This window comes from Cervus elaphus, chromosome 6 (genome assembly GCF_910594005.1).
Source record: "Cervus elaphus chromosome 6, mCerEla1.1, whole genome shotgun sequence".
Taxonomy (NCBI): Eukaryota; Metazoa; Chordata; class Mammalia; order Artiodactyla; family Cervidae; genus Cervus; species Cervus elaphus.
The window spans coordinates 8,448,198-8,587,183 of NC_057820.1; the positions used below are offsets into that span (position 1 = coordinate 8,448,198).

General features: G+C 45.3%; 2 protein-coding genes across 2 annotated transcripts; both read left to right on the plus strand.

Annotated features, from left to right (window-relative positions):
* The first annotated feature begins 7,919 nt into the window (after positions 1-7,919).
* On the plus strand, positions 7,920-59,278 carry BOD1L1 (biorientation of chromosomes in cell division 1 like 1). The gene is made up of 26 exons (XM_043906174.1): positions 7,920-8,308; positions 13,503-13,627; positions 18,161-18,351; positions 18,829-19,443; positions 20,012-20,161; positions 22,065-22,231; positions 23,333-23,444; positions 24,099-24,237; positions 25,273-25,345; positions 27,418-33,355; positions 35,340-35,404; positions 37,652-37,736; positions 39,902-39,945; positions 41,626-41,683; positions 42,652-42,722; positions 43,337-43,409; positions 44,617-44,696; positions 46,439-46,523; positions 46,877-46,950; positions 47,970-48,045; positions 48,131-48,165; positions 49,189-49,234; positions 51,764-51,813; positions 51,912-51,996; positions 52,399-52,552; positions 57,933-59,278. The coding sequence occupies exons 1-26, from the start codon at positions 8,072-8,074 to the stop codon at positions 58,048-58,050; spliced, it is 8,946 nt and encodes a 2,981-aa protein (XP_043762109.1). The 5' UTR covers positions 7,920-8,071; the 3' UTR covers positions 58,051-59,278.
* Positions 59,279-77,984: 18,706 nt separating this feature from the next.
* Positions 77,985-81,706, plus strand: NKX3-2 (NK3 homeobox 2). The gene is made up of 2 exons (XM_043906176.1): positions 77,985-78,585; positions 80,142-81,706. The coding sequence occupies exons 1-2, from the start codon at positions 78,120-78,122 to the stop codon at positions 80,666-80,668; spliced, it is 993 nt and encodes a 330-aa protein (XP_043762111.1). The 5' UTR covers positions 77,985-78,119; the 3' UTR covers positions 80,669-81,706.
* Positions 81,707-138,986: the final 57,280 nt, after the last annotated feature.

A 138,986-nucleotide genomic window follows, 5' to 3' on the forward strand; every position in this document is an offset into this window, starting at 1 on the left:
TCCCTGGTGGCCAGCAGTAAAGAATCCGCCTTTCAATATAGAAGACCCAGGAGACACCGATTCCATCCCTGGGTCGAAAAGATCCCCTGAAGGAGAAAATGGCAACCCACTGCAGTATTCCTGCCTGGAAAATCCCCTGAACAGAGGAGTCTGGCAGGCTACAGTCCATGGGGTCTCAAAGAGTCAGACATGACTGAGCAACTGAGCACTGACTCACAGAGCATTTCCGACAAAAATGAAATAAATATATGATGCTAACTCAACGAGCGTTTATTGAGCACATCTTGTGCACACAGTACCGTTTAATAAAGGCAAACTCGGACGCGTTCCTTTAACCTGCTCCTTCCTCAGCACGCAGAATTTTCCCTCTCTTTGTCCAAATTCCACCTGTTCTTTTCATTTGTTTATTTAGTATCTAATTGGCTGTGCGGGATCTTAGTTGCAGCACGTGGGATCTTGTCCCCTGGCCAAATATCAAACCTGGGCTCCCTGCATTGGGATTTTAGCCACTGGCCCACCAGGGAAGTCTCTCCACTCATTCTTAATAATCCATTTCATCTGGGCAGCATATGACAAGCTGTCCTGTGACAAAATGATATATGTCACATTGTCATTTGTGTGAGTTGGCTTGGCCGTTACAACAGCCCTGTGAACGAGGCATTATCTTCATTGTTCAGAGAAGCAACTTGTTGTCTAGTGACAGGCAGAAGTTCTTGAATACAGGCTTCCCAACTCTGAAGGGTCACAATCACCCCTTTGCTTCCTCCTTTTATTCCAGGGGTTGGCAAACTTTTTCTATAACGGGCCAGATGGTAAATCTTCTCAGTGTTGCAAGCCATGCAATCTTTGTCTCAGCCCTGGCCTTGGAGCAAAAGCAGACACAGACAATGGGGGTAGGGGGAAAGCAAACTGATTGGGGTTTAAATAAAACTTTATTTATAAAAACGGGTAAAACAGATAAAGGCCTGTGGGACATAGTTAGTCTAGTCCCTTGTTTTTCAAATGGTGATCCATGGGCATTTGTTAACTCTTGAAGAGGTCAAACCAGTCAATCTTTAAGGAAGTCAACACTGAATATTCACTGCAAGCACCGTTGCCGAAGCTGAAGCTCCAATACTTTGACTGCCTGATGCGAAGAGCCAACTCATTGGAATATACCCTGATGCTGGCAAAGATTGAAGGCAAAAAAAAGAAGGGGGCAGCAGAGGATAAAATGGTTGGATGGCATCACCAACCCAATGGACATGTATCTGAGCAAACTCTAAGAGAGAATGAAGGACAGGGAAGCCTGGTGTGCTGCAGTCTGTGGGGACTTGACTTAGCAACTGAACAATAGGTCCTGGCCTACACCTATCAAAAGTGAGGTTCTGAGGGTGGGGGCAGCAGTTGTAAAAGTCCTCCCAGAGAGTCATTAATGCTCACTAAAGTTTGAACTGTGGTGTTGGAGAAAATTCTTGAGAGTCCGTTGGACTGCAAGGAGATCAAACCAGTCCATCCTAAAGGAAATCAGTCCTGAATGTTCATTGGAAGGACTGATGCTGAAGCTGAAACTCCAATACCTTGGCCACCTGATGTGAAGAACTGACTCATTTGAAAAGAGCCTGATGTTGGGAAAGATTGAAGGCAGGAGGAGAAGGTGACGGCAGAGGATGAGATGGTTGGATGGCATCATCGACTTGACGGATATGAGTTTGAGTAAGCTCCAGGAGTTGGTGATGGACAGGGAGGCCTGGCGTGCTACAGTCCATGGGGTCACAAAGAGTCGGACACGACTGAGCTGAAAGTTTGAGGGCCACTGCTGACCTTCCTGACGACTCACACAGGACTCTCCCACACCATTCTCTTAGTATGAATAACTAAAGTGATCAGTATGTCCCATTTCACCAGAAAACTTCTCTCCCCCTCTTCCCCCAAATCACTCACACCCTACCCCCGAATCACAAATTTTCTGCTCCTCTGGATTTCCTGCTCCAAAGTCCCAGAGGTTTCTGTAATCCAGTCCTCCTTCTCTGTTATCATTATTGCTATCTTGCTGTCCCAAACCCATCTCCTATCTTCCCACCTGCTAGAATTCAGTTGCCCTCTTGAATCCTGCAGCTCATCCAGGTACTCTTGGCCACTCCTGGCCTGGTGGGGAATGAGGAGGTTTCCAACTTCTGCTGAATAATGTCCCAAACTGTCCTTCCTCCTCACCACCCTGCCATCCCCTTGTGCCCCTCTCACCTCCAAGTGTTCCTGGTGAATTTGAGGTTCCTGATGTCTTGTCACAGAAAGGATTCAGTCAGAGACAACATGATAGGTAAGAAGGGGATTTATTTAGAGAGACACACACTCCACAGACTTCCCAGGTGGTGTGAGTGGTAAAGAGTCCACCTGCCAGATGCAGGAGACACAAGAGACGCAAGTTCAATCCCTGGGTCAGGAAGATCCCCTGGAAAAGGAAGTGGCAACCCACTCCAGTATTCTTGCCTGGCAAATTTCATGGACAAAGGAGCCTGGAGGGCTACAGTCCACGGGGTCACAAAGAATCAGAAATGACTGAGCACAAATACACACACACACACACACACACACTCCACAAACAAAGCGTGGGCCATCTCAGAAGGTAAGAGCAGCCTCAAAACATGGTGTGGCTAGTTTTTACAGGCTAGGTGATTTCATTGGCTAATGAGTGGGTTATTCCAATTATTTGGAGGAATGGGCAAAGACTGGGCCACCATCCAGTTTGGGGCATTTTGTTGTTAGTCTCAGAACTGTCCTGGCACTGGTGGATGTGTCATTTAGCTTATGTTAACATTTTACAATGGGCATTTGATGAGGCTCATGGTCCACTGGAAGGTGAATAGTCCACCATCCTGGACCTGATTGGTTCTAACCATTTTTTTTTTTTTTTTTTTTTGCTTGATCAAGTCTTAGTTGCAGCACACAGGATCCTCATTGCATCATGCCCAATCTTTCATTGCAGATACATGGACTCTCCAGGTGTGGCAGAGGGATCCAGTTGTTCCACAGTATGTGGGATCCTAGTTCCCTGACCAGGGATCAATGTGCCCCCTTCACTGCAGTATGGATTCTTAACTGCTGGACAAGAGAATTCCCTCTAACCCAGATTTTTCAAGTCCTATGGCTATGTCATTCTTTTAAAGGTTGTGCCCTGCCCCCTTCCCTCCTGTTTCACAAATCATGACAATTCCTTCAAGTTCTTTCAGGGGGAAAAAAAAACCCAATTCTCCTCTTAAATTAACACTTTATAATGCTGTTCCCAACTATTAATGTCACTCCACCTTCACTGATTATTGTATACTGCAACGGAAATAAGAGATTAGCTGTGACCACAGGGTTCACCCTGGAAAGACAAATATTAATGATACATATTATCCTCTCTGCTTCCTCTTACAGAAACCATCAATGGGAGTGTTTTGAATCCCCCCTTAAAATATGTTTTGTTATCACTGAAAAAGGTGTTGCCTTAAAAAGTAGTCACAGCCTAGAAGCTGAGAGTTACGTCTTCATTTGGTGGGAATTTTTAGGACTTCAAGCCCGGAAAATAGCATCTCAATTGACCCTGAGAGAACTGTTCCAAGGAGGCAGGGGGAGGAGACAGCTTACATGGAAGTTTGCAATAAGGGGCAGTTAGTCTGAACATCAAAAGATTCTTGTTAATTAAGGAAAACCAGGTATCTCAAGTTAAGGAGTTTAGTGCTTTTCTCTGTATGTGTAGATGCAAGAGTCTGGGCTCATGGAAATCATTCCTTTCATGTGTACCTCACCTGTCTGGGACCAGTATCCTGTCTTCATATCCTGAGTTTCCTTTCCTCAGGGCTCACCACAGGGAGTGGCCACAGCCTGGTGACTGTTACATAGCAGATATTCTTCTCCTTCCTCAGTTCCCTTTGGGCCCACACTGAATGGCTGCACTCGCTGACAACTGTGACATTCTTGTTTACTGATATGGCAGGAAATAGCCCATTTCACAAGCTCTCTCCATGGCCCGAAATTTGACCAATATTTGAGAGACGTTTCATGACCACTGTTTGTCCCACGGCACTGGGAGGCTCATCCTAGATCAGGTGAAAGTTCTCAAACTTTCAAGATTTCAACTGAACTTTGAGCTGATGGAAAGTCATTTAGGAAATGGTATTCATTGGCCTTTTGACCATGGAAGGCAAGGCCTGGGGCAAAGTTGGGAGTGGAGCCTGGGGATGTGAGGGCAAGGGAACAAGCCACTCTGCCTGATAAGTAGGTAGACTCCATGGGGTTAGGAGATCACCACTGTAAGCGATGTCTGACTTTCATAGGATTAGCCCCTAGAAACAGGATTTGGGGGATTGGGTAGGGGGGTGTAGTGGGGCCAGCTGAACTGTAAAAAAGAGAAGGAACCACAGGAGTTGGATAATCGGCAGCCGTCTGGTGTCCAAGGATACAGAGGACTGCCCGATAACCCACCATGGTTCCTCTCTTTCCCAAAGTGTTTGCAAAATCTGTTTAACTGTCACCTGAGCATCCGACGTGGGAAACCAAATGAAAGCTCAGTCATACTCAGAGATAAACTATTTGATTCTAGTTGAGATGCTCTGAATTCAGACATACAAACAGTGGGGTAGGAGAGCAATGGCAAATTATTCTGAAGACCTCGCCAAGAGGTCATATACCCCCACTATTATCAAAAATTATATTACTGTTTCTAAAGAAATTGTAAGAGTAGAGAACAAAACAACAGGGCCGTTGGTAAGAAATGATGATCACTTAAAACAGCTTTTTATTTTTCTTTTTTTTAAGAGTTACATGTCACCCCATTTCCACCTCATGTATTCACAGTACTCATCCATAGGACCTGTCTTCAGGTGGAAACAAGACCAGGCTGGAACAGCTAAAGCAGTACAGTCAGTGACCCTGATTCTTTCCAATGTAACTAGAATGTTTTCCAAGGCTGAAAAAATTGTTCAAAGTTACACTGTATCCAGTATGTGTGAGTTATTCATTGAGATAGCTAACATACATTTTATAATATCAAATGTGAATTATCTATTTAAACTATAGTTAATTCTCACTTCATTATGTTTTAGAATATTTAGGATTTTCTATACACTGTATGGGCTTCCCTGGTAGCTCAGGGGTAAAGAATCGGCCTGCTAAGCAGGAGATATGGGTTTGATCCCTGGGTCAGGGAGATCTGGAAAAGAGAATGGCAACCCACCCCTGTATTCTTGCCCGAAGAATCCCATGGACACAGGAGACTGGCTGGCTACAGTCCATGGGGTTACAAGAGTCAGACAGACTTAGCCATTAAACAACAACAAGTCTTCATTATACTCCTCAAAAGGAACACTTCATTTGAATTGAAACAATGAAGCCAAACTGTTTCTGACAGAAAGTAAATCCAAGAGGGCTGATCTGGCTAGTCTGATGATGAAAATGGCTGTTAATTAGGTTATAATAACAAGTATTTCCTGTATTTGACAGTTTCAACTTTAATGAGCTGTTTCATTAGCTGCAAAGTTCTGACAAAAACAAAACTGAACCACCTGTAACCATAAAAAAAGTATTTTATCCAGAACTACTTATGCAAATGAGCCATGTTTAGCTATTTCCCAGTTTGAGTATTATCAGGTTAAACAAGGCACATACATCTCATTTTTTGAAAATGTCCAATTCATAGTCACTTCATGTCATTTTTTGTTTTTTGTTTTTCTTTTTTAACTGCTTACTCCAGTCATTTGATGTCTTGATAAACCCTATCTGGTATATTTTCCAGAAACTTAAAAAATGGAAAAATATGGACTAGGTAAACCCTTTGGCAAGGTGGGTGGTTTTCAAGTCTTGACTTTCAGCAAAACTGAAACGGAGCCTAACTGAAAAATCTCACAAAGATCATCAAATCTAATTTTTTGAGATCAAGAACTGAGTGATATCACTATAATAAAACTTTGTTTCCAGGTACATTACATGTTTATATGAACTCAATTTCTCAGGTCACACAGCTACAGAAACTAGAAATAATGAAGAAAACTTTTGCTCAGTCCTTCCCATTCTAGCAGTAAGACATATTCATCCACAGATTTATGGGTTTTAAAAAGCAACAACATCCATTTCACCAAAAGATGTACTTTCCCATAACTAAACTAATTATAAACATGTGCAATATTCACTTTGCCTTCAGTTCAGTCGCTCAGTCGTGTCTGACTCTTTGCGACCCCATGAACCACAGCACGCCAGGCCTCCCTGTCCATCACCAACTCCTGGAGTTCATCCAAACCCATGTCCATTGAGTCAGTGATGCCAGCCAACCATCTCATCCTCTGTCGTCCCCTTCTCCTTCTGCCATCAATCATATACTAATAATTATTTTAAAGATTAAAAGACTCAGTCCAGAATCAGTTGGTTTGCTATGTAACCTTGGACTATTAATCTTTCTTGGATCTCAGTTTCCTGATGTGCAAATGAGTGATAGTAGTTTAGTGCTAGTTTAGAGCTAGTTTACTTTGGGGGTCTCCAAAATCACTGCAAATGGTGTCTGCAGCCATGAAATTGTTAAGACACTTACTCCTTGGAAGGAAAGTTATGACCAACATAGACAGCATATTAAAAAGCAGAGACATTACTTTGTCAACAAAGGTCCATTGAGGCTATGGTTTTTCCAGTAGTCATACATGGATGTGAGTTGGACTATAAAGAAAGCTGAGCACTGAAGAATTGATGCTTTTGAACTGTGGTGTTGGAGAAGACTCTTGAGAGTCCCATGGACTGCAAGGAGATGCAACCAGTCTATCCTAAAGATCAGTCCTGGGTGTTCACTGGAAAGACTGATGCTGAAGCTGCAACTCCAATACTTTGGCCACCTGATGAGAAGGAAATGGCAACCCACTCCAGTACTCTTGCCTGGAAAATCCCATGGACAGAGGAGCGTGGTAGGCTACAGTCCATGGGGTCGCAAAGAATTGGACATGACTGAGCGACTTCACTTTCACTTCGACTCATTTGAAAAGAGCCTGATGCCGGGAAAGATTGAAGGCGGGAGGAGAAGGGGACGACAGTGGATGAGATGGCTGGACAGTATCACCAACTTGATGGATATGAGTTTGCGTAAACTCCGGGAGTTGGTGATGGACAGGGAGGCCCAGCGTGCTGCGTTCATGGGGTCGCAAAGAGTCGGACACAACTGAGCAACTGAACTGAACTGAGTGCTAGTTTAGCGCTGTTCCGAACACTGGAAAAATTCATGCATCTAAACTAAATGCCACGCCTAGCACCTAGCGAGCGTGCTTTATAAGCATTACCAAATGATCAAACTAATCAAAAGCAACACCCTGAAAGCTGAAAACCGGGGTGGGGGGTGGGGGAGAGTCCTGTCTTCCCGCGTAGCAAGGAGGCGCTGGAGGGATCGGATTCCTGGCCACAGACGCAACGGAGGATGCTCCAGGGAAAAAAGGGATGGGGCGGGCAGCAGAGAGATCACAGACTGAGAACAAGGAAGTCTGGGAGAGTTAAGAATAAGCAGTTCTACCCACGCTTTTGCACGGGAATGTCTACGGATCTCAACCGCTCTGGGAAACAGGAACAAGAGCGTCAGGCCTAAACGCCATCGCGGCTCGAACCCGGCCTACGTTTCGCTCCCCGGCCCCGGCCAGCCCGGCCCCGCGTGCCGCCACTCAGCCGGCCCTCGGGCCCCGGGGTGTTGCGCCAGTCGAACGCCCGACTGCCCAGGACTCCAAACCCAGGCCCCCGATGACCGCCCGCCGCTCGCTGCCGGCGCAGCCGGGTTTCAGGCCGCCGCCTCCCACCTAGCCCAGCCTCGCGAGGGCGCCCGTGCTCCGCGAAAACCGGAACTGGCCCCTCGCGGCCGCCGTAGACGCGCCTCTGTGGCCTTTGTCACCGCTTTTTTTTTTCTCCTTCCTCCTTCCTCCCCCCGCCCCCCGTAGTTCCCTTTCACTTCCGGGGTCGCTCTGGATCCGCTGGTTCCGTAACAACATCCCGTTGGCTTCCCTCAGGCGGCGGGACCGGTGCAGCCGCCGCCTCCCAGGAGCGCCGCCCGCCCGGGGCTCACTGCGCTCCTCCCCGGGCCCAGTCCGCCATGGCCACCAACCCGCAGCCGCAGCCACCTCCTCCCGCGCCACCGCCTCCCCCGCCGCAGCCGCAGCCGCCGCCGCCGCCGCCCGGCCCCGGGGCTGGCTCGGGCGCGGGCGGGGCCGGGGGTGCGGGCGCCGGCGCCGGGGACCCGCAGCTCGTGGCCATGATCGTGAACCACCTCAAGAGCCAGGGGCTCTTCGACCAGTTCCGCCGGGACTGCCTGGCCGACGTGGACACCAAGGTGCGGGGCGCGCGGGGGAGCTGCGGGCGCGTGGGGACCGGGGACGACCCCACGGGCCGCCACCTTGCCGGGCAGGCAGTCGGTAGCCCGCCATCGGTCGGTGGGCCGGCGGCTGCCTCGGCGTCCCCAGCCCCGGGGCCGCTCTGGAGCGCGCCGCCTGCCCACCCCGGAGTGCCCTGCGCAGCCGCTTCCTCTCTGAGGGGCCGATTCGTGCCCGGCGCTGTGGGGCTCGCTGTGTTCATTCATTCGCTCAGCCTTTCGTTGCTTTAACAGACTAGTGTTAAGCATCTCCTACGTGCCAGGCACTGCTTAGGTGCTGGGAATATAGGGGTGAGCCACACCGAGTTACTGGTCTTTTGGAGACTCGTCTGCGCTAAGGCTAACGGCGCTTTCATCTCTGATTTCCACTCACCGCCCCCCACCTCGGGTTTACTTTGCGTCCCAAGTTGTTTTTGCCTCCTTTCTTGAAGATTGCTGGTAAGGGTCAGGTCTTTGTCCTTCGGAGAAAGCGCTAAGTGGTAATGAATCGAATTGTTTGCAGTGTTTGCAATGCTGGACTTGGTGAGGGGCGCAGAGCTGGTCGATGGAAAGGTGGGGTACGGGGGTTGGGGCTTTTGTTTCCCCCAGGGACACTGATTTAATCCCTCAGGCCAAGTCATGTCTCTAAAGTGAGAAAGGAGGAGGGGTCAGAGGGGAGGGGTAGAGGGAACGGAGGAAAGGACGGAGGAGGGGTGACGGCAGGGAAGGAGGGAAGAAGGACTGGACAGAAGAGTGAGTTGGGAAGAGTAAGGGGTATAGGGGAAAGGTTCCCTGTATAAAAATAGCGGGGCTGGGAAGGGAAAGGGAGTTTGTACCAAGTGTCAAAGTGAAAGGGGGATTCGCAGGAGCGGGTCATCTTGGGTGGTTCTGCAAAGGCTGAGTAGAGAAAACGGGAAGGTGCATTCAGTAGGTGGATGGAAACCCAGTAGGTCTAGAAGCAAGTGAAGCAGGAAGCTTTGGTTGGAACCAGTTGGGGGAAAGTTTTTTTTTTTTTTTAAACTTAGATCTGGTTTGGTTCATTGGTTCAGAGTTTCGATGGGGTCAGGGTTTTCACATAGCATGTTCAGCTCTTCTAAAGAAGCGTGTTTGTTTGAGGAAAGGGCTTTGAGGTGAAGCACACACCATTCCCTTATCGCCTCTAGGGAAACCTTTCTGACAGTCTAGGGACATCTTCCCTTTTAAGAACTCTGGCCCACCTTGTAGACCAGAAATAGAATGTGCCTTTTGGGGGTGTTGGAGTTTCTGGACCACATGAAATTGAATTTTCTTGGGGATATTTATCTATGTAGGTAGTATGTAGTTTTCTCACTTCATTTCAGGGAATATGCGCAACTGCCTGTTTGAAAATGATGCCAGTTGGCTTTCTTCCTCCCTCTCCCTTCCTTCCATCCTTTTTTTTTTTCCATAGGACATGGGGAAGTAAATGTTACCCAACTGTCAATAAGTAAAGCTGTTTTTTTGTTTGTTTGTTTGTTTGTTTTAATTTGGCAAGTAGAGATTTCACTTTGCTGTCCTTAGAAACCTACAAATCCGTGTGTCATCATTGTGTATGCAGATTGAAAATTCAAATACACCAGCAGTTGGGGGGTGGGGAGCTACAGTATTTAAGGCTCAACTTTTTCTGCATCCACATTCCCTCTGAATATTATTGTTGTGCCTGTAATGTTCCTGCCAGCACCTCTCAAAGTAGAGTCCTAAAACATTTCTTGGGGGGAAAGAAGGAAGCGCAATTGGTTTGACAATCTAACGAGAACTAGAACAAGTGCGCATGTTGACATTAGCACGCAGCCCAAGATCCAGCTCATGCTGGGGCTCCTCTGCTCTGGCCTCCAGATCCCAGGAGCCAGGTTTCAAAGCCATTCCAACCCCTGTGCACTGAGTAGCAAGTGAGGAGGAAAAATCAAGACAGGCCCACCTCTCGGGACTTGGCAGGGTGCTCCCTGACCAAGTGAATATGGCCCCTTTCACTCCAGGTCTTAGAGGCCAATTTTTGGATACTTTCTCAGCTGGAAGTAGCTCCTGGTCACCATAATTATTGTCTATTTCTTTTCAGATTTAAAAGAAAAATCAGAGACAGAAATAATGTAAGTTTATTCACCCAGCAAATACTTATTATACACCAGGCATTGTTTTAGGTACCAGGGACACAGCAGTGAACAGAAAGTCCCTGCTGATTTGAACTTGAAGCCCATCTGAGGAAGTATATCACTCGTGAGAGGTTCTGTGGGAGAGAGAAAGCAGGATGAGGGTGGAAAGGGTTGGTGGTGTGTTTTGCATAAGTTGTCCAGGGAAGATTGGACAAGATGACATTTGAGCCATCGCTGAAGGAGCTGTTCAGCGGCGGGGGGCTGAGCATGCCAGCTGGGGAGCACAGCAAGTGCAGAAGGCCTGAGGCAGAGCCTGCTGAGGGAGAAAGGGCTCAGAGCTGAGGTTGGAGCCCCCTGCCACCCTCGCTTTAGAGAGCTGCCCAAGCCCTGGTAAGTTTGGCGCTCCCTGGAGCTGAGAAGCCACTGGCAGGTGTTAGAGCAGAAGCGGGACGTGATCTGACTTCCATCTTTGATGGCTTGGCCTCATGGAGTCATTTACAGTACCCCCTTTACTTTAGCCGTGATGTGGTTTGGACAGTAACGACATGGTCCCCCCCAACTGTAGAAGATCGGCACTAGCTGCACTGTGGAAGCAGACTTCAGACAGCAGGAGTGGACCAGGTGCGGGCGGTCCGCAGCTGTAACCTGGGCAGGCGACGAGAAGGCTCCGTGCAGGAGTGGTAGCGGTGGAGGGGTGGGAGGGGCTCGGGCTCCGGCTGTGTTCTGAGGCTAATGCCGGGGGATTTGCTGCTGGTTCGGGTGAGGCGTGGAGGAGGAGGAGGAGCCTCTACGATGTGAAGGCTTTTGGCCAGGAGCACTGGAAAAAGAGATAGCTCTTCCCAGAAGAGTAATGGAGGCCCAAATATTATTGTAGTCACTAGGCTTTTTTACCTAAACAAGAACTTAGAAACCAAGAGATTTAACTTTAATAGTTCAAATTCAAGGTTGTTTTATGGGCAAGTAGAGTGCTAAATACATTGTGACATTTGAGCCTGGTGTTGCTGAGGTTTGGAAATATTGGGAAGAATATTGTTTTAGAATCATCAGGGAGAAAATTAATTCTCATTCACATGAATTTTGGATAAATGGAGAGGAGCATGAGAAATAATCACAAGACTAGTTTTGGTCAGATGTAATATTTGTTGTTCATTCACTAAGTCGTGTTCAACTCTTCGCAACCCCATGGATTGCAGCACGCCAGGCTTCCCTGTCTTCTGCTATCTCCCAGAGTTTGCTCAAATTTGTGTCCATTGAGTCAATGATGCTATCTAACCATCTCATCCTCTGCCACCCCCTTCTCCTTTTGCCTTCAATCTTTCCCAGTTAAATATAGGTATAGAATAGAGGATAGAATATAGGTATTAGTGAAATTCTGGTAACTGGAAGGGGTGGAGGGGTGTCATAGAGGGATAAAATCTTTCTCATCTCCACAACCCAGTCATCTCATCTGATAACTACTTTTTAGTTGCTTATCTGCCCAGCAGTGTGAAAAGGTGTGTGGAAACAAAGTTTAAAAGAGTGAGAGGAGAAGACTTACACTTCAGTAAAGAGATAAATATTGGACCCCCACTCCCTAAAATAGAATACAATACAAGAATTACTTGAATGATAGTGTGTATCGGAGACAGTTGGTACGTGGGAGAAGGGCCATGGATGCCTACCTGGGGTGTCAGGGTGACTTTACGGGTTAGGTAGGCTCTGAAGGTGAGAAGTTTGCCAGCTGGGCAGGGAGAAGGAGTGGTAGGTGTACATGATTAAAATAATGAGAACTTAGGACTAGAGCATAAACTTTGAAGGGTAAGGGAGCAAACAGCAGAAACGGAGGTGGTACAGTTTTGCTTAAAATCATTCAGGAATACTCAGACTCATCTACATTAAAAGTCACATTAAAAAAAAAAAGTCACATAAAAGATGTAAAGAGCATGCGTGGCGGGGACAGCTTGTAGGAAGGAAGCATGCAGTCAGACAGCCCTTCCAGGCAGTGTAGAAACGGCCTGTTAACGTGTGTCGTCTCTCCTGCTTCCTGCGTATCAGTAGTGCTCAGCTTTAGCACAGCTGATATTTTGGGCTGGATAGTCCTTTGTAGGGGGGGACTGTCCTGTGCCCACTAGGATGCCACTAGCAACTCCCCTCAGCAGTGACAATTAGAGATGTCTCCAGGCATTGCCAGAGGTTACCTGGGTGGGTGTAGAGTGGGGGGACGCAAAATTGCTTCCAGTTAGGAACCAGTGCCTTACATCTAATGTAACACCTAGTTCCAGCAGTTGTCCCTTCATAGTTTCTCTTGGATCCATGCCTTTCAGCCCATTTTTGCCACTCCAGTACAGATTTCCATTCTTCTACTTATTGCATGCTTTCCTGTGAATATTTTTAGTCTGTTTACTCTCTCACCATAGGAATATCAGGTCAGCTATCACATATCACGCTGCTCATATGTGCTGTGGGTTCCCATTCTCTCTCCCAATAATTGCAGGCTTCGTATATGGTCCTCAAATTCTTCCAAACCCTGGTTCCAAGTTATGTTTCCAACCTCATTTCTCTGTTTTTGTTTTCTATCCTCCAACAAAATTGGATTTAATGGTGTGGGGGCTCCCCAGTGCTCCTGACTCCCTGTTTTCTCATCCACCTGCTCTTACATTGCTGGGTGTACCTGTGCGGCCCGCCTTTCCTACTCCCAGCTCTGCTGTGAAACTTTGAAGGTCCAACTGGGATGCTATTCTCAATGAAGCCTCACTTTGCTCTTCTCCATTTCTTGGCTTCAAATCATCTAACAGTCACACTTCTTGGTATCTTATCTTCTAGTCCCTTGTCCATAAATAGGTATATTTGTCTTTGTTTTCATCTGTAAACATTTTGTTTTAGATAAATAGTATTTGAATGAGTCTTGTTTTATTCTGAAGCAGGAGCATAACACAAGGTTATCAAACCATGAAACTTTGTTGCCAAATTGATGCTGTAAAATGTTAACACTGCTAAAGATACTCAGATTCCTGGGACTTATGGATATTAGTGTTGATATTATGTAACAGTGAGGTTTTTAACATTGATATCTTTTTCTTTCTCTCTAGCCTGCCTATCAGAATCTGAGACAGCGTGTTGACAACTTTGTTGCAAACCACTTGGCAACTCATACATGGAGTCCCCACCTCAACAAGAACCAGCTTAGAAACAATATTCGACAGCAAGTGCTCAAGTAAGTTTCAGATTTGCAAGAGTTCCTAGGAACGCTTAAGAATGTCACTGTGTGCCTTGCCTGAAGGCTGAGACATTTGTGGAAGTTTGTTCACCTTGTGATAATTTTGTCAGATCTGGTGTGGCTACTTCTTACAATGATACAGTGTAATTGTAGAGTAGACTCTAAATCTCTTCAATTTCCCTCATAAATTTGGCAGTCTGATTGTTCCTATAGACCTTTGGAAATATTGAAGGAGTGACTATGTGACTTCAGTAAAAAGCCCTCTAGATGTGATGTGATGTGAATGATGGCAAACGCCAGATTGGTCAGTGTGTCCTATGCAGTTACGTTCACACTTACTTTTTTGACCCTGGAACCAGGCTTTATTATTCCTGGTTTACAAATAAAGACGTTAAAGATGACTGAAATTGAAACGCTTTCTCCTGATTTGAGACAGTGTCTTCTATGTTCTAATATAACTGCTTGCTTTTTTTTTTTCTGGCCAAGTGTGGCTTGTAAGATCTTAGTTCCCCTGTCAGCGATTGAACCTGGCCCTAGCAGTGAAAGTGCTGAGTACTAACCCCTGGACCACCAGGGACTTGCTGGTGTGTGTGTGTTTTTTTTTTTAAATTTTCCTGTGATTTTGCTTGTGGGTTTTAGTGATGATATAACCAAAAAGGGAGTGGTGGTACATTTGGACCTGTTAGAGTCCGTTTCTTGGCAAACACAAAGAGAGCGAGAAAAGCTGCAATGTTTAGATGGACCTAGAAAGATCATATTTGTTCCCCCAAAGAGCAGACTTACAATATTGTTCATGAATATAAGTATTCACCAAGGTAAGAAGACTTGAACCGTCTCTCCCTGCCTCACACCCCAGAAAAGCTGACTGCATTATTTTAAAAGTGCTTTTTAGTCTTCCTGCCTTGACAAATATTTATGTTCAAGTTCACCTACTGGGACGAAATGTGGCTTTTTAAACAGCTAAACAAATCTGATTTATAGCTGTGTGCTTAGTCGCTCAGTCGTGTCTGAGTCTTTGCAACCTCATGGATTAGAGCCTGCCAGGCTTCTCTGTCCATGGGGATTCTCTAGGCGAGAATACTGGAGTGGGTTGCCATGCCCTCCTCCAGGGGATCTTCCCAACCCAGGGATCAAACCCAGATCTCCTGCATTGCAGGCGGATCTTCACCGTCTGAGCCGCCGGGGAAGCACACTTTATAGCTGTTGCCCCTCAGTTCTCTCTTGGCCCTCAGGGACCTTGGAAACCTACCTAGTGTGTTGCTCCCTTGATAGTTCACCCACAGGAAGCCCCACAAATAAAACTTTACACTCTGATTCAAAGATCCATTTAGCCACAGGTAATCCTAGAAACCAGGAACCTGGGGCTCAGACTGCATGTCCTAGTAAATAAGAGAAGAGGGAAATTTGACAGTAGGTTTGTTGTCTACATTTTAAAAGATATTCAGGAACCTGTGAAAGAGTCCAGGTGAGATCACAAGATACCATTAGAGGGCTGCATCTGATTGCTTCTAGGGAGAAGTCAAGGCCTTTCCGGTTGGGCAACAGGCCTTCAAGAGAACAGTAACCAAAAAAGGGGGTAGGGCGCTAGGGGTCAAGTCGGAGGCTAGGGGTCGGTCGGGGGCCAGGGGTAGGCTGAGGCGGGGAGGGGGGCGGAGGCTTACAAACACTATCCAGGCTTTCAGAGCACCAGCCCACAACAGTGTGCATAGCTGCCTCCCTTTTCACAAAGAATAACATTGTTTTAAAAAAAAAATAAAAGCATGTTTGGGAAGGGAATGGTCTTAGATTCTTTTTGTCTTTTTCTTCATATGTTAAGAGACTGGCTGGAAGGCACATTTCTTGAAATTGACTTCTTAGCAGGCAAAACCTTTAAAGCCAGGAAGCAGTCATTTGTTCTGTTCTTTTAAAGAGAGCTAAACTCAGTCTTGCCCATGTAAAATCAAGCGCTTAAAATTGTTGTACCAACACAATGACGTTTTCGCAGAACCTTGTTTGGTGAGGGATTGCCAGACACTGCAGTAGGGGGCGCTTGTGACTGTTGGCAGTTAACACTAGAGCAGTGTGCCTGTGGGTGACGGGGACCCTCCTCTGTGGACCAGAGCCGGCGAATTGTCATGTCTTGGGTACTTTAGGCATTGCTCTTACCGCGACATCTGTACAGTTTCTTCTAGCTACTTTACTTATTTTTAATTGAACTGTTCTCTCGTTTAAATTGCATTAGTAAACTTAAGTCTCTTAGATAATATTTTTAAGTTACTCTAAAGAAAGAGTAACTTTTAGCTGTGTCTACCTGATGGTGTAGGGCCTCCCTCGTGGCTCAGTGTTTAAGGATCTGCTGGCCAGTGCAGGAGGTGTGGGTATGGTCCCTGGATCAGGAAGATCCCCTTGAGAAGGAAATGGCACCCCACTTTAGTATTCTGCCCAGGAAATCCCATGACAGAGGAGCCTGGCAGCTACAGTTCGTGGGATCGCAACAGAGTCAGACACAATTTAATGACTAAACAACGACAACTACTAATGGTATAGGAATGTATTTGCACCTATAAACACAATTTTGGACAGTTTTCTTGCATATACTTTGAGAAATACTCGGTTGACTCAGATTGAACTGTTTACAGTTGCCATTTTCATAAGACAAGATAGTTTAATATCTGCAATTTTGCATGGTTCAGTAACCTATCTGCCAGCTCAATAGATAAAAAAAAAATTTTATTCCGTTTATGCATTCATTTGTACAACAGAACCTTAAAATGCAAGGGAGCTCAGAAATGATGACCTGAACTGTGCGGTGTTTTAAGGAAAGACAGGGAAGTAGCCTTCACGAAGGCAGTGCTGGCTGCTGGCATTTTGGCTTTGCCCTTGAACCTGGAGCTATGACTTCTCCCCTCCTCTGGTGAGGCAGCCCCGGCTGCACCCACACGTCACTGAAATGAGCCCACGAGGAGCAGTGTGGTTGTTAGCGCGGGCCTCCGTTTTCAAGATCGGGGTGGACCTCTGGGTGAGAGAGAACATAAGTACACGGGGGCCCAGAACGTAGGCATCAGGGAAAGAGACTGAAGCAATCATTTGAAGGGTGTGTTTTATTTTTTAGTTTGTGCCTTTTTTGTGTTTGCACCCTAAAACATTTTTCAGATTGCTTGTCCTCACTTCTTTTCCACCTGCTACATTTTAAAGACACCTCTAAGATATAACGGTGTTTGGAGGATTAGCTTTTTTTTTATAAGAATCTTAGAACTTAGAAAGCAGGTTACCTACTTTGTGCAGTGGCGTCTCATCTTTCTCTGTGGCCCACATAAACGGAATTGTGGTATCCCAGGGCTGCACGGTGCCCCAGGAAAGGCTAATCGCATCCATCCTCCACTCCAGGCAGCCCAGCACTCAGACAAAGCCCTGCAGGGCGTAAAGACAGACACCTCAGCCCTGTGCAGGGACAGCCGGAGGCCTCGAACCTGCTCTCCCAACACTGTCCAGGGAACTGTGACTCCTCACTTCCCTGTTAGAAAGAAACAAGCTTGAAGTGCGATTCTTCACAGAAATGTGTGTCCTCCTATTTTGTTCAGAGGCCTCTGTGGTTTTCATGCTTCAGACTTTGTTGGCCTTTTTGCGCCTCTGTCTCTTAGGTGTGATATTTCTTTGAACACTTTCTTCCTTTCTCTTCTCTGGAATCAGGACTCGAGTTAAATGTCTTCTCCTTTGTAAAGCATTCACAAATCATCTCAGGGATGGCTAATGATGATAATATTCTTTTCTCATAGTGTATTGTATGTCCTAGTGCCTGTCATGTGGTATTCTGTGTCTCTCTCCCCAACCAAAATAGAGACCAGGTCTTATTTGCAGTGGCTCAGGAGCTAGTGTGGTGCCTGTTGTGTTTAAGACACTAAGAACCTAAGTGTTGAATGAATAAACCATTTCGTCTTTAAAGCAAGAAGATAAGAAGAAGGCCAAAAGTTTTAAGCTTTGTTTTTGTTCTTCTAAAGTTTTTCCTTTTTTTTGTCTCTTTTGGTGTTTTTTCTTTTTTGTAAAGTTTGGAGAAATTGCACTGTGTGTGTATTCTTCAGTTTTTGTGGACACACTAATACTTGTAAGAGAGTTACATCTTTCTGGTTTTTTTTTAAAGTTGTAGAATCCATAGATTTATTTTGTACACAGAATTCAACTTTAGTGGTCATTTATTCCTGTCTGCCATGGGCAGGATTGAGGTAAGCATCACCTACAAGCCTGGCCTTTAGATAACGTCTAGTTCTAAAGGTATTTTGTTTTGCTTTTGTTCTGTCTGCTTTAGTATTTCCACTAGTGACACAGTGTAGATGTGACATATTTTATGTAATTTTTTTTTTTTGCAGTATGCTATGTTAAATGCCGCTATAGTGTGAAACTTATTTTCTGTTGTGTATTCTTCTTGTAATCCAAGAAGGATGGAGAGGAGGCAGTTTGTTTTGATACAGCTTTACTTAAAAGGAGTTTGTTTAATACTACATTAATTTCTCTCTTTTTTTTTCCCACTTTTCTGTTAATTATCCTGTGTTTCAGATCAGGAATGTTGGAGTCTGGTATTGACCGAATTATTTCTCAGGTTGTGGATCCAAAGATCAACCACACATTCAGACCTCAGGTGGAGAAAGCCGTGCATGAGTTTCTGGCCACGCTCAATCACAAGGAGGACGCGGGTGGCAGCACCGCCCCGGACGACGAGAAGCCGGACTCTTCCACCATCACGCAGGGTGCTTTGCTTTTATTCCTGGGCAGTTCCTTTGCTTCTCTTCTTGCGCTGATTACCAAGTTAGGGGTATTTAGTTCTTTAAAATATTTCTCTTTTCGGCCATTCTCATGAAATTGTAGTTATTTTAATTATCACCCAGATTCTTCAACTGGCGTAACAGTTCTTTTCTTTTTTTTAAATAATGGTCATTTTAATAATGTAGTGGATGGGTGTGTGTGTGTTTCAGTAGAGGCAATAATTACAATAATTAGAGAACATATTCTTTTTCTGGGAACTAGACTGTTCTCACATTTGCATGGTGCCTAAGATTCTGTATTACGGAGGTAGAGAATTTAGAGTGTGTTAAGTCTTAGCACTAGTACCTGAAAGTCTAAAAATGTGTGTGTCACATAAAACTGACAGTGACAAGTGGCCTTGAGTCTGCAGAGGGCTTTACCTTCTGCACAAATTTATTCTAAAACGTGTCTTTCCCTCCAAGGTGTCCCCACCCCCGGACCCAGTGCGAACGTGGCCAGTGATGCCATGTCCATCTTGGAAACTATCACTTCTCTCAACCAAGAAGCTAGTGCTGCCAGGGCTTCGACAGAAACGTCAAATGCCAAGACCGGTGAGAGAATGTCCAAAAAACCCCCATCTCAGCCAAGCACTGACACTAGTGCTGAGAAAGAGAGGACTTCAGAGGACACAGCTGATAAAGAAAAATCTACACCTGACTCTTCAGGGGAAGGGCAGGAAGCTGCCCCTGGGTCTGAAGAACTTAGTGATCCCCCTTGTCCAACTGAAGAAATGAAAAATCACACAAGAGAAAGTACTAGTTCAGTTCTGCTAAATAAGGATGCTCAACAAGAAAGCAGTGACCAAAAAAGCAAATCAGCAGATAAAGGTGAAAAGAAGCCAGACAGCAATGAAAAGGCAGAAAGAAAGAAAGAGAAGAAGGAAAAGACTGAAAAGAAAATCGATCACTCAAAAAGAAGCGAAGATGTACAAAGAGTAAAAGATGAAAAACAAGCAAAGGATAAAGAAGTAGAATGTTCAAAACTTCCTTCAGAAAAAACCAATAGTAAAGCTAAAACTGGCGAAGGAACAAAAGAAGGTAAAAACTTGGGAAAGTCTACAACAGTTTAAAGAACAATGAGTGTCCACTGGGGTCACATCAAATTTGCCTTCAAAGTTTTATAAATATATTTGCTACTTGTGTTTTTAAAGCCTGAAAACTCATATTCTCTTTGCTAAAATGAGCATTAAGCATTTGTATATTTCCTTTCCATTCTCATGTGCCAGTTCACAATGCAAATGAACAGAGACATTCTAAACCTTATAATTTAACCCATAATTTATTCACATACATTATTCCAAGCAAATTAATAGTCATATATGCTAATCTTTAAAATACTAGATAGTGAATATTTCAGTTACTTAATATTTGCTTTTTGTATATCATTCACATCAGTTTTATTAATTTTATAGGATAACCTTGCCTTTTTGTTTTCTGAAAACAGCTCTACCTTATTTGATATTGGTTACTAATGGTGAGAGATTATTTCTGAAGTTGAAGTTCTTTGAGCAGTTAAAGCAGAAAAATGTTAATGTAATTTAGGAATTGGGTGCTGTTTCTGTTCTTACACAAGACGATTTATTTTCTATGTTTCATTGTCTTGTAGATTTCTCTTTGATAGATTCTGATGTGGATGGACTTACAGACATCACAGTTAGCTCCGTCCACACCAGTGACCTTTCATCTTTTGAAGAAGACACTGAGGAGGAGGTTGTGATGTCTGAGAGCATGGAAGAAGGAGAGATTACATCAGATGGTAAAGCATTTTACTTAATAAAGCCTCTGTGAAGCTTCCTGTTGAGCAGTATTTGTATATTCAGATGGCTGTGTCGTGAAAGACAGTGTGGCGCCGTGGCAGGAGCTTGGGACTTTTAGTTGGAAGATTTATTTCTGAGTCCCAGCTCCAAGATTGTCTATCTGAGCAAGCTTGGTAAGTTACTAAACTTCAACAAGCCTAGGTTCTCTATCTCTTAGCTCCACTCCCTAGGATTGTTACAAGAGTTGGATGAGATCATGCTTGAACATGCCATGTTTTGAGTGTTTGGAGGGGCACAGTCAGCAAGACTGTCCTCACTCTGCCACCCACTGCAAATTCAGATCCCCAAGACCACCCTCAGGTTTGGTAATTCACTAGAAGGACTTGTTGAAAGCTATTAAATTCATGGTTATGGTTTCTTACAGCTGAGGGACACATTAAAATCAGCCAAGGGAAAAGGCAATAGGCTATATAGTCCGTCACCCGGAATCACATAGTCACCAGGAGTCATGTAGCTAGTGAGCACAGCACCATTTCAAACCTACATCCTGGCTTCTAACTAATACCTTATGTTTCTCTTTAACATGTGATTAAATATTGTTTATGATTTTTTGAAAAGTCAAAAATGTTGAATGTTATTTGCAATTGCCTGTGGATATCATCTAGTAAATTTGCCACTGGCTCTTGGATTGAACCCGCCTGCCAATGCAGGAGATGCAAGATGCAGGTTCAATCCTTGGATCAGGAAGATCCCCTCGGGGAGGGCATGACAACCCACTCCAGTATTCTTGCCTGGAGAATCCCATGGACAGAGGAGCCTGGTGGGCTACAGTCCTTGGGGGTCGCACAGAGTTGGGCATGCCTGAAGCAACTTAGCACATATTTGGATAGAATATCTGTAGAGAAAATCATAGGCAAAAAAAAAGTAGAAAGTTTTAATGCTGTAGATGTATTAATATTTTTCAGTCTCTCCCGTTTTTCATTATTTTCTTAGTATCCATTTCAAAAACTGGATTAGCAGCCTCCAAAATGCAAGGGAGCACTTCTCACTCTTCATAATTATCCTCATGAGGTCATTTCTGAGTACTGATGGAGGAAGAATGCCCTTATCCTGTGAACACTTCACTTTCTCTGACCAAACGGAAATCTTACTTCTAGATGCTTTATTGGGTCTTTTCAAGGTTTTTCCTGGACAGGGCTAGATTTTCTGTGTATGGAATCCAAAATGTAAGAAAATTGTTCTTTTGAGAGTACTGAGCAATACTTAGTACCACTTCATTGCTTCTTGCTGTGTCATGGGGAACTTTTCTTCCTTCCTAGGGTAGAGGGGTTTTAGTATATACTTGCTGTAGGTCCAGTTATTGATTCTTGCCTCTTCCATAAGCAAAAGATCATAAATGGTCATTAAAATTTCAAGTTTAAAGTGTGGCTTGAAGGGAGTTTGTTCAACTTAATACTGGTAAAGTATTCATGCCAAGTCTGTTGACATACAAATGAGGATTAACTACTTGTCAAGGAAACTTAAGTAACTCTTAAAGTCTAATTTTTCTTTTTGATATGTGAGAAGCTGAAAGAAAGAAACAGTACGTAAATCAGGAGGACATTCCTGGTGGTCCATTGGTTAAGACTCTGTGCTTCCAGTTCAGGGGGCATGAGTTTGATCCCTACCCTGAGAAGTTCTGCATGCCATGTGGCACAGCCAAAGAAAGAAACCAAAAAAAAGTTTGAATAAATAAAGATATGGATTATAGCCTTTAAAAATTTCTGAATTTTCATATACTGATATTTCTCCTATTGGACCTACAAATACCTTTAAACTACTTTGAAGCAGCTTTTGCCACTTGATATTGATGTTAATTGCTGATTGACAGAAGTGCTCTTCTTTCTACTGGCTTTCTTCCAGATGAAGAGAAGAACAAGCAAAACAAAACAAAAACTCAAACCAGTGATCCCAGTGAAGGAAAAGCAAAAAATGTGCGGCATGCTTATGTTCACAAACCATATCTTTACTCAAAGTATTATAGTGATTCTGATGATGAACTTACTGTGGAACAACGGCGGCAGTCTATCGTAAGTCAGATTTGAGCTCTTGTTATGTTAACCTATTAAATCAGGTTGGCATACTTGACTAGTCTGTTCACAGGCTACTGGTGAGCATTCGAAATGGTGACTTATAGGTTCCACCTTCAGGAACTTTGTCATTTAACTAGGCAGAATAGATAAAAACTTGTGATGGAACTGTTCATATCATCATGATTGGTGAAAAACTGGTAACACCCTCAGTGTTTCATAGTATGGAAATGTTTGACCTGAGTATGGATCCAGTCATAAAGAGAGATGGCATCAGCCGTTAACATATTATTAAGAGAGAAGTGCAGTCGTCCACATACTTCCTGCATTTGATAGTACTTCTAAGATGTACCACTGAATTATTAACAGCTTTTTAGAGAAATTGCTACCTCATTGTATGTATACATCAGTTTTAATAAGTTGGCTTACAATTTCAGAAACATTAAAATATGAAAAGTTGTGCATCAAAGAATGAGGAAATACTCCTCCATAAACAATGATTTGAAGGAAGTGCACCAAAATGTTAATGGTGGCTTCTCTCTTAAGAGGCTAGTTGATCAGGAGTTATGCTTGTGCTTAGGGTGTTTGGCACTTGGAGGCTTTGAGTTCTGGGCAGGAAAGAGATGGTAGAGTAACACAATGACTGGATCCTCCCTGGTTTCAAATTACAACTACAGGAAGTCCCACATCCAAACCCTGGGTCCTGAGAGTATAGCCAGCAAGTAACATTTATTGTAGGACCATCCTGTCACTTGAATCTGCATTTCAGCTTTCTTTGAGAAAATCAGAAAATTATGATGCTCATAGATATTTTTATAACTAGCCTTTTAATTGTAATAACAGTTTATTAAACCACCATTTCCCCAAATGATATCTTTAAATTGATGGCATTCTGAAAGTTAGTAAGGGAAAAATGTCACCTTCTGTCTCTTTTGAAACACATGCACACACACATAGACGTGTTTATAGTGGTATGTATGCACTTTTGCAGAGCCCATTAATTTGTGAGAACATCTGAAGGGCAAGCATATTTTTTTTCAGGGTGTTCTTGCTCTTACTTGAGAATCTGTCAGCATTATTATGAATATTTTGTGGTTTTAGGCTAAAGAAAAAGAAGAGAGACTTTTAAGAAGGCAAATTAATAGAGAAAAACTTGAAGAAAAACGAAAACAGAAAGCGGAAAAGACAAAGTATTCAAAAGCTAAAAGTCAAGGTATAAGAGATCTTAACTTTTAATATTTTAAACCATGTACTTATACACTCCACTGACTTCTAGATATTAAGATAGCTTATGAGATATGATTATAAAATAAAGTGATAAAAATTGTATTGTAGATTTTTAAACTATGTATTTTAAGATGTGGAAGATTTCCTTTTTAATCTGATGTCTTTAGTCACTTGTTTATTATATTTCTATATCTAAGTTAAACATTCTATCTATCACATACCAGATTATACAACTCACCTCATAGCAGTTTATTTTCCAGTGATTATGGAATGAATCATCACTGGAAAATTTATTGTTAACTTGTGAGTCCTCAAACCTTGCAGTGATATTAATGGAATTCATCTATACTTTAACTAAAATGTCAAACATTTATCTGGAATATTTCACTGGACAACATTGAACTTCCTCTGGACACTGATCTTGTTTGATGTAAAATACACACGTGTACATATATGAGCACTTAAAATAAAAAATATAAGACTTCTCCATCTACATGAAATATTTTTATTCCAATACAACTTAGAGATATTGAAGCCATTTTTCATTTTTACAGTGATTAGAAAATCTTAATGAAGAATAAAGATTGCACTGATAAAAACTGTGTTCTGAAACATAGTTTATTGATTGCTTCTTCCTCAGGCAAAAGCAGTGTGGACTTAGAAGAACCATCCACAAAAGGTTTGGAGCCCAAAGCCCCCCGAATTAAAGAAGTCCTTAAAGAGCGGAAAGTTTTAGAGAAAAAGGTAGCCTTAAGCAAAAGGAGGAAAAAGGATTCCAGGTACGTATTTATTTGGCCACATTCCCATTATAACATTCTCTTGGCATGCTTTCAGAAGAGAGGCATTGAAAAGGACAGTAAAGAGCCAGACCTAGAACGTGCAAATTATTCCATGTTTATGAAATACCTTTTAGGATTTCCTTTTCAGTATTAATTCATTGTATTAATATCTATGATATTTCAAAATAGTGTGTACTAATCTCTTTCTTTTGTGGGGGTGGGGGCAGACTTTATTTGATAATCTGATGGAACCATTGGACTCTTTGCCCAGAGAAATGCGTGTGCATGTGCACACAGTTGTCGCTAGAGTCTCAGAGAGCGTGTAGACCTCTGGCAGCACTCAGGAGCCATTCCTGTTCCGGACGTTCAGGCCCCTCTGGCTGGCGGTGGCTGCCTCCGTTCTCTAGCCTGCCCACACACTTCAGTAGTGTCTCATGCTCCTTCCCATAAACCAGAGTTCCAAGCCAAACATTGTTTTTAGCACCACATGATCACGGTTAATTCTGTAAGAATCACAAAGCTGAAGAGACTGAGGGTGGCTGTGTGGGCATGGGCTACAGCATTGCTGTACCAGCAACATGCAGTTCTGTAAGTTTATTTTAGACTTGAGGTAACTAAATCAGTAGTTTTAGCTGAGTCAATAATCTGCAGAACTCGGTGAGAGGAGGTGGCTCTCATTTTTCTTACAGACTTCAGCCTTCTCCATCTGAATAAATAAAACTACTCGGTTTATTCAGAAGATAAGACTTTCAAAATGAAATGGTAGCCCATATCATACTCATCTTCAAGTGACAAATCACAAATTTTTGTTTCAAGAATACTTCCCTGTAGGACCAAGAGTGGTCCACTTCACATTCGGGATTTAGCTCTTCACTGTCAACCAAGAATAGGACTTAATTTGAAGTGCACGAGTCTCTAGGTACCAGTTAAGTGTTTTATAGTAAAGAAAAGCTCGGCTTGTTTTTAAATCTTGCTGAGAAATTTAAATCACGTTTTTTGGTCCAAAGTTCTTACTTCACGTTTTGCCCTACCTAGGAACATTGATGAGAATGCTAAAAAGAAACAGCAACCTGAAGAAGATTCTAGAGAAACACTCAAAACAAGTGAGGTATGTCTTAATTAGTAAAACCCCATTTTAAATGCTCTTCTGTTAGATATTAGCCATTCAGTTCTTTGTAGTAAAACTTAGAATACAGTCTGATTTTTTTTCTACCTTGAATAGAAAGTCTGTCGCATTCCAGCTCCCCCATCCTATTATGGCCTAAATTCTTCATTTTGGCAAGTTGATTTCATGTGATCTTTTATCTGGATAATAGCTACTTTTCTCCTCTTCTCTCTTTCCCCAATTCCCCCACCTCTTGTTTCTTAAATTGACAATAATAAAATAGCCAGGAATAATAATGACAAAGAAAAGGAGGAAAAAGCTAAAATCCTTCTGCTAACAAATTATCATTCTTTTCCATTTCTCACCCACATATGTTCATAATTTTGTAGAGCAAATGTAATCTTGCATAGTGTTTTTAACATTCCCCCATGCTCATTTCATGCTGTAGCTTCCTAATTATTATATCTGATGGTTATATAGCTTGCACTGAATGAATACACCATAATTTAAGCATTTCCTTATAGTTGAGCACTTAGACTGTTTTCTAAGATGTGATCATTTTAAATAGTAAAACTATGTAGATAAAAATACCCTCAAAATGTTCAGTAAGTACATTTCTTCTCCCTTTTGTTTTACTGTGATAAACGTTTGTTTTCACTGGGTTTTTATCTTTCTATACACTTCCATATTTATAATTCTATAGCTGAACTATTGAATATCTTAACACTTCTAAGGGAAGCAGTAATAATTTAGTAATTAATTATTCATAGCTGGTAAATATTCTTAATGCCTTTATGTAGAAATTAGAGTCATATAGTATATCCTGATATTCTAATGTTATATTTTTAATATTTAACTTTATTTTATGAGAAATTCCTGTGAAAAATGATCTCATAAGATTGTATTCACATTAATTGGTTAGAACTTATTGTAAAATTAGGTTGATGGCATCCCTGTTAGTTCTTTATTTGTGGAATTTAATTTTAAAGTATTTTTTTAAGATCTTGCTATGTCCCAGTCCCTATAGTAATAGTGTATTAATCTTCATGTTAAAGTATAAAAAAGGTGCAGTGATAAACTGACCCAGAAACACAAAAGGCTTTCTGAGGATTTCAGCCCATTGTTTAAATAAGAATAATTATAGCTAGTTCATGAGTCCTTATTATAAAGTGTTGTTGGTCATTAACATCAGTCCAGTCAGCACCAGACTGTGGGTCAGGAGGAAGGTTTGGCTGCTTTGGTCTATTGGTATCTTCCCTTGGATATGAACATGTACATCTGATGTATATGATTACTATTAGTTACCATGAGTTTCTATGTGCATTTGAAGCTTCCTAAATAAACTGTCTTCCTGGTAACCTAAATTCATGAAGTTCCCATAGATAATTTGCATTTCTAAATTAAAATGTAAGATACCTTTATTTCATTGTAAAATTTTTAATTGCCTTCATTAGGTATTAAGCTTTTGGACTAAAAAGAACTAATGTCATTCTTTCAGCTTCTGTTTATTAGTGACCACTGGGCATTAGTGGGCTTTATTAATTTAAAGTCTGAGAAGGCCTTCAAATGCCTGGATGCACCTCAGGAGAAAGAACTACTTCCTATAAAGATGCTGCTATTATAGTGGGAAGAGTATTAGACCTGGAATGAAATTATCTGAACTCATTGCTGGGTGTCTCATTATTGAACCTTCCTGAGTTTCAGGTTCCTGATGCATAGAAGTATGTTAATAATACCTACCAGCTGCTGGCAGAGGTGAAATAAGTAAGGTGTAGCATGTAGTAAAGAATTCACCTGCCAATTCAGGAGACGCAGGTTCGATACCTGGGTCAGGAAGATTGCCTGGAGAAGGAAATGGCACACCACTCCAGTTTTCTTGCCTGGGAAATCCCATGGACGGGGGAGCCTGGCGGGCTACAGTCATTGGGGTCACAAAGAGTCGCGTGGCTTAAGAACTTCAACAACAACAAGAAGCATGTTACAACATGCAACATACTAAATGCACCCAAATTTTAGATTTGAATATAAAAACTAATCTTAGTAGGTCTCATATTTTAACTTTTATTTTCTTACAGCATTGTGAAAAGGAAAAAGCATCTTCTTCCAAGGATTTGAAGCATGTTCATGCAAAGAGTGAACCAAGTAAACCTGCCCGGAGACTTTCAGAGTCTTTGCACCCAGCTGATGAAAACAAAAACGAATCCAAAATAGAAAGGGAACACAAGAGACGGACTTCTACCCCTGTTGTGGTGGAAGGGGTGCAGGAAGAGACTGACACAAGGGATGGAAAAAGGCCAGTGGAACGCTCAGAAAGTGGCACAGAAGAGCCCCAGAAACAGAAAAGCACACTCAAAAACGAAAAGCATCTAAAGAAAGATGATTCAGAAACACCACATTTAAAAAGCCTGCCTAAGAAAGAGGCGAAATCCTCCAAGGAAAAGCCTGAAAAAGAGAAAACTCTGTCAGAAGACAAACCGTCTACAAAACACAAGTACAAAGGTGACAGTGCACATAAAGCAGGTGACGAGGCTGAGGTCCACTCTTCTGAGAGAGGCCTGAAAGATGAGAACGTTCAGAAGACAAGTCAGCAAACAAAACTTGCGTCAGATGATAAAGCTGAACGAAGAAGTAAACACCGGAATGAAAGGAAATTGTCAGTTTTGGGCAAAGATGGTAAACCAGTTTCTGAGTATATCATAAAAACCGACGAGAACGTTCGTAAAGAAAATAAGAAAGAGAGGCACGGGTCAGCCGACAAAACGAAGGCAGAGCACAAATCAAGAAGATCAAGTGATTCTAAAATTCAGAAGGACTCTCTGAGCTCCAGGCAACATGGAAGCACAGTACAGAGAAGAAGCGAAAGTTACTCCGAGGATAAATGTGATAATGACTCGACTAACGCAGATAGTAATTCCAAACCAGAAGAGGTGGTTCACAAGGAGAGGCGAAGAACCAAGAGCTTGTTGGAAGAGAAACTTGTGTTGAAGACTAAGTCCAGAAGCCAAGGCAAACAGTTGAAAGCATCTGAAACAGAATCACAGGAAAATACCACAAAACTGGCAACCACTCCAAAACCAGAGAAGGAGAAGAACACTGAAGAAGGTGACCCAGAGAGACAGCGCAAGTCCAGGGTTGAAGACAGACCTTCTGAGGAGAGCGGTGTGGACCCCACGTCAGAGAGCGCGGCCCCTTCAGCACATAGCGTGCAGAGAGAGTCTGGTCACAGAGCGAAGTTGCCGCCAGCAAAGGAGAGGTGCAAGGGTGACAAAGAGTCAGGCGCCACCAGACTCGAGAGAAGGCTGTCAGACGGGCACAAAAGCAGGAGCTTAAAGCACGGTAGTAAGGACGCGAAAAAGAAGGAAGACAGCAAAACAGAGGACAAGGATGGAAAAGAAGGTGACGGCAGTCACGAGAAGCCCAGAGGAAGTGGTTCGGTCGTAGAGAAGAAGTTAAGTAGAAGGTTGTGTGAAAATCGAAGAGGCAGCGTATCCCAAGAGATGGCTAAAGGAGAAGAAAAACCAGCAGCAAACCCTTCGGGCGCTCCCAGTAGTTCCTCCCTTCAGAGACCAAAAAAAAGTGATCCTGCCCTGATACCTGAACAAGAGCCAATGGAAATTGATCCCGAGCCAGCCACGGAAAATGCAGCAGAGGTCCGCAAAACCCAAGATGGCAGCAGTAGCTCTCAGCAAGACCTTGACTCAGAAAATGTTATGAAACAAAAAACCACCACTGCAGTCCTGAGGGAGGGGTTACAGACTCCCACAGGGGACTCAAAAACAGCATCTCCAGCCTGTAGATCAGGACGTGGAACAGGAGCTGTTGGTAATTCTGAAAAGCACGCTGACCATAGAAGCACCCTGACCAAGAAAATGCATCTCCAAAGCTCCGTGTCCAAACCTAACTCTGGGGAGAAGGAGTCCGCTCAACGAGGAACTCACGAAATGAATGTAGACTCTGAAACGAGTCACTGTTTGTTACCCCATGCCCCGTCAGAAAGTGACAGGGCACAGAAGAATTTGAAAACCACCACCAAGCCCACTGAAGAACGCCTTGCTCCAGGAGACGCCACTCTTAAACATTCCACAAAGGCAGATCCCGCCCCGTCCTTAGGCCCCATGGCTGCTGGGTCTCAGAAACATTCTCACAATTCAGGGGTGCCTCCTGTAGTTGACGAAAGAACTGGGTCAGAAGGTGCCACAGCCAGCCCCTCGCTCGGCCACCACTCTGAAATCCCTAGGCAAAGCTGGACTGTTGGGGAATCAGAAGTCCCTAGGACAAGTGACAGCAGAGAAGGCGATGCAGTTTCCATGGTAGATACACCAGCAGAAGCCAGCGTGGAGAGCAGAGGACGCATTCCGGAGGTTGCCCAGGCCTTCGTGCCGCACAGCAGGCAAGGGAAAGCAGACACGCCTGTGGGCAGTGAGTCAGCAGACAGGACGGTGGGAAATGAGGATGCTGACAAGGAAGGTGGCTTGATGGATGCAGATGGGAAAGGAAGGGACTCAAATTCGAAGCATACAGTTAGGGCTTCTGTGGAAAATGGTGACAAGGCTGGTGCTGCTGTTGATCAGGTGGAAGGCATGAACTCAGATCCTCTTGGACTTGAGCAGAGCAGAGGCCCAGGTGAAGCCAAAAACACACCAGTCGATGCTGACAGAAGGCACGGACACAGTGAAGTGGACACCAGTGTCGGAAGCAACGCCGTGTCCTCTGTTCTACATCAAAGGAGCGGGAAAGCTGAGACACCGACCGCCAGGCCTGGTAGAGGAGAAAAGGCTTCCATCGCCAGCAGCACTGAGGGGAAGGACAGCAGTGTTCCCCTAAACCCGGTGAAGGCGGGGACGGCCACAACCACATCTGCAGAGATGGTGGAGGGTGGGGTGGCCGTGCCTTGCACAAGCATCGAGGCGGACGAAGGCCTCACAACAGGCATGTGCTCCGAAAACCACCCTCTTCATGTCGGGGCGGAAGCCAGAGAAGGCACTGTCTTTGCCGCGGCAGAGGAAGGTGGGGGTGTTGTCACAGAAGGATTTGCAGAAAGCGAAACGTTCCTCACAAGCACCAAAGAAGGAGAAAGTGGGGAATGCGCGGTGGCCGAGCCTGAAGAAAGAAAGACAGAACCTGCGATGGCCCCCGCGGGGACCACCGGGGCTGACGCCAGGAGCGCAGCCTCGGAGGAGAAGGACGACGCTGTGACCAGCGCGGGCTCTGAGGGCAAGTGCGATGGGTCTTCAGGTGGAGACTCGGACCTCGTGGAAGGAACGGTCACGTTTATCAGTGAGGTTGAGAGCGACGGGGCAGTAACAAGCGCGGGGATGGACATCAGGGAGGGGTCCCTGAGCAACGAAGAGTTGGATGGATTCCAGAGAAGCCCGCGGAGAGCAGGTCCCAAGAAGGAAAGCGAGGGGACGGTGACGTGCACAGGGGCAGGGGGGAGAAGAGACGGCGGCGTCTTGTGCTCCGCAGCTGGCGTGGGGCTACAGGAGCAGCGCAGGGTGACGGGGGCCCCCGGGGGCCCGGTAGACACCCCCACGCCCGCGGCAGCCAGCGCTGCCCAAGAGGAAAGCGCTTCTGTGACAGACGGCCCGGAGGGTGAGAGTGCCGTCACCAGCACCGGGATCACGGAGGAGGATGCGGAGGGCCTGGCGAGCTGCACAGGTTCGGAGGAGAGCGGCGAAGGCTTTGCCCTGAGTTCCGAATCTGAAGAAAACGAAGAGAGTGCCATGGACAGCACAGTAGCCAAAGACCCCACTGATGCGCCGGTGGTGGCTGCCGGCCCCGGCGACGACGAGGGCGTGGTGACCAGCACGGGCGCCAAGGAGGACGAGGACGAAGGGGAGGGCGTGGTGACCAGCACGGGCCGGGGGAACGAGGTCGGGCACGCGTCCACGTGCACAGGGATGGAGGAGGAGAGCGAAGGGGGGTCGGTCTGCGAGAGTGCAGGAGGGGACGGGCAGCTCGGCCCTGCGGCGGGCCTCGTGGATGCCGAGGCCGGCGGCACCGTCCCGCACGCGAACGAGAGTACCGTGGACAGCGTGAGTGGCGCGGAGAAGGACGCTAAAGACGCCGAGATCTGCTCCAGCGCCAAAGGGGTCGTGGAGAGCAGCGTCAGCAGCGGGGTTGCAGCGGAGGGCGTGGCGGCTCCCGCTCCCGAGGGTCGCCAGGGGCCCATGACGAGCGCGGCTTCAGACCGCAGGGACAGTGAGCTCAGCAGAAAGGAGAAAGCCGATGACACCACGCCCTCCACCGGCCTGGTGGGGGGCAGTTACGAGGCCCTCGTGTCTGCAGCTGTCCCAGAACACGGGCCTCCTCACACATCGCCGGGCGAAAAAGAAGATGAGGGTGTCATCACCTCCGTGGAAAACGAAGACTGTGACGGCCTTGTGGCCGCCACAGCCAGTGACAGTATCGCCAACCAGGCCGGGGTGGCTGGGGGTTCAGGTGAAGGGAAGGGCTTGGTGATCTCCACCAGCACGACAGACGATCTCACCCCACAGCTGAGCACCGTGGTAGACGTGGGGGCGGGCCGTTCAAGCGCCCCAAGACCTGAAGAGAGCGCGGAAGGCCCCAGAGTGAACGTGGAGGAATTCGAGGCCCCCATGCCCAGCGCGGCGTCGGGTGACGGGAGCCAGCTCACAGCTGCGAGAAACGAGGAGAAAGACGAGTGTGCCATGATTTCCACGAGCATCGGGGAGGAGTTCGAGGTGCCCATTTCCAGCGCGGCAGCCCTCCACGGCGCCCGGAGTCCGCAGCCGGTGGCAGCCGCGGAAGACCGAGCCAAAGGGCTGGCCCCCGTGAGCGCCGACGACTTCGAGGGGCCCACACCCAGTGCGCCCGCGCAAGCCGAGAGCCCCCTCGCTTCAACCAGCAAGGAGGAGAAGGACGAATGTGCCCTCATTTCCACCAGCATCACGGAAGATTGCGAGGCCTGTGTGTGTGGTGTGGCTACGGAACGGGAGCATGAGCCACCCGTCCTGGAGGAGAAGGACGGCAGCGCCATCATCTCCACAAGCTCCGGAGAGGACTGCGAGGGCCCGGTGTCCAGTGCGCTCACTCGAGAGGACGCCCGGGCCTCGGTCACGCCGGCGGAAGAGACGAGCGACGCGGCCATGATTTCCACCAGCACCTCGGAAGGCTGTGAGGCGGTCATGGCGGGCGCCTTCCCTCAGGAGGAGGAGCCGCCCGCCGTCGTGGGCCCGGAGGACGTGAGCGACGCCGCCATCATCTCCACCAGCACGGCCGAATGCCTGCTGGCCCCCGCTGGTCTCGACCGGCAAGAAGAGGTTCATCCGAGTGCAGGCAGCCCCAAAGGAAAGGATGCCCCGTCAGCCACGAAGACGAGCCCTCCTCAGGCCCCTTTGTCCAGCCTAATGGCCGAGGACACGTGTCAGTGTCCTGGGCCCTCCACAGGGGGAGAAGAAGTGGGCCCCGTGGTGGCAGGGGGCACTGGGGAAGGGCATGACCCAGCGTTGGTCAGCATGCTCTCTGCAGGTGTCAGGCGGGTGTTGGAGAGCAAGGGGCTTGGCAAGGACTGTGCAGACAGAGTTCAGAGAGAAGATGAAAGGCCTGAGGCAGGGGCATCAGGGGGCAGCACGCCAGCGAGGTGTCCAGCAGGGGGGAGCGGGGACTCACCTGTCGACCCGCAAGGACCAGAGCAGGTGCCCGAGGGCACCTCCGTCAGTGTGTGCTGTTTGACAGCAGTCAGTCCCGGTGCTGAAAAAGCTGATGACCCGCGGGGGCCTGAGGGCAACTTGAAAACCACCACCCTGGAATGTGTTAATGGCCAGGAGTCAGAACCGGCTCCTTCCCACACAGCAGCCCTCCCCACCGCCTATGGTGTAGCGCTCTCAGCCTCTAAGCAGGAGCAGAACTTGACCAGCAAGAGTGACCACCGTGGCCAGTGCACTGTCCCAGCGTCTGCTGAGAAAACAGGAGAAGGTAACAGCGTGACCAAGTCCTGCCAGCAAGGTCTTCAAGTCACTGTTTCTTCTGAAGAAAATTTGCATGACCTAGGTGAGAGTCTTTAAGTACAAATCTTCGTGTTTTATAAAGATAATTGTGTGTACAGGACATTTAAGATGGTTTTGGTTCTGAAAGTGAAAGTGAAGTCGCTCAGCAGTGTCCAAGTCTTTGGGACCCATGGACTGTAGCCTACCATCTCCTCCAGGGATTGAACCCGGGGCTCCCACATTGTAGGCAGATGCTTTAGTGTCTGAGCCACCACGGAGGTTTTGGTTCTAGAATGTAGCAAAATCACTGTCATCCAACTTGAGGGTCAGGCTTCTCTAAATCATGTTTAAACGGTTAGTCTTAGACCCACTGCTCATGTGCGACATGGGCAGTGAGGAGACTGCCAGCTGTCTCATTGGCTGGACAAGTGTCGTCTGTAGGACTGTTGTAAGTTACTAAACATCTTTGACCTTCAGGTTTCTTATCAATCAAAATGAAGGCACCTTACAGCAGTGTATGAAATGAGCTTTTTTTTTAATCATCCTCATTTTACAAATGAAAGTTCAGAGAGTTTAAATAACTTGCACAGTACTCGGATGCCTCTTAGGAAAAAAAGTACATCTGAGCCTCAGCTTTCTGTTGTGTGAAAAGGGGACAGTAGCACATAACAACCCCGTTCCAGCCCTCATGTGACTTATTACAGATTCCAGGTGTGTGTCTGTTCAGTCTAGCTGGCTGCTTCTAATTATGTTTTATTTAGCAGCGTTTATTGTTTGTGTAAATGGACTAGTTTCTGGCTTAGTATTTGAAGAAGAAAAGAATCGTATTCTCTTGTGCTAGATTTCAGAGAGTGCCAGTCTTGTTGGAAACTTGGTACTTTTCAAAGGTGTAAGCTTGGAGCTCAGTCATTGATTACCACTTACCCACCCACTTCAGACACATGATACCAGGTACCACTGTGGATTCAGAAATGGTGGGAAGATGGTTGTGAATCCAGCCACATATTGTGTTTAGGCTGTGATACAGCACCGTGACAGGTGCTTAGGACAGGCTTAACAGGATGCTGTGAGAACTCAGAGTGGGTACGTGGGCTGGACGGGAAGCAAGCAGGGAATGCTATCTTCCTCTCCACTCTGTGTAAATGGGAGCAAGCTGCGCTTTTAAGCTGAAATACCACCTAAGTGCTACTCGGAGGCTGAGGCCTGTTCCTTATGGGGACTTCGGAGACACTGAGATGTTCCAAGGGTTGAAATAAATGACTTTAAATTTATTTGTTGACTTTAACTTAGGGTGAGTTGAATGCTCTGAAAGTTTCTCTGATTCAGCCATTGCTACAGTCTGTTATTCCTCTTGCCTCCTGCCTCTCCTTCCCTTTGAAGGAGCAGGAATAGAAGGACTTTTAGCAAGGAAAAGCCCACAGCCTCCTGGAGAAAGTAAGGGTTTTCTTGGGAGGCTTCCATGTGGGCAGGTGAGAGGAACAATTCGCAGGACAGAGGAGGGAAGGAAAGAAAGGGACAGGTTTGAGTCTAGTAGAGAAAATCCTGTTCCCTTTTTATCTGCTTCACAGTTTTTAACTTTTATGTTCAACTTTTCTGTGTCAGCACAAAGCAAGTAAAATGAATGTGTTCACAAATCACTGTCTTTATTAGGAATATATCTCAGTGGCCTTGAATGTTTTCTTTTAGGGACAAGCTTGATACAGATATCTATAGAAAAATACTTGGAAATAAGACGTCCTCGCAAATGATAGCGTATCATTCTTTGTGGGCAGCCATCATAGCAGCAGGAAACATTTTTACACACATTCCATCCCCCCAAATGTGAGGGCTGAGCACCCCCTAAAATGAGTGAATGACCCCTTGCCTTTTATCTGAGAATTTTCAGACATATTCCCCTTTGTTGTTTTCTACTGACAGCAAACTAAAACAGGATGGAAGAGGGCATGGCATGTCTAGATAGTAACTAGACAACGTTCTGTTACCTTTTGACTCAAGATGTATTTTGCAAGCAAATTCTTAAACTGATTGAATGGTTTGCATTTCTTTAGGCAGCGAAGAGTCTCCATTGAATGCTCTGGGGGGACTGGGACTGAAAACCAACTTGAAACCTGAGGTATGGCTGATTCTTCAGTTCTGCTGAACTGTCAGTGGTGTCCGTACCTTTTCACCATATGTAGGTGTATGTACACGAGCAGAATGCAGCCCCCGCTCTCACTGCACTGAAGCTATCTCAGTTCTGTATTGTCACGTCTTGTGAGGGAAGAGTTCAGAGCCTCAATAGTCTCAGCTGATAGCACCATCATCAATCCATCCACTCAGACCAGAAATCCAAGGGTCACCCTCCGTCACCCCACATTTCATCTATTGCTGGTTCTCATCGTCTCCATTCCCAAAATGTAACTTGAATCCACCTATTTCTGTTTCCACGGCTCCTACCCCGTCTAAGCCTCAGCCCGGGTAGGTAGTGTCCCCATTCTGCTTCCTCTCCAGCCCCTCCTCCAGTCTTCACCCAGCCCTGAGAGTTAGCTTGAAAAGCATAAATTAGGTCATGTCATTGCTCTGCTTGAAATTTCCAGTGACTCCTCATTGCATTTAGAATAAAATCTAGTTTGGGAGGAGGTTCTCTTGTTCTTCTGCCACAGCCTGTGTGCTTTCCACAGTTTAGTCTCCATGCCCCCTTCCCACCTGATCTCCTGGCACCTCGGAGGCCACATGACAAGATAGTGGTAAACATGGGGGCTGTGCGCGCAGGGCAGAGGCGCCTCGACTCACAGCAGGGCCAGTGGGTGGGAGGGAGACGGCTTGCAGGAGGACGTTGGAGTGGACTTTTGCAAATAGGGTGGGAGTGTACCCGAGGACACAGAAAGGGAAGAGCCAGTCGTGAGTCCTGAGCGTTGCAGTAGTTCCGGGGCTGAGCTGTGCTGAGACTTCAAGCCTCTTAAAGAAGTGGGACCAGATCAGGAAGGACTTGTGTGCTGTACTCAGCATTTCACTTTAGCACAGTAGGAGAGCCATTGATGGATGAAATACGAGATTACTTTTACCTTTTTGTTCCTAAAGGTTGACAGGATGCTGAGTGCTTTGTTTAACTCACTTGAGGTGAATTAACTTCTTTTTTTTTTTTTTTTAATTTTTATTTATTTATTTATTTATATTGTCATACATTGATATGAATCAGCCACAGATTTACACGTATTCCCCATCCCGATCCCCCCTCCCACCTCCCTCTCCACCCGATTCCTCTGGGTCTTCCCAGTGCACCAGGCCCGAGCACTTGTCTCATGCATCCCACCTGGGCTGGTGATCTGTTTCACCATAAATAGTATACATGCTGTTCTTTTGAAATAATCCCACCCTCACATTCTCCCACAGAGTTCAAAAGTCTGTTCTGTATTTCTGTGTCTCTTTCTCCGTTTTGCATATAGGGTTATCGTTACCGTCTTTCTAAATTCCATATATATGTGTTAGCATGCTGTAACGTTCTTTATATCTTTCTGGCTTACTTCACTCTGTATAAGGGGCTCCAGTTTCATCCATCTCATTAGGACTGATTCAAATGAATTCTTTTTAACGGCTGAGTAATATTCCATGGTGTATATGTACCACAGCTTCCTTATCCATTCATCTGCTGATGGGCATCTAGGTTGCTTCCATGTCCTGGCTATTATAAACAGTGCTGCGATGAACATTGGGGTGCACGTGTCTCTTTCAGATCTGGTTTCCTCAGTGTGTATGCCCAGAAGTGGGATTGCTGGGTCATATGGCAGTTCTATTTCCAGTTTTTTAAGAAATCTCCACACTGTTTTCCATAGCGGCTGTACTAGTTTGCATTCCCACCAACAGTGTAAGAGGGTTCCCTTTTCTCCACACCCTCTCCTATTCTACCTAAAGCAATCTATAGATTCAATGCAATCCCTATCAAGTTACCAACGGTATTTTTCACAGAACTAGACCAAAGAATTTCACAATTTGTATGGAAATACAAAAACCTCGAATAGCCAAAGTAATCTTGAGAAAGAAGAATGGAACTGGAGGAATCAACCTGCCTGACTTCAGACTCTACTACAAAGCCACAGTCATCAAGACAGTATGGTACTGGCACAAAGACAGAAATATAGATCAATGGAACAGAATAGAAAGCCCAGAGATAAATCCACAGACCTATGGACACCTTATCTTTGACAAAGGAGGCAAGGATATACAATGGAAAAAAGACAACCTCTTTAACAAGTGGTGCTGGGATAACTGGTCAACCAGTTGTAAAAGAATGAAACTAGAACACTTTCTAACACTATACACAAAAATAACTTCTTATTTCAAAAACCTCATTTACCTTCTTACGGTGCCTTGGACTTTTTAGGTATTTGTGCCATCAGGGGAAGAGAAAAATCATGACGTTTCAGCACCACCAGGAAGTCCAAGTGGGAGAAAGCTGAGTGGAACAGGTAAACTCCTTTTAGTGGTTGTTCACATTATTTTTTCCTTACATGTGGATTTATCTGTTATTACCACTTAAAATTTATAGCTAATTCGTAATAAAACATTGATAGGCTTTATGGATTTACCTCTCATTTTTTAACATAGGTTAGAGAAAACTCTTTGCTATTTCATTTTTAACTTACACTTTTTCTTCATCAAGTGTTAACCTCAGTCAAAATCACATAAGGTTGTTGTTTAAATCTGATGTCTCCGAATAATTGTGGCCAAACGAGCTACTTTGGAGCAGACCCTTGCTCTCACCCACAAGTGTGTCTCTGTGGCCCTCCCTGTCCTTCCAGGCACCATCACAGCTCATTTTCAAAAGGCTAGTCTGCGCCCGTGTGCCCACTTCTTTTAACTTCACGCTCTTGACCCCTGGGCTCTGGCCGTTGCTGCGTCACTGAAGCTCCTCCCCGCTTGCAGAGCCTCTGCTGTCTCTCTCTGCGCCAGTCTTCAGCGTCCGCTAAAGGTGTGAAGGGTAGAGTCTCAGCCTCAGACAGGGTTAGGACAGCAGTTCTCAAACACTTCGGTCTCCGGACCACTTTACACATGACTTCATGTAAATCTGACCACCCGCCAGAGACCCTCACTATACCACCGTCACCCTGGGGATGACGTGTTTAATATAGGGGATGGGTGGCGGTATATTCAGTATGAGGGGGACACAAGCATCCAGTCCATAGCATTCAAAACACTTGAGAAGTTCAGGCAAAGCACGATCCAGGAGCAAAGACATCTTTCGAAGGCCCAGTTTCTTACCTTCTCTCTTAATCCCCAGCAGAAGCAGTCGCTTTCCCATTCTTGGCCTCTAGGAAGATACCTTGTGCTGTCATTCATGGCCGAAATCCTGAGACTTCTAATTCAGTTTAGGTGCCTGAGTTATTACATTTTCTATAATTTTTTTTTAAACTCAGCCATGTCTTGTGGGCATCCTTCATTGTCAGTGTATACAGATCAACTTCATTTGTTTTAATAGTGGTCTGTAACGCATGGTCCCACCTGTTGTTAGGTCTTTTAGTGCCCTCCAGTGTTTCTGGGTTTTACTGTTACAAATAACGCTTGCAGTGAGCTTCAATATATGTGTAACCATGTACTTCCCCTAGTGTTTTTGAAAAAGTGAACCGAGAGGTCAAAGAACATATACATTTAAATTTTCATTTCAAGCACTTGATATCCCCCCTAATTTGGAGACAAATATTGAAGAACAAGTAGGTGTGTATTCGGTGCACCAGGCAAAGAGAAAGACGGTGTGTGAGCGGTGGTGTGTATAAGTCCTCAGTCCGGGCTATCTGGGGCTGTCAGGGTGGGGATCTTCCAAGGCAAACCATCTGAAAGGGCAGCCTTTGAAGTATGTGACCACAGGAACCTTATAAGCAGAAATACCAGGGGTTCCTGGAAGACCACCCCAAGACCTGGTAAGCCACTTGTCCTGACATGTTAAAACCCTAACAATGACTAATCTTCCCAAAACTTGGATAGATGATATTAGTTAAAATTCCTGTGTATGTGTTAGAGTACACATAATTAACATCCCATTTGTTAATTGTCAAGAAGGTAACATTTTTGGATTCTAAAGTTCTTTGTTCCCAGAGTTATATTTCAGACTGTGTTTAGGTACAGTTCAATAAGAGATCTACTTACGTAAAAGGAAGTTGTTTAAAAGAAAAATGTGTGTTCTGTCATTGTTGAGTAGAAACAGTAGGCCTTGTACTTCAGTCTTCCAAAGAATATAAATAGACCTTTGCTGTTCTAGGGGATAAGATCTAACTCTTCATTTGATGGGATTATTTTTAAATGAACCAGCGTTACCCTGTCACTTAACAGTTACAGTGGAGACCTTCCCCACCTTCCTTCCAAGCCTCAGATCGCCAACATGGTTAAATCACTGTAGTGATCTAATGGATTGCTGCCATTACTCTAAAAACAGGGAACGTTATTTTTGTCGTTGTTCTGGTTGTGTGACAGAACATAGATGGTATTGATAGAAAATAATTGGCCCAGAAGTTATAATTCACAAAGGCAGCTGGGCCCCTTAGCGACACAGTCTCACTTAACTAAAAGCTCTCGATTTGTTTCTGTAGTTCAGAACCAGCTTTCAGCTTCCTCATTTCTCATTTTTGTCTTTGAACAGTTGAACTGCAGAGGGAGCCTTCGCTGGCGATTGAATCACCAAATGTAAGCCACCGTAATTGTTTGGATTTTGTTGTTATCACTTGGGATTGTTCTGATTTGGGGTTTTGAAAGTGATTACATTTTTGGGAGGGGCTGGCCCTGCGTTTCTTTAGGAGGTGAGGCCATTTGTAGTGTGCTCTCCATTGAAATTCACCCTACTCACATCTTTAATTTCATGTTCAACTTTATCCAGTGATGTCAGGAAATTTAGTTGCTTATCTCAGAAAAAAAGGAGTCACTCTGAATTCAGCAGCCCTGTGTTCTAGTGGCTCTTTAGGCCAATATCATGAGAGAGAACCAAGGAAACAGAAGAAGGAAATATCATGAGACAGAACCGAGGAAATATCATGAGACAGAACCAAGGAAATAGATCCAGATCCCTCGGACTTGGGAGCTCCCCTGGTAATCTTAATGAAATTCTTTGAAGAATTGGGAGCTTTCTATTTTTTATTGCTATAATAGGCCTGCAAATTGGACTGTGGTGTTTTAAATTATCCCGGTGCTGTCGACCAAACCAACTTTAAGAACTTCACTGTATATCTTTAGAAAGTGTTTGTGAATGTACTAAACTGTAATTGCCGTGAATACATATTTTTTTCCTAGCTGTGGCTTTCATAATCCCTTTTGTCCTTGAAGGAATTTTTTTTTTTTTTGGTCTTTCTTCATGCATAGAGGAGTGCACATTTTGTAAAATGCTTGTAAATCACAGATAGTCACATTCTTTCCAGTGTCACTAGGAGACTCAGAAGAGCCCTGCTTCCCACCAAACACCCGTGGTGCTGGGGGGCTTACCTCCCCCTGTTGAGACATCCCAGGCTGTATCTGGGCCCTCAACCCAGTCTGCTGAGGGAAAGAGAGAGAAAAGCCCCACTTGGTTCTGTTGGGGTTTACCCTCGAAGAGCTCAAAGGATTCGAAATGTGGCTGCATCTCCAGGCTGCCCCACCGTGTGCTGCAGCAGCTGCCTTTTCCCTATCTGAGCATGTCTGTCCTCCTTTCCAAGTAGGAAATTCTGTAGCTGGGGTTTAGAATGTTGTGTAGGATATTCTGGGGGCTTCCCAGGTGGCTTTAGTGTGGTAAAGAACTCACCTTCCAGTGCAGGAGACATAAGAAACTCGGGTTCAATCCCTGGATGGGGAAGATCCCTGGAGAAGGGAATGGCAGCCCACTCTAGTGTTCTTGCCTGGAGAATCCCATGGACAGAGGAGCCTGGTGGGCACAGTCTGTGGGGTTGCAAAGAGTCGGACACGACTGAAGTGACTGAGCAGACATGAGGGATATCTGGAGACTTTCCCTCAGTTTAAAAAAACAGTAAAATGGACAAAGTTTACCTGAGGGAAACATTATAACAGATTGACAGAATCCCTCAACATTTTTTAAAAAAGAAAATCATGAAGGATCATTGGATGAAAAGAGAATTTCCAAAGTTTTTTCTCTCTTTATTTCTTACTCTTTTACCATAACTGCTTTAAAGACAAGGAGAATAAACATAGTAGGATGCTAATTTGTTAAACTGAAACTTCTTCAAAAAGGAAGTGTCCTCTGCTCTTGAACTTCTGGGTGAAATTTAAAAGAACACGTTCTTCAGTCCCTTTAAGCGTTCTCACAAACAGCCAGATTATTTTCTAGATATTCAAGATTTTTGTGAGAATATCCATAAATAGCCTTTTCTATTGTGTGTTTAGGTCGAAAATGCAGGCTCAGAAACAACTGAAGTTCATGGGAAATTTTATAGCAAAGAAGGTAAGTTAATGAATTTCATAGTATAATTTTAATATTAATTGTAATTGTCATTTGTCTAGTGCCTTTTATGTGGCAGGCCCTGTGCTAATTATAATTACTTGGCAAATTCTTAATCATGTAACTCATATAATCCAGTAAAGTGAACGTTCACAGCGTCACATCTGTAGTTGAGGAAACAGACATAGGGAGCAGGCCACTGGCTCCCTCAAGGTCATGTAGCTTATAAATGGTCCCTTGCCTTAAATAACAACTAGAGTTTGGCAGGAACCTCACAAAGGGTTTATCCATTGTGAATACAAAATGTATAGTCCCCTGTGGTTTGTCTCATAGGAGAGGGTCTGTGCTGCGTAGTTAACTGTGTTGCCTTCTGACAAGCAGCCTTCGTGTGGTAGCAGACCAGGGACGTCATGTTTATGTGCTTGTTCCAGGAGTCAGGCCTTATTCCACGCCACCTGTGCAGACGGCCAGCTCCAGAGGGCCAATTCTGGTCTCAGAACAAGCTACAGAGTTGTATTGATTCCCACTGATGTTGTTCATTCCCTGTTTCAGGAATGGGGAAAGCGGTCTTAACCCCCTGTACAGTTATTTTTATTTGTATCGCCCCTTCTGTTAGAGGACGGTTAGCGTGCAAGTGTGACTTGTCCGTGAGCGCCAGAGAGCACGGCTGTGCATGCCGTGCCGTGTCCCTTGGACACGCGCTCACGCTCTGCTGCTCAGGGGCTGGGGGAGAGGCCGTGAAGTCTGCCGGGTAAGTGCCAGGGAGCCTGTCACTGAGCCCCGCTCACGCATGCTAGAAATGGAAATCATGGAACTTAACCTGACATAGTTGTGTAAGGATCACACCACAATCACGTGTCAAGTCCCTTCCTCTTTTCCTTTCCCATTCTGCACATGTGCCTAAAGTAAGTATTGGAGTGTATACTTAAGGGGGTTTGTTTTTTCTTTTTTCTTTTGTATTTCTTACTCAGAGATATCCAATGGTGGAAAAGACAACACAGAAGCCTTAAGATGTCGCGGTGTTGAAGCAAATCCTAAAGAGGTGGGTTTTGGTAGGAAACCCAAGTACTTCCATGTTTTATGAATAGTGCTTTCTCCTGTACACCAGGGCTTTTAGCTCTCTGTATAAATGAGCAATTAAATGTGTTAATAGGTATTAGGAGTTCTCTATATCTGTTACTTGTTTATGCTTTTGTAAGATTAGGTAATTTAGCAGGTTGTAGAATTATTTGGACGTGTCTGTACTGTTTTCTCATATGCTGCCTTTCATCAGCCTTTTAATGGGTCACCAAGAGAGCAGAAAAATGCTGCCAGTTAATTTATGACATGCCATCAATTACAAAACTAGATTGACTTCAAAGGTGGTAAAATGAGGACATTTTTAACATATTTTAGGTTGTTGAAATACATTATGAAATCAGAAATAGATTTGGATATTTTTTATGAGTTTATTATATTCCAGTCTTTAAAAACAAACAAACAAAAAAAAGACTCAAGCTTACGAAATGAGTCTAGTCTGAATCTAGATGACAGAAGTATCATTCTCGATTTTTTAAAAATTTGTCTCAAGGACTAGAAACTAATACAGTGTGCGCCCGTTGAAGCAGAATTGGATCCAGGTTCCCCTGCCTTTACTACAGTCACTCTTAATTCCAGGTTGAAGAGGAAGAAAGGCACATACCTAAAAGAAAAAGGAAGAAGCAGTACCTCTCTTCCGAAGATGAACTGGGTATCTAGAATATACATGTTCCTATTTTAAACATCTCTGAAAATCATATTATTTCCACATCCAAATAGTGGGCCAATAGCAAGAAATTCTTGAGGGTAGTAATCGTTTACAACTCTTGAGTCTCATGTGTTTCCAGACCAGCCTGACTCCTCCAGGGTCTTTTCTGGACTTGATCTAGAAGCTAGATTGTTCCTGGCGAAGACCCAGCCCCTGGAAATCATAAAAACCCAGGTTCCCTCTGTCACCTGGGCTCCAGGTGCCACTGAGTTCCTTATTTTATGTCCTAAACAGAGGCCTCACAGAACTAGTGAAGCACTCTAGGAATATGCATGTAATAAGAACACTTCTGTGCTTCATACTGTTGATTTTCTCTCAGTCTGTAACAATGCCAGCCCATAGAACTTGCTCAGAGGTGGAAATGTTCCATATTTGTTTTGTTTACTAGTAGCTACAAGGCACATGACTATTGAGCACTTGAATGTAGTCAGTGTGAATGAAAGGCTGAATTTTTAATTGTATTTGAATTGTATTAATTTAAATTTTAGGAGCCATTGTGGCTAGTGGCTCCGATTTTGGACAGTGCAGAGACTTTTATAGTTTAATACCTGACACAAAATGCAAACTCAGTAAATACATATTAAATAATATGTGAGAAACAGTGGATAGTTACATACTTTACTTTTTTGGTTGGGAACGTATTTTGTAATTATTGAGTTCATACCAAAGCTAGGTACTATCTCCAGTACTTTATACACATTCCCAATAACTATGTGAGTCAGATATTATTGCCATTTTATAAATAAAGACATTAAGATTTTGAGAAATTGTGACTTTTTCTCCACTAAGTAAATCTGATTCCCAAGATCATGGTCTTCATCACTAAGCCAGACCACTTAGATGGTAAGTTGTTCAGGAAGTTAAAAAGTATGTCTAGAAATCCTATGCCCTAAGCCCTCTCCACAGAACCTCCTGTTTTGTTGGAGTCATTTAAGCATTTGTAGATTTTTTTATTTTTTGGCTTTGCTAAGACCAAGGCCAGTGCTCAGTACTCATGTCACATGACATTATAAATACATTTAGAATAAGTTTGGCTTCACTGTATCATAAGCCTAAGAAAGAAGTCTCAAACTGTCTTAAAATAGAACTATGCATTTCATTTTTCATTTAGCTTTTATTCCTTTGTGATTCTGTTTAAACTGATTTACAGACGATACCCCAGATGTCCTGGATTCCAAAATAGAAACAGCACAGAGGCAGTGTTCCGGAACTGAGCCACAAGATAGAAAGGTATTTTTTCCACATATTTTAATTTAAGTTTTAGGGGAAGCCTGTTTACATCACTGTGTATATGTATTTTGTGTATTTATTGTAAAAGGTGTATAGTTTTTAGACTCTATCAAAGAAAAATGTTATACTTTATAATCATAAACTGCAAGATTGTATTCCTATGACAGTTTATATATAATCATTGCTTAGGTTTTTGTTCAGTGGTATTCTTGACTTCTTTAGACGTCCAGGTCCTTTGTTCCCAAGTATAATAAGCTTTGTTACAGATATACTTATATCAGAACAGTGAAATACAGTGATACATGCAATTTAAAAATTTTAATACACAGGCCTCTCTTTACCATACCTCCAGCCCCTAAAACATAGCCTGTCCAAGGATGAGGCCTCACTCATTGCCCTTTTCTCCTGTGGTCTTGTTTTCATCTTGTGCCTTGCGGAAGTAACACACAAATATTTATTTCTGTTCTTACTCTGTCTTTTGTTCTAGGCCAGGTTTCTCCTCTTCACAGATACTCTTACGTTCCTGAGACTCAATACTTACTGACTATTCCAGTCTGCCACTATCTTCTCTTTCTCTTTCTTTCCCTAATCTAGTTTTTTCCAGCTTGTACCAAAAGTATTAAGTCAGCTTCCAAAAATATATACAGCTGACTACCAGCCCACAGAAGCCAGTTTATAGTCTCCTTTATCCCCCCAGTAACTGATATACTAAATAAAAAGTAGTAAAAGAATTTTAACAACCGAAGAGGTGAAGTCATATATTGTCATGAATTTCAATTGGTCATGGCCAAGGAAAGAAACAGGTTTTCAAAAGCCCACCCTTTCCCCTGCCCTGTTGAGGACAAAAATCTTGGGACAGTACTTCTTAATTTGGAGCGAGGCAGATTAAAGGGTAGCTTTTAAGTTTTTCTTTAACTTCATGTAGGGCTTCCCTTGTGGCTCAGACGATAAAGGACCCGCCTGCAATGCGGGAGACCTGAGTTCGATCCCTGGGTTGGGAAGATCCCTTGGAGAAGGGAATGGCAACCCACTTCAGTATTCTTGCCTGGAGAATTCCATGGATGGAGGAGCCTGGTGGGCTATAGTCCATGGGGTCGCAAAGAGTCGGACACGACTTGAGCGACTTTCACTTTCCTTTTAACTTCATGTACGATTTTTAATGTTAAATTTAAATGTATTCTGACTTAATTATTTTTATTTAAAAATTCCATATATAAAACAGTCCTCTGATTTTAAATTTAGTTTGTATAATTTTTTGTATACTAATACTATAGTGTAAACAACTGGTTATTTCATGCTCAAAACTTTTTTGCAACTAAGGGCAGATAATATAACCATTGATAGACCATTTCTCTAAATCAGCCCAGTTGGACACCAGAAGTTCTCTTTGGCTCCTTCTTTATCCCTTTCCTCTGGTCCCTCCCCTCCACCAGCAATGAAAAAAATATCTCTTGGAAATTCCTTTAAGTTCTTTCTTTGGAGTTTCTCTTGTAAAGTCCAGGGTCAGCGAAAAAACCAGTTTCTATTTTGCAGGGGGAAAAATAATGGCCTTGTTGCTTTATAACCTTATCTTGTGTTTTTCTGCCTTCAGAATTTGAATCTTTTTGTATAGTCTGCCAAGCAGCAAAAGAGTTACTTTTTAAAAAAAAAGTCCAACAAACAGGCTAGGGATTAGTTTTGAAGTAATTATATGGAAATGGGTATAAGAAGGGAGCTTCTTTTCTTGTTCAACTTCTTCATAGGAAGAGAGCTCTGGGGATTTGGAAGAGTTATCTAAAGCAAGTTCTAAGACAGACATCACTGCTTCAAGGGCCATGGAAGAGAAAGGTGAGTAAGACATCTCCTCAGTTAAACTGTTGAGAGAGACTAATCCTTCAAAGCAGTCAGCACCTCTCTCACCAGGCTTCGCCAGCTGAAACTGCGGTTTGCTGGTCTTTCTCCCCTCATATAGCACAGTGTATCGTGCTGAGTGTAACAGGGCTTGGAGATCGCTTTTAATGGAGGTCCTGCTCTGCACGAAGTGGGCTGCTTGTTGGCTTACCAGACTCTGGCTTACAGCTTTAGCGTGTCCGCCCGGCAACGTGGTCTGTGCCTGCGGATGACTTGGGTCACCTTGGTGGGCGTCCTGGCACTGAGGCTGAGTGTGGGCCCGGCGGTCACGAGCTCTGCTCTTTCTGCAGATGAATCCAGCAGCAGTGAAGCTGCCGGTGAAAAGACAGAGCAGAATGACGATGACACCGTAAAATCTCAGGAGGTAAGATGTTTTTCATATTTGTCTGTTCAGGTTTCTTCAAGTACTAAAAACAGTGCATCTGTGTGCTCTTACACAAGGTCGTTCTTAAATGCTTTTGAAGTAGGTCTTTTTTTAGTGCAGCGGACAGCATTTCACACAGAGCACTTTATCAGTGTCATTTTGATGTATTTTGTCCTCTGTGTCTTCATTTTCTCCCAACATTTGTATGAGACCTCCTCCTGTCAGCCCCATGGGGTCAGCCCAGATCTGTACCTCAGTGTCCATGTGCCTTCCTGACCGGGAAGCTTAGCACAGCCAAGCCAGGCTCCAGCTCAGGGCAGAGAACGGGGCAGCCGAGCCCGGGGGTCCCGCGGGACGAAACGGGAGCAGCGGCAGGCTGTGCAGAGCGCCGGCTGCAAGTGCCAGCCGGGACCAGCCTGACGGGGCGAGGTTAGGGACTCCTGAGAGGCCGCAGGAGAGGCAGACCTCCAGTTCTGCCGCTCCAGGCCCCTTGGATTTGCAGAGAACCCAGTGGGACCCAGAGTCGCAGTGACCTGAGATGCAGGCCCATAAATCAAGAGAGACAAGCTGTACCCCAGCCAGATCCTCTAGATAGCCCTCACAAAGTTTGCCTGTCTTGATACAGTTTTTAAGTAGTTCTGTTTGTCTTCGCTGGCCTCCTTTATTTTTTGTAAGGGATGGCATTGATCACAAGTGCCCAGGAGTAAATCCCCACCAAGTGGACGTGCATATTTATTGCAGAAGTAAAAGCTGACACGGAGTACTCCCATTGCCTCTTTACCTCACAGTCCTCAGGGCTCCGGGAATTCATAACGCAGCTGCCGGTGTTCCTCAGCCGAGGGGGCTGCGCCGAGAAGGACGAACCACTCAGCCCGAGTCACGTGTTTCTTTAAGAGACAAAGCTGGGATTTGAACCCTCTTGAGAGGGAACTCTAAATTCCATTCTGAGAAAGCAAACTACTTGTGTAATAGATGATAGAACTTTTTTATTCCCTTTTTTTTTTCCCTTTCCCCCTCAGGAAGATCAGCCAGTAATTATTAAAAGGAAAAGAGGAAGACCTCGTAAACACCCTGTAGAAACATCATTAAAAACAAGTAGGTATTTGGTGTGTTTTCAGTTCACACACAAGAAATTTTCAAACTTATTTTCTAAGTGAGATTTTTATTTCCTGTTTTTCAGAAGATGACTGCAAAACAGATGCTGGCCTTGTCACTGTAAGTAATTGCAAAAGATGAGAACTCTTCAACTGGCTGCTCTTGACCTGAAAGAGTACACTGCAGTATTAGTATTTTCAACTAGCTTTTTTTTTTTTAAGTATTTGTAAAGCTTTGAAGAAACTTTTTAAAATAGAACATCAAATAACCATTCAGATACTATTTTAATTACTAATAACTCCATATAAACATAATTATATTCATTGTAATTTAGTCTGACTCTATCCTCACCTGTCAGATCGGCTGTATAAAAATTATCTAGGGACTTATCTTCTCGTCATCCTTGATTAAAACATAGAAAATAGCTGTTTTATATGATTTTTAGAGAACAGCTTCTTTATGGAACCCTCCTAAAGTGTCTGTTTTACTACTTTCAATGGGGTTCCTTTTTTATTAGAATGGACACTAATTTCAGTACAGGAAAGTCTGTAGTAATACTTGATTTTTTTTTACCGTTCTTTATCTTTGACCCTGAAGTGTGTACCCAACAAAATCATTGCACCAAGACTTCATTGCATGACTTTCAGTGAGAGCATTATTAAGAGAACAGACCTATCTCCATTGACTTGCTCCCAGACTCTGTGACACAGGGCCAGTTACATGACCCTCTCCAGACTCCCATTTCCTTGGATATGAAGAAATCATTATCTCACTGGAATTCTTAAAAGACAACTAAACCAAAGAGCCACATGTAAAAGTGTGAGTGCCTGTACCAGCACACACATGGTTTGCCAGGCTGGGGGATGTGAACAGCAGGCCTCTGTCACCTCCAGTGCTCACAGCAGCGGGAGCATGACTGGGGAAGAGGTGTGTGGCAGCCCTAATCCTCGTGGAAAGACCCGTGCATTCAGATTCGTAGCCATCCATATTTGCTGGGTGTATTTAATCCACTGCAGGAAGTAAGTTAGATATTCTGCCTGCATAATAAACAGAGGTCCTCACCCTTCTTCACATTGTTGATTGACTTCCTATGTGATGATGACACACCAGTGACTTCACTGTTTTTTCCTTGTTTAAACTTAGGTAGAACAATCTCCACCTGGCGGCAAGCTGAAAGTCATGCACACAGGTGTGTACCTGAAAGCATTGCTCTGTGTGTGGTCTAAGGAAGGGGGGCGGGCCGGGGGAAACCACAGGTTGGGGCGGTTTAGGATGTCCTTGCTTCTCAATGAAGTGAGTGGCTTCCTTGGTAAAAGCAGCTGCCCTTGTAGCCATGAGAGATTCTAGTTGCTGGTTTTTCCTGTGATCTGAGTCATTCTTGTCTTTGTCAGTCCAGGAAGCCTCAGAGAGGAGGGTGGCGGGACGGCCACGTCCAGACCCTACTTTCCTGGACTTGTTTAAGGGAAAAACAGATGAACCTGGGGACTGAGAACTTTTATCAGGAAGATAAGAATTCAGCCCAAGAGCCTGTTGTTTTCAGCAGAAGAATTTTGAAAGCAGCTGGTACTGCTTACAGAGCTAGGATGCAAGAGATAAAATTGTTTCAATGAGGTATTTTTGTCCTCATTCCAAGGAGAAAAAAATGTTCTAAAATGTTGATAATGATTAGTTCTGTGCTGTGCTTAGTCGCTCAGTCGTGTCTGACTGTTTGTGACCCCGTGGACTGTAGCCCGCAAGGCTCCTCTGTCCATGGGATTCTCCAGGCAGGAATACTGGAGTGGGTTGCCATGCCCTCCTCTAGGGGATCTTCCCAACCCAGGGATTGAACCCAGGTCTCACACATTACAGGCGGATTACCATCTGAGCCACCTTGGTGAGATAATAGGAAGATTTCATGTTTTCACTAGTGCCTGCATTTTCCAGAATTTTTACCATGTGTATATTTAATTTCATGGTTTAAATTTTTCTTTTTACATAAAAGCAAAAAGAGCCATTGGTGGGCTTTTAAATGTTGATTAGGCAAAAAAAAAAAAAGAATATGACAGCTATTTTGGCTCAAATAAATAGCATGGTAATATCAAGAAATATATATTCTGATCAGCAAGATAAAAGCAAATGTATAATTTGATAATTTTTCCACATTTAACTATGTGTGGGATCTTATGATCATACTTTACTTTTTCTTATCTCTTTGAAAGTTAATGTTTTATTTTTAACAAAAAAAAGAATGTTTTGTTTTTAACCATTGTTTTATCCATAATTGTATGTTTTAAATCCACACAACAAGAAATCTCCATAACTCAAATGCCCTATTTTAAGGCTACATGACTCTATTTTAAGCTACATGATTATGTTTTAATGCTGTTGTTCAGCAGTAGTTTTCTGAATCTGAGTAACAATGACCAGTTTAAGAATGGATTCTTTGTGGGCCTTTTTCTTGGTTTTTAACTCTGGTATCTACGTTAGTATAGTAAACTTTCAGAAAGGGCAGCTACACAGTCTTCATTACGGATAAGTTCACCTCTGGGTTGTTGAGTTGTCTAATCAACATGTTCATAATTTTGGCTTCTAACAGTGCACTGAAGTAAATTTCACTTTTCTTACCAAGATACAATCTCAGAAAATGGTAACGTCTACAGGAAACAAATAAAGAATAGGTATACACAACCTAAAATAGACTCATCCAATATAGTTTTCTAGATCCCATCATGGAAGTATGTGCGTCCTAAGAACCCAGTTCCCACCCCGTGTACTGGTTACGGAACTCTGAACAGCGCACTTGACCAAGCTGCTCAAGCCTCTTTCCCTCCCTGTCAGGTGGTGCTTGTACTGCTCGTTCTTGTTCAGTCCCCGAGTCCTGTCTGGCTCTGTAACCCACGTGCTGCAGCGCTCCAGCTCCCCTGTCCTTCACTACCTGCCAGAGGTGGTTCAGGCTCATGTCCATTGGGTCAGTGATGCCACCCAACCGTCTCATCCTCTGCGGTCCCCTTCTCCTCATCCCCTCAGTCTTTCCCAGCATCAGGGTCTTTTTCATAGAGTCAGCTCTTCGCATCAGGTGGCCAAAGTATTGGAGTTTCAGCCTCAGCATCAGTCCTTCTAATGAATATTCAGGACTGATCTCCTTTAGGATGGACTGGTTGGATCTCCTTGCAGTCCAAGGGACTCTCAAGAGTCTTCTCCAACACCACAGTTCAAAAGCATCAATTCTTCGGCACCCAGCCTTCTTAATGGTCCAACTTACATCTGTACATGACCCTGGAAAAACTATTTGGAGAGCTATGTTACGATTTGAGTGAAGTCTGTAATCCTGAACTGCAGTTCCTGCTGCTTCTCTGGGGCTCCCTAGATACCCGTTTGCTCCTCCCTTTCCAAGTTCAGATATTTGAGCTGAAAGAGAAAGACCATGAAGGCGTTCTAACCAAACTCCTCACTGATAAAAAAATCAAGGCTCGAGGAATTTAAGTAGTTGGCCTGGATCACATAGCTTATTCATGCCAGGTCTGAGAGGCAAACTTTCGTGTCCTGACTTTCATTCTGATGTGTTCTCTGCTTAGGTATTCCATCTCAATCTTTGTTTGGCTGATACGAAAAAAACAATGATGAATTGTGTAATGGTACCTTAATTAACACTAATTAGGTACATTCACAGACAACAAACTGTTAAAATTTAATTTGACAGTAATAAAATATTAATGTAGAAATCTTTCTTTTCTTAAAGATGAAGCCAATAAAGAAACACCTAACCTTCAAGAACGAAGTGGAAGCAATGTAAGTGTTAATTTTCTGATCAAGACATGTCCTTTAGAAATAAAACTTAGTAAATGCTCAAGTGACCACCCTTTTCACTTTAACTTTATTTCTTCTAGGATGATAGTGAAGAAAAATCTGTGGCAAGTCTGCGTCGGAGAGGAAGAAAGCCCAAGCGTTCGCTCACTCTGTCAGATGATGCTGGTATGTTCCTGGCAGGTTCTTACCATGTCAGAGTCACCTTTTTAAGACTTTTTCTTTGGATGAGGAAAAATCCAGTGGGGTCCAGCTAGTATTAATGCTACATAAATATGTGTGAAATGACTGTAATCCTGTGTCAGAAATGGCACATTCCAGATGCTTTTCTGAGCACATGTGAATTTTTCGCAAATGCTGGCTGTGAACCGCCTAAGTAAACTATCCCAAATGTGTTTGAGATTAAGTTAAACAGTTGTGAATTGCAAGTGCTGAAACAAAAAGGAAGTGGAAAACCACTTCTTCTGCCTCCAAGTCCCTAATATCCTTTGTTCTAAACTCTGTGACTCTGTCCTCTGGAAGTGTCTTTGGGAATTGTACAGTCCAGATGTTACCCTTCTGTCTGAACAGAATCCTCAGAGCCAGAACGCAAACGTCAGAAATCAGTTTCTGAAGCGACTGAGGACAAGAAAGACCAGGAGTCTGAGGAGGAGGAGGAGGAGGAGGAAGACGAGGAGCCATCCGGAGCCACCACAAGATCCAGCACCAGATCAGAGGCTCAGAGGTAACGGGGCCACGGGGGCTTCCAGAACCTTCCCCCAGCTCTCCGTCGGACCACATCGAGGGCTCCATGGGTGCTCTCCTCTTTGCCTCACTCGTGCCACAGAGAGCGAGCATGTGCTCCAAGCCCTCTGACATCTCAGTTCCCCCGGGAAAGCCCGTTCTCCCTCTTAAACCATTTTCCAGGAGCCCTTTAGAATCGTTGCCAGGCTTTGAAGCCTGTTTGGTGGAACCTGTTCGGTTCCTGTATGAGTATTTATCAGGTACGATTAGATCTCAGAGACTGTGCTGAGCAGTTGGTGGAAACCGGACGTGTACAGTGTGATCCATGTGCGCGGCCTGCTTAGCTGCATGAGGGAGAAGGCTCGGACCGTCCCCGTCGTCAGGGGCCCCTCCCAGCGCCGTATCACAGGGCCGTCCCAGGAGACCACCCGAGTGCCCCCATTCTCCACTCACAGCTGGGACGTCCTACGTTTCCCACGGGGCGTGCTCCCAAGCCCTCACGTGGCCAGAAGCCTCTGGAGAAAAGAGGGCCGGGGCTCTCGTGAGTCTGGGGAATGCCCGTGAGTTCCCTCTCCTTCTGAGCCACAGTGTCCACTGTAATGCACTTGTCGTGGTCCTGGGGAGGGAAACCTGTCCAACTTTGTCAGTTTTACTTTGCCCAGCCCCCCACCCTGTGTCATTATACCTGATGGCATCGACCGATACTCCTCTCCCACAGCACATTTTGAGAAATGTTGCATCACTTTACAGTTTTATAACTTCTGAAGCATAAATATTTTCCATTTTTAATGTGATTCACAAGCTGTTAATCTTAGTACCATCTTCTATAATTTCATTATCCAAGATTAGAAAGTTGAGGAATATTGATTTCAAGAATATCACTTATTAACATCTGCCACTGTAGTTCTGATGTGTCTTTGTAAAGACTTAAAATCAGCCTATTTCTAGTTCCTCTAAACTTGTAAATCATTAGCTCTGTGCCCTGATTTAGTGCCCTGGTCAGATTTTTAGAGCCAAAAGACGTTAGGAGCTCACAGGGCTAAAGGAAAGGTTCTCCAGGCGGGGATAACCAGCTCGGATAACTAGAAATCACAGACCCAAGATACCTGCTGACCGAGAAGTGCCCCTCACGGTGCACCGAGGGTGGGGCGCGTCCAGCACAGACGCCCCAGCACCACCGCGCCCTCTTGTGCGTCACGGGGAGTCACCCAGTGGAGTGGGGCCTGACGCAGGACGCGCCGCGGGCCGCCGAGGCACCTTCAAGTGAGCGTCTGCAGTAGCTGAGACGTGTGCCTTTTCAAATCCATTCTTCAGAAGTAAATTGTATTTAGCTTACAGTTCTGTAATCACCTGGATTATCGATGCTTCTCCTCGATGCACTGCAGGAGCCTGTGGTCTGCACGTGGGTTTTTTTCACTTTAGATTCCTTGGTGTTGGTGGTTTGGTTCTCGGGCAGTGGCGCCTGTATCATCTCCCAGGTTCTCAGGGTCGCGTGGGGTCTTGGTGGGTCCGCACTTACTGCTGGCCTGTCAGGGTTTCGATTATGGTGCCCCGGCCGTTTTGGAAGGGTCTTTCTGCTTCTGCGTGTTACCTCGGGTGGGAAAGATTTTCTTCCGTAGCGTCTGCTCTCAGAGCCTCCTGTACAACTTTGGCCCGACACCAGAGGACAGCTTCCAGGTCTTCTCCTCTCGCATTGGGCCCCCTCGTCATCCTGTTTGTTCTCGTCAGTTTATCTAGTGACTCTTCCGTTTAAGAAGCAACTGTTGATGCCAAGTATGCGCTGACGGATCCAGAAGAGGACTGTCCGCCTTGTTTCCTAGAGACCGAGCCCAGTCTGCATGCGGCCTGCTGGGCTCCTGCAGCCTGGTCTGCGCGCCAGCTCAGCGCATCCCCCGTCCCCGCGAGGCACTCCTTCTCGCACCTGCTGCTTGTGCGGGCCACACTGCTTAGACCCGGTTACCGGGCCTTCGCGCTGTGCTTTCATCCATCTTGGCCCACATTCTGCTCTGGTGGGCACTTGGGGATCTTACTTCACCAGCCAGCATATTTTCTGTTTGTCACAAGTTCATCTTTCTCTAAATCCCCCACTCCGTGAAAGCAAAGCTGGAGTCAGGGAAGCAGAGTTAGTCTTGGGTGACACGAAGCTCTGCTCATCAGCCAAGACCCGGAGAACCAGGCATTTTCCTACTTTTCGTCCCATCCTCTGCCCTGTCCGCAAGGATCCTTGCCCTTTCTAGTCTCGGGGGCTGGAGCGTTCAGTGCTGCCATCGCCCAGGGCTTCTGTCATCTGTTTCAGAAAGCAGCATGGAGCACTGTCTACACGCGCAGCGTCCAAACCTGGGAGCCCAGGAATGGTTTCTACTAGATGTCACCAAAGATTAGCAAAAGGAAAAGTATCAACCAGTGAAGGCGTTAGTAAATTTTCCCCCATCAGGAAGGAGAGTCCCTGCTGACACTTCAAGGCATTTTTACCCCGAGACTTTTTGTGGCGCCCTGAGACTCTCTCCCTCAGTTTCTGTACGAGTCTTGTCTTGCCACACAGCCGTCTTTGGGGGTCCTCAGCTTCCCAAGTGGAAACCTACTGTAGACAGAGCGGGCAGGACTCCCAGAGGGAGTCTCGGTGACCTCGCCAGGCCTCCCTGCCTCCCAGCGCTCCTGCCAGCTTTACCCTGGGCTCCGTACCGTCAGCTCCTGCCCCCCAGGACCAAAGACACGGCTTGTCTCTCCCCAGGTGCGCCCGGCTCTGCGTGCTGGGTTACAGCAGTGCAGCCTGGTCGCGCGGAGCCCAGAGTCGGGTCTCTTTTGCGCAGAGCCCTGGAGAGGCGATGGGGTAGCAGGAGGGCCCCCGCCGGAGGCACAGCCGTGGGCCCGCGGGCACCTTCATGCTGCCCGAGTCACCTCCCCGCGTCCCGTAGGTTGTGCCAATTCTTCCCTGAGGAGCACCCTCGCCACCAGCCCCCCCTCACCAGGTCCTTCCGTCCTGCACACACACCGCCTGCCTGCTTCCGCCCGTCCGCGTCCCCGTCCTCTGCCTTCCGGCCCAGTCTGCGCGGTGGGCAGAGGCACGTGCTGTTGCTTTGGGGGTGTTCGTTTTGTCTTCCTCCCTGGTCTATAAGCTTCTTCCTTGAGGTCAGGGACTTGACTTACCTTCTGTACATGATAGCATCAAAAAATAAGACTTCCCAGTATACAAAGGCTGTTTAGGTGTCTCCAATCACATTAGGTCTTCACAGCATACGTGTGTGTGTGTGCACGCACGGTTATTTCCCCATGACAGAAAGGGAAGCAAACTGGAGTGCCAGGCACCTTTCACATGGATTCTTTCCTCTTATTCCTCAGTAGGTAAGACACAGTATTTATCCTTATTGTGTATTTGAGGAGAAGAATCACAAAGGTCTGGTTCGTTATTTCTCAAACTCAAATGTGCAGGCCAGTCACAGAGGCTCTTGCTGAGACGCAGGCTCCGGTTCTGTAGTGTTGGGGCAAGACCTGAGTCCGCATTGCTGACGAGCTCCTGGGTGCTGCCAGGGCCGCTGGCACAGGCCGCCCTCTGGGCGGGAAGAAAGGGCCTCCCTGGCCAGGCTCACGCCCCGGGCAGAAGCGCCTGCACCCAGCTTCTGTCCTCCGCTGCGTGGCGGCAGCACTGTGCTGCCGCACCCCCACTCCTGGGTAAACAGCCGGTCACTCTGGCTGATGGCTCTCCCTGGACACGGCTTGAAACGGGATATTGACAAGCAACTGCCTTTTAGCCATTCTCAACACATGCATAGATAATACTGTGTTAAAACTGCATCGTATACAACAATATCTGACTCAGCTTTATCTGACTCAGCTTGAGCGTATTTACCTCTGCTGTCAAAGGAACAGTGAGCAGACAGGTCTTCACATCAGTGAAGTCCCATTTCTCTAGTTCCTGTCATTTTAGTTATCCAAGTGTCTTTATTCTTTGGTATAACATTTATTGCTTGTGTACACAGATCGGGCTTTGTACTAGGCCCCAGAGAGAGGAAAATGAATAACCTCCACAGCTGCCCTGGAGAAACATCCTGTCTTAACTAGGGGGACCGTGTGTAGCTGGTTTTCAAACTCTCTTGACAGCAGGCGGCTCACAGGAAAAATTTCTTTTGCAATACTGCCTCTGTCACTGAAACAAAATTTTCATGCCCAAACTGAATAGACGTGACATCAATGGTATTTTCTATTGTGTCCCATTAATACGTTGTTTTAAAATAATGGCTGTAACCTGCCATTTGAAAAACCCCAGTGGACAAACGAACAACCAGAAGGGCAGTGGTGGAGTCACAAAGTGCTGTCTGCGGGCTTTCCGAAGGGCAGGTTGCTCTGTGATGAGAAGGAGTTCCCCAGAAGGAGCTGTTTTTGAACTGAGGCTCCAGAGTGCAGTTTGCCAGATCGGAGGTGTGGGTTATTTTTAGAAATTGCGTGCGTGCTCAGTTGCTTCTGTCCTGTCCGACTCTGCGACCCCATGGACTGTAGCCCGCCAGGCCCCGCTGTCCATGGGATTCTCCAGGCAGGAATACTGGAGTGGGTTGCCATGCCCTCCTCCAGGGGATCTTCCCCACCCAGCAATCGAACCTGTGTCTCCTGCACTGCAGGCAGATTCTTCACTGCTGAGTCATGGGGAAGCCAAAAAATATTAGGTGCCAAAGGAGACAGTGTGAAAACACACTGCGAGTTTGGAAACCAGGCTGCTTTGTCGGGACTGCAGTGCGGGCGGGTGTCGCGGGCAGGTGGTAAGGGGCTCTGTGTGCCGCGGACGATTCTGTGCTGAAGGCGTCAGAGAGCCTGAGGATGGAGATAAACAAGATGGTGACGTGGACGCGATTAACTTGACATTTCCGACAAGTCATTCTGCGGGCAGGACGGAGAGCGGGGCTGGGCTGGGCTGCTGGCGGGGAGACTGGATGGAGAGCTCTTCTCAAGTTCCAGCGTCGTCTCCAAGACTGCCAGCTCTCCTCTGGGAGCATCCTGTGAGCACAGGTGTGCGTGTGCTCAGATCATGCCATCCTGCTGTGTTAACAATTGTTTCAACGCGGGACCAGCTGTTGATGTCTCTACTGTATAGATAACCAGAACTAGGAGCTAGAGAAGAAAGTGGACTTGACCAAGGTCAACACCCACCCAGAACCTCGGCTGGGGCTTCCTACTCCTCCTCATGGCCTGTTAGGAACGAGGCTGTCGGTAGACAGCCAGTCAGCACAGGCTCTTCCAGGGTCCCCTTTTCCCGTGTAGCCCTTATCCAGCTTTCCTCTTCTTGGCTCTCAAGTTCAAAAACCTTCCAGTGTTTGAAGGACTCCCAAATTATTTGAAGCAGGTCCTATTCGTCAAGTCCTAACCACAGCCTTGACCTCTGTTTCCTGCAGATCAAAGGCACAGCTCTCCCCTTCTGCCAAGCGCAAGAGAGAAGCCAGCCCCCCCGGGGCGCGCACCAGAGGCCAGCAGAGGGTGGAGGAGGCCCCGGTGAAGAAGGCGAAGCGGTAATGGGACCGCGGCCACCCCGGCCGGTCCGCAGGGGCCACGGGGCCACGAGCTGCAGCGTTTAACCGGGGGAAGGCTGTGCATGTGCGCCAAGTACCTAGGTGCAAGCTTTTTCTTGTTACGTTCTAAACAGCTTTATAAACTATTGTTCATAGAGGTATTATGTACATTAATTTCAGATAAAGGAAAATAAGTTTACTTTGTATCTGAACTCAAAACAAAGTAGTTGTATATTTTAACATTCGAAATTGGGATTTCCCGATGTGACACGTCACTCATGCAAACCCTTCCAGCCCATCAGACACCAGGCTGCCCACTGGTAATCTGTGTACAGTATATAAACATGTAAAAATAGGTTGTATTTTACTCTATGTATGATGCTAATCAATGAACACTTTATTTATTTTACAGAGAAAACTTATCTGTGAACTTTACTATATATCTGTTTATTTTATTTTATTATTATTGTTTTTTTTTTAAATAAAAAAGGGGGTTTTAAATGCTATGCAGTCATCAGTAGAGATGTTTTAGGACTCTGCCTCCCCCGTAACTATCTGAATCTCATCTGGCAGGAAATGCAGACGCTTCTCGCATGTATCCGGGTAAAGTAGGTTAGCTCAAGAAAGGGTCTCCATTGCGTTTCCTTTCACAGTCGTGACTGTTTTTTAAGAATGTAACTCGTTTGTAGGTGATGCTCGCATCTGTGACTTTACTACCAGCCCCTCCGGCGTCGGGGGTTCTGGGTCCGTCACCTGCAGCAGAAACCCCTCTGTCGGTACCCATGTCTCTCTGTGCTGCCCCATATTCTTCCCACAGTGTCTTTTTCAGCGAAGAGAAATGCATTGAAGATTAGGTCACTCCTGTCTGTCGAGCTTCAGGATTATATGTTGTTTTATACACAATTATTTCAAGATAGAACCTGGCTTTATTGCCAGATTCTTTTTTAAACATGTTTTAACTCCCATATGAGCAAACTGTCCAACTTAAGTTTTTCATAAAATTAAACTTTTCTTAAGATCAAATTTGTCTCTAGCAATGATGTGATGAGTTGCCAAATAATTGAGATTATTTTAAAATGTTTTGTTCATATTCTTGTTTTATAATTAAAATTTACATTCAGTGTGTGTGAATTTTTTTTTTTTTGGACTCTTAATGTAAGGTGGATATTTCTGTCATTTTACATTGTTTCTTACTGAGATTTTATATATAAATTATAAAATGTTTCCCAAAACTTGAGTGTTAAGAGTTTTTTTTTCCCCTATTTTAAAATGTCTCCCTGTGAAAGGTGTTTCATCTCTTTAAATAATTGGTCTTAGATATACTGTTCCACTTTCACATTCAGACTTGAGTTGGCAATGGCCTCTCTCAGTAGAACTGAATGTTATATCTGGAAGGGGCTTCGGAGACAAGAACATGATTTGTTTGAATTTAACCAAAGCTCAGAATTCTAAAGTGGTCTGTCTTAAAGTTAGTTAAGGGTAAGAAGCCAGACCAGGTTGCAAGCCTCTATACTCCTAGGTGAACCGTCTTTTCACTCGATGGTTCTGGGTTGGTTCACCAGAGTTGCTTATCCACGGTGTTCTCCACGAGTTACTGAGTTTAGTCCCGCCCGCCCTGGGCACAGCCTTGACTGAGCAGCGTAGCTGGGGTGTAAGGGGTGCAGGTCCCTTAACACAGCTGAAGGAAGCCTCAGCACTGCATAAGGACTTGTCTGCTGGAGAACTCAGCTGGGCCACTTCAGCTCCAGCAGTTCCGACAGCCACGTAGGGGGAGCGAGTACCCTGAGGGGCAAGAGAGATACACGCAAGTGGTTCTCGGCATCATGATGTTTGGCAACACTGGTCCGCGTTTGTAGAAGGGAAGAGGTCTGAAGTGCCGAGTGTTCTGCAAGACACAGGACAGCCCCCGACTCCACAGCCCGAGATGCTGGGGCTTTCCCCCGAGAAGCACAGCACACCACTGCAGACCCACGTTGCTCTGGTCTCACTGACCATGACCATGCCTCCCTGCTCCTCTGTAAAGAACCTGAACAGTGGCCCATCTGAGGAGCCGGCATGAGGCTGGGCCTATCCAGCAAGGCGTCCCTAAGGGGCAGCGTGTCCCAGGGTGAAAGTGACATGGCCAATTCCCCTGCAGCGGAAGCTGGCCCTTCCCGCCCTGCTTCAGGCCTCCTTCCTCAGGGTGATCCTGCTAGACCGCCATCACGTGGACCCCTTGAAGACTAGAGCCTACCGGCTCTGGCGTGCCAAGGCCGCCCATTAGCATGGCCATCTGGTGATCTCGCAGTGACAGCCAAGATGGGACAGCCCTCCTTCCTGTCTTCTAACCCCGGGTCTGAGTTCTTTTCTGCCAAGCCCCACGGTGGGGAGGACAGACCTTCCTACCTCCACAGCAGCTCGCTGACGGCTGGACCAGAAGACTGGAGGTTTCCCAGACATCACAGCTGATGAAACCTACACGATCTGAGGAGGCAGGGGGCGATTCCAGCCCAATAATGGGGTGTGTGTGTGTGTGTGTGTGTGTGTGTGTGTGTGTGTGTGTGTGTGTTACTTTTTTTCCTTCATGCATCCCACACCATGTGGGTTTTTAGTTCCCTGACCAGGGATTGAACCCATGCCCCCTGCACTGGAAACACAGAATCAACCACTGGATCACCAGGGAGGTCCCCTCAGTGGTTTGATTTTCATTTGTTTTTTACACACTGTTCATTCCACCTGCAAGATCATCTTAACATTTCCTAAGATCGGGGCCGAGCTATTTTTGTGCAGTCAAATCAAGAACAAGACCTTTTTGACCATACCCTGACAGAGGCATTTTCCTCAGGGGAAGGAGATGGGTGTATAGCCAGCGTCTTCCCACTGGGCCTGCTGGGCGGGAAGATGCACATCTGTGCTGCCCCTCGCTGAGCACCGGGGCCGCAAGCGTGAGCCACATCCCCAAGGGCGGCCAGACGCGCAGAACACAACTGTGGGGCGCTGGACTGCTGTCCAGACGTCACACAGGACACGTGTGATCAAGGTGACCCAGGGGTTTTCACCTCCCCAGGGTGGGAGCTCCAATGCGGGGGAGCTACTGCTAACCCCATGGCGGTAATCTACGCCTCCTCGTTCAGCAGGTTGTAATCTGTTTATTTGTAGTTTAATACAGCAGCTGCAGCCCCTAACACATTGAAAGCATAGGCCAATACTATTATTAACTAACACCTTGGCAGCTTCCCGCATGCCTCCAAGGTTACCACCATTCTGAATACAAGTTTATCACATTACACTCTCTCTCTATACACACACACGCGCGCGCACACACACACATCTGTAAGCAATATTTTAAGTTTTGAATACATTTTTAAACTATGTAGACAGAATTCTATTTTAAGGGTCTTTTGAGTTGCTTTTTTCTTCTATGCTGTGCTTTGAAATTCATCCATAGTAATGTGCATAGCTTCAGTTATATCTTCAAGGCTGTATAGTATTCCATTGAAAGAGTACATCACAATAAACTAAGTTGTTCATTTGCCTGTTACTGGCCTTTGGATTGCTTCAGGGTGGAACCGTGCTTCTGTGAATATTCTATGATATTCTGTGGGCAGAGCCTCCCAAACTTATCATTGTACACATAGAAAATGACATTTATAGTCACATCAAGGAAAGTAGGAAACTAAGATCATGGCATCCGGTCCCATCACTTCATGGCAGATAGATGGGGAAACAGTGGCTGACTTTATTTTTCTGGGCTCCAAAATCACTGCAGATGGTGATTGCAGCCATGAAATTAAAAGACGCTTATTCCTTGGAAGGAAAGTTATGACCAACCTAGACAGCATATTAAAAAGCAGAGACATTATTTTGCCAACAAAGGTCCGTCTAGTCAAGGCTATGGTTTTTCCAGTGGTCAGGTATGGATGTGAGAGTTGGACGGTGAAGAAAGCTGAGCGCTGAAGAATTGATACTTTTGAACTATGGTGTTGGAGAAGACTCTTGAGAGTCCCCTGGACTGCAAGGAGATCCAACCAGTCCATCCTAAAGGAGATCAGTCCTTGGTGTTCATTGGAAGGACTGATGTTGAAGCTGAAACTCCAATACTTTGGGCCACCTGATGCGAAGAGCTGACTCATTGAAAAAGACCCTGATGCTGGGGAAGATTGAGGGCAGGAGGAGAAGGAGACAACAGAAGATGAGATGGTTGGATGGCATCATCGACTCGATGGACATGAGTTTGGGTGGACTCCAGGAGATGGTGATGGACAGGGAGGCCTGGCATGCTGCCATTCATGGGGTCGCAAAGAGTCAGACACGACTGAGTGACTGAACTGAACTGAACTGAACAAGGAAAGCAGAAAAAGCAGGCTGAGGGCTGCCTGAGATGACCATTAGCCTGTGAACCAGAGGCCACTCAGTCAACTTCAAAGGCTAAAGGATTAATTTATGTCCCCATTTTCCACACTGAGACACACCCAGCTTTCTGCTTCAGTGTCCGACAACCGATTCCTAGAGTAAGCATATTTTCAGCTTCACAAGATAATGCCAGTTTGTTTCCAAATGCTTTTACTATGTTGTACTCCTACCAGCAGTGTTTCCTTCCCTTGATGTTTGGTGAGATAGAACTTCCTGATTTTTGCCCATGGAGTGGATATAAAATATCTCATTGTGGTCTTTATTTGCATTGCTTACAACCAATTGCATTGGATGAACATCTTTTCATGTGTTTCTTTTCTATCCTTATTTCCTCTTTTCTGATATACCTGTTCATGTCATTTTCCCAGTTGGTTCTTTGTTTTTCTTATTGACTTGTAGGAGTCCTTTATATATTTAATATAAATATTCACTGTTTTATATAAAGTTATAAATATATTGAATATATCTTTGTATTGTTGTTGCTATTGTTTAGTCACTAAGTTGTGTCTGACTCTTTGTAATCCCACAGACTGTAGCCCACCAGACTCTCCCGGGGATCTTTCTGACCCAGGAATTGAAACTACGTCTCCTGCCTTGGCAGGTGGATTCTTCACCATTGAGTCACCAAGGAAGCCCATGTCTTTATGTATTGCACAATAAACCTTCATGTAAACCTGTTGCAAATACCACTCTGCCAAATACACACACACACACACACACACACACACACACACACAGGTTTATCTTGCCACTTTCTTTACGATACTTTTTGGTTAATTTTAATGTAATTGAATATAAATTTCATTTTGTAATTAGATCTTGTTATGTCTTAAGATTCAAGAGCAATTAGCTACCTCCTAAAAGTTTTGAAGTTTTTGCCTCCCACGTTTAGATTACGGAGAAGAAAGCAAGTGCTAGCTATATCAGCCCATGACCCAGGCCAGCCAAGTCTCCAAAAGAATTCAGGCCAAACTCTCGCAGTCACTGCTAGACTGTAAAAGATGCTCCGAGGCCGGGAGGATCTGGCTGAAGACAGCTCCCAGCCTATCAGTTGTCTGAGTCGCTCCTCCGTCCTGGGCTGGCTGCCGTCTCGCCCTGGGTCTCCTCTCTCCACTGTCCCGGGGATGCCCTCCTGCACTCTCGTCTTTGGGATCCTCCTAGATCCATACCCACATCTTCCTCTTGCTTGTTTGCTGCTGTGTTTTGATGAAGCCGCGGTGTATTCTGAGAAATGGCCTCTCTACTAACACAAAGGACCAACTGTCAAATCAGACCCATCAGAGATCTTAGTCAGCGCCGATCTTTACTAGCAGTTTCAAGGACATAAGTAATTGTCCAGCACCAGTGAAGCATAGGGATTGAGGACCGCCTAGTATACGTCCCTTTCTCGTTGGGACACTGATATGCACAGATCAACACGTGGAACCTCTAAAAATATACCTGCACTTACACAGGAAAAATCCATGTTGGTTATGGAGCATCTCTACCTAGATGGTTACACAGCTTGTGTGATGTTTTCCCAGGAGCCAAGCCCCGTAAATCAGTGGATTTCAGAGGGTTTTGTGTGTGTGCGGTGCTGTGGCTTTAAGCAGCCCTGGAGAGACCAGGTACATCCTGCTGAAAGCGTTTCCTAAGTACCAGCTCTCCCACTAGCCAACACCATTTATTGTTTGCCTGGAGTCCAATCACTGGCAAATTTACAAACATTTTTAACCTCAGAACACCTGTCTTTCTCAGAAGCACCCCCTCAGTGCTGGATTGAAGAAGCCCTGATGCAAACCAGATTCTTCCTATGATGTTACAAGAAATAATTTCAGACCTGTTCAAGTCATGGTGCAGCTATTGGAAACCATATCAGTTATTTATTAGTATTAATACCGGCAGCTGATTTCAATACCTGTTCGAGAACTCAAAAGCAAAAGGGTAATACTGATATGATGCAGAGTAACTTCAGAAAGCAACCACTGTCCCCGCTCAGCTTGGGGAGCAGAAAGATTGAGTTTGGCAGGAAACTGAAGGAGAAGCCAAGCAGTGGTGATGAGCAGACCCCTGAGGAGTGTGGTCAGGGTGAGGCCCCTGAGACGGGACATCACAGCCCTTCCTGGGGCAGGAGACAAAATGGGCAACTGAAGCCACTGTGGCTGCCATCAGCGGCTGCTGCTGGCCTGCAGAACCCCTGCTGGGGGGAGGCTCACGGGAGTGACCAGACACGGGGAAGCAAGTCCCGTCACCAGCTTCAGCCTCCTGGTCTGTGCTGAGTACCCACAACTGGCAGAAAGAAGCCAGAAGCCAGCTGGCTAAGGAGAAGTGGGGTTTGCAAGAGTCCCAGTTCAACCACCACAGTGGGAAATTCAGCAGATAGATTTGGAGTTAAAGAGACAATAGCTTAATAATTGGCACTCTTCTACACATTCTTCAGCTTCAACATAAGAACAACTGGCTTGTGGATTTTCTTTATTCACTAGCAAGCTCAGCACTGCAGTTTAAGGATGCAATTCAAGTTTGTAATTAATCTAACATCTGGGTGTTTTGCTGCAGTGGAGCCTTGACAAATACCTCATATGCCATACTTTCTAAAGTAGAAATTCTATATTAACTTTTCAGATTCTCGGCAGAAACCATCTGTGTTCTCATTCACTCAGTTTTTATCTCCTGAAGGATCAGCCTCTCCATTAGCTCTTAATAAATGTGCCCTCTGTGGCCACTGACAGAATCTGTGCTTTGCTTTTTTTTTTTCCAGATGTCATCTTTTCAAAATAAGTGTATCATCAAGGCTCAAAGTTGTGTTTATTTGCTGAAACCAATTTGTCAGTCTTCAACAAGTCTTACTTGAAAGAGTCAAATAACATTTTTGTTTCATCCCAAAGTAAGTATTCATCAAGAATTTGCCTTTCCCTATATTGGGCTCATGTGTCCCTGTTTCACCTCAAACACTGTTACTCATTTCATCCCTGTTATTTTGGGGTCCTCTGGTCCTTCAAAGAGATTCTTTCCCCAGTAAACATTCTTGGAATTTAAAAGGGCATATAAGTGGTCATTTCAGATTCTTTTCTTTTTTAATTTTTATTTTATATTGGAGTATAGTTGATTTATAATGTTGTGTTAGTTTCAAGTGTATAGCAAAGTGATTTAGTTAGATATACACACATCCCTGGGTCAGGAAGATCCCCTGGAGAAAGGAATGGCAACCCACTCCAGTATCTCTGCTTACAAAAACCCCACGGACAGAGGAGCCTGAAGGGCTACAGTCCATGGGGTCGCCAAGAGTCGGACACGGCTTAGTAACTAACGCAGCAGCCGCAGCATACGTCTATCTGTTCTTCTTCAGATTCTTTTCCCAGATATGTTATTTTAGAATATTAAGTAGAGTCTCCTGTGCTACAAGTAGGTCCTTGATGACCTCTTTTATATATAGGAGTGTGTAAGGACTTCCCTGGTAGTCCAATAGTTGGAACTCTGCTGTTCCACTCTAGGTGGTACAGATCTGATCCCTGGTCAGGAAAAGAAGACTCCACGTGCATATATATGCATATATATATATATATATATATATATATATATATATATATATATAAACTAAGAGTGTGTGTATGTTAATCCAACCTCCTAATTTATCCTTTCTCCCCTCCCCACCTTTCCCCTTCGGTAACCATCAATTTGTTTTCGTAAGTCTATGAGTCTCTTCCTGTGAGTTTTGTAAATAAATTAATTTAAAATTAAAAAGAAAATCTACCCTTTCAGTGACATTCAAGTCCAATAAATCTGCCCACCCTCCACCCCCGGGATTCCTACTTCCTCCCAAGCTGAATGAGGATGGACTCTGAGAGAGGGCGTTTGACACTGGACCCAGAGCCCTTTTCTGAACGTCCCCACGCGTCCCCAGCCCTGGCTCGCCCGCACGGGCGCAGGGACTGCTCCTTGAGCTTCTCCCTTTGACAGTCGCCAGGACAGCTCCGGCCCATCTGTTCACTCGACATTCCATTAAGCACAAGGGCTGCCCCCAGATCCTGTTCATCTCTTCCTGTTTCCAGCCACACTCCCTCAGACGGAATGACAGAACTTGCTGTAATGCCTCGACATAAATCTCCCCCCTAGCCTAACCCCCTTTCTCTGAAAGCACAGTCTTCTGGGCCTTTCCCCTTCAAAACCCAGTCCAAAACATCCCACGATGGAAATAAACATCTCCAAGTTAGGCCTCAGAAGATGATTTAACAACAACAAAAGAAACTGAAATATGTTATTTGTGTTAAAAGGCTCACGGACCAGCTATGGAAGTGAGGAGGATGGCAAGCAGGCTGCCTTAGCAGGGATCCCAGCACAGGGGCCACTTCCTTGAGTAAATCACTCGGCCTCTCTGCGTCTCAGAGCCTTCACCTGTAGATGGGAATTCTCATACCTGTCCCTCTGATCTCAGGTTGTGTGAGGATAAAAGGAGACCACTCATTCAATAAATATCTGCTAAGAGTTGGACCATAAAGAAGGCTGAGTGCCGAAGAAATGCTTTCAAATTGTGGTGCTGGAGAAGACTCTTGAGAGTCCCTTGGACTGCAAGGAGATCAAACCACTCAATCCTAAAGGAAATCAACCCTAAATATTCATTGGAAGGACTGATGCTGAAGCTGAAACTCCAATACTTCGGCCACCTGATGTGAAGAGCCGACTCATTGGAAAAGACCCTGATGTTGGGAAAGAGTGAAGTCAAAAGGAGAAGAGGGTGGCAGAGGATAAGATGGTGAGATAGCATCACAAACGCAATGGATGTGAGTTTGAACAAACTCCAGGAGGCAGTGAAGGACAGAGGAGCTTGGCATGCTGCAGTCCATGGGGATGCAAAGAGTCAGACACTACTTAGCGACTGACCAACAAGAGCCCACCATCCCAGGCCCATTCCAGGCACTGGGAATGCCTGGGTGAGTGTTCTCGAGGTTCATCCCGACAGCTGCCTTCAGCCTCGGAGTGGCTCATCCTCATGACTGAGTAGCATCCTATGCTGTGACTGTACCACACCTCCCTCATCTTCCTCCTGATGAACACCGGAGAGTTGCCGGGTTTTTGGAAACCAGAAATGAGGCTACGAGCATTTTAGCACACATCTTTTGGGGAAATTTCCTACACATTTCTGTTGGGTCAGTTCCCTTTGAGTCTTCCTAACTATATCAGAGAGAAAGTCTCAGGCTGGTGCTGGCGTGCTGTAATATCTCTCTAGCTCTTGTCCATCTGTCCTTATAACAGACTGCCAAGCCCAGGCCTTCAGCATCCTATTATATCGAGCTAGTTTACCAACATCATTTTATTGGCGTTCAGTTCAGTTCAGTTCAGTTCAATCACTCACTCAGTCATGTCTGACTCTTTGCAACCCCATGGACCACAGCACGCCAGGTCTCCCTGTCAATCACCAACTCCCGGAGCTTGCTCAAACTCATGTCCATTGAGTTGGTGATGCCATCCAACCATTTCATCCTCTGTCGTCCCCTTCTCCTCCCACCTTCAATCTTTCCCAGCATCAGGTTCTTTTCCAATGAGTCGGCTCTTCACATCAGGTGGCCAAAGTATTGGAGTTTCAGCTTCAGCATCAGTCCTTCCAATGAATATACAGGACTGATTTCCTTTAGGATGGACTGGTTGGATCTCCTTGCAGTCCAAGGGACTCTCAAGAGTCTTCTCCAGCACCACAGTTCAAAAGCATCAATTCTTCAGTGCTCAGCTTTCTTTATGGTCCAACTCTCACTTTCATCAGGAGGCTCTTTAGTTCTTCTTCACTTTCTGCCATAAGGGTGGTGTCATCTGCATATCTGAGGTTACTGATATTTCTCCTGGCAATCTTGGCATTACATATGTATATTTTTGAAAGATTATATTTGGTAAGAGACTATCAATGCACCATGATTGTACATATTTATATATAAACCTATTTATTTGTTACTTATACAAACAATTTTTTTAAATGAGTTGTTTTTAAAGTTTAAAAAGTCATCATTTGAACACAAAAGAACCTATCTACAAAATCAGACTCGCAGGACAGACCTGTGGTTGCCAAGGGGGAGGAGAGGTAGTGGAAGGATGGAGTGGAAGTTTGGGGTTAGCAGGTGCAAACTAGTATATATGGAATGGATAAACAACGAGATCCTACTCTACAGCACCAAGATCTATACTCAATATCCTGTGATCAACCATAATGGAAATAATATAAAAGTGCATATATATGTATAACCGAATCACTTTTCTATACAGCAGAAATTAACACAACACTGTAAATCAACTGTACTCAATTAAAAAAAGAAAATAGTCATTTTTTTAAAGTATTCATTGAAATAAAGACATTAAATAAATAGAGCCTTCCCAAGTGGCACTAGTGGTAAAGAACCCACCTCCCAATGCAGAAGAAATAAGAGATGGGTTCAGTCTCTGGATTGGGAAGACCCCCTGGAGGAGGGCATGGCAACCCACTCCAGTATTCTTGCCTGGAGAACCTCATGGACAGAGGAGCCTGGTGGGCTACTGTCCATAGGGTTGCAAAGAGTTGGACATGACTAAAGTAAACTTTACATGCACACACTCAAGAAATAGAGATCATAGGTGGATACATGCAGAGGGAAAAAATGTAAAAAGAGGTTGCAAAGGGTTGTAATTTAAGAAATGCTACTCTAAAAAAGTCACTGTTTTGAATTACAGCTCTTTTTTTTTTTTTTATCATCACAGAGTGGCAACTTGCCCAGATGAGTCAGTTTAATTAAAGACAGCGCTCAAGGTGGGGACACAGACATATCATTCTAAAATAATGGGTTTCCACTCTTTCTCTGCTCAATATTAAGTAACAATCTAAATGGGAAAAGCATTTGAAAAAGACTAGATATGTGTATAACTGAATCACTGCCGTACATCTGAAACTAATGCAACGCTGATCATCAACCATCTGTGTGTGTGAGTCGCTCAGTCGTGTCCGACTCTTGTGACCCCAGGGACTGTAGCCCTCCAGGCTCCTCCGTCCGTGGGATTCTCCAGACAAGAATACTGGAGTGGGTTGCCATTCCCTCCTCCAGAGGATCTTCCCAACCCAGGGATTAAACCTGGGTCTCCTGCATTGCACGCAGATTCTTAGCCATATAAAAAAAAAAAAAAATAGTGGATTTCCTCATTTTGAGAAGGAACAGGTCACAACCAGGTAAGGATGGGAAATGCCCATAAGGACTCAGGACAATAGGAATGTGTGCGCTGAGCCAGGCAGGTGGAGAACAGTATTGTGTTAAAAATAGCACATTTTCTTATTTCCATTTTCCTTGCCAGACCTGGTGGGTCAGTGGGGTCTCAACAATGAGGAAGAGGACAGTATGTAGGCAAGAAGAACAGGAGCAAAGGTTTTGAGACGTTTCAGCGGGACATCAGGGAGTCACTTGACACCTCCAGAAGTCACTGCCTCTACCATCACCCTTGACCTCAGTGATAACCTGTGGGCCTCTTGGAACTTGACCCAAATCGCTGACCGCCACTCCTTCCAACTCACGTCCCTGACACTCAGACTCAGATTCCAGCAAGTGCTGGGCTCTTTCCAACTTCTAACCCACTGATCCTGAATTGATCAATCACTTCCCCTTGAGTCATTATTTTTGCCCTGATTCAGCTTAGGTTCCATGATGCTAAACCCTCTCCTGCCAACAGCCTCAACTCCCTGGCTGTTCTTGTTAAATGGTCCCATAATGCTGCACCCTGAGCATCCCAACTGTCTGCCCACCCTACACTGGGGTTGTGTGTGTGTGTCTGTGTTTCCCTGAGCAGGGGGATCTCTCTGGGGAAACGCACACATGTGCGCTGACCAGTCACACTTTAAGGTCACAGAAGTGAACCTCAGATACACCCTCACTCCTGCTCAGCTGCTCCACATCGCTACGCTGATTTCTTCCCCACCCATTGTCACAATGGCTTTTCACACCTGCCCTCTGTCTCCTGAATCATCCTGGCCCCACTCTGTGACCAGCTTACCTCATATTTGTTGAGTGAATAAACAAAGAAGCATTAAAAAAAATTTTTTTATTCAAGTGTAGCTGATTTCCAATATTGTGTTAATTTCTGCTTACAGAAAAGTGATTCAGTTATACACATGTGTACGTTCTTTTTTATATTCCTTTCCATTATGGTTTATCACATATGAAATGAAATGAAATATAGGTTGAAATGAAATGAAATAAAACAAAGATATGAAATATAGTTCTCTGTGCTATATAGTAGGACCTTGTTGTTTATCCATCTCATATATAATAGTTTGCATCTGCTTATCCCAAACTCCCAATCCTTCCATCACCCACCCACCTTCCCCCTGGCAACCATGTCTGTAAGTCTGTTCTGTTTTGTAGATTTGTTCACTTGTACTATATTATAGATTCCACATATAAGTGATATCATACGGTATTTGCCTTTTTCTGGCTTACTTCAGCTAGTACAATCATCTCTAGCTACATCCATGTTGTTGCAAATGGCATTATTTCATTCTTTTTGATGGCTGAGTAATATTCTATTGTGTGTGTGTATATATATATATATATATATATATATATACACATATGCTGCTGCTGCTAAGTCACTTCAGTCGTGTCCGACTCTGTGCAACCCCATAGACGGCAGCCCACCAGGCTCCTCCATCCCTGGGATTCTCCAGGCAAGAATACTGGAGTGGGTTGCCACTTCCTTCTCCAATATATATACTACATCTTCTTTATCCATTCATCTGTCAATGGACATTTAGGTTGCTTCCATGTCTTTCTATTATCAATAGTGTTGCAATGAACATTGAGGTGCATGTATCTTTTCAAATTATAGTTTTACCTGAGTGTATGTCCCAAAGTGGGCCTGCTGGATCATATGGCAACTCTATTTTTGTTTTTTTGAGAACCTCCATACTGTTTTCCACAGTGGCAACACCCGTTTACATTCCCACCAATCGTGTATGACGGTTTCCTTTTCTGCACACACCTGCCAACACTTGTCACTTGTTGTCTTTTTGGTGCTAGCCGTTCTGACAGTGCTGTTTTGACCAGATACTATCTCCACCTGCCGCAGTCCACAGGGGTCACGAAGAGTTGGACACAACTGAGCAACTACGCACAAATAATTAGTTATTTTGAGGCTCCTCAAATAACTAAAAATACACTGAGTTTTTATTTTGGCTCGCAGGATCTCAGATTCCCAACCAGGAATTGAACATGGGCCCTGGCAAGTGAAAGCCCAGAATCTTAACCACTAGGCCACCAGGAAACGTCCTCAAATAACTATCTTTTCCAGAAGATCTTATAGAAAAACCTGAATGAACTTTTTGGCCAATACAATAAAAATAGTTACCATATGACCCAGTAATTCCACTCCTGGCTATACAAATGAAGAACATAAAAAGACTGATTTGAAAAGGTACATGATCACAGCAGCATTTTTACAAGAGCTAAGTAAGCAATCTGTGTCCATCAACAGATGAATGGATAAGGAAGACATGATACACACTTGCACACAAACACACGAATATTACTCAGTCACAAAAGAGAATGAAATTTTGCCATTTGCAACAACACAGATGAACCTGGAAAGTATTGTGCTTAATAAAGTAAATCAGATAGAGAAAGACAGATACTATATGTTTTCACTTATACGTGGAATCTAGAAAATAAACAAACGAACATAACAGAATAGAAACAGACTCACAGATACAGAGAACAAAGCCGTGGCTACCAGTGGGGGGAGGGATGGGGAAGGGACAAGATGGGGAAGGGGGTTAAGAGGTACAACCTACTAGGTATAGAATAAATAAGACACAAGGATGTAAAGTACTGTACAGGAAAGAGAATGAATATTTCATAATCATGTTAAATGAAGTATATACAAATACCAAATCACTATGTTATACACCTGAAACTAATGACTCTACTTATGTAAAAGCATACGTTTAAAAAAAAAAAAAAGGAAAGAAAGAAAAGAAAGATTTTAAAATGCAATAGCCCTAATCACCCTCTGTCACATCACTCTGATTTCACGCCTGCTGTTTCCTCCATTGCTTTATGCAGGCGTTGTTTTCTTGACGGTATTTCTCCACCCGAATGTTAGCCTATTAAGAGTGGCACCTTACGGGGTGGTGAGCCCCAGCACCTAGAACAGTGCTGAGTTCAGGAAACACTCGTTTAACCTTAAATGAATGACAGAAACTTCAGGAAGGGAAATTGGTTGGAAAATTTTGTAAGGGGAACCCAGCACAATACCATGAAGGCCCCCAGAACAGTTTCTTAGAGACAGAAATACTACACATTCAGAAGGCTTCCTTGGTATTTCACAAGCTTCTCAAACTCAGTACAAATAACAGTACACAGCAGCATCCCGCTTATTCAATCACCTGCTTCTCCTTCTTAACCCTCGCCCAAACAGCACCATCACCCATCCACTGTCTGATAACCCCAAAGAAAAAAAATAATCCGAGAAACAAGACGGGCTTGTTTGCAATGCCTGAACTTAGTGTCATAAAGAAGTTAAATTCTGGAAAAAAAAGAAAAACCTGCCTATGACTCCAGTATATCACATAGACTGTATGTACCTTAAATGGCCATCCAGCGGGTGCTCGGGTCCAGTTCGCAAGAGAGGCAGCAGAGAAGAATCCAGATGTTAGACCAAGAGGTCTCCGGTTCTTCCTGCGACTGCCTCACCTCCATCTTTTCCCCCTGCCCGTGAAGGATGTGAGTCTTCAGTGGGGAGCCAGATGGTGTCTGGGTGAGTTTTTAAAATGCAACACCTCGGCTATTATATCTCTGATAACATGAGACTGCGTAAACATAAAAAACTTTCCGTGTTAATGAAACCAACATTCTCTTTTGGCTCTACTTAACCACGCTTCTCTACATTGGTACCCGCACATCCATCAGAGGTGTCCGCTAGATGGCGCTCGTCCTCCACTGTACCCCGGCCGGGTCGGGAGAGCGTACATTTGTTTGTAAAACAGAGGTGATTTCTTAACTCTGGCTTTTTACAGGTAAGAACACTAGCTCCAAAGGAAACACGTCTTTCATGAGGCCGTATCGCAGCATCTCAAAGCCTCGAGCGAAAGTCAGGTCCCCATATTTCTGAACTTAGTGAACTTTCATCACCTGGCTGTCTCCCTCAGCACATGGTCTAGTTTGTTGATTAGAATAATAATGGCGTGTTTCTTTCTTTCTTCATAACAAGGTTTAGGTTCAGATCCACAGGCCTTGGGCTTCTCTGGTTGCTCAGATGGTCAAGATCTGCCTGCAATGAAAGAGACCCGGGTTCAATCCCTGGGTCCGGAAGATGCCCTGGAGAAGGAAATGGCAGCCCACTCCCGTATTCTTACCTGGTAAATCCCATGGACAGAGGAGCCTGGCGGGGTCCAAAGAGTTGGACAGAACAGAACACGCATTCTCTATTTTCAAAAGTACCAAACAGGGAAAAATGGCTAGATTTGACTGCCTAAATTATTTGATTTCCTTAAGTTTGAAATTCCTTTCCTGATGAACGTAGCACAGAAATAAATAAGCAAGATGACGGGAAACCTTTAATGAGAATAAACGTGAAGGGTCATGGGGAGGGGAGAGCTGTTAGAATAGAAAACCCACCTGGGCTGGCATCACAAAGTCAGATCTGGATCTTGAATTAACTGCTTAGTGATGGCGAAGTCATTTAAACTCACTCCATGAGTCTCAGTTTCCTCATCTGTAAAACAGGGATAATAATGTTTTCCACCCTCAGGGAAACGTAGATTAAACTAAACAATAAGGTGCCATCCTGGCACGTTGTCGGTGGGCAGCAATTGCTTAAATAGGAAACTTCCTCGGCCCGTAGTAATGGTCTGATGATACACCTGGACCACGTGCGTGAAAAATCCTTGTGGGGCCTGAATGCGGATGACTTAGGGACCCAGGAGCCAGGGTCTGCTGGCCGGCAAGTGGCCTGTCGCTTGATGCCCAGGGTGCCTCGGTCGCGTGGAGTGACCTCCAGAGCCTGCGGACTGGAACAGGGGGTAATTCCCAGGTGCAGGCTGCCTGGATCTGGCTCCAACGAGGCAGTCCTGCGTGGCGCCCTTTCCCCGCGCGTCATCCCGCGCAACTTAGCATCGGCCTCGAAGAGAACCGGATACAAACCCTAGGGTTAAAGGACTGGAAACCCTGGCCCAGGGACACCAGGTGAATCCGGCCACGGCCACTGGCGTCTGAGAGACCGGCGTGGCCTCCCATTGCGAGGCAGCCTCCCGCGCTGGCCATCGCGCCTGCCGCGTCTCCCCGCATCCTGCCCGGGGCGCAGGTGGAGGGCGGCAGGGGCGCGGCTCGCGGGGGAGCGCGCGCCCGCCCGAGAGCTGGGTTTCTCCGCCATCGCCGACCCCGCGGCTCTCCCACCCTCACTGCGCGCGGCGCCCTGGCCCGCGGAAGCCTCACCCGCCGACGGCGCTTCGGCGGCTCGGGGTTGGAGGGTACGGCACGCAGGCGGCGTGCAGGAACCAAACTGCAAAAGAGGAAGGGTGGTGGAGGGTGAGGATGGAAAGGAGAGGGAGAAGACGAAGGCAGAGCTGGGCGAGGAGCCCGGGAGGGCGCAGAGCGAGCCGAGCGGCTCCCCGAAGCCCGGCCGACCGCCGGGGGCTCCCGGGCTCCGCAGATTCCCGGGGTCGGCCCTGGCCGGAGCTCGGAACTGATCGAACCTCGGGCGCTGTCGGGCAGCCGTGGATGCCCCGGAGCTCACGGTCAAGCGCGCAGCAAATCGCCCTCTTTGGGCTGCGAGCGGGGCCCCAGTGAGCCCGCGCCGACGCGCCCTGGTCCCCCCATCTCCAGCCCAGCGACAAGCGCTGACCTGCTGCGCCCTCGCCACACACCCCTCCTCACTCGCCGGCCTTGATTCTGCAGCTCATGTACCCGGGACGTCTCTATGCATCCGTCCACCTCCGCTCACCGGCCCCCAAAGCCTCCTCGTTCCCACCCAACCCCACCATCAGCTTCTACTTGGAGTTCCAGACCCGCGAGCTTCCTCTCCGCCAACACTCCCGGCCCTGCTTGCAGCCGTTTCCTGGACCTGAAGGTTAACTGGCCGCCGCAGTGGCCCGAGATGCCTCCATCCCTGGCTGTGCGCTTCCTGAAGACTCTTACACCCCGGGCACACACCAAAAAACAAACAAACAAACAAAAAAATGGACAGCTCAAAGTCACCGAACTACATCTTTCTAAACTTTGAAAAATCTCTACCCACGCCTGTGGCACGGGGTGTATTCTACTTTGATTTGGGGTTCTGTAAAAAAACATTGAGAGGAGGGAACTAAGTGGTGGTTATATATTCAAGCAAGTCCTTGTATAGCTCCCAAACTCACTCTAACACTCGGTCACTCAGCCCCTCAGCATCTCTGCGTGTTTGTCCCCATCAAGTCCTAACCCCACAAAGGGATGGCTGTCTGCGACACCAGTTCACACCTGCTCGCTTCTCTCCTTCTGGGCGACTCTTGTCCATCTCCTCCTCAACTCGCCCCCAGAGAGGAACAACAAATTGTCTAAGGTGGTGGGAGGGGGGCGTAACTTAAAGGGCAAATCAAGGTCAGCGGGAGGAAAGAAACAATGGTTTTCTTTTGAAACATCGTGTGCCTTCTGTTCTGTTCCCCTCCGGGCCTGAAGAGCGTCCTGTTCCTTACACTTGCCGCCGACGGACACCAAATTGAAACACCTTTCCCAGAAAACTGAAGTAGTCGGTCGTATAGAACTATTAAAGGGCAATGACCTCTCCAATGCAAGGTTTTCTTCCCCCCACCCCTCCCCAGACACCACAGGATCGTGTTTGGGATGCGAGAGAGCATCACGTGGCTGGAATGCTGGAAAGTATAGATGCTGCGAAGCCCTCCACTGGCCCTGCAAACTACCAGTGTGTGGATTTCATCCTGCGGTGCAGAACAAGAACCACAAAAAAAGAAAGCTAACAGGGGAGAATATTGTTTGTTTTAGTAGTACCAAAAATACCAATCCCAGCAATTTAAATTAAATTAAAATCACTGAATTAAAATCACAGCTCTTTAAGCTTATTTAATGGTTCAAATTGTGTATTTGGTTTTAAGCCTCCGGCAAAAATTTATAGAAGACAATGAAGTGTGTTCCTTGAGTAAAGTATTTATTTAAAAATTAATAATAAAAATAGAGTAACAAATGTTTTGAGATACCCACAATATTTGTGTTTCTTAGCCTGGCTTCTTCTATTACATAAAACAATTCACTACTCATTTTTAAAAAGAACATTAATGTCATTAGTTCAGGATCTCTACTTTGGTAACTCCCAGATAGTCTTTTAAACAAAAATATGTTTTTCAACTCACAAGTAGCGGAATATTTCAAGAACAAACAGAAAGCTTCAGTTTTCTTCGTCGTGTAAAATTGTACAAACTCCAAGTACATTCAGCATTGACCGCCCAGGGACATGATCGCTGAATTTCCAGAAACTCCCAAAGATGCCCTCCAGTTTCTTGCCTGACTTTAGCTCTATCTGTCCCATCTTTTCTTTTTTCATGCCTCTCCAGAAATTAACTCAAAGACAACCCGGTGAGGAAAGAAAACTATTTCTAGGGTGACTTTTGGTCCATTCATTATTTCAGAGAAAAGAATGAGCCGTGAGGAAGCCGCGAAACTGGAAGGGGAAAAGAAGCAGCAATGTATTCTTCGAATCTATAAACCTCCCTAGAGAACAGAAACTACGCGCAAGATTTAAGGAACTTCATTAACTTGGGTTTCCCTCCCAGATCCGACTCAACTAAATATCGCGTTCCACAAAAGTGCCAGAATAGGTAAGAAGCCGTGGGTTAGGTGGCTGAGCGTCCCTGCGGCTGGAGGATGAGGCTTCGAGGACCAGACTTGGGAGAAAAGGGGTTAAGTCAGACCCTGACTTTCTCCGAGCAACGTGCCCAGTTTTGTCCGTTCAAGTCGACGTCGCCCAGAAGGAGCCAACCAATAGGCGGCCGGGAAGGCCCGGGACCGCCCCCCGAAGGGGCGTGGCCTGAGGCTGTCACTCAGCGGTGAGGAATGACACCCGGGCGGGAGGGGGGGTGGACGGTGGAACGCTGGGGAAGGAAAGAGAGAAGAAACAGATAAAACCTGGACAGGGGGTAACAAGGTGCCCCGCGCCTCTCGGAATCCTGCGGCCGCCGCCACCCCGCCGCCGCCGCCGCCGGGGGTGGGCTCCGGAAGAGCCGGCCCAGCAGGGCTTGGAGACGACGATCCAGGGAGCGAAATCCTGCAGGCGGGGAAGGAAGAGACCAGAGGCGCAAAGAAAAAGTGACTCGGGCCGTGCGCCCCGGAGGCGCTGGAGAGGGGACTGCAGCCGCGTAGGGGGGCCTCGCCGATCCTCCCCTCCCCACCCCAAGTCCTCCGAGGGCCAGACCCCGGCCCGCCCCTAAGGGAGATTAATCCAGCTGAGCTACGAAAAGGAGAACTTCTGGCGCTGGATTGGGGGGGAGGGGGGTCTCCGGGTGGGGTGGGCGTCGGAAGTGGGGGTGAGGGTCGACGCTGATCCGGGGCCCGTGGGGGGCGGAGGCTGCTGGGCAGCGCAGGAGTGGGCTGCAGGGGCCTCGCGCGCGCGCCGGGCTCACTCGCGCTGCAGCGGCCCCCGCGCGCTCCATCCAGCTCGGAGCTGCCCGCGCGCCCCAGCCGCCCGCCCGGCCGGCCGCTCCGGCCCGCGGCGCTGATGGCTGTGCGCGGCGCCAACACCTTGACGCCCTTCTCCATCCAGGCGATCCTCAACAAGAAAGAGGAGCGCGGCGGGCTGCCCGCGACCGAGGGGCGCTCGGTACCCGGGGGCACAGCGGTGGCAGTGGCTTCGGCGCCCGCTGTCTGTTGCTGGCGGCTCTTTGGGGAGACAGACGCGGGCGCGCTGGGGGGCGCCGAGGACTCTCTGCTGGCGTCGCCTGCGGGGACCAGAACGGCTGCGGGGCGGACGGCGGAGAGCCCGGGCGGCTGGGACTCGGACTCGGCGCTGAGCGAGGAGAACGAGGGCGGCCGGCGCTGCGTGGACCCGCCGGGGGCCAGCGGGGCCTGCCGTGCAGGGGCGACCCTGGGCCTCGGCCAGCCGGTCTGCGAGCTGCCCGCCGCCAAGGACCTGGAGGAGGAAGCCGCAGGCCGGAGCGACAGTGAGATGTCGGCCAGCGTCTCAGGTTCGGCCCAGGCTTCGCTGGGAAAGGGGGCCGGGCTGAGGGGCTGGGCAAGGGGGTAACCGCGCAGAGAGAGGTGGGCGAGCTGTGAGCACCCCGCGCCCTGGGCCCCCCGCTTTGGCCAAGACCCTTAGCTCTGCGCGCTGGCGCAGGCTGCTCTAACCTTCCGGCCACTGAGCCCCAGAGAGGGCGGATGGGGTGAAGTCTCAGACCTCGGGCAGTGTGCTTTAGAACCGGATGGGAGGGAACCACTGCACGCTAACCTTGAGTCCATCGCCAGTGCCCTCGGCTGAGTCTGTCCCCAAATCCCCAAAATCAAGGAAAGGGAAGAGGGAGCGGCCCGGAGACCTTGGGGAGCCAGTACCCTGGGCCTGGAGAATTTGGGGAGCCAGTACCCTGGGTCTGGGCCAGAGAGCAGTTATTGTTTAGTCTCTTAAGTCCTGTCCGACTCTTTGTGACCCCATGGACTGTAGCCCGCCAGGCTCCTCTGTCCATGGGATTTCCCAGGCAAGAATACTGGAGTGGGTTGCCATTTCCTTCTCCAAGGCCCAGAGATCAGAGATGCTTCCAGCCCGAGGTCCCAGAGCCTGGACGGGCAGCTCAAAGACAGGTAGCAAGGGATAACATTCAAGTGAGCGGGAAGCCGACCAAGCCGCAGCTTTGGGAGGAGGGTTCATTTAGCTTTCTCAGACCCCAGGCGAGGGAGAGCTGCGCTGGGCTGAGGACCCAAGAGCTGGAGGTAACCCCGCAGCCAGCGGAAGGCAGCCGGGCTCGATTTAGGTCATCCCAGACCCAGAAGGGAGAGGGCCCTCCTCAGCCACGAGCTGGCACGCCCTCTGGTCAGAAAGACCCCCGTGCCTGCCCTTTCGGTTGAACGGTGTAGGCCTCAATGTTGGCTCCGATCGAACAGTATCCGCTGCAGGCCAGAGTGCTGGACCTCTGCTGGGGTGCAGCCAGGGGGAGCAAGGAAGGGCCCCAGGAGCAGGCGTCGGATTAGGGTCTAAGGATTCGGAGCAGGGACACCCCTCAACCCCCAGCCTTCCTTTTATCCCCTTTCGAAGGGCGAGGGAGAAACCTACCCACGGCCTGGGCAGTAGCCTGTTGCCACAGCCCGCGCGTGTGCTGTTGCGATGCATGTGAGGTGCGCGCATTGCGCGCGGGAGGTGGCGGGTGAACCCACACGGAGAGAGTCCCGAGGTTCTAGGGCTGAGAGCAGAGAAGATTTGGGAGGACGCTCAGGCCCGTTATCCACATCTGCTGAGAGGCGCCCGGAGGAGCTCAGAGAAGGCAGGGAGCTGGATCTTGGCCGCACAGGGCTGATACGGCGGCTGAGTTCCTTGCCGGCTCACAACAAGACTAGAGGCAGGAAGCGACTGGGGCAGAGTTGGAAGACTCGCCTCCCGGACCGCGGTTTCCAGGCCCACCCCACCACTCCGGCGGGATCAAAGTGTATATCCGCTCCCCAACCCAACCCCCAGCCCCCACGCCAGCGGTTGAGGCCGGACCTCACTCCTCGGCGGTGCTGACATGTCTTGTCTCTGTTCCCACCGGGTCCGCAGGCGACCGCAGCCCGAGGGCCGAGGACGACGGGGTTGGCCCTGGAGGCGCACGCGTGCCCACGCTCTGCAGCGGCGGCGGCGGCGGCAGGCCGGCGGGCGGCGCGGAGGAGGAGGAGGGGCCCGCGGCGCCTAAGCCGCGCAAGAAGCGTTCGCGCGCCGCCTTCTCACACGCGCAGGTCTTCGAGCTGGAGCGCCGCTTCAACCATCAGCGCTACCTATCCGGGCCGGAGCGCGCAGACCTGGCCGCGTCGCTGAAGCTCACCGAGACGCAGGTGAAGATCTGGTTCCAGAATCGTCGCTACAAGACCAAGCGCCGGCAGATGGCTGCCGACCTGCTGGCCTCGGCGCCCGCCGCCAAGAAGGTGGCGGTGAAGGTGCTGGTCCGCGACGACCAGAGACAGTACCTGCCCGGAGAGGTGCTGCGACCACCCTCGCTGTTGCCCCTGCAGCCCTCCTACTATTACCCTTATTACTGCCTCCCCGGCTGGGCGCTCTCCACGTGCGCGGCCGCCGCGGGCACCCAGTGAGCCGGCCTGCGGTGAGGCCGCGAAGGATCCCAGCGCCCCAGCTCCGGACGGGGGCCGATGGCCCTGCAGGGTTGTGCCGGGTACAGGGGCGCCCCGCCGAGGGAGGGAGGCAGGTGGAGGATGAAATCCAGCCCGGCTCCTCTCTCCAGGACGTGCGCCCTGGCCGCAGGAACTGGGTCTACCCAGACGAGGGCGCCTTTTTTTCTAGTTGGAACAGAGGCATCCTATGGCCTAGGGACCCGACGTCCCCTCGTCCCCACCTGCTGGGAAGCCCTCGGACACTATTTATTACCACCGCACTGTTGGATTTGGGTTGTGTCTGCCTGGGGATGGCGTTTCCCAGAGCGGAGAGAGCTCCTGGAGACCACGGAAGCCTGAATCCCAGCATGTCAGGCCTGCCGGGAGCTTCGTGCGCTAGGCCACACTAGTTCATGGTATCCATGCTACCGATCTATGTGTATCTACATATCTATTATTTTTGGAAATCGCATTTGTTACAAAGGGGTGCAGAACCCGGGCAGTCCCCAAGGAGCCCCAGGCTAGGGGTTCATTGAACCGTGAAGTGCTTGGTTTGCGGGCTCTCTGCCCCATCCCTCCCCGCTGTCGAAGCTCGGGTTGGGGCGCCTGACTGGGTGCTGAATGTACGGAAGGGAGCCTCTGGGCAGAGCCCCGGCCCGGCGTCTTCCCTCTCGGAGTCCCGGGGCTGCGACCAACCCGGGCAGCTCCTGGAAGCCCTGAACCAGGAGAGCCGCAAACCAGGAGTCCTTCGCAGAACTTTCCTCTCTTTTCCTTCCTCTCTCTCTTTTTTAAGGAGGTTAAAACTTGTAGCACTTTGCAGTTGTTTGTATTCAAATGACGGTTATTTTTGTATTCAATGTGAATATCCCCTCCGCCCTCCGCGACTCCTGCCTCCGGACCCGGGTTCTCCCATCCCTGTCCCTAAGACAGGTGACCCTGTCAACCTCGCCGCTTGTCGCCTCCTTAAGGGCACTGTGCACTCAACTAGAGTATTAACTTTAAAAAGATTTGTGAAATTTGGAAGCTCTATTCGTTGTATTTTTTCCCCTTTTAATTTATAAACTTTTAGTTTAACATGCCCTCTTGGACGCGGTGTATTCTCTGAGCCTCTCTCTGTCCGGCTTCGGGGGAACCGGTAACGTGGGCTCAGTTTCCCATTCAGTCCTCTCCGGGAGTCCTCCCCCCATCACAGAAGCCACCGGCTCCTCACCTCCAGGAAGGGTTTAAACCGGCACTGCTCAGGGAATCGCTATTTCTGGGACTTTGCAGGAGTCACAGAGGAATCCCAGTGAATCCGGAGCAAATGCCTAAGATTCCCCTTCCCCCACCCCACCCCCCGTGGGCACTAGTGTCTCAGAGTCTAGGAAGCATCCAGAGTTGAATGAAAGCCACTCAGTTCTGTCTGACTCTTGGCCACCCCAGGGACTGTAGCCTGCCAGGCTCCTCTGTCCATGGAATTCTCCAGGAAAGAATACTGGAGTGGGCTGCCATTCCCTTCTCCAGAGCTGAACCCGCTGCCAATTTCCATGCCCACCCCCCATCCGTACCCAACCCTAACCTGCCTCCTCCTCCACCTGCCGGCATCCTCTCTGCTTTTGATTTTCTGAGAGTTTGCTCTAAGTGATCCTAGTGTTATTTTGTTTCCAGACTAGGCTAGCAAAACCTCTCACTGGAATTCTGAACCGATTAGGGGCGAAGGAAGAGCTAAAAAGGTGTCTCCAGCACTTTGACCCCTGCTGGGTGCCAATGACACTGCGCTTTGCTCCAGAACGTTCCCACTCACTCCCCCAAGGACACGTCTTCATTTGATGTGCACAGAAGCCCACCGTGGGAGCAGAGGATGGGCAGGGCGACGCTTATTTATTACCCCATTTTAGAGATGAACTGTGCCCAGCCAGCGTTCCCCAGAATAACTCTCCAGATGCCAAGGACTCACCGGTGCCAACCCCTCACCGCTATGCGCCCCTCATGTCGGGTCCGGAGCGAGCCAGGAAGAGTTAATGCCATACTGCAGGCGCCGAGGCCTTCAGTCCGCGGCCCAGCTGGGAAAACGCTGAAACCCAGGCCAGGCTAACTTTCAATTTCACCCGGAGCGGGTAGGCCAGCTCGCTCTCCTCCCCTACCTTACGGTCTTTCCCAGCCTCTGACCCTCTGACCTAGGCACCCACACACCCCGGCTTCTGCCACCCCTCATCCGGCGGGGCCAGCGAGTCGCGAGGAAGGTTTTTACAAAAAACGATTCCTGCTTCTGGGAACAGGGAGACGCCAAGGAAAAAGCAAATGGCCTCAGCATAGGCTCGCCCTGGCCCCCAAGTCCGGCTCCCTTCCAAAGGGTTTCTGCTGTCATTTGGTTTCTTTTTGATACCTTTTGAAATTCCGTTTTAATCGCATCATTAATCCCGAATGCCTTTTCCTTACATAAAATTAGAACATTTCCGATAATGCTAAAATCTCCTCTCTGCTCTCCAGAGATCTTGGGAGAGGAGGGGAGGTTTTTCCCCCTCCTTCTGAAAACCTCAGTAGTTTGTGGCCGCGTCCTAAAACTGTAGTTTGTTCTCTGTCCTGGCGAATTTGGAGTCCAGAGGACTGGGGAGTTTCTTAAGCAGGCGGGGTCGCCCCCCTTCCCTTCCTCAACCCCCTGGGGGCTCCCGACCTGGGCCGGTTCTACTGGGCTGGCTCGAGTCGCCCGGGAAACCTGACTCAAACGATTCAATTCAGTTTGACCCGAATTGTTGCAGTTTCACTCTGAGCCGCCCCGCCACTGGCGTTGGCCCGAGGCCGTAAGATCTGATTCCAGGAGCTGGAGGCGGCCTCCGGGTCCAGCCCGCCCTCCGACAATTTCCCACCGCATTTCACGACCCAAGATGGATGTCTTTACCTGGGCCCCAGGCCGCAGACGCGGCTTTTCTGTTGGAGATTTTCAGAATTACTTTATTTCCTTTTCCTTCTCGACTTCCACCCCGGCCCTTTCTTTAAAGGCGAGAAAGTCAGTCTTGCTTTCTGCCTTCCCTACTTCCTGTCCAATCGGATCTTCCCTCATCCACTCCCTGTGACCCTGGGCCCGGCCGAACCCTCTGGGCTTCGCCAGGGCCTGGTCGTCAACAGCAGCTGTCCCTGGAGTCCGGGAACCTTTTGACTTCACCTTTCTCAGTCCCTTTCAGGCTTTAGTGAATTTCAGAGCTGGCGAAAAGATCACTGGGTTCAACCCACACACTTAGATGGGAGCTGTGGCTGGGTAAGCAGGCAGAACATGCTGTGACCTGTGCTGAAATCAGTCCCAAGGGATCAGGCTGAGTCTACAAATCTTGCTCGGGGCTGCAAATTTGGGATGGTAGGCTACCAGATGTCACTGGTGAGTGTGTGCATATGTGTTTAATCTGAACTCCGGGGCCTGTTGACTATGGCAGTCCCAAGCAGCATCTCACTCAGACGACTGATTGATTTGCGGGGTTCCCAGACCCCCAAGAGTATCTCCAAACAGCAGAGTTTGGGGATGGATTGCCTTTCAGGAAATAAAGGGTTCCCAGGCCACGGCGAATCTCTGCTTCTCCACTCTAGCAAAGGATGGGGAATCTGACTGCACAGGAGAAGATCAGGAGAGTTCAAACGCGACGACCGAGTGTCTCTGAGAGTCACGGTAGTCGCGCCTGAACCCCAAGAGGCTGGGTCGGAGGAGGAGTGGTGTTTGGGGGAGCAGGAAACTGGCCGAGTGTGGTAGAGCCACACCAGCATCCCACAGGGGCAGGACCTCGTCCGAGGCCTGCAGTTGTCCACGGGGCGAGGACTCCCAACGGCCTCCACTCGCCTTTCATCCCCAGAAGAAAGCTGGAGTCTGGTCTTCCAAGGAGTTCACCTTGCCTTGTAGAAAGGCTCCTGCCTTGGGGAAGGCTGGGAGAATCACACATTCCTGGAAACCAGGGCAGTGGCGGAGCAGCACCGGGGGTCAAAGGATGAGGACGGGAGGGAGACAGACCCGCGCTGGGGCTCAGGTCTCGGCAGGCACTGCAGAGTTTCAGGCTTGCCAGGCCACCAGCCTCCCTCTGCTAACAGGCTTCATCAGAAACCACACGGAGCTCCCAGGACACAACAAATGCTTGAAAGCGCTGAGGGTGGGCAGGGCAGATGAAGGCGCCCGCGGGTGTTGCAAGGCTGGTGCAGAAGTCAGGCCATGCCCAAAGCCACTAAAGAAGCAGGAGTAGTGGCTGGGAGGATCGGCCAAACAGTAATACCACCAGCAGCGACAATCATAATAACAATTCCTGTAACTCTAGTCCTTTTGTCTAGGGCATCATTATTGAATAAGTGCTTCCTGCATCCCGTCCTCCACTAGTAATTCCCCAAGGCCGCCTTTTAGCTGGGTGGGCACCCTCCCCGTTTTGCAGATGGGGAAGCTGAGGCTCAAAGAGAGGAAAGTGACCTGCCCAATGTCACAGACCATCAAGAGGCCAAGTCAACATCATTCAAAGCTCAGAAACGTATTTTAGGATTCGAGGCAGCAGGGTGAATTGTCCTTCAGCAGTCAGAGCCAGCATCCCCCAGGTTTGGCCTCGGGTGTGGTTGACTCACAAGAGGGTGTGTGCCTTTGAAACCCATTAAGCACCTGCAGCTGGTGTGGACCTGCTATTATTGTTGCCATTATTATATTTTTATGAACTTCTGGGCAATGCTGAGTTGGCTGATCTGCAACAATCTTACTTGAACTCCTGCACCCTCCCCAGGGTTCCAAGAGTTCTGCGGTGTGCTCAGCGAAGGGGCCCACAGAGGGGTAGAGACCCTGGACCTCCTCCAGTTTTGGAGTCTCCTGATAAATATGTTTTTGAAATGAAGAAACGCCAAAACAGGATTGCCAAAAAAAAAAAAAAATGTGTTATATTGTAAATGGTTACATCATGTAATAAATTAGGGGTTTTTTTCCCCTGTAGTCACACATTTAAGTTATTCAACACAAATTGGATTGTTCAAATTAGTATTTATTTTCGTAAAATTACAATTCGGGTGGTCTGGTGTGGGGTCCAGGTTAAGGAGAACGATGAACTTATTTCGAACCTGTTGGATGTATCTGAAGTCGTGCCTCCTAGGAAGGAAGGAAGCATCAAAAAGTCCAATTTTCGAGCAATTCGTAAGAACTGGGCAGCTGATCCCGCGGCCCCGCACCCCTCCCGAAGCGCGGCAGCTCCCGTTGCAGTTTTCTGGCTTGGAGTCGGGCAGGGAAAGGCCGGAGCGTGGCTTCGGACCGGCCCGGAGCTGACCCGGCACCTCGGCACTGGCGAACAGCACCTCTCTGTTCCTTCTGGAATGTCAAGTTCAAAGGGAACATTCGGTAGCTGAGGGAACAGGGGCGTCGCCTCGGAGCCTCTGGAGAGGTAAGCTCGGGGCTGGGCTCCACGTTCCCTCCGAGTCTGAGTGAGTGAGCGTGATACACTCCCCCGCGCGGGGCCGGCGATCTGCCCCAAGCGCCCCTCTACCGGCGCCGGGGTTCTCTAGTTCCGCGCCCCCCGCCCGCAGTGCCGGGCGCGGCCCGCAGCCGGGCCGTTAGCGCGCCCTCGGAGCCAAACGCTCGTGGTCTCTGCACAGGCCTCACGTCTCCAGCGAGCGCCTGCAGCCCTCCCTGCTGGTTCTGCAACTGCAGCTCTAGTTTCTGGCGTGAGGATCCAGCCTAAGGGCTGTTCCAGGCCTCGGGGCTTCTCGGTGAGTCCTCTCCATCCCAGGCCGGCTGCCTCCCGCCGCCACAGTTTCGGGCCTGGGGCTGAGCCGCGCTTCCTAGGACTTGGACCCGCGCCCCGGCACCTAGGGAAACCCGGGTCCTGGAGGTGTGGGATGCACAAAGTGAGGGCTTCTCTCTCCAGCCTGCTCACTCGAGGGTGGAAGTGCTCAGTGGCCTCATAGGTGCATAAAGTGATTCTCCCCGCCTGGAGTCCACAGGTGAGAAGCCGCTCTGCCACTCCCTTGAGTCTCAGGAAATTCATTTCTTTTCTCTGAATCTCTATTTCAAAAATTAAATAAAAGAAAGTTGTGAGATGCTCCATCAGGCTTCTGGATAGCCTTTAGGGTCTACACTCATCCCCAGCTAGAAGTAGAAGGAAGGACAAAGCCTTTCTATATTTTAATGTAAATAATTGCCATCCCCTTTGGGAGCAAGGTTTTTTCCCCCTCGGGGAGGGGGTTTGAAGAATCTGGGTCTTTCAAGATGCTGGCTACAGGCCTCCCCAAGGTCATTATCTTTGGGCCTCCTTTATCTGCTGTCCCGGCCTGGGTGGTCAGCTGTTTTGAAAAGTCCAACCTTTTCTGCTGCAAGGACTTCTCCCCACCCACCAAGCTTGGGCGGGAGGAGATCTGAGGCCATTCCGCTTCTGTGGCCGCGCTGAGCTCCTGCGAGTCCCGTATCCTTGGATGGAAAACGCAACGTGTTAAGAAAAAAAAAAAAATTAATGGCACAAGTGTTTTCTCTGCCGTGGTCCACCAAAAAGCAAGGGTGGGCGGCACGCCGTAAAACAAGAGCCAGTAAAGCGGCTTATTTTAATAAGCTTATTAACATTTTTGAATGGTTTCCCTTGTATGCTCTGAGGCCTCTCCCTCGGTGGCGTGGCGGAGCTGGGCGGTCGGGATTTTTACGCACCGGTGCTGCCGCTCTGGGTACCTGAGGTCTGATGGGAGGGGGGGGGGGGTGGCCGGATGGCGCCCACAGTGCCAACTCTGGACTTGGGCGTCCCCGACTGGTCCTTAGCGCCCTTAGCGAGACCGCGCCTATCGGAGGGTACAGGGTTTGCCTAGGGTCAGAGGGCGCAAGGGAGCTCGAGTGACCCGAGCGCTGACCCTGAATTGTGCCCACAGCTTCGAAGGACCGGCAGGTCTGAGGGTTGGTCCTGCTTTCGCACGTCTCTGCTGTGTTTTTGCAAAGGGTGCTGAGGGGATTGGCCTTCCTCCCTGCTCGGGTGCCGCTGGTATCCCCGCTAGCGGCCGGCGCATCCTGGACTCGGTCTGCCGTGTCCCCAGGGTGACTGACTTCCGGGAATCCCTCCTCCTTAAGGAGCCCCGGGACGCTGTCCCTCCTCTTTCCGGGAGAAGCTGAGCGACGTGTCTTTGGCCCCTGCAGACCGTGGGAAACGAAACTATAATCGCAGAGACAGGTGGTGAGAAAGAGTAGAGAAGAGACGCGCGCGGACACAGGGCAGGTGAGCGATAAGGTGGGTTCATGGAAGACCTCCCCCGGCGGTGAAGCGCTGTCCTTCTAGGTTTCAAGCGATTTCAGGCCTTTCCCCAGCAACGCTCCCCGCCACGTTTCGGTTAAAAAAATCCCAAGTCCGTCCCCCTGCCCCCGGCCGTATCCCTGGCCGCGAGGATAAGTGACTTTGGACCCCAAGGAAGAAGGGCCCGCAGTGGCGCTAAGCTCCCAGGGCGGAGTCTTTCGCTCTCTGTCGTTCAAGACGGACGAACTGGCGGGACCCGTGAGTGAGGACGGAGATCCCGGGTTTAGTCCTTGCCTGTCCCGCCTACATCTTACTCGCCGCTCGGGCTCTGAGTGCGTGGTCACAGGAGCGCGCGCGCGTGCGGATCAATAGAGTCAGCGGAGCTTCCCCGAGCTTCGCCCAATTCTTTTCTCCCGGCTGGTCGGGGGCGCAGGCCCTGGGGAAGTGCTGAGTGTGACAGCCCCGCGTGCCTCCGGGGTCAAGTTATTTCGCCTCAGGCTCAAGGTTCTTCCCGGCGCTTCGGCAACCCGCGTGGCCGACAGCAAACTCCACAAAGCGCATCAACCTCAGATTTGATCCTCTTTAAAAGCCCATCAAGTGCACATACAATCTGACCAGTTAAGGGCCGAGAGAATCATGGCCCTGAATGGTTCTCCGTCTCCGATTTTATATGGGAGGGCTGCTGGAGGTCCAATTTTGGAATTGGACAGACGCTGTGAATGGAGAGGGGCCGCTGGCCGGCAGGGTACTGAGACGGGCGGGGCGCCTGCGAACACCCTTGGGCTGCGGTGAGTCAGGGGGCAGGACTGAGCCCTCAGCGACTCGGCAGAGGGGCTTCTCCAAACTCAGAGGGGTGACAGGCCTCCTGCACGGCTGGCAGTCTCCTAGCTGGGATCGCCCTTTCCAGAGACTGCCCTAGGTCTTTGGCCTCCCAACTCAGGGCCTGGCACATGGTAAGCAGCCAGTGCATTTAGATTCCTGCTGTCCTGCACCCAGGATTCTCTGGGCCACTTCTGTTGAGTCTCAAGACTGTTCTGGTTCCATGAGAAGGCGCAGGAGCCGGAGACGGTGGTGAGTCTAGAAGCGCTCAGCTAGAAGGCCGAATCCAGACATTCAAGCCTGGGAGCAAACTTTGGGAGATAGTGAAGGACAGGGAAGCCTGGCCTGCTGCAGTCCACGGGGGTTGCAAAAAGTCGACACGACTTAGCGACTGAACAACAAGAAGGGAAGGCAGTGAGAGCTTCCGCCTGAAAAATCCTGCAGGAACAGAGTGTGGATTTGGAACCTGGCCCTTCATGAAGATCTGGCTTAAGCTTCAGTGCTGAAAATATGAATCATCACTGCCCCCCCAACCCCACCCTTGGCAGCCATGGAATAATCTAAGAGCCCTGTACGTCCTAGGCAGTAGGTGCTAGGAAGAGTTCATAGCCCAGCTGATAATATGTTTTGCAAAGTTAAAAAAAGGACATTTAGCATTAAAAAAAATTATGACAATGCTAAGGGGCAGTCAGGGAATGTTGAGAGCTTGTAAAAATCCCCAAATGAGTGAGCACGGTCAACCCCAACTGGAAATCTTTGAGATAAGGGGTTCCCTGCATCCTTTAAAATTGCAGCTATGGCTTGTCAATAAATTCAACACGGAGACTTTTAAGGTTCAGAAAAGCAATCTGCTTTCCAGCAGATTCCTTGTGCGCAAGAACTTACCCACAGAAGCATTTCTTTAGAAATAATTCTTTCCTAAGATGTGCTCTGTTTATTTGATTAGCGGCAATTTGTTTTCCACACCATGCTGGTACCCCAGGTTTGTGGGAGGCCAGGGTTGTGCCTTCCAGTGGTTCAGTCCTGGGAATACACCCCCAGAACAGGTGGGGGAGATGGGGCAAGATACACAGGAAAGCCAGCTAGGGTCCTACCTTCCCAGGTGCTCAGCCAGGGAAGGACCTCAAAAGAAAGCTCCAGGGAAGCCCTAAACACAGAGTTTTGAGGGGGTGGTGGTGATGAGGAAAATCTTTGTTGTGGAACGGCTGTCTGACCTTCTCTTTCCCCTCCGTTTTGTTCCTCCCCTCGTTCATTCATTTGTTCAGATTCTCAGCTGTATTTGTTAGGTGCCTGCTCTGCGCTGGCATAACCGAACAAAAAGGCCCCGCCCTGGTGGAGTTGACCATCTAGTGGGAGACAGGGATGGAAGTGCCAAGCGGACCATACAGCGGGCTGTGGCTTCGCGTGGGCGAGTGCCGGGTGTTATTTGGGAGGCTAGTCCGGGGAGGTCACTGGCGTGTCAAGTGTTTGGAAGCGCGCTCTCGGCGCGGCCCGACATCCGGCTGGGTCGCTGTCTCTGTGACTCCATTAGAGGGTCTCTATTCTCGGCCCTTCTTTTCAGTCCTTCTCTGAGACTTTTTGCGGGTGCGGCCACCAGGCCGAGAGCTCTGAGCTCTCCTTTAAACACACGCTCCTTCCCGGGAGGCCTTCGGGAGGGCCTGGGAGGCGCAGCCCGGGGCGCCTTCGGGGTCCCCATCACCCGCTGGAGATGCCAAGAAGTTTCTGGAGGAGCTGGGGCGGGGGTGGGGGTGGCGTGCCGCTTCTCCTTCCTCGACAGGAGCCCTCCAAGCCTGCGTGGGCATTCACCAGGCTGGTAACCCGCGCTTTATTTAGCGTCTGATCAGTTTGCGCTTAATCGGGGTCCTTAAGTGCTTTCCGTGAATTATTTCATTCATCCCTCCCCGCAGCTCGATGGCTGCTCCCCCGACGATGGAGATCGACCCCTACGCTGCGGCTCTCGCTGGCGGAGCTGGGGTTCGAACTAGACTGTCTGGCTCCAAAACCACTCAGCGCTGGCCACATTTCCGTTCCCTTCCCCACCGCAGAGCCGCGGTGATGAGGATCCCACTTACAGAGGAGGAAAATGAGGCCGGGGGAGGGTAAGCGGTGTCCGTCGCCGGGCTGGATGGTTGATGCTGCTTAGCTCCTTTCACTTTCTGAGAGGCGGAATTTATGCACTCGGTAGCGGAGGAGGAAAGAACTAGATGCGGGGTGGTTGGCAGGCCTTGGCTGTGCAGGTCAAAATAGCCTGGTGTTAAGGTTTTGGCGGCCCGGCCAGCCTTGGCTGTGGCTTTTGCTTTTTCCCCACTTCATGCAAGACCTTTGGACGAGTCCCCTAACCTCTGGCTCTCATTTTCCCCATCGGAACAACGGGACTTGGGTTTGCTGGGAGAAAAAGAAGATAATGTAGTCAAAGCCCTTGGAATTGGTGCTGGCACAGAGCAAGTTCTCAGTGGTGATGAGGGTGGAGGCTGAACAGGAACCAGCTTTCCTAGACGCTCCCTGGTCTTTCCCCCTTTCCTTTCCATCCACAGAAAGGGAATAATTTCCCCCAAACTCCTTATTAAGGAATCATCGCACATAGGTGCTTGCGCTCAGTCCTGTCTGACCTCTTCATGACTGCATGGGCTGTAGCCCACCAGGCTCCTCTGTCCATGAGATTTTTCCAGGCAAGAATACTGGAGTGGATTGCCATTTCCACCTCCGGGGTATCTTCCAAGGGATCGAACCTGCATCTTCTGCATTGATAGGCAGATTCTTTACCGAGAAGCCACCTGGGAAATCCCTAAAGGAAGCATCAGGGGTTGGTAAATTGCCTTTTTGACTCCAGAGGGGTCTGAGACACAGCCTGTAGAGGAGGAAGCCTTCTTAATCCAGGCTCCGTTCACTTTGCTCCTCTCCTTGGTGACAGTGCGGTTCCTGACACATCATAGGTCCTTGTGGGCTGACGGCTGGCTCAGGCCCTGCAAGCAGGGTGGAAGACTCCGCACCCCTTTTCCTAGATATTGTGAAGGGGGAGAGGTGGATAAGATGTGCAGAAAGCACAGCAGTTGGGGTGAGTTCAGCCCTCCCTCTCTTCCTTTCTCAGGGCCTGATTGGCAAGAGCTTCTCAGTACCAGTCACTCAACCCTGATCCCCAACCCCTCTGAACACACAACGGCAGCCCCCATGAGCAGGGTCCCCAGCAACAGAGACAGGGCGCTCCAGAAAGAGAAAAGGGGTCATATAGGTCCAAGGGCCTCTGCTGTTCAGCTCTGGCTGTATTTGATCTCATTTCATCCTCAGGAGAATCCCATGAAGTGGGTGGGATTATCTCTTCTTAACAGATGAGGGAGCAAAGTTCAGGAGGGTCAAGTGACTAGGGCAGGGTCACACAGCTTGCAGGGCACTCACCCAGGGGACCTATAGGACTTCAAAGCTTCCAGCTACTGCCTGGGACATCCACATGCCCCAGTCCCACTCGGGGTGGGGTCTTGGCGGTGCGCAGAGGAGGCCGGAGTCCCACAGGGAATGAAGAAAGGGGTATTAATTCTCTGGGCAGTTTCCTATTAAGAAAACACCTCTCTCTGGCCGGCTTCTTCCCAGGGGCCGTCGCTCGGCCTCCCGAAGGCGAGGCCTGTATATTTGTAGTTCGATTCCGCCCGTCAAGGCTAATTTCTCCCTACAACTTAATGGACTCGGCTTGACATGGGTAATGATTCCTAATCACGAACATTATTTTCGCTAGCCGGGAGACATGTTCCAGTTGTTGTGACAGATCGCGTTTCAGCCATAATGACGGAAAATTACCATTTCTAATTCTCCGGTTTTTGACACCTAAATCCACAGACCATATGTGGCAGCGGGAACTCTGGGCCCCTCAGTCCTCCCTGCTGTGGCAGAGATCTTGCGGTTGGTGCTTCCACCCCGCCCCCTCAGCCGCACCCAAAGTTGGGGGGAGCAGGAGTCGTCCTAGGGGTGGATGGATGGGTCTCTGCTGTCGACTTGGCCTTCTGGTCCCTCCTGCCAACAGGAGACGCTCAATCGCCAATGACAAAAGCTGGAACTTGGAAGGGACCTAGGATACTGATGCATTTTCGGGGACCCATTTTGCAGACGGGAACACAGAGGGGGCAGAGAGGGGAGGGCAGGGTTGTCTCAAGATCTCACGACTGATCGTGGGAGGCTCAGCTTTGCTCAGAACCATTCCTGGAGTTTCGCAGCCATGGAAAGGGAGACCTGGCTGGTCCCTTTACTTACAAGCCTCAAAACCACGGGGGAGGCGAAACTTGGGAGGTGAAATTGATGAGAGCTGGGGCAGAGGAAACAGTTGAGGCACAGAGACGTTAAGTAAGTTGCTCAAGATCGCAGCGCTGGTGGAGATGGAATCAGGCCCAATGTCCCTGCTCTGAACTTCTTACCAAGGTGCCACAATTCACCTGGACCAGTCACCCACCATAGGTGTGAGGAAATTGAGGCCAGCCGGCAAAAAGCTGAGGCCAAGACTCCCGCGTCCTCGCGCAGGTCTTGCTTCCTTTCGAGGCTGGGAGCCCGGCAGGGACCCCCGTACGAGCCAGTGCTCTCCAGCCTGCTTCAGGAGTCACTTCCTCCTCGCCTTCCACAGTCCCCACTCCCGTGCCAGCCTGAGGCTAGAGAAGGGAACAGGGAGAAGCCCCTCAGGGCTTCACAGTGACGGCTGTCAGTCACACACGCCTAAGGGGTCTAATAGCTGCCTGTGCGCTTTGTTCTAGAGAAGTACCCTGGTCCACGGGGCACAAGGAGTGTCTGCTCAAAATTTACTAATCCTGCCTTGGAAATTCATCACAGGTCCTCAGATTCCCCATCCTCCATAAGAAGAGGGTGAAAATGTCTACCTCTGGAAATGGCTGAGGGGCTAGGGGAGGCCCCCTGTCTAGGCACGGGGGACCCTCGCAGGGACCCTGCCCCACTCGCCCCGAGAAGCCCCGGTGCCAACTCCTACGGTGGCGGGTGGGGGAACGCAGCCAGTGCCGAGGGGCGCACGCACCCTGATCAGTCAAGGAGGCCGCGAGCTTCCCTCGAGAGAGCGGGGAATCCCTGAAGGCTTTCTGTCGGTGAACCTCTGAGGGTTTTCTGTCGTCCCTATGGGGCCCTGAGCCGAGGGTGGTGTCAGCGCTGAGAGTCCCGGGCACCCTCCCAGGGAAGTCTGCTTGGCCAGCGACCACGTGGGTTTGCACATCCAAGCGCACACCTCCTTGCGCAGAAGCAGCCACGACCCAGCGGGGTCAACCAGGCCAGGCACCCAGCCGGGGAACTGAGAGCTGGAGAAGAGCAGTCACTCGCCAAGGTCTGAACGCTGGGTGTGGGTCCCTGCCATCCAGGAGACAGAGAGCCAGCCCTGGCGCATCCAGCTCAGCGCGGCACATCCCGCTGGTGTCTGCCCCACTCCGGGGGTCACCCCGGATTGCACCCCTCAGGGCCCCTTTCTCCGCATCCAAGGTCTGTTGGGACCATGCTCTGTCCCTACCAAAGCGTCCATTGATGTCTCCATCTCAGCATCTCTGGAGATGCCCAGGGAAGCCGTGGGGGTGTAAATGTTAAAGCAACCGTCTTCTCTGCAACACCTAACCCACCCTACCTCGATGTCCGCCTTTGTTGATTAAAAAGAAATGTCTTGAGAATAGGTTTTTCTAAGATACAGGTAAGTTGGAGGCTTCCACGGAAGGAAGTCAAAGGCAGTTAGCTATCAGGATAAACTAGGAAGCCTTGCTCATGCCCTTGGTCAGCTGGAAGCCTGAGTGGTCACCTCCATAGAAATTCTGAGTTTCCCTTCCTTGGTAAACATGAAAGAGCAACAGATTCTTCCTCCACCCCGCTTCTCAACGGAGGGTGCAAACGAAAGGATATTTGTGGAAGGGTCTCAGGATGCCCTGGTGGCTCAGATGGTAAAGAATCTGCCTGCTATGCAGGAGACTCGGCTTCCATCTACCCAAGCCAGTGTACTTATCTGGAAAGTTCCACAGACAGGAGTCTGCCGGAACTGAGCTACTAAAATCTCACCCTCCTTCAGGGCATATGTTTATTCTATTTATTTATAGGCACCTCTTCTCCCATTCTTTCCATTGGTAGCAACCTCCTGAGGGTGGATCATGTGTTATTAGCACTGATTCAGACTGGTCTGGTTGGCCAACGCAGTTTTTCACAGCTGCCATCTTGCCTTTTTTTGTTGTTTTGTTTTTGGTAAGTGGAAGGGTATGCAAAGAGCCTGTGGATGCAGTTCACCTCTAGGGGTTGCCCAGAGGCTGAAGGAGAACACCCTTGGCCTTCCTGTCATTCTGGCTCCAGGCACAATCTGCAAGACTCAGACCTACAGGAGGTGTATATCCTGTTCATTTTACCAACTTGGACACTGAGGCCAAGCCTGAAGGGAGTGGCGCTCCTCTTTTCCTTGAGCAGCTTGAAAGTTTAGCTCAGCAGGGAAACTCCTTCAGAGAGGACATCCCTCTCACTGGGAGGAAGAGATAGCAGAGAGCTGAATGCCTCTGAGCAAAGGGATCTTCCATTTTCCAATCCAGTGCAGAATCATTTAGAGGCCAGACTACCTGGGAGTCAAACTCAACTCTTCATTTTCCTGACTGTAAAACATTGACATCAGTATTCGTGCATGCTAAGTCGCTTCTGACTCTTTGCGACCTGCAACCATATGGACTGTAGCCTCCAGGGTCCTCTGTCCATGGGATTCTCCAGGCAAGAACACTGGAGTGGGTTTCCATTTCCTACTCCAGGGAATCTTCCCGACCAAGGGATCAAACCTGTGTCTCTTAAGTCTCCTGAATTGGCAGGTGGGTTCTTTACCACTAGTGCCACCTGGAAAGCCCCACATCAGTAAGTGTGTGCTTAGTCACTTCAGTCGTGTCTGACTCTTTGTGATCCTATGGATTGTATCCCACCAGTTCATGGGATTTTCCAGGCAAGAATACTGGAGTGGGTTGCCATGCCCTCCTCCAAGGGATCTTCCTGACCTAGGGATCAAACTCACATCTCCTGCATTGCAGGCAGATTCTTGACTCACTGAGGCATCAGGGAAGCCCATCAGTATGGTCAATTGTAAATTGGAAGGAGCAGTGGAATCTACCTCATAGGGTCTTGCTGAGCATTAAATGTGTTAAAACTTGTAAATGGCTTAGAATAGTGCCTGGTACTCAATCATAAGTGCTCAGTCTCTGGTGTCTGGTATATAATAAGCTACCAGTATATGTTAACTGTTTTCAAAGACACCAGGGCTCACATGGGAAGGATTCTCAGGTCTTTGCCTGGATTTAAACAAATAAATGAACTTCCCAGGTGGCGCTAGTGGTAAAGAACCTGCCTGCAATGCAGGAGATATAAGAGACATGGGTTGGATCCGTGGCTTGGGAAGATCCCTTGGAGGAGATCACGGCAACCCACTCCAGTATTCTTGCCTGGAGAATCCCATGGACAGAGGAGCCTAGCAGACTGCAGTCCATAAGATTGCAAAAAGTCAGACATGATGGAAGTAACTTAGCATGCATGCAAACTAACATATATAGAGCTATTACCAATAGGGCCTAAAGACATCTGCAAAGAGATGCTTCAAGTACTGCCTAGAATGGCAGTTTGGATGGTGGTAACGGATGGATGTCAATTTCAGCTCTGCCACTTAGGCAGGTGGCCTTAATCTATTTGTGCCTCAGTTTCTTCTTTATAAAATAAGTTTTAAAAGATAGGTATAAAATATTTATCTCACTGCCTGATACTCAATAAGAATTCATTGCTGTCAGCTCTTATTCCTTGTTGGTATATAAACTGCCTTACAGACACTGTCAGCATAGAGGGAGACAGTGTAACTAGTGAATACCCTGGTACCTGGGTGTGACCCCTCAGCTCAGGGCCAAGGAGTTTAGGGGTGATCTGAACTCCAGGCTGACAAGACCACTCACAGGTGGGTGGTCTTGCCCCAGTCACAGCCTCATTGAGCAAGCTGTCGTCTCTGCAAGGAGGATAGTGATTTTCACTTAGCAGCAGAGAATTTTCTAATAGGAAGGGTTCTAGGGTCCAGGGGCTTTGGAAGATTGCCTTACAGCTGTTCTGGCAGAACGGGCAGACTTCTGACTTAGACTGGATGTGTGCTTGTGATGCGTTGGAAGAGAGACCAAGTGCCCTTTGCTGCTCAGCCCATTCAAAGAGAACAGAATGCTAAGCTAGTGTTCTCATCTCAGGTCCGCGGGTTGGGCAGGTAGGGCGGTTTAAAGTCAGATTAAGCAGAGGGACTTGCTGCTTAGTCCTTCCTAAAATGCCAGGAGAAGGGCAGAATTCACTTGGGGTTCACAAACTCTTCTTCCAGAAGACAATCTTGATCCGAAATCCTGATTACTTACTAGATCTTATGGACCACTTCTGGAGAAGGGGATAGCAACCCACTCCAATATTCTTGTCTGAGAAATGCCATAGGTGGAGGAGCCTGGTGGGTACAGTTCACAGGATTGCAAAGAGTCCACACTAACACACACACACACACACACACACGCATGTACGCACATGTGTGCGCGCGGACCACTTACAACAAGATGCTAAGAGGCCCAGAGGCTTCAGCACCTATTTTGCAGATTTAGAATTAAAGCATGTAAAATGCTTGGCGATGTGCCTAGCGAGCAGTACTGGAAAAATGGGAACCCCTATTATTAAGTCAGATCATAAATGCCTGAAATAAAACGGCCTAAGTAGGACCTTCTGGGATCTATTCTATGCATTTTAAAGCCCTCCCGCCCGTCGTGCGACTTCTGTGCATTTCACTAAGGACATCCTGAAGCTTGGAGACCTTTCCTATTGGAGTCTCCGTCAGGTAGAAGGCCGTCCTAGGGGTAGATTTCAGAAGAGACGCAACGTGGGTCTCTTGGCGCTTGCTTCGAGGCTCCCCAGTGCCAAGCGCCCGGGGAAGGCTCCACTCCTGCGCTCTGCCTCTGTGCCAGCGGTTAGCTCTGGGGCATCTTGTCCGCGCCGTGTGCTCGGCGCCCTACGGGATCGCCTTGACTCAGAGGCAGAACCGAGAGGCCTAGGAGAGCGAGCAAGGCCTCTGCATTTTGGGCTTTCTGGTCCTGTAGGCAGGGGCTGAGGGTTGGCATCCCAGCTTGCAGCGCGTTCCTCGGTGCGTTTTTTTGTTGTTTTTTTTTTCACTTCTGCATCCCTTTGCCCTGATCCTTACGGAAAGGTTGTTGGCAAGACCGGTGGACGTCACGTTGCATTTTGAAAGGGTAATGAGAGGGACGGCTCATGATTTGTTGAGCTTTCCTTGGGGACTAGTCACCATGACAAGCTATCTATTTCTGCCCGTTAAAACATGTCACATCTGTTCTTTTAAGGGTGGATGTAATGGTCATCATTCCGATTTTACAGTGAGGAAGACTGAGGTACAAAGTACTGCGTTTCTTTGTGGTCCAACACTTAACCAAGTGATGGAACTCGGATTCTGAACCTTGACGACTCAGGTCCCTAACCACGCCGCCTCTCTACGTTTTCCTGCGTCGCCGGGGGCCAGAATGGAGGCCGACGTTGGTAGGCTTCTCTGAATATTGGTGGGAAGAGGAGGCGTTGTTACTCTCCTCTGACCGATGATGCAAATAGAATTGCGGAGTCAAACCCGGCCGGGAACAGAGCCCAGGCCGCTTTGTCGTGATCTTCTCCCCTGCGGTTCAGGTGGCCTCGGCGATGGTCAGAGGGCTACTAGCCTGATGCATCCTTCAATTACCCGAGTCCTTCCTTCCCAAGAGGAGCATGAGGGTCTGTGAGGCAGGTCTCTCGGCCTGGAGGGCAGAGAACGCTGAGTTAGTAGTATTTTTTGAGAACTCCCATCCAAAGGCTACCCCCGGGACTCACCGCGGACTCAGTTTCTACACTCCGCCACCCCCAAACCCTGGGCGGGTCCGGGGTGCTGGAGGCCAGCGGCGCGCTCAGGTCGGGAGATTGGAGCCGGGATGCGATAATCCCATCGTTTCCCCGGGCGCCGCGGACAGAAAGAATCAGGCCGAGAATCGGATCCTGGGCAACCGGCTGGAGCGGCGGGCCTGGGTGGCGGGCGTGAGTGCAGTGGAACCGGGCTGGGGGCGGAGGCTGGACGCGGGTGGCATGCAATGGGGGTCGGGGCCGCAGGCGCGGCTGGCTGTGGTTTGGGAGGAGTCAGGTCGAGAGGTGTCGCTGACCCTTCGCGGAGGTCACCTGGCCCAGAGGCGCAGGTACGGGCCAGCCAGTGGCCCCCTCTCTCCCGAGCTACCTCCTCCTTGGCGGGGGTCTTTGTAGGGCGAAGCTGGCTGTAACCGGCCTCTGTCCTCTCTGCAGGGTCCCTCCTCCGCCACCCCTCCTCCCCCACCCCGGCAACAGCCGCGTTCGCACGACCGCGGGCAGTCCAGGCCCGGGCGTGGGGTGCAGGTGGAGGGGAAAATCGGTTCAGGACTCGGAGCTCGAGGGCTCAGTCTCCCAATTCTCAGCAGCGCAGAGCCGACCCGACGCCGCCCGGATGCGGAGAGAGCCCCCCGCCCCGCCGTGGCTTCCGCCTGGGGCCTTGGGTACCAACAGGCCTCTTGGTGCTGCGCGTCCTTCTCTTAAGACAAACCTGAGGATGCCCCCTCGTCGAGAAGCTGGAGAAGGATACAGCTGCAACAAAAAAGCTACAATCGGTGTCCGGGCCCAACCCGCCTCCAACTTCAGCAGCCGTAAACATTCAGTGGGGAGAGTGCTTGGTTACCCTGGGGGGCGGGTACTGGGTTGGGGGGAGGGAGGGAGACAGGATCTGTATTTTTACCCCTTCGGTGGCCCCAGTATAGGCGGTTCAGGGACCTCACCGGGAGACGCCAGCCCTGCGGGGCGGAGAGGCGAGGGAGATGAAGTCTGGCTTCGGCGGGATCGGCCTGTTCTTGGACCCTCGGTTCCGAGGGCAGTGCGAACACGGGAACGGTCGAAGACCTGCGCTCGAGGAAGGGACAGCGCAGCAGTGAAGTCAGGCCTGGGAGCAGAACTCTGCGTTTAAGCCTGTTCCTCCAGCAAGGCCGCCCCTCTGCGGTGCGCGTGCAGCTCCGATGCGCCACGCCCGCCTCTGCCCCGCATCCTCGGTACCTCCAGGCCGCCTTGGTGCGGTTGAGTCTGCGGGGCAGGGGACCCCACTGAGACTTTGCGGGGTGCGGGCAGCTCAGAGCGATTCGACGCGCATCTTTGCAGACCCAGTCCGGCGACCGACGTGGCCTTTGCCAACTGGGAGGGTGATCAAGCGGCTGGGGAACTTGGTGGGGGTCGAATTTTCCTTAGGTTGGGTCTTGGCGCCGGTTTAGGCTCAGAGGGTAAAGCATCTGCCCGCCATTTGGGAGACCCGGGTTCGATCCCTCGGTCGGGAAGATCCCCTGGAGAAGGAAATGGCAACCCACTCCAGTATTCTTGCCTGGAGAATCCCATGGAGGGAGGAGCCTGGTGGGCTCCAGTTTACGGGGTCGCAAAGAGGCGGACGGGACTGAGCGACTTGACTTCACTTTCTTTCTTTCTTTCTAACCTGGGGAACAGGAGCAAACTGGGCCCCTGCAGTAGCCGACTCGATGAGAACAGGGGCGTCGCTTCCTGCCCGCTTCGGCGAGGGTCACATCAGGCTTTCCAGGCAGTCGGGTTTGCGCCCGGCCTTGCAGCCAAGGCGAGCCACCTGCGGAGGCCGCGGGCGAAGAGTTGAGCTGAACCCACACCCCGAACGTCCCCCTCCGCAGTTCCCTCCTCAAAGCCCTTTGCTTGCCGGTCTGAAATGAAGCGAGAGGCTCCGCGCCTCCCTGGGGTCGAAGGCAATGAAGTTGTCAGAGATTCACAAGCAAACAGTGTTTCCTCCCCTTTACCTATCCAGGTGAATTATTTGCGGTGACTTCTAATTTCCTTCCCCCAAAGAAAACCATGTCTTCCCACCTCGCCACCTTTTTTTTTTCCCCTTTAAGCTTAAATGCTTATGAAAAATTAATGAAAAAACATCTTCAGTGGCCTTTGGGTTCTCCTAGAAAAACAACCCAAACCCAGACCTCACTAGTAATAGTGAAAACTGCAAAATTCAGCTCTTTATCCCAGGCTTCCCCAGTTTCCAAACTGACAACTCAAACATGTTTGGACTTCAAAAGGTCAAGCTTGATATCTGGCTCTTTTGCAAAGATGGCTTGGCTGAGACATGACTGAAAATGTAAAATGGTCATTCCAACAGATTTGGAACCCTTCTTTTTGTCTGGTTAATCCCCCTATCAGCTGGCTGAGTGGCCGTGCTAGAACTGAAAGTTTTGTCAATATATTGGCAGTATATAGAAAATTTTAAAAATGTAGGCTATCGAACTAATGAAATTTAGCAAGAATACCATTAGAATTTTTCCTTATTCGTCATCCCCCCCTTGGTTCTTTTACATGGAATTCCATATAAAACATAAACTATTTATATGAAAGTTTGCAGAGTGTTACAGTAACCAAAAATACAGGGAACGAAACAATTAAGGAGCACATATAGGCATATTAATTACCCCACCTCGCACAGGCAGCTTATGTTCTACATGGAGTTTTTCATTACTACCTGAGCTGTTAAATGCATAAAGTAGGTACATTTGTGGGCACATTAACACACTATGAGAACTTGAACTTGTTCATTTCCTGGCTTTTATGGGCCTGGTTGGGCTGTATGGGCTTGCTTTGCACATGCTCACATGCCCTGAACTCACATTGACTTCTAGAGTCCCACCTTCATGGATAGAGGGAGACAAGAAAAAATGGCGTACACGGCATGGTTAAGTGTAAGCTTTGTTGTCTTATGTGTTGTTTTCTATGCCTGTGTGACTCGTTCCATAGTGTGTCTGGCCCAGGACAGAAGGAAGCCCTTGACTCCTTATGAAACTGGGCCTGGGGGCCTTTGTTCAACCCACTGTCTTTTCCGAGACCACATGATAAGTCCATTGGAGGTTTTTAGGTTTTTGCCATTGGTTCACCTAGGCTGTTTTCCCAAGTTTACCTGTCAAATATGAAACCTGAAATGAAGCTGCCCTGCTCCTTTAGCAGAGTACCCGTCCTCTTCCTTTGTGTAAATAAGTTTGAAATAATTCTCACCCCTTCTCTCCGCACAGTGAGCCACCTGTCACTCTCAGCTGAGCTTCTATATGCCTTTATTCTCAATCATAAAATTGAAAATTAATGTTAATAGGATAATTGTGCTGTGTGCTTAGTCGCTCAGTCGTGTGCAAGTCTTTACGGCCCCATGGACTGTAGCCCAGCAGGCTCCTCTGTTCATGGAGATTCTCCTGGCAAGAACACTGGAGTGGGTTGCCATGCCCTCTTCCAGGGGATCTTCCCAACCCAGGGATCAAACCCAGGTCTCCCACATTGCAGGCGGATTCTTTACCATCTGAGTCACCAGGGAAGCCCATTAGATTCCTAGAAATGGGTTACTTAGTAAGGTAGATTGGCATAGAAATAGTCTTGGGTGTTGCAATAAATGGAATTAATTTACATTATCTCTGTTGAGAAGCACTGCTTATGTATTCAGAACTGTGGAAAAAACTACATATCTCTGTATTGCATATATATATTTAATTTTTTATTGGAGTATAGTTGCTTTACAATGTTGCATTCGTTTCTGCTGTACTGCAAAATGAATCAGTTAACTATATACATAATTTCACTCTTTGTTTTAGATCCCCTTCCCTCCATTTATTTTGTTTCTTAGTTTTTTTAAGAAATAAAAATCTAGCAAAAATGTAGCTTGTTTGAATCTGGAATTAGGATAAAGACCAAGACTTTAGATTCTACTTGACTGTGTCTTATGTAAATAAAATTTAAAGTCAGCTTCAAGATAAATCTTGAAATAAATATTTAAAATATGATTTGGCTTACATGTAAATGTCACATGAAGGAAAATACCACAATTGTTTTAAAGATGGCAAATGGCTTTGAAGAAAAGTGAAAAATGTCATTTGTCATTTTTATATCCTATTTACAGGAACAGATAGTCAGATATTTTGATGGGGAAAATATGGTGTTTTTTTGGTGTGTGTGAGAAAGTGTTTTATGAACAGTCCAGGTTTTCATATTTTATCTGCTGGGTATTGGCAGTTTATAAAGGATGATTGGGGTCTGAACTGAATATAGATAGTTTTAAAACACATTGTCATTTTTGTCTAAAACTACTCCATATAATTTTTTAAAGGGTCAAATCAAACGTGGAGGTAACAGTTATCATTTGAAAGCTTCTCATGTACTAGACACCACGCTTCATATCTTATAAATATTATTTCATTTCCTCCTTACGAAAATCTATGATACTACCCCCACTTAAGAGATAAGAAGATTGAGCCTTTTCGAGTGTAAGGAACTTCTTTATCGTTATATAGATAACGGTGGAACTGGGATCAACTAACTGTAAGATTCAAATTTTAGTCACTCCTCTAAGCTGCATCCCTCCATTGACATGAATAACCATGTTTCACTGAACAGTCTTGAATTCACAGAACCTTGTACTAAAAAAAAAAAAAAAAGTGTTTACTAAATTAAATGGTTCAAGTTGAAATGGTGGATTTGGCTATGAACTTAGACTTTGAGAAAAATTACCTGGCTTTCAAGAAGGTGGTCTTATTTGCTAGGCCTAAAATGTTTTACTTTACAGTTCTGTTTTGAAATGTTATGTCTTGGAACAAAACCAGTGCTAAGGTTCAGAAATGGAGATGCCGATATAAAGGATGAAATGCTGGAGCTTTTTCAAGCTGTAAACTGGAGGGAGCTGAATTGGGGGAGTTAATATGTATATCACTTTTCATATCAGACAGTTTCATATGTCTGGTAGATTTCATGTGGCCTCTTTCTGCTGAAAACATTTTTATTTAACATTTGTTTGCTGAAAAGTGCAACTCCAAGGGCCAAATTCCCTGGCTTGTGTACTGAAGATATTCAGCGTTTTGAGTGTTAAGAAGAGCTACGAATTAATCCCCGGGAAAAATTCCTTCCATTTCCAAGTCTGCCAATGCCGGATTTTCAGAAAGGATAGTTGACCAAGGAAATTAAACTCCCTTTGACTATGCAGATGTCAAGAAAGAGCATACTTTTCAGAGCAAAATTATGAAACAGAAGAATTTTTTTTCTTCTTTGAAATATATTTTCTTCTTGCTCTCGGTATCTATGTAAGTTTGAGTTTCTTATGTACATTTTAGTTTCTTTATTCTTTGTTACCTTGTGGTACTGCTTTTTTTTTTTTTAATAGCCCAGGAGCAATATTATATAAGGAAAAATGAAAAGTTCCATTACAATCTCCAGCTCTCTAAATTGAAAAAAAAGTAAATTGGAATGAACATACATGCCATTGAAGGTTGGAATTTTAAATTTGGTTTTAATAGTCTCGATACTTAGAAACAGCAGAATTATTTTGCGGTTGAATATTCTTTATTTAATAATATTTATAGAATGTGGTGAACACTGGTTGAGCAGGTTAATGTGCTGCCTTTTTAATAGGGAGCTATTGCTACTGGCTTCTCCTCCATGAGGCATGTACCTGGACTTGTTTTTCAGTGCTGTGAGTGCTAATGAAGGCCAATTTAAAGCAATTTTCTTGAAGATTGCTGCTCAGCCCTGTCTGACTTCTAATTCCAAAACTTATGCCAGACAGGAGGGTGTAGCGTGGGGTTAGTAAATACAATTATATTAATACTGGTCTTATTTTAGTTACTTAGAGCTCAGTTATCTTGAAGGCACCCAGTCAATGAACACAGACCTGATATATTCAGTGCATTCATTATACTAATAAGTCTCGCATTGAAACGGACGTTGAAATTCAGTGTGTGAGAAAGGGTGTGTAAGTATTTACGTTCGGCCTGAGCTTGCTCTGAGCTGATAAGTGACGGCCAAAGCTTCTCTTTTAAAAAACTCTGAACTGCATTAGATGAGTCACTGGCCTGTGTTATCTCAGCTATGTCACTGCTACGCTTGCCACAAAATTTTCTATTGTCAGTGCATTTGAGAGGTAAAATTATTTTACTGTTATAGATACTACTTCTGTCCGCCTTTTTCTGAGCAGGATGTGCTTTTTCCGGATGGATTTATTAACTTGGGATCGGCTTGAGTTGAATGTTGTGAATGTACATCATTCAGATTGAGGCTAGTTCAGTGATCTTTGCACAGTGAAAATCCAGGAACTCGGTGACTTCATTATAAGGAAAATAAAAGAGAAAAAATGACTTTTACACAGTCTTCTGTCATTTTGTAGCCTCTCAGTCATTTTCAGGTTTCACTTTTCATTTTAAAAACAAAATTTTATAGGCTCCCATCTAAAGTATTTAATTTACTTCTGGCAACTAAAAAGAAAAATAAGTTGCTTTTGAAAACTTAGAAAGGTACCTCTAGGATTGAACATAATCTTGCATAGGACTTAATTGGGTATAATATAATATTTTATTCCTTAAATTCCCTTGAGACCAACAACAAAACATCTTCTCTAAAGGACAAAAGATAAAAATGATTTTAAATGCAACTAAAAGGTAATTATATAAATAAGGTACTTATGTTCTCTCTTATTTTTTAATTATGTCAGCTTGTCTAAGACAGGATGAAAATTTCCAAGAAGGAAAGTTTAAGGATGCCTAATTTGCAATCAAAACTAGTAGGTTGATATTTATAAATTCTTTTGTAAGTTTTGAGTTGTGAAATGGAGATCATTTATCAGTGACATTTTGTGGGACTTAAATTGAAAAGAATATGATGAATGATGAATGCTACATAAATTTTGGTGTTTGAAGAAAATTACTTAACCTCTGTCTCCAAGTCTCCGTTTATATAGATTTGTGACAATGTGCCCTTTTATATGAATGCTGCAATTATAGAGATAATGTAAATGAAATTTAAAATGAGGTAATTTAATTTTCAGGGTTAAGTCAGTAATTTGCATTTTGTTCAATAATTTAATTTTTCACATTGACTAATAATGAATTTTCCACATTGGGCCTTTTTTCTTCTAGTTTGTATTTTGACTTGCCTACAAAACAAATGCATTCCAAAAATTAAGACTTGTGGTTGTCATTCAAAGCTTCTTTGAATATTAAGAAAAATGAGATATTTTATGAGTGTAATGAGCACTTTTCTGGTGTTCATTTGAAAAGAATATTGGAGTCATATTGATACAAACACTTTGAAGAGATTTTATTAGAATGTCCTTCTCTCTCTCTGAGTTACCCTTTGTCTTTCCATTTATGTGGAGAATAAGGAAGTGTATATAATTTATTACTATTAAGGAACTTTATGAATGGCCTTTCTCATATTTCCTCCCTGGAAGCCATTAGATAATCTGTTTTTGCAATACTGAGTCAAACATTTGGTTTAGTATTCTTTTTTTCAGAACAGACCACATAATCATAGGATTATTAGGCATCTCATAATTTTTAGAGGTTGTCTTAAACTCATGCACCTTTATTCCAATGCTGAATTTCCTAAAGTTACAACCTTTAATTCTTGTTCTCAAAAGCAAACAAACAAAAAAATGTTACCCAAGATGCACATAAAACATGCATTAAAGGCGTTTCCTACTCTATGTTTTTTTATTATCCCTCTCCCTTACCACCCACCAGCCTTGTGGATTTAAGAGAGTCGACATAATTGAGTAAGTAAATTACCAAAAACCTAGGCAGCTGCTGCAGACACCTAGCGACTGCCTGTTCCTGGGTTCTAATGTTCTCCTATTAGCACATTAAACAAGCAGAAAGGGGGCTCTTAATTACGCCTTGCTTTATGGGAGCACAATAAATTCCTTTTGTTGACCTTACTGCACACTCAATGGTGTTTTTGTGCAGTGTTGAATTAAGAGATATCAAAAGTCATAGATTGAAGGATTATTCTGAGTATTTAAGGAACGTGTAAGTAGGTAGTAATGAACCCCCAGTACAACCAAATCTGCTCGTCTCAATGCTAAAGTACCAGTTATTCAACATTTCAAACTGACAGCTTGTAAATGTAAATTTTATTAAATGCACAGCAATAAAAATTTGTAGGTTTCTGTCACTTTGAATTTTAGTGGCTCAAAATGAGGCCTCTAGCCTTTTAAATCACAGCAGGTAAAAGCAGAGTTCTCAAGCATTCAGCATTTTGGACCTTTTTTAGGTTTCACTGTGTGCATTTGCTCACATAATATCCTTTGCAGGATTCAAGAATGGATGTGTTATGTCACTAACAGGCCCACATTTTCCATCTCCTTTATATCACAGTTCACAAAATGTTTCTCTTACAACCCAAGAGGAGAGAGAGTGGCACATTTTGAAAGAAATAAGTCACGGAGATTTAAAAGAAAACATTAAAGCAACTATCCTCCAATTAAAAACAAATTAAAAACAGAAATATAAATTAAAAAAAATAAGAAAGTGTATCAAATAATATGAATTGAACTGGTCAAGCTCATTCTCACGGAGATAATGGAAAATATAAACTCTCATGTAAAGTAAGCATATAGTGAGACAATATAATGGGGAATAAAATCTTGGATAAGATTTCCTAAAGATTTCTAAAACCTAGAAAGAAAATGAAAAAACACACATATATCAAGGCTCACTTTATTGGACAAAATGATAACTGGTGTTTCACTTAAGGAAAGCCTAAAGCTAGATTTAAATAACAATTGTTTGCTATGTTCTAAACTTAATGACAGGAGCATTTCATTTCTGTTTATTGTCCTATAGAGAAGTAGTCTCAACTGATACCTGACCAATATCAGAATTTAAACACAGTAATTGAATATGCAGTTTGTTAAGTAATATTACTTTACCTTAGTGAATATTATTGCTATAAATGACTTTTCTGATGAGACCTAGGAGAAAGCATTTGGCCACCTGTGGTTGTTAAATATCCCCCTGGCACTTTTTGTAAGAGTTGAAGTATTACCCTGTGTTTTGGCCACATTCCAGTTTGAGCTAATGGCATTCGTCCTTTCAAAGTTGCCTTTGCAGTTTTAATTGGGTCTGACCCTTTTCTTCACTTTAAGGAGGCTTTGCCCCTAAACATTCTCATTCTGGAAGAAAGAGAGTAGGCAGTCATCCTTCTTTGTGTAAATTTCTGGAGAGTATTACAATGTTCTGTGCATTATCAAAGTAGTTAAGGATGAATTTCAGCAGCGCAAGTGTACAGATTAGAGGGCTTTGTTGTTGTCTAGTCGCTCAGTCATGTCAGACTCTGCAACCTCATAGGACTGGAGCCCACCAGGCTCCTCTGTCCATGGGATTCTCCAGGCAAGAATACTGGAGTGGGTTGCCATTTCCTCCTCCTGGGGATCTTCCCCACCCAGAGGTCCAGTCTGCATCTTCTGCATTGGCAGGCGGGTTCTTCACTAATGGTGGGGGGGAGCCCCCATAGTGGGCTTTAGCATTTATAGAATATAAATATTATTTGCCACGTTCATAGAATCTTTCGTCAAAAGATTTTACTTTTAGAGTACTTTGACAGATGATGTAAAGCGGTCTTGTTAACTTGAGTTTCAACAGCTTACCTTTGAAATGGTGGAAATCAAGAATGCTTTATCATAGTTCATAATGTATGTAAAAATTATAATTACCGAGATAATAATCACATCTTGTGGGGTTAATTTTTCTTTCTATGTTAAAAGTCAAAGTCCTTTCTCAAAGACCTGTGTGGATCAGCTAGCAAGTCTTTGAAGCTGTTTCAGTTTTAATACCTCTTTCTGCTGCTGTATTCACTGAATCACAACTAGAGTTAAGTATAGAGGACATAGTAGTTGAATGGTTCTTAAGGTTTCCTTAGCTAATACGTTTAAATTTGAGAGGTAATCACTCTCGAGAATATTTCTATTTCTGTCTCCTTATCTTCCCCAGTCACTTCTGCTGTTAAGGTCAACTTCCTTTCTTATTAGAATTACCAACATTTTGTTGTATAGGTGGCTGTCTGAGGGAGGGAGATGAAATAAAAATAGAGGCATGGCCTTAAAATCACAGAATGTAGGAGCTTACATTTAGCCATTTTATCTTAGTCCACTTCATGTTTTTCTTCTTTTTCTTTACATACGGAATATGTGGCTATTTAAAATATATAGACTGGATAAAGTAAAAGAATTTACTCTCTTTTCTCCTCTGTCTTGTGTGCTGTGCTGTGCTTAGTCGCTGAGTGGTTTCCAACTCTTTGTGACCCCATGGACTGTAGCCTGTCAGGCTCCTCTGTCAATGCGGATTCTCCAGGCAAGAATACTGGAGTGGGTTGGCATGCTGTCCTCCAGGGGATCTTCCCAACTCAGGGGTTGAACCCGGGTCTCCTGCATTGCAGGTGGATTCTTTACCAGCTAAGCTACCAGGGAAGCCCCTCCTCTATTTTGCTCCCCCCAATCCTAGAACCATCCCAGTGTTAATTACTTATATTACTTTGGTATTGGTCTATCCAAACACAGATGCATTTCACACATACTTTTGTTTCATGTGATGTATTTCAGACATAATTGGAATCACACCACATCACTATACAATGTGCTTTTTTTCACCTTGTAATATTATCTAAGGAGCTTTCCACATTTGTACATATAGATATACATAATTCTTTTAAATTGGGGCTTGTAAATCCATACTATGAAGTACCTCCCAACTGTTGATTATTTCGTTTTTATAACCAGGTCCCTTGACCCTTTTTATATAAATGGGGGAATTATTGCTCTAGAGTAAGTACCTGATTGACTGATTCAGAAATATTTGATGCTAAGCCTTGACTCCCTTGTTTCAATTTGAGACAAGTCTGAAGAGCACTTTGTAGGGTGGGCTGAAGCCTCAGTAGGAACTGCATTCAGGGTCAGCTTCTCACTCCACCCAATCCAGAGTTTCTTACAGAAGTATTCCACCAGAACGCTTGCCAATAAACCTGCATGCAGTTCTCTGGTTCAAAATCTATTTCCAGGGAACCCACTCCAAGACACCTTATGGCTTCATGTGTATCTTCCCTAAATGTGACTATTATGGCAACCAACTTTGGCAACCACTAATCTATATCTATGAGATCTGTTTTTTTTTTTATTTCTTTTTTTTTTATTTTTTAGATTCCACCTATAAGTGATATTGGGCTTCCCTTGTGGCTCAGCTGGTAAAGAATCCACCTGCAATGTGGGAGACCTGGGTTCGATCCCTGGGTTAGGAAGACCCCCTGGAGAAGAGAAAGGCTATCCACTCCAGTATTCTGGCCTGGAGAATTCCATGAACCACATAGTCCACGGGGTGGCAAAGAGTCGGACATGACTGAGCAACTTTCACTTCACTTCCACCATAAGTGATATCATACAGTCTTTGCTCACTCTGACTTATTTCATTTAGCATAATGCCCTCAAGGGCCTTCCATGTTGTCACAAGGGGCAAGATCGCCTTCTTTTTTTATGGATGAGTAGTATTCCTTTACGTGTGTATATGATGGAAGTTCAGAGGCAGAACAAGTTCAGAGGCAGAACAGGAAATGATTCAGAACTGAGGATTCAACTATGAGATGATTCAGTTGTTCAGAACTGGGGATTGTGTCAATGGAATCCATAATTCCTATAGGCTCTAGGACTCAGTCTAAACATTCAGGGCTAAGCCCTGCATGCAGTTAGTACTAGAAGAAAAGGCACAGAAAGGGAAGAAAGGATGAAGGGGAAGATGTAGAGAAGAGGAGCACTGCTTCAAGTCGTTTGGGGGAAGAAGATAAATGTCGATAAATAAATAGATGAATAAGGATGGATGAATTTTGTTCATTAGAGTTAGTTTCAGGTATAAGACTATCTTTTAGGGACAGTACATTGATTAGTATGAAGCACTCATTACCAAACCCCCCTCTCGCCCCACACTCAACCCCAATATGCAGATGTAGGCTGGCACAAAGAGCATGTAGGAGAAAGAAGGAGAGATCTAAAGTTCTATGGGAAATTTGGAAGAAGGAAAAAGAAGCCAGGGTAGCTGGGGGCTGCCTAGAAGAAAGAGGTTAGAGGAGTGGCCTGGGTAGAAAGAAGGCTGAAACATAACATTTGAAGAACAAGGAAGTCTAAAGGGAGATCCGTTGTTTCCCATAAACTACTCAATTTAAGCCATCTTCCCCTCACCCTTTCCTAGATGAATGTCCTTCCCTGCCAAAGACCCTGTCTGTGACCCTGCCCTCCAGCTCCTGTTGGTTAGACCTGGAATGGACCCCTGAACTGAACCAAAGCAGTCAGATGCTCTCAGTAATTTGAAATTGGGCTTCAGAGACAGAGAATTCATCTCTGTGTATAATTAGAATTATAGTCACACAAGCCTGAAGGCTGAGGCATGGCTGTCTTCCAGGATGGGGCAAGAAAGCAGAGAATACCAGGCTAAATGGGGTGGAATAAATTATATGCGAAGAGAGAAATAAATAGAGAGATAGAGCCTCTCTCCTCCTTATGGATTTCTAGGTCTTCCTTAAAAGTCCTCCTGTGGGACTTAATTCCATTCTTATCCTTTGGTTCTATAGGATACTCCTGTATCCCAGTAGCAAAAGTGACTAAGCCTAGTTCAAGTTACTGTCTACTAATTTAACCAAAAGAGTTTTCCACTTCTGAGAATTTATTCAAAGAAAACAAGAGCACTAACTTGAAAAGATGTGTCCATCCCCATGTTCACTGTAGCATTGTTTAACATAACAAGACATGAAAACCACCTGTGTCTTATCCAAGGGATGAATGGATAAAAAAGATGTGAGATGGATATATGTGTGTGTGTGTGTATATATATATACATGCATACATAGTGGAATATTCTTCAGCCATACGAAAAAGGAAATTTTGCCACTTCTGACAACATGAATGGAAATTGAAGGCTTTATGATAAGTGAAATAAGTCAGAGAGAGTGAGTAAAGACTGAAAGATATCACTTATATGTGGAATCTTAAAAAAAAAATGAATAAATAAAAAAGAACAGCACTCAAAAGCAGATTGTTGTTTTTGTTGTTTGGTTGCTAAGTTGTGTCTGATTTTTTGTGACCTCATGGACTACAGCATGCCAGGCTTCCCTGTCCTTCACTATCTCCTGGAGTTTGCTCAAATTCATGTCTGCTTTGGCCCAGCCGCTTCACTTTTTCTGGAGCTATTAGTAATTGCCCTCTGCTCTTTTCCAGTAACATACTGAACACCTTATGACCTGGGGGGGCTCATCTTTTGGTGTCGTTTATTTTTGCCGTTTCATACTGTTCATGGTGTTCTCACAGCAGTAATACTGGAGCAGTTTGCCATTCCCTCCTCCACTGGACCACGTTTTGTCAAAACTGTGACCTGTCCATCTTGGGTGGCCCTGCACAACTATGCTCATAGTTTCATTGAATTACGGAAGCTCCTTTGCCACAACAAGGTTGATGATCCGTGAAGGAGAGATACAGATTGCCAAAGTTGACAAGTGGGTGGGTGAAATGAGTGAAGGGGGTCCAAAGGAGCACATTTCCAGTTATAAACTCAATAAATCCTAGAGATGTAATACACAGTATGGTGATTATAGTTACTAATACTATATTGTTTACTTGAAAATTGCTAAGATTACTGCAGATGGTGACTGCAGCCATGAACCTAAAAGATGCTTGCTTGCTCCTTGGAAGAAAAGCTATGACCAACCTAGACAGCACATTAAAAAGCAGAAACATTACTTTGCTGACAAAGGTCTGTCTAGTCAAAGCTATGGTTTTCCCAGTAGTCATGTATGGATGTGAGAGTTTGACCATAAAGAAAACTGAGTGCTAAAGAATTGATGCTTTTGAATTGTGATGTTGGATAAGACTCATGAGAGTCCCTTGAACTGCAAGGAGATCAAATCAGTCAATCTTAAAGGAAACCAGTCCTGAATATTAATTGGAAGAACTGATGCTGAAGTTCCAATGCTTTGGCCACCTGATTCGAAAAAATTACTCAATGGAAAAGCCCCTGATGCTGGGAAAGATTGAAGGCAGGAGGAGAAGGGGACGACAGAGGATGAGATGGTTGGGTGGCATCACTGACTTGATGGACGTGAGTCTGAGCAAGCTCCAGGAGTTGGGGATGGACAGGGAAGCCTGGCGTGCTACGGTCCATGGGGTTGCAAAGAATCAGACATGACAGAGCAATTGAACTGAGCTGGAGAGAGTAGATGTAAAGCTTCTCATCGCAAGAAAAAAAAATTTTAATTCTGATGATGGACGTAAGCTAGACTTACCTGGGTGATCATTTCATAATAAATACAAATATTGAATCACTATGTGGTACACCTGAAACTCATATGATGTTATATACCAATTATATCTCAATTAAAAGAGTTTTAACTAAGAACATTGGTGTCAGAAGTTGGATTGCAAATAATAGCCCTTTGGGGAAGAGAACTGTAGAACTGGCTCAGTTGAACTGCTATAAAATGGGATGAATATGACGTTTTCTCCAGACTGGGACAAGAATATAGCTTGATTTTGTTACTTGCAACCATGCAAATATGACTAATCACAGTTAGAGTGGGAGGATTAAAAATGCCAAGAGAAAACCATTTAACAAAATCCCATAGAGATCACTGGAGAAAAGAACTAGATATGGGCAGGAAGATCCAGTGTTTGTCAGGAAAAAGTATTCAGGAAGTGAACTGACAACAATTTTTGCCTTCAAATGAAGAAAATCCTAGGTAGAAGTAAAGCACATTTTACATTCAAAAATGATTAAGTATGAGCACTTATAAATGAAAAACATAAAATGTAGCATGGTGTGTATAATATGAAAAGTGGAAGCATTGTGTATTTGTTTCCCAGGGGTGCAGTGACAAAGTGCCACAGGCTGAGTGGCTTAAGACAACAGAAATTTATTCTCTCATGGTTCTGAAATTGAGACGTCCAAAGTCAAGGTGTCTCCAGGGCCATGCTTCCACTAAAGCCTCCAAAGGAGAATCTTTCTTTGTCTCTTTCAGCTTTTGGTGGCTCTAGGCATTCCTTGGCCTGTGGCAACATCACTGTAATCTCTGCCTTCTTCTTCACATAGCCTTCTTCTCTCTGTGTTTTCACAAGGTATTCCCCTCTGTGTTTCTTTCCTCTTCTAATAAGGACATTGGTTTTACTGGATTCAAGGCTCATGAAGATGACCTTGTCTTAACTCAGTTACAACTGTAAAGGCTATTTCCAAGTCAGATCACATTCATAAATGCTGGGGGATAGGGTTTCCACATATCTTTCTGGAGGAGGACAATTCAACACAAAACAGATTGTGTATAAATATATCTTTTTTTTATTATTTGGCCACCTGATGCGAAGAACTGACTCATTTGAAAAGACCCTCATGCTGGGAAAGATTGAAGGTGGGAGGAGAAGGGGACGACAGAGGATGAGATGGTTGAATGGCATCACCGACTCGATGGACATGAGTTTGGGTAAGCTCCGGGAGTTGGTGATGGACAGGGAGGCCTGGCATGCTGCAGTCCATAGGGTCGCAAAGAGTCAGACACCATTGAGGGACTGAACTGAGCTGAACTGAATTCAACACAAAACAGATAGTGTATAAATATATTTTATTATTCAGTAGATGGTTTTTTTTTTTCCCCTTCAGTCTGGGGCTATCGTAGATCACATCTTCAAAAAGAGGGCTACAACAACGTCTCCCATCCTAGGTACCCTTCTGCAGTGTTCTTTACCGCTTTCCCACTGGTAGATGGAGTGTAATTCCCCTCCCATGGAATCCAGCTAGCCTTGGTGAGTTGCAGTAACCAAGATAATGCAGCAGGAGTGTCATCACATGACTACTGAGGCTCCATCAGAAAATATTTTGCAGCTTCTGTCTAGGACTTGGGAATGCCTGTTTCTAGTCACACCTTCTTGGGGTACTCCCTCTCGGAACTGTCCTGTGGGAAGCCCAAGACACATTGAGAGGCTACATGTAGATGTTCCTGTTGACAGTCTCACCCGAGCCAAGTCTTCAAGCTGTCCTAGCACAGGATCCAGACATTGAGCGAAGAATGCTTCAGATCCCTCCAGACCCAAGGCGTTTGTGTGACTCCCAGTCACTTGAGTCTTCCCAGCTGTAGCTCCAGCTATTGCAAAACACAGACAAGCCTGCTGTGCCCTGTCCAAATTCCTGATAAACAGAATCCCCGGACATAATAAAATGGTGATTGTTTTATATTCCTAGTGTGTGGTAATTTGTTATGCTGTGATAGTATTTGGAATAGTGGGTCACAACTCATTACTGTGTTGTTAAATGAATTTAGTGGGGTACCAAAATTAAACTAAAAGTTAAAATTTTTATATTCTATATCTTGAGATTTTTATTTTAAAATGCAAATATAATTTTGCTGTTAAAAGTGATTGCATTTTGTCTCTGTAGTTTGGAAGGCTGTGTTAGAAAGATTATTGTTGTTGTTTAGTCACTAAGTTGTGTCCGACTCTTTGTGACTCCATGAACTCTAGCCTGCCAAGCTCCTCTGTCTATGGGATGTTCCCGACTTTTGAACTGTGGTGCTGGAGAAGACTCTTGAGAGTCCCTTGGACTGCAAGGAGATCCAACCAGTCCATCCTAAAGGAAATCAGTCCTGAATATTCATTGGAAAGATTGATGCTGAGCTGAAGCTCCAATACTTTGGCCACCTGATGCAAAGAACTGACTCTTTGGAAAAGACCCTGATGGCAGGAGGAGAAGGGGATAACAGAAGATGAGATGCTTGGATGGCATCAGCGACTCGATGGATAAGAGTTTGAACAAGCTCTGCGAGTTGGTGGTGGACAGGGAAGCCTGGTGTGCTGCAGTCCATGGGGTTGCAAAGAATTGGACATGACTGAGTGACTGAACTGAACTGAACTGAAGTAGGAATACAGGAGTGGGTTGCCGTTTCCTTCTTCAGGGGATCTTCCTGACCCAGGGATTGAACCTGCATGTCCTGCATTGCAGGCAGACTCTTTACCACTGAGCCACAGTTTCTCAAATGTGATAGCCAGCAGGAAAGATGTGCGGGAAAACCTACAAACTCAAGGATAAATGTGTGAAAGAGAACTTTTGACAATGGAAAAAGTAGAAAGAAAAATAAATGTTTGTTATACAAATAAACCCATAACTCCACTTTGCATGGACAGCTAGAGGATAAGAGGAATGATTTCTTTCTTTTTACTTTTCAAAAATTTTAAAATTTTACTGTTACTGTGTATAGCACAGTAACACCTGAAACTGTGAAGCTATATATATATACACTTTTTCAGATTCTTTCCCCTTATAAGTTATTACAGAATATTGAGTATAATTCCCTCTGCTGAAAGCATCTACCTGCCAATGCAGGAGATGAGACAGGGGTTTGATCGCTGGGTCTGGAGGATCCCCTGGAGGAGGAAATGGCAACTGATTCTAGTGTTCTTGCCTGGAGAATCCCATGGACAGAGGACCCTGGTGAGCTACGGTCCATAGGGTTGCAAAGAGTGGGACACGACTGAAGCAGTTTAGCGTGCCTGCACAACCCTTGATGACTCATCAGAAAAGACCCCGATGCTGGGAAAGATTGAAAGCAAATGGAGAATAGGGCATAGAGGATGAAGCGATTAGATAGCATCACTGGCCCAATGAACCTGAATTTGAGCAAACTCTGGGATAGTAGAGGACAGAGGAGACTGGCATATTGCAGTCCATGGAGTTGCAAAGTGTCTGACAAAACTTAGTGACTGAACAATCCTAGGAAAATTATATCATGCATCTAAAATTCAGTATTTTCATCTGTAAAATGGAGATTATAATAGTACCTACTTCACAGAGTTGTTAAGAAATTACGAAAGTTAATGTGCATCGCCTAACGAAGAGTTTAGTCCATAAAATGAGCTCAAATAGCTAAATAAGAAGCAGAAAATTCAATACTCTGGCTTAACCCTAAATAATTGAAGAGTTAGTTGGTATGGTAGGCAGAATTCTAAGATGGTCCTCAAGATATCTACCCCTTGATGGATGCAGCTTGTATGTGACTATGATGGGATAGTCAATCCCATGCCTGGTTAGGTTTGGGCACAAGTGACTTCAGTTCAGTTCAGTTCAGTTCAGTCATTCAGTTGTGTCTGACTCTGCAACCCCATGGACAGCAGCACGCCAGGCCTTCCTGTCCTTTGCCAGCTCCCAGAATTTACTCAAACTCATGTCCATTGAGTCAGTGATGCCATTCAACCATCTCATCCTCTGTTGTCCTCTTCTCTTCCTGCCTTCAATCTTTCCCAGCATCAGGGTCTTTTCAAATTAGTCAGTTCTTCGCATCAGTTGCCCAAAGTATTGGAGTTTCACCTCCAGCATCAGTCCTTCCAATGAATATTCAGGACTGACTTCCTTTAGGATGGACTGGTTGGATCTCCTTGAAGTCCAAGGGACTCTCAAGAGTCTTCTCCAGGTGACTTAAAGAATAGATTATCTTTTTTTTTTCTCTGTTAAAGAATAGACGGGTGACTTAAAGTATAGATTATCCTGGGTTGGTCTGACCTAATCAGGTGAACACTTACAAAGACTCTTCCTAAAGCAAGAAATATGAAGCAAGAGATTTGATGCAAGGGAGGCTCTTGGTTGCTGGCTTTGGAGTGGAGGAAACCAAAGAAGAGGGAATATAGATGGACTCTGGGAACTAAGAATTTATCTGTGATTCTTTTGGATTTTCAACTGTACACGGTTGTACCAATGCCAGATAATGACTGTTGTTTCTTCATTTCTGATAATTATAATTACTTCTTCTTAAGTTATGGTGCCAACTAGGATGGCTAGTACATCAGTAAGTAATATCAGTGATAGTGGGACTCCTCTTTCTAAGCTCAAACGGAAGCTTTGAATTATTTAACACAAAGTGTAGTATTTACTATAGGGGCTGGTGGTGAAAGTTGCTCAGTCATGTCTGACCCTTTGCAACTCCATGGACTGTAGCCCGCCAGGCTCCTCTGTCTATGGAATTCTCCAGACAAGAATACTGGAGTGGGTAATCTTTCCCTTCTCCAGGGGATCTTTCCAATCCAGGGATCAAACCTAGGTCTCACACATTGCAGGTAGATTCTTTACCATCTGAGCCAAATTTCTTTATCAAAACAAGGGAGTTCCTTTCTATTTCCTATTTGTTAAAATATTTTTTTTTTTAAATCATGAAAGAATGTTGGATTCTATTGAATTATAATCTTTTCCTTTATCTACTGAGATGGTCATAATTTTTATTCTTTAATCTTTATTTTTTTTTATTCTTTAACCTTTAAATGTAGTATATTATATTATTTAATTTTATAGTGTCAAACCAACCTTGCATTCCCTTGGATAAGCCCTATTTCATCATGACTTTAGACCATTTTGCTTCATTTATTCCTTTCTCTCCCAGATTTATTTGCTATTATTGTAGTGTATTTTAGTTCTACCCTTTTAAATGCTATAGAATATTATTAATATCTTATAAATTCAGTATTTCTTTGTTTACCCACAGGTTGACCACTTTCTTTGTTCTTCTTACATGTTAGTCCTTATGAAGTCATTTTTCCTGCCTCATGTGCATGCTTTAAAGTTTTCTTTAGAGTAAGTCTAATGGTAGTAAATCATTTTTGTTGGCTTAATTTATCTCTTTCTTTGTACAGTACACAATATTATTTCTGTGTATAGAAATCTAGCGTAACAGTTGTTTTCTTGTCGAACATTCAAGAACCCATCTGTTAGTCTTTTGACTTCTGTTATGGCTGTTGAGAAGTCAAGAGTCTATATGCCACTCTTTTAATGATAACCTCATCTTAACACACTCTTGGTCACACTTTTTGTGATTGAAATTTGGGGTTGGCATGTGCACACTGCCGTATTTAAAATAGACTACCAGCAAGAACCTACTGGGCAGCACAGACAGCTCTGCTCAGTATTCTGTAATAACCTAAAAAAAAAGATACTTTCTTTGTCTTTGAACTGCACATCCACAGGGTGTATCTGGATATGGATTTGTTTTTATTTAACGTGTTTGAGATTCACTGCAATTCTTGAAGCTGTGGATAAAGGTCTTTTATAAATTTTTGGAAAATCTCATCCCTTATCAATAAAAATATTACATCTGCCCTGTTTTCTATTTCATCGTGTTCTGGAGTTCAAACTGGATGGTTGATAAACCATTTCACTTTATCTTATGCCTCTCAATGTTTAGTTTACACTTTTCGCCTTTTTTTCTTTCTGTTCTGCATTCTGGATACTATCATCTAGACTATCTTATTCACAAATTCTTTTTTCATTTGTGTCAAATGTGTTTGTTGTGTTTTTAATCTCAATTATTTCAAATTTCATTTAAGAAATATTACTGGATTTCTGAATGTCTTCTTTGTTATTTTTTAATAAATTCCTTTTACCTGCAAAAATACTCCAGTTTTCAGACTTACCTTTTATGTCTTTAAACATACTGAGCATGTTTTTTTCATATTTTGTATTAATAATTCCACTATGTTAGTTATTTTAAGTCTGTCTGTGCTGTCTGTTATTTCAGGTGATTGTCATTCACAGTGTCTTATTTCCTTCTGTCCTAGTTATATTTGTGAACTGCTCATTTTTTCACGGAAAGTTAGTTGTGGTGATGTTTTGTAGCACAGAATAAGGGTGCCTTCTTCCAGGGATGATTTAGTTTTGTTTTTTCCCTGTGCCTAGGAGCACTAGGACTGGAGACTCATTTTAAGTGAAATTCATAGTTTGAATTTTATTAGTTATATAAGTGGTGTATGTTTTCTCTCAGAGCATGCCTTTTAACTTTATTTACAGTGTTTTTTCTTTTTAAACTAAAGTGTTTGCTTGTTTTTAATCTTAAGGGGATTATTATATATTTTTTTTGTAGTTTTGTTTTTATTCCTTAAGAGCTCTTTTCCTACTCCAAATTATATGTTGTATATCTTTATTTAAAACAACAATAAGTTTTGATTTTCCCAACTATAGATTATTTTATAAAATATTTACTTACATTTACTTATTTGGCTGTGTTGTATCTTGGTTGTGTCATGGGGGACCTTTCATTGTGGTGCATGGACTCTCTAACTGTGGCACTTGGGCTCCGGAGCATGCAGGTTCAGTAGTTGTGATGTGGGGGCTTAGTTGCTCTGTGGCATGTGGAGTCTTAGCTCCCTAACCAGGGATGGAACCCATGTCCTCTGCATTGGAAGGCTACTGGACTACCAGAGAAGTCACTAGATTATTTTTATTTATACGGTAGGATGTAAATTTTTTTTCAAATGAATATCCAGTAGTCCAAGCATGATTTACTAAATAGTTCATCCTTTCTTCTCTGACTTGAAATACTGCATTTCCATGCATGTATAAGTCTGTTTCTGGATTCTCCATTCTATTCTAGCAGTGTCTTTACCGCTACAGTGCTGCATGCCTTGTTCATATTTTTCAAAATTACTTGGAAATTCAGGGTTATCTTGCCAAGTACCACATTAATACTTGTTTCAAATTTAATTGAAAAGTATTTGGGGGCTTACAGTCCATGGGGTTGCAAAGAGTTGGACACGACTGAGTGACTAGCCACAGCACAGCACAGGATTTATGTAGACTTGGGGCTATTTTACAGTAATAACTTTAAAAATATTGCCTTTCACCTCTGAATATAGTATATATATATCTTCATTTATTTCTTCAATGATGTGTTACAATTTTGTCAACAAAATTTTTGAACATTTTCCGTGTCTCATTACCTCATAGTTTTTGTGTTTCTTTGTGAATGTTTTTTTTCTTTTTAATTTCTAATTGATTTAGCTGGCTTAGAAATACCATGTGTATGTGTGTTAATGTTGTAACCAGCAACCTTAATGAACTTTTTAGTATTATGAGTTTACTAGAAGATTTACTTTGATGATCATGTCATCTGCAGAGACAGTTTTGTATTTCCTTTTTAATATTTGTAAAGATACAAAGTGATAAAAATGTTCATCAAAGTGGGTATCAAGGGAACATATCTCAACATAATAATGGCCATTTGTGACAAACCCAAAGTAACATCATATTCAATGATGAAAAGCTGAAAGTCTTTCCTCTAAATTCAGGAAAAAGACAAGGATGCCCACTTCTACCATTTCTATATTAACACCGTATCAGAAGCCCTAGCCACAGTAATCAGAAAAGAAAAAAGCCATCCAAATTGGAAGATAAGTAAAACTGTCACTAATTGCAGCTGGCATAATACTTTGTATTGGAACTCTCAAAATCTCCACCCCAAAACTACTAGAAGTGAATTCAGCAAAGTTGCAGGATGCCGAATTAATATACAGAAATCTGTTGCTGTTCTACACACTCTCAGGAAGAGAAAGTAAAAAAAGAAAAAATTCCATTTAAAATCACATCTAAAAGAATAAAATACCTGGGAATAAATTTAATCTAAGATGTGAAAGAGCTATACTCTGAACACCATAAAACACTGATGAAGGAAACTAATGGTAGTACAAATAAGTGAAAAGGTATCCTGTGCTCTTGGATTGGAAGAATTAATATTGTCAAAATGGGCATACTACCCAGAGCAATCTATAGATTTAATGCTATCCCTATCAAAATACACATAACATTTTCCACAGGTATAGAACAAATAATCCTAAAGTTCATATAGAAACATAAAAGACCACTAATTGCCAAAGCAATCTTGAGAAAAAAGAACAAAGCTGGAGGTATCCTGCTCCCAGACCTCAGACTATACTACAAAGTTACAGTAATCAACACAGCATGATAAGGGCACAAAATAGAGACACATAGACTCATGGGGTCACAAAGAGTCAGACACAACTTAGTGTCTGAACAGCAACAAGACCAGTGGGACAGAACAGAGAGCTCAGAAATAAACCCACACATCTATAGTCAATTAAGACAAAGGAGGCAAGAATATACAGTGGAGAAAAGACAGTCTCTTCAACAAGTGGTACTGGGAAAAATTAGACTGCTGCATGCAAAACAATGAGATTAGAACATTTTCTCACACCATATACTCAAACTCAAAATATACATAAAATAAACTTAAAGTGGATTAAAGACCTGAATTTAAGACTTGAAACTATAAACTCCTTTAAAAGAACATAGGCAAAACATTTTTTGACATAAATCAGCAATATTTTTCTGGATCTGTCCCTTGAGGCAAAGAAATAACAAAAATAACAAATGTAACCTAATTAAAAGCTCTGGTACAGCAAAGGAAATCAATGACAAAATGAAAAGACAACAGATAGAATGGCAGAAAATATTAGCCAAGGATATGACCTATTAGGGGTTAATGTCCAAAATATATAAACAGCTCATACAACCTGACAAACAAAAAAAAAAAGAATCAATGAAAAATGGGTGGAAGACCTGAAGAGACATTTTTTCAAAGAAGGCATATGGATGACTAATGAGCACATTAAAAGCTGCTCAATAACGTAATTATCAGAGAAATCAAAACAACAGTGAGATGTCACCTCACACCTGTCAGAATGGCTATCATCAAGTAAATGGCTATCATCAAGTAAAAAATACTGTAGAAGGTATGGAGAAAAGGGAACCCTTATATACTGTTGGTAGGAATGTTGGTAGGACATGGGTTTGAGCAAGCTCCAAGAGTTGGTGATGGACAGGGAAGCCTGGCATACTGCAGTTCATGGGGTCCCAAACAGTTGGACACGACTGAGTAACTGAATTGACTGACTGAGGAATGTAACTTGATAAAATCATCATGGAAAATGGTATGGAGCTTCCTCATAAAGCTGAAAATAGAACTATCATATGATCCAGCAATGCCACTCCTGAGTACATATCCAGAAAAAAAACCCCACTAATTTGAAAAGATACATACGTCCCAGTGTTCATGGCAGCATTATTTATAACAGGCAAGATATGGAAGCAACCCAAGCTCCCATCAACTGATGAGTGAATAAAGAAGACATACACAATGGAATATTATCCAGCCATTAAAAGAATAAAATCCTGCCATTTGCAGCAATGTGGATGGACCTAGAGAATATTATGCTTTGTGAAATAAGTCACAAAAAGACAATACTATATGATATCACTTATACATGGAATCAAACAGGTAATACAAATGAAATAAATGCAAAACAGAAACAAACTCACAGAAATAGGAAGCAAACTAGTGTCTACCAAAGAGGAAGACAGAAAGGGACAGTAACAAATAGGGGCTTTGGATTAAGAGATGAAAACTACTATACTATGTATAAAATAAATTAGCAGCAGTGTGTGTAGCACAGGGAATTACAGCCTTTGTCTTGTAATAGCTTCTAATAACTTTTAATGGAGTATAATCTGTGAAAATACTGAATCACAAGGCTATATACCTGAAATTAATAGAATATTATAAATTGACTGTAAATTTTTAATGTTTATTGTAATGTTTCAGAGTAATTTTGCCTCAGAGTAAGAAAGTTCCCTTCTATTTCTCATTTTATAAGAGGGTTTATTTTCTTTTTTTCTAAATCATAAATAAATATGAACTCTTGGATTGTGCTTTTGTTCTCTGTAATCATAAAAGAGTTAACCTCTTTTGTCTTTTCAAGACCTGAAGCCATTTATGCCCATAGTTTCATTTCTACCTACTGCTTTAACCTTGTGATTTACCATGATTTATGTCTTGAATTCTATTTTATATGCTATCTATTCAGTCTTATATGTACATAGTAAAGGAACTTGCCTCCAATAAAAATCTTATAGAACTATTTTAACTAGGAGCTTGATTGATAGATGTTGTGGGTTGAATGGTGGCCTCTAAAAAGATATGTCTATGCCCTAAGCTCTGAAACGTGCCAATGAAACCGTACTTGAAAAGGTGTCCTTACAGATGTAATTACATTAGGCATCTCAAGACAAGATCATCCTAGATTAACTAGAAAAGCTCTCAATTCAATGACAATAGTCCTTCTAAGAGACATACGGAGGTCTTCTCCTCCTTGTCTATATCAGATATCCACAAGTCAAGGAATGCTTAGAGCCACCAGAAGCTAGAAGAGGCAAAGAAGAATTCATCACTAGAGTCTTCAGGAGTATGGCTCTATGGACACTTTGATTTTGGACTTCTGACCTCCAGAACTGTGAACTAATACATTTCTCTTGGGGCAATTTCTTATAACACCTCTAGAAAACTCATAATATCCTGGTTAATTCTTTTTCTATTTTCTTTTTTGCAAACCTCTTCTATGAGCCTGTCTCTTGTCCTTTAGTGGAATATGGGTGACCATCATCTTTTCCCACACAATGAATCTCATTGTCTTTCAAAATGTCTCTGAGTTGTTTTGTTTTTCTTTTTTCTGGAAAGATTGGAAAGTTTTTTTCTGAAATTAAGGTAAAGGCATCACAGTGGTCACATGGAAAGGTCTGTTTCTTCTTATAGGCACTGACAGCAAGGAAGTTAAGTTGTCTCCTGACAAAAATACAAATCAGTTTTGTGGTTGATATAACATTATCGACAGTTGTTGTTCAGTTATTCAGTCGTATCCAACTTCTTGCAACCTGATGGACTGCATGCAGCACACCCTCCAGGCTTCCCTTCACTTTCTCTTGGAGTTTGCTCAAACTCATGTCCATTGAGTTGATGAAACCATCCAACCATCTCATCCTCTGCCACCTGCTTATGCCCTCAGTCTTTCCCAGCATCAGGGTCTTTTCCAATGTGTTGGCTCTTCACATCAGGTGGCCAGAGTATTGGAGCTTCAGCTTCAGCATCAGTCCTTCCAATGAATATTCAGTGTTGATTTTCTTTAGGATTGATTGGCTTGATCTGCTTGTTGTCCAAAGGACTCTTAAGAGTCTTCTTCAACACCACAGATCAAAAGCATCAATTCTTCAGCGCTCAGCTTTCTTTATGGTCTGACTCTCACGTCCACACATGACTACTGAAAAAACCATAGTTTGGCTTTATGGACATTTGTTGGCAAAGTGATGTCTCTGCTTTTTAGTATGTTATCTAGGTTTGTCCTAACCTTAATTCCAAGGAGCAATTGTCTTTCAATTTCATAGCTGCAGTCACCATCCTCAGTGATTTTGGAGCCCTAGAAAATAAAGTGTGTTACTCTTTCCATTTTCTCCCCATCTTTTGTCATGATCTTAGTTTTTTGAATGTTGAGTTTTAAGCCAGGTTTTTCACTCTTCTCTTTCACCTACATCCAGAGGCTCCTTAGTTCTTCTTTGCTGTCTACCATTAGGCTGGTGTTATCTGCATTTCTAAAGTTATTAATATTTGTCCCAGAAATCAAGACAAAGGACTGTACTTTCACATGGCGTATGTGGGCAACATTTTTATTAACCTAGAAGAATCAGAGAGGGAAAATAAATCTATAAAAGTAGCTGAAGTTTCTACATTGAGCATGTGCTCAGATGAACAGTTCTGTGTGCATTCATGTGTGTGTGTATGTGTGTTTTAAAGTGTGATTGTTTACAGTATTCAGGATGTAGCCTTTTGTAATTTCCTGTACATTACTTTTTTAAGTCTCAGATATAACTTTGTTTTTTTAATAAATATTTCCCTTTAAAATGACTTAAATCTGCAAAATCTCAGACAGATAATATGGTACCACTATTAACACATGACTATTCATCAACTCAGAAATTAAGTACATTATGCATAAGTAGAAAATTATTTTCAAGATTTCTAGGATGGTATTAAATTTCATTACTCTCTGAAAGCATGAATCTTCTGCTACCTTAGATCACCAGTAGAGGACCTTCCCATGCATTCCCAACAATAAGCATTTTTCTCATTGACTAAGAAAATTGATATTTTGGGTGGGGGTTTTGGAGAGAAGAAGCTGGAGTCTCGTAGCTTAGCATATTATACGGTAGAGCTCAGAGACAGGTATGGTCCCCTCAAGTACTTCAGCTTGACCTGAACTACTGGAGTTCAGCTTCAACTTAATTGCAGCACAGCAAGGAGTCCCTTCTGGAAACCAGCTGCTTGATCAGGGATTCATTTATCAGGAGGATTATGACTCCAAACATTTTTCTAAACTGTTGTGGCCATTTAAAAAGGGAAAAAAAGAGGAGTCTGGGGAACTAATTAGGAAGGAGTGGCTCCCCTCTGAGTCTTGACCTTAACCCCACTGAGAAAGTGTGGGATTTACTTTACCTCAGTAAGGAAAGAATATAAATAGTTGGCAAAAATGCTTTGTGGTATGAGTTCCAGCAGGTCATGAATTGGCCTGATACAGAGATGGAGAGAGCTAACGAAACACAAGAAACACTCCAAAAGCTTTAAAAGTGACAATTAAATGCATCATTGTAACACACCATTATTTTGTACTTTCCTGATTACAGGAAAACAAACTAATTTGAGTCTGTGATTAGTATATAAAATATGAAAAAAATTTTTTTGATTTTTGTCAGATCATGAAGTGTTATCACAATAAGTCTAGGTGTCACTTTCTATTATTCTACTTAGTATATTGTGTTTTCCTATCTGCATTTTAATGCTTTTTATTAATTTGGAAAATGTTTGGGGCTTAACCTTGTAGAATTCTTCCACATCTTCTCTTCTTTCTCCAACTCAATATTATACCTTTTTTTTTTTTTAATCTTCCATGTTTCTTAATCCTTCTTTCATTAAAAAAAATCTCCTGATGTATTTGAGTTACATTCTGGGTAGTTTCATTATATCTGTCTTCCAGTTACTGAGCTGTTTCAACTGGACTTGATTTTGGACTGCTATTACTACTATGTAATCCATTCACTAAGGTTTTCATTTCAATGATTGTAATTTTCATTTCTTAAAGTTCCATTTTAAAGAAAAGCACTGTAATTTTTTTTAAAGTTTTTAGTTTTATGTTGTGAGGACTTTATACAGTTTGAAAAGCTGCTAGAAGCAAATATTTAGCCCTTTTTCAAGTCTATTTCTGCCATATTAAGTAAACTGTAGGAAAAACAAAGATATAATAGCTAGGAAGCTCAAATGAACAAAAATGAGTACCTCCTGGTATAGTCTGAAGAGTTCTTCAGAATATTGGCATTTAATTTGGTCAAAGTACTCTTGTGAGGTGCTTATACTTATTTCCATTTTATGGGTAACAAAACTGAGACTTACCCAAGGCCTCCAAGCCAGTAATAAGTAGAGCTGAAATTAAACTCATGTTTTATGACTCTCATTTTATTCTATATTTCTTCCAATATTTATCCTTAAACATTTTTTACATTTATGCCATGGGTTATTAGAGTGTTGAGTAAGTAGGTAAAGGTGTACTATATTTCACTATAACACAATTAAACTTTCTCTGAAAAAAGCTACTTAAGCTCAGCCCAAGGTAACTCAAAATGTTTCCTGAGTAAATGACAATGGGTTTTCAGAATAATTTTTTGTTTTTAATTTCCTTACTTCCTACTTTGCTTTTCTACATTTCTACCTCCTCCCTTAAGGGTCTTATATTCTGTAAAGCAATTTATAATTTGCAATTTATAATAATTTAAAGTGAAAGAAAGTGAAAGCCACTCAGCCATGTCCGACTCTTTGCAACCTCAGAGACTGTAGCCTGCCAGGCTTCTCTGTCCATGGGATTCTCCAGGCAAGAATACTGGAGTAGGTAGCCATTCCCTTCTCCAGGGGATCTTCCTGACCCAGGGATAGAACCTGGGTCTCCCTGATCGCAAGCAGACTGTTTACCACCTGAGCCACAAGGGGAAGCCCATAATAATTTAAGATCTACTACTTTTTTAGCTTGCTGGATCATTATGAGGATGAAATTAGATCATGTATATTCACGTTCCTCATAAAGTATCTGGTTCATAACAGGCACTCAAAAAAAGAGAAATTCTTTTATATGCAAAAGTAGCATAAAGAGTAAACCATAGACCCTATTATATAGAGTGGTGTAAGTCAGAAAGAGAAAGATAAATATTATATACTAATGCATATATATGGAATCTAGAAAGATGGTACTGATGAATTTATTTGCAGGGCAGCAGTGGAGAAACAGACATAGAGCACACACCTATGGACATGATGGGGGCGGTGAGGAAGGAAAAGGTGAGATGAATGGAGAGAGTAACATGGAAACTTACAATACCATGTGTAAAATAGACAGTCAATGGGAATTGGCTGTATGACCCAGGGAACCCAAGCAGGGGCTCTGTAACAACCTAGGGGGTGGGATGGGGAGGGAGATGGGAGGGGAGGTTCAACAGGGAGGGGACATATGTATACCTATGGCTGATTCATGTTGGTATTTGGCACAAAGCAACAAAATTCTGTAAAGCAATTATCCTTCAATTAAAAAATAAATTAAAAAATGAGTAATCCAATGAAGTTATAATTCCATCACATGTCAGGGTTTCTGCAGAGAAACAGAACCATTACACAGTGTGTATATGTGTGTGTGTAAAGAGACAGAGAGAGATGAACTTTATGAAATTGGTCCACCTGATTGTGTGAGACTGGCATGTCTGAAATTTTTCAGATGGGTTTCTTGAAAGAAAAGTCATGACACACCTAGACAGCATGTTAAAAAGCAGAGACATCACTTTGCCAACAAAGGTCCATACAGTCAAAGCTATGGTTTTACCGGTAGTCATGTATGAATGTGAGAGTTGGATCATAAAGAAGGCTGTGCATTGAAGAATTGATGCTTTCAAATTGTGGTGCTAGAGAAGATTCTCATGAGTCCCTTGGACTGCAAGGAGATCAAACCAGTCAATCTGAAAGGAAATCACCCTGAATATTTATTGGAAGGACTGATGCTGAAGCTGAAGCTCCAATACTTTGGCCACCTGATTCGAAGAGCCAACTCATTGGCAAAGACTCTGAGGCTGGGAAAGATTGAGGGCAGGAGGAGAAAGGGGTGACAGAGGAGCCTGGAGTGCTGCAGTCCATGGGGTCACAAAGAGTCGGACATGACTTAGTGACTAAACAACAGCAATAGCAAAGCAGACTGGAAACGCAGGCAGGATTTCTTTTTTTTTTTTTTCAAGGGTCAAATGTATTTTAATTACTGCCAACTTCAAGAGATAGCTCTGTGAGTGCTGTCACTTCAGTCATTTCCGACTCTTTGTGACCCTATGGACTGTAGCCCACCAGCCTCCTCTGTCCATGGGATTCTCCAGGCAAGAATACTGGAGTGGGTTGCTATGCCCTCCTCCAGGGGATCTTCCTGACCCAGGGATCAAACCTGCATCTCCTCAGCTTTTGCACTGCAGGCAGATTCTTGACCGCTGAGCCACCGGGGAAGCCGAGATAGCGCCAAGAGGTGCTTTCAAAGTTTAGAACTAGAGAGAAGTAGAACCAAATATATTTGTGAACATAGTGCGATAACTAAGGCTGTTATGGCTGTGAGCTTGGAGGCAACCTGGTTGAGGCTAGGCTTGAGGATTTAGCATCTTCACCAGGCTGGACTCAGACCTCAATTCTGAATGTGGTCTCCAGACCATGGGTTGGTTCTTCTTGGGAAAGTCAGGTCCAGGCAGGATTTCTACATTTCAAACTTGAGGTAGAATCTCTTCTCCAGGAAACTAGGTTTTCAAAATTTAACGATCACACAGCATGTAGTATTAACCCATGGCTTTTCCCATATAGGGACTCTATCACATTTTACTGAATTCAGTTGTATTTTTAGAAACATGTTTCTCATGTATCACCCCAAACTTTAATTTATCCATATTTAGTCAGAAAGTTTATCTTGTTTACTCAGTTCCTAAAAAGATATTTTAAAAATATCACCATCACTGGTTTAACCGTATAGCTTGACTTTGATTTATCAGCAAAACTCATTTGAATATTTATATCCTAATGTGCTTAAAGTGAAACTGTTAGCCGCTCAGTCGTGTCCAGCTCTTTGCGACCCCAAGGATGGTAGCCCGCCAGGCTCCTGTGTCCATGGAATTCTCCAGGCAAGAAGACTGGAGTGGGTAACCATTCCCTTCTCCAGGGAATCTTCCCGACCCAGGGACTGAACCCAGGTCTCCTGCATTGCACGCAGGTTCTTTACTGCCTGAGCCACTAGGGAAGTCCAGTAAATAAAAAATGTCAAAATAAGACACTTTAATAATAGGGTCTAACACAGATTTACTAACACAGTTGTACTAAGCATTATTGTTCAGTGGCTCAGTCGTGTCCAGCTCTTCGTGACCCCATGGACTGCAGCACGCCAGGCCTCCCTGTCCCTCACCATCTCCCAGAGTTCGCCCAATTTTAGGTCCATTGTATACATACATATATTGCATTGTATACCTACCTATAATGATGTATGTATAACATTGACAAACCCTATGAAGAAAGAATATTACTATAATCTCTGTTTTATAGATGAGGAAGCTGAAACTCATAGAATTTAAGTTACTTGTTCAAGCCCATACACTTGACCACAAATGAAAATTAAATTTCTTTGACTCTAGGCCAGTGCTTTAACACTCTGCTTGAGTAGATCTTCATGTTCTTACGATACGAATTTCTTTGAGTTATAATTGCAAAGGCACTGAGAAAACTTTAAATACGTTCTGAATCAAAACATTTATCAGTAAACTGAAGTCTTCACATATGGAAGGAGAAATTGAAATCTTTTTCATATGAATTTTGTATAATGGAGATTTAAGTATTGAAAATCACTTGCTTAACTGCTTTTAAGATTTCTTTCTCTATTGGAATTTTTTAGTTTTGGATTTTTTTGATATGGACAGTTTTAAAAATCTTTTTTGAATTCATTACAATATTGCTTCTGTTTTATGTTCTGGTTTCTGGCCATGAGGCATGTGGGATCTTAGCTCTTCAACAAGGTATTGAATGTGCACCCCCTGCATTAGAAGGCGAAGTCTTAACCACTGGACCATCAGGAAAGTCTATAGTTGTAGAGTTTCTGAAATAATGTTTTATACAACATTAATTCTATGCAATCTCAGTACAATAGAACTTTCTTCAAATAAGTTTGGGAAATTTGGTGTTAAAAAAGTCCAAAGAGAGTACTTTTTGCAATATTCTCAGAGTCTGTTATGGAGAAGGCAGTGGCAACCCACTCCAGTACTTTTGCCTGGAAAATCCCATGGACGGAGGAGCCTGGTAGGCTGCAGTCCATGGGGTCGCTAAGAGTCGGACACAACTGAGCGACTTCACTTTCACTTTTCACTTTCCTGCATTGGAAAGGAAGGAAATGGCAACCCACTGCAGTGTTCTTGCCTGGAGAATCCCAGGGACGGGGGAGCCTGGTGGGCTGCCATCTATGGGGTCTCACAGAGTCAGAACGACTGAAGCGACTTAGCAGCAGCAGCAGCAGAGTCTGTTATGCTCAAGTGCATCATCATGTTCCAAAAGTGGGGTAGCTATAGCTGTTTGCAAACTTTATTCGAAAAGCCATTCATGGGACTGGTGTCCCAAAGAACTTGCCTTTGGAAAATGCTATCCTGAAGGCAAGATAGTGTTTTATAACACCATCTTACTTGTCTGAATGTCTGAAACCTAATTTTAAAAACATAGGTAAACTGGAAATCCAGATGATGCAGCTAAGGGGCGATTATAGGTAAAGTAGTTATGCTATATAGAGGAGAGCTGTGGAAAACAAGGTTTCTGAAGGGATCAAAGCAAAGGATATTACATTTTGGAGAATATCTGCACTGCTGCCAGTGCATAGAATCTGGAAATTCAGATTTTCTCTAATACTCATGGAGTTCTCTATGCTAGTTCTTGATGGCCAGGGAAAGACCCATCCCCAAAGCTCCCACATTCAAGTTCTGTGTAGTATTTTGCATTTCTACTGCAACTTCTCATCTTTTTTAGGACGTTTCGACACGTATTACCTTATTTAACTGTGACAGACTTACTGGTGGGTAGTGATAGGTCTGGTTTTCACAGCTGTGGAGGTGATTTGAGAGCTCTCCTGCTTTACAAATTTTGGGTTTTGTCTGGAGCTTTGCTTTAGCAATCAATGAAGCACATCCCCAAGCAATGAGGCAGAACTGTGGACAGCTGGGAATCTGCAGCTCACACACCAGCCTGGGGTTCTCTTACAAACAAGATTTTTTTTTTTTTTTCTTTTCAAACAAAGGCTCTTAGATGATTATGAAACTAACAGGTTTCCTATATTAGTGGAATCTTCTTGTCACACAATAAAGTTCTCATCTGCCCACTGTGAAAAGGGTTGTAGGTAACTATTTACTCTGTTGTTGCTGTTGATGTATTTTTGCATGTTGCTTTTCTGGCTGTAACATACATTCACATTTACTATAAAAACGTCATAAAATACAGAAATATATAACATGGAAAATGATAGTTTTCTATAATCTTGCTACTATTAAAAGCTATAAATATCTTGGCTTAGAGTCTTCTAGATTTAGTATTATTCTGCATTTGCTATAAACCATATATGTGTATCTTTGTAACTTTTTTTTGGCTGGGCCATGCAGCTTATGAGATTTTAGTGTCCTGACCAAGGACAGAACCTGGGCCCTAGGCAGTGAGAGTGTGAAGTCCTAACCGCTGGGCCACTGGGGAATTCCCCATTGTCTTTGTCATTTTAGTTTAAGAATAACATACAAAAAAATTGCAGTAATTTTAAAGAATATGCCTAAGCGAAGTATGAGAAAGTGGACAAACCAGTAAGCAAACCACCAGCCAAGTAAAAAAAAGAGAGGGATACCAGTACTCTAAACACTTCTTTTGTGCCTTGATCTTCAACATTACCCACTTCTTCCTCCCCAGAGGTAACCATTATTTTGACTTCTAATACCACAGGGGTTTTCTTCAAGTTTATGTAAATGGAACCATGAAGGATGTACTCATTTGTGTCTGGATTCTTTCATTCCATATCGTATTGATCAAATTCTTCCATATTGTAATGTAGCAATTTATTCATTTTCATTGCTGCGTGATATCTCATTATATGAATATGTCACAATTCAGTGGTTGATGGACATCTGGATATCTTCCAGTTTTGGAGCACTGTGAATAATGCTGTAATGAACATTCTTGTGCATGTCTTTAGATGCATCTTGACTGCATAGAGAAGGGGATGACAGAGGATGAGATGATTGGATGGCATCACTGACTCGCTGGACATGAGTCTGAGCAAGCTCTGGGAGTTGGTGATGGACAGGGAAGCCTGGCGTGCTGCAGTCCATGAGGTCGCAAAGAATTGGACACAACTGAGTGACTGAACTAATTGGACAGATACTAAGAAATGAAGTTATTGGACTATAAGTGAAGAGGAACTAAAGAGTCTCTTAGTGAGGATGAATGAGGAGAGTGAAAAAGATGCCTTAAAACTCAACATTAAAAAAACTAAGATCATGGCATCCAGTCTGACCACTTCACGGCAAAAAGAAAGGGAGAAAGTCAAAACAGTGACAGATTTCATTTTCTTGGGCCTCAGAATCACTACAGATGGTGACTGTAACCATGAAATCAAAAGACACTTGCTGTTTGGAAGGAAAGCTATGACAAACCTAATTGTTGCTTGGTTGCTAAGTCGTTTCTGACTCTTTGAGAGCCCATGGACTGTAGCACACCCGGCTTCCTTGTCCTTCACTATTTTCTGGAGTTTGCTCAAACTCATATCCATTGAGTCAGTGATGCTATCCAACCATCTCATCCTCTGTCACCCCAAACCTAGTCAGTGTATTAAAAAGCAGAGACATCACTTTGCCGACAAAGGTCTGTATAGTCAATGCTATGGTTTTTCCAGTAGTCCTATACGGATATGAGAGTTGGACCATAAAGAAGGTTGTATGCCAAAGAATTGATGCCTTTGAATCATGGTGCTGGAGAAGACTCTTGAGAGTCTCTTGGACTGCAAGGAGATCAAACCAATCAATCCTAAAGGAAATCAACCCTGACTATTCATTGGAAGGACTGATGCTCAATCTGAAGCTCCAATACTTTGGCCACCTGATGCAAAGAGCCAACTCATTGGAAAAGTTCCTGATGCTGGGAAAGATTGAAGGCAGGAGGAGAAGGGGGCAACAGAGGATGAGATGGTTGGATGGCATCATCAACTCAATGGACAGAAGTTTAAGCAAACTCTGGGAGATATTGAAGGATATGAAGTCTGGCATGTTGCAGTCCATGGGGTCACAAAGAGTTGGACATGACTGAGTGGCTGAAAAACAACAAGGAGGTCATATAGTCTAACTTTAGTACCTGATGCCTAACAGGTTGCTGAAGGAGTTACAGAAATTTATGCTTAAACCAGCAGGGCATAGAATGCTCCACATTTTCAACACTTGGCAATGTCTGTCTTTGCAATTTTATTCTGGTGAGGGTACAGTGGTAGCTCATTGTGGTTTTCCTTTACATTTATCTGATTATTAGTGAAGTTAAGACTTTTTTCATGTTATTGGCTATTTTTTGGAATGTCTATTCAAGCCTCATGTCTAATATTCTGTTGATTTATTTGTGTCTCTTTCTTTTTGAACTCGGTTGTTGTTGCTTAGTTCTTAAGTCGTGTCTGACTCTTGTGTAAACCTTATCGATTCTAGATACAATTCCCTTATGAGTTATATGAAATGAAAATATCTTCTTCCACTGTAGGGTTTTCATTTTTCATTTCCTTAAAGATGTTTTTTGATGAGCAGAGTTTTAAAATTTTAGTATAACTCATTTAATCAGCCTTTCCTTTAACAGTTGATTGGTTTCTTTTGCATTTTTTTAAGAAGTCTTTGCCTACCCCAAGATTATGAAAATATTTTTTTCTAAGTTATCTTCTAAAACCTTTCTTATTTTTAAACTTAGCTTTATAAAATGCTTGGAGTTGCTATGTGAATATGGTGTAGAGTACAAGCTAAAGTTCATTTTTGTTCTATATAAATATCCAGCTGACCGAAGATTATTCACTGAAAAGAGAGTCCATTTTTCATTGCTCTGGGGTGCCACCTTTGTGATGCATCAAGAAAAAAATTATCTCTTGGAACTCCAGTTATATATTTTAAAAATATTCTGTATATCTTTTATGGTGTTTTCTGTAATTTCTGCCCACTGTGTTTGTGTCCTTCATTTATTTTCTTTTGAGTTATCTTCTGCCTTATTATTTTTCTCTTCAACTGTGTCTAATCTGCTATTAAACTTACTCATTGGGATTATTTCTGTTATTATATTTTTTATTGCTACTTTCCATTTGGTTCTCCTTTACATTTTCAACTTCCCTGACCAAATTCTATATCTTGTTATACAAATCCTTTCACATATCAGCTATTTAACAACCATATTTTATGTGTCCATTATCTGGATGTCTGTGGGTTACTTCTGTTGTTCACAGCTTCTCTTGATTTTTGGCTACAAAGTTTTTGATTGAGTGCTAGATATTGATAGTGAGAAATTGTAGAGATCTTTTGACCCCCCTACAGAGAGAACAGAGCTTTGTTTCTAGTACTCAGGGACATCAGCATCTCAGTTCAATGAGGAATCGAGGTAACACAAAAATTGGCTTCAGTTTCTTTGGAGGTGATCTATTTCCAGTTCATCCTCCCTAACTCTTAAGATATAGCTTTTCAGGACCTTCTTAACCCAAAGAATGGGGACTGGTTTACAAATGTTCCTCCTTTGTGATGTGCTTTGACCTTCACTGTTTCTATTTCATAGTTTTAGTTTATTTTTGGTTGCACTGGGTCTTCACTGCTTTGTGAGGGCTTTCTCCATTTGCTGGTGAGTGGGGTCTACTCTTTCTTGTCATGCAAGGGCTTCTCATTGAGGTGGCTTCTCTTGTTGTGGAGCACAGGCGCTGGGTGCTTGCGCATTAGTAGTTGTAGCACTCGGGCTCAGTAGTTGCGGCTCAATGACTATAGGGTGCACGGGCTTCAGTAGTTGTGGTGCACAGGCTTAGCTGCTCTGAGGCATGTGGAATCTTCTTGCCCCAGGGACTGAACCCATTTCCCCTGCATTGGCAGGTAGATTCTCTATCAGTTTTGCCACCAGGGAAGTCCTCCTTGTTTATTTTTTTAAAAAATTTGGCTTCGCTGGGTCTTCCTTGCTGGCTCTTCTCTAGTTGCAGCACGCCGGCTTCTCTCGTTGTGGAGCACAGACTCTAGAGCATGCAAACTCAGTAGCTGTGGTACACTTAGTTGCACTGTGGCATGTGGGATCTTAGTTCCCTGACCAGGGATTGAATCCAGGTCCTCTGTATTGGAAGGTGGATTTTAACTCCTGGACCACCAGGGAAGTCCTGACCTTCATTGTTTGCCCCTTATTCTCCCAGCTCTATGAGACTGTTAAAGTGCTATTTATTTTCTCTCTTGACTCTAGTCTTGAATCAGAAGGTACCTCCTGGGGAGAGTGGGCCTCAATGCTTGTTTTTGATCTTTGAGCTTCCTTCCTCTGAGCTCCATAATTACCCATGGCATAACTTGGTAATTCTCTGATAGTGTCAAATAGATTTAAAATATATTATGTATAACATTTCTAATTTTCCTCATCTAATTTTTTGTGGAAGCTTCTATGATCCTAATGGTATTTTTTGCCACATGAGTGTTTAAAATTTTATGTACACCTAAGTATTTAATTTTTTGACTGAACTTCATGCCATGCCTATATGAATTATTTCCACTCCAGGCTATAAATATGTACCTAATTTTCTGGTTTGTTATGGATTCATTAAAAATATACTTAATTTCATGTGGAATTTATTTTGGAATAAAGGAGGAGGTGGACTTTGAGTTTTAAAAATTAACACCATGAGTGACACTATATTTTCCCCACTGATCAGTAATACTCTTTGTTGTTGTTCAGCTGCTCAGCCATGTACGACACTTTGTGAGCCCATGGACTGCAGCACACCAGGCTTCTCTGTACTTCACCATCTCCTGGAATTTGCTCGAATTCATGTCCATTGAGTCGATAGTGCCATCCAACCATCTCATCCTCTGTTGCTCCCTTCTTCTCCTGCCCTCAGTCTTTCCCAGGAAATCAATTTGAAGAGTTTTCTTTAGAATTGGAAAGTTCTTATTCCAGAAGTCATACTCAATATGATTGGTTGGAATTCTTAGTGAGAGACTTCAGCTCATCTCAGAAAGAATATACTAATAACCAGTCCCTTGGACTGCAAGGAGATCAAAACAGTCGATCCTAAAGGAAATCAATCCTGAATATACATTGGGAGGACTGATGCTGAAGCTGAAGCTCCCATACATTGGCTACCTGATGCCGGGAAAGATTGAAGGCAGGAGGAGAAGGGGATGACAGAGGACGAGATGATTGGATGGCATCACCTGAGTTTGAGCAAGCTCCAGGAGATAGTGAAGGACAGGGAAGCTTGGCGTTCTGCAGTCCATGGGGTTGCAAAGAGTCAAACATGACTGAGCAACTGAACAGCAACAACAAATCTGTCCAAAGTCCAAGTTGCTTCATGAGAGAGTAAACTCCTTGAATCAGGCTATATACAACAAAGTTTGGTTTGTCATCTGTAAGGGATATTAGAAAAGATATCTTAAAATTTAGTGGGAAGGCAATTTTACAGATAGCAAACAAGTTTATGTTGTATAACTACTTTTACTTCTTCTAATCTAAAGAACCTGTTTTTTTTTTTTTTTTTTTGAAATTTCTAGAACACCTCTCTAAACATTTATTTAATATATTAGTTTTGAGACCACTTAGAAAGATTCTCTTAGTGTGTGACCCTGTTGTGTGCATTTACAGAGGCTCCAAAGGGAAGTTCTTTCCTGTGGATCAGCTCTGTTTCTCTTTAGAATGGTAAGGCACCCTACCAAAGCTTTTGGCGCTAGCTAGCATGGTCTTCCACACAGGAGGAATATTTTTTCACACACACACATATGTGGCTTCAAGTCTTTAAATCTAATTTGCAACTTGTAATTTTGCCACTGATGTGTAAATATGGTCACTAAAAGAGTACAGTTTTTTGTTAAGTGCAGCAATACTGTCTGAGGGGTGAATCCATATCCGATATAAATGATGTCTCTCCAACAAAGCAGTTGTCTAGGAAACTGGTGACTAGAAAATGGCAAGTTTGAGCAAAATCAGTCCAAGGGCCTTAACTAAATCAGGTTTTAACCAAAGTATTGGTGCTGGTTGAGATATTTTTTGTGTGCAAGTAATAGAATACATCACTTAAGTATCTTAGCATTATTCCACAAAATAAGAAGCCTGGAAGGTAGAGTGAAGACTACTGTAGCAATTCCAAGCATTATGTCTTCACCCAAGTATGACAGCAAAGGAAGGGGGTGGGGAGAGCCTGCCTTCTGCATCTCTTCTTTTTTTTTTTTTTTTTTTTAATCAGAGGGGAAAATCTTTCCTAGATGTCTCCCAAAGGATATCCTTCTGTCTCATTGGTCAGCCTGGGTCATATAACCATTTCCATTAGGTATGAGTGGGAAAGCCAATTGCAGCCACGTTAGCAGACATCATGGACAAGAAGGGGTTAAATTTGTCCTCATCAGAAACAGATCCCTCAACCTAACATTTACAAAGGACTTTGCAGAGCTTTTCCACTTACCTTTTTCTTCTAATTTTCATGAACACACCTAGTGATGTAGACAGTTGGTGGTGATGGTAGTGGAGCGGAGAAGGGAAAGAGTTGGGGACTAATAGCAACTGGGTAGTGACTATTGTGGATGGTTCTATCTACAGGTGAAGGGACTGAGGCTCTACAAGGGAGCCCTGGGTTTAAGATAACATGAGTAGAAAGCAGTGACACTTCAATACGGACCATATCTAATGATATCAAGGAGGGTGATACCCATTAGTACTGAGTGCTTATTATATGCCAGCCATTGTACTATGTTACTTTGCAGTGGTTACTTTAATTCTCAATCCTATGAAAAAGGTGGTGCCTCTCTTTTATAGATAAGGAAATTGAGGCTCAAGGTCACACCTATAGTGAGTGAGGGTCTGTGATTAGAACTTCACTTCCGCTGACAGCATGAGTAATTCCTTACTCTTTACTGCTTTCCCATTTGAATTCCCATATTTTTTGAGAACTACTGCCTCTGAGCTAAGCTTTTTATGACTTAAGCTTCCTATTCTGTAAAATGAGATAATTCTACCTAATTTATAGGGCTCCCATGAGAAGTGAACGTGATAATCCATGAAAAGTAATTAACAAGGAGACAGTAGGCTGGCATTAATATTGTGTAATTTATCTGACTATGTTGAAATGCTCAATTATGTTTTTTACCTACCCTACTGGACTGCGAACATCCAGAATAACAGTTCTTAAAATTTTGGGGCTCAAGGGCTCCCTTTACACTCTTAAGAATTATTGTGGACCCCCTAAAGAGTTTTTGTGTTGTTATAACTCTCATTATTGCATTCAAATGGATACCGAGAAACTTTTGCCCCTTTAGCTCTCAGTGGTGATGCCATACAGATTATGCAACCTCTGGAAAACTTCTAGGTATATTTGTGAGCACATGAACGTGAAAAAGGAAAGAAAAAGGAATTATGAGGAAAGTAGTTTTGACTTTATTGGGACCCCACAGGGTACCTGGACCACACTTTGAGAACTGCGGCTCCAGCTT

Coding starts and splice junctions, on each gene's coding strand:
- BOD1L1 (XM_043906174.1), top strand. CDS start 8,072: ATGGCCACCAACCCGCAGCCGCAGCCACCTCCTCCCGCGCCACCGCCT. Junction 48,166..49,188: donor CAGATGCTGGCCTTGTCACT/GTAAGTAATTGC, acceptor GTTTAAACTTAG/GTAGAACAATCTCCACCTGG. Junction 49,235..51,763: donor GCTGAAAGTCATGCACACAG/GTGTGTACCTGA, acceptor CTTTTCTTAAAG/ATGAAGCCAATAAAGAAACA.
- NKX3-2 (XM_043906176.1), top strand. CDS start 78,120: ATGGCTGTGCGCGGCGCCAACACCTTGACGCCCTTCTCCATCCAGGCG. Junction 78,586..80,141: donor GATGTCGGCCAGCGTCTCAG/GTTCGGCCCAGG, acceptor CCGGGTCCGCAG/GCGACCGCAGCCCGAGGGCC.